The sequence below is a fragment of the Lampetra planeri genome, chromosome 71 (assembly GCF_965212315.1).
Source record: "Lampetra planeri chromosome 71, kcLamPlan1.2.h2, whole genome shotgun sequence".
NCBI lineage: Eukaryota > Metazoa > Chordata > Hyperoartia > Petromyzontiformes > Petromyzontidae > Lampetra > Lampetra planeri.
In genome coordinates, this window is record NC_136176.1 from 1,424,695 (window position 1) to 1,556,437 (window position 131,743).

The window sequence follows — 131,743 nt, forward strand, 5'->3', positions numbered from 1 at the left end:
GGGACGCCGAATAGCAGATCTGCGGGTAAACGAGACTCACGGCCGAACATCATTAACAACGGGGTTTGTCCCGTCGACGTGTGTACGGTGGTGGCGTAGGCGAAAAGGGCGTAGGGGAGGTGTTCGTCCCAATCCCATTGATTTGCGGCCGCCATACGTTTGAGTTTCCTCGTTTGGGTCTGATTCATGCGTTCTACCATACCGTTCGCTTGGGGGTGGTACGCTGTGGTTCGGTCCTTCTGGATTCCGAATTCTCGGCACAGTGCCTGGAACAGCTCGGCCTCGAACTCGCTACCCTGGTCAGTGAGGACTCGTTCTGGGATCCCGTGCTTCAGTACGTAATGTTCCACAAATGCCCGGGCCACCACCAAGGCCGTTTTATCAGGGATGGCCACTGCCACGGGGTAGCGGGTGAAATACTCTACTGCGACCAGGATATACCGGTTGCCTCGATGGGATCGCGGGAATGGCCCCTGTAGGTCGATCCCGACCAGCTGATTCGTGCGGCTGACGCGGAACGGCCTTAGGGGTACCTGGTATCGTGCCGGTTTCGGCCCGCACTGCTGACAGGCGCGGCAGCCCTGTACCCAGGCCGCCACGTCTTGTGCCAATTTGGGCCAGAGATACTGGCGACGCAAGGTCTCTCGCGTGCGTCGTTCCCCATCGTGGCCCCCGAGTGGGTGGTCATGCACCAGCCGTAGCAGCTGGGGTCGCACCTCGGCAGGAACACAGATGCACCCCGGCAGGCCGGCCTCGGTTAACTCCTGTACCACTCCGTTCTGCACACACAACCGCCGCCTCCACTGCCGCCAGATCGGGATCTCGCTGCTGGGTCTGTCTCAGCTGCTCGTCGTTCAGGTCCGGGAAGGCGCAGCCGACCTCCTCCTGGATCCGTCCGATCGGGTCCCGAGCCGCGGGTCCCGCGCTTGCCGGGCGGTCGACGGGATCCTCGGTGCCACCTGTGAGGGTCTCTGTGGCGCACACTGCACTCTCTCTCGCTGGGGGGGGGGTAGTTGGCCGCGGCCTCTCGGGGGTCCGTTGCCTGCCGGCAGCGTCCCCCCGTGAAACACGGGCAGGCCTCCTCCGCCCTTGTCTCGGCGTACACCGTGGGTCGCCTGGACAAGGCGTCCGCGTTTGCATGCGTCCGGCCAGCCCGATACTCGATTTGCAGGTTGTACTCCTGCAACTGCGCCAACCACCGGGCCATCTGCCCCCGCGGCTCCTTGAATGTAAGAAGGAACTGCAGAGCATAATGGTCAGTGCGTACGCGACATCTCCTGCCGTACAAATACGGCCGGAACTGTTTGCATGCGAAAATCACGGCGTACAACTCTTGGCGGGTCACGCAATAGTTCAGCTCGGCCCCACTCAAGGTCCGGCTGGCGTACGTGATGACTCGTTCCGTCCCATCCTGCACCTGTGACAACACCGCGCCCAGCCCGCTGCTGCAGGCGTCGGTGTCCAAAATAAAATCGGTGGTAAAATCGGGGAAAGCGAGGGTGGGGGCGTGGGTGAGGTGGTCTTTGAGAGTGGTGAAGGCCGTCTGGCAGGCCCCCGTCCACTGATAGGGGTGCTTAGGGGAGGTGAGTTGGGTGAGGGGGCGTGCAATCTTGCTGAATCCCTTTACAAATCGACGATAATAGGTGGCGAGCCCCAAAAATGATCTGATCTCCGTCAGATTCCTTGGCCGTGGCCACTCCACTACGGCGCGTACCTTCTCCGGATCGGTACGCACGCCTGCCTCGCTGACGCGATGCTCGAGGTACCCCACCTCGCGTTGTGCGATGTAACACTTACGTGGCTTGAGCTTGAGATGAGCCGCTCGCAGTCGCTGGAACACCTCTCGTAGCCTGGACCAATGCTCAGACAAAGATCTACTGAACACGATCACATCGTCCAAGTAAATCAGGCACTGTTCCCATTGCAAACCCCGCATCACCAACTCCATCAGCCGCTGGAACGTCGCGGGCGCATTGGTGAGTCCGAACGGGAGTACTCGAAACTCGAATAGTCCCATCGGGGTGGTGAATGCGGTTTTCGGCCGATCCTCCTCCGCCATCTCCACCTGCCAGTACCCGGACGCGAGATCGAGGGTAGAAAAATATCGCGCTCCGGCGAGGCTGTCAAAAGTGTCGTCGATGCGAGGTATGGGGAAGGCGTCGCCGAGCGTGACTGCGTTCAATTTACGGTAATCGACGCAGAACCGGGTTGACCCATCCTTTTTCGTTACTAGTACCACCGGGGCTGACCAGGGGCTCGCCGAGGGCTGAATTATGTTATCGCGAAGCATGTCCCCAACCGCCTCTTTGATCTGGGTGCGTTCGGGTGCGCCCACTCGGTACGCAGGGAGTTTGATGGGTCGGGCTGCACCGGTGTCAATTTGGTGCTTAACAAGGTCGGTCCGACCCACGTCCGAGTCGTGTTCGCTGAACACGTCGGCATACTCCCGCAGTAACTCGCGCAGCCGATCGGCCTCTCCCTTAGGTAAATCCGCCCATGGTACATGTAACGCGTCGAGCAGGGGAACGACCTCGGCTTGGGGAGTCGGGCCGACTCGCCAGGCCAGGTCCTGGTCACCCTCAGGACGACCGGGGTCTTCAGCCCAGAGTGCGAACACCGAGTCGTTAGAGTGGCGTGCGTGCAGGGGGTGTACGGTGGCTATCGGGGTGCGCCGTCGCAGTATCGCTGGGGTATTGTGGGGGTTAAACATCCGCATAAACAATCGGTCCCCATCTGCGTTTACCAACGTGGCAGATCCCACGACCCCATACCGTTTTGCCAACTCCGGGTGAGGAGTTAGCATTACCTCCCCTGATGGTCGGAGCGCGGGGTCGGTGGGGGATGTTGCCACCGGCACCAGCATCTCAGTGAGCGGCCCGATGGTGACTGCCGTAGCCAGGATAGCGGCCACAGGTGTGAAGCGGGGGCGCGTCGGTTCCCGTCCCAGGAACGGCTCCGCTCGCCGTGTGCAGCGCGCAGTCCGGGGCCTGCAGGTGACGCACGTCGACCCCGATCGCGCTGCAGTGCGCTGCGCTCACGAGCGAGGCCACCGCCCCCGTGTCCAGCAGGATTCGGGTACGCACTCCGTTTACCTCCCCTTCCACCAGCGACGTGGCCCCCGTGATCCCCGCCACCAGCTCCCGTAGCCAGTCGCCAGGAGTCACCGTTTCTGTGGGCGTTGTTGCTGGAACCTGTGTGGAGATCACTCGCTCGCCATTATTCTCATCATCGTCTATTTGTATCGGGACCGCGTCGATTGCACCCCTAGTTGGTCCGCTCTCTAGGGGGCGTTGGAGTTTAACCCCCGCGTCTGCCTAGCTCGGGTGATTTCAGGACAGTCCCTCATTAGATGCCCTCGGCGATCGCACATATAACATGCCCGGGGAGGGGGGGCGGCTCCGTAGCGGGTCCCCTGTGCGTTCCCTCTCCCTCCCCCAGTACGCAGTTGTCCCATATCGGACTCTAATTGGGCTACCCTCCCAGCCAGCTCCCCTACTGTCGAGCGTAGTTCCCCCATCTCAGTCTCAACAGTACACTGTAGCTCAACCATATTTCGGCTCATTTTATCGTCTACTTGGGTTACCCTCTCACCTATTTGGGTTACCCTCTCACCTACTTGGTTTATCATATCTCCCATACCGGCCTGTAACCCAGCTACCCACCCCGGGGTTTTCTCGCTGGGTCTCTGGGGCTCCCTTGCCCGTCCCCTTACTGCGATGGCGATCTCTTCCTCCTCGTCGGAGAGTAGGCTCGCTACGGCGCACTCTCGTCCCCTCCCTCGAGGCTGCGCACGCTCACCCGAGAGTTTCTCGCATTTGCGCGCGCGCTCGACGAGGGTGTTAAAGGAGAGGCGTGTACCGTCGACATTTGGCTGCCACCACGGGGTGTGTGCCAAATATCGCTGGATTTTACCGGCGGCGAGGCCCTCAATTATTTTGGCCTCGTACTCTGGGTACGCGAGCTGGGTCAACATGCGTACATCCTCGGCGTAATCTCGTAAATCTTCGCCGGGTTGGCGGCGGCGTGCCTCTAAGGCCGTCTGCGCATCCTCCTTGTCATAGGCGCCGAAGCGCCGTTCGAGTTCGCACATTAATTTTTCCCACTGGGTTTGTGCGCTTGCGGGCAAAGCTTCCACAAAGTCAGCTGCCCGCCCATCTAAATGTAGCTCTAACTGCTGCAACGCCTCCTCATCTGACCACCCATTAACTTTTTTAGCCCCCCTGATGCTGCGGGCAAACGATTTCCATGATTGAATTCCTTTGCCCGTAAATGTGCATTTGATTTTAATCTGGGTTGGGGGGCCTCTTTCCCTTGGGGGTGCGGGGGATCGTCCCACTTCTGACACCAATATGTGGGGGTCGCTGGCCCCCGAGATCCCTCCCTCGGTACCCCTAACGGCCGGGTTAACCTCATTACTCGCCCCCTCGCTGCTAGGCGAACCGCTGCTGGGTTCTTCACCCATGGGGTGAGAGCCGTCGCTCGAGGATTCCCCTCCCCCGCGGGTCCGCGTAGTAGGCATGGTTAATTACGTACGCGCACACCCACACACAGCTCTGCGCGGCACTCACTCAACACTGACCACTCACGTTAGGATCGCGCACCTGTATTATACACGTCGTGAACGTGCGCGCACACACACATACAGCTCCACACGCGATACCCACTCTTGCGCCGCTCTGCGCCGCGCTGGCCGCTCACGTTATGATCGCGCACCTGGGGTACGCCGATTACGCACGCCGCGAGCTTACGCATACACAGTACCACACGCGTTCGCACTTATAACACGAGATCACACGAGGCCACGATCAGCTATTAATGATTTATTATCCGCTACCTGGAACTAGATGTTAAATCAGTGAGTCGACGAGGCTGGCCTACGCTGATACCTCTGAATCTATTCTCTCTTTATCGGCTATGATCCTACTTTTACCTCCTCCGCTGATCCTTGTGCTAACAGCGTACCTCGGCGCGTCGCACGGACATCCGGGTCGCTGGCTGGAGCTGCGTCTGGTCGCCTGGCGCTGGAGTGAAGAGAGAGCCCGATTTCCCCTTTGCGCCCACTATTTATCCTCCCTACCTCAAAGGGATGTGGCTCTGAACAATGGGCTCGCGCCCCTCTGGCACGCGCACCGCGGTTCCGGGCGCCTGTGATATGCTACTTAATGCTCAACCTGCGCGGCGCAAATTCCAATCAATCCGCTTTTGATATGCTAATTAATGCTCAACCTGCACGGCACAAATTCCAATCAATCCCTTTTCTCACGCAGGCCCCCCCATTATCGCAGTTTATGCGGCGGCGTCCGTCACAAAGGTGCGCCGTGGGAATTTGTGAACGGCTCCCCGCGTGACTCCGCTCTCCCGATTACTCATACCAACAGCCTTATCCTTTAACTCCCCTAACAATGGTGCCTGCGTGCCCGAGCGTAATTATGCCGTCCCTCCGCTCCCTGTGCGGGGGTGCCTGATTATGCAATTCAGATGCGCTGCGTGTCTTCTAATGATGCTCCTCCATCGCAATGCTTATTCCCTCTGCCTGCCCCGTCGATACTTGCGTGTGTGGGGTGTGTGGGATGCGTTTCACCCGCGGTGGCCGAGTGGCCCCTCGCTGCGACCTTGCAATCTTAAGGCCGGTCGCAGCGCCACGGTGCAAAGTAGCGTCGGGGGAGGTCGTTCAATTCCCTGGTCGCCGGAAACCGTGAAAGTTTAATCCCGGTAAGGGCTTCTCGGATAAAAACCGGTCGGCCAGGTGACCTCCCCTAGGAGCTCTATGGGGGGGGGGAAATGCGTGCGGGTGTGTTCATGTGAGGCGAGGTGAGGGGGACGCGGGGTCGGCTCCGTCGCTTGGTGGTGGCGAGGTCGGAGATGGGGCGCCTGCTGAACGGCTTCGTGGCGGCGGCATGACATAGCCCCCCGAGGTGCTGGTCCCCGTCCCGGGTTGACTGGAGCACCTTGCTTGGGCCGCGCCCACGAGAAAACGCTGCGGGGTCCGGGGGGTCCGTCCGGACCTCGTGGCTGGTCTCGGGGCGGGTGGCTCCGTCCTCTGCAGCTCCTGCGGCGGCCTCCTCCTCCACTCCAGCGGCTCTCCCTGTCCCTCGGTACCTGCGGGCTGGGGTACAAACTCAGAAGTGGAGGGGTTTAGGGGCCGTCGTCCGCGCCGTCCCCTGGCGGGGTCGGGGCGTCTCGGGGGCCCGGCGGGGCCCATGTAGGGTGCGAGGCCCCCCAACACGAGGGGTGCGGGTACTCCGGGATTTCGGGGCCTTCGGTTGACGGGGTTCTCTCTTGCCGGGGCCGCTTTCCACGGTTTTACGCGGCGGACGTTGACCACCGTCTCTCGATCCCTCTCCCCGCCATAAATTAGTACCGTCCAGGGGGAGATCTGTCGCACCACGGTCCAGGGTCCCCGCCAGTAGGTCGTCAGTTTCCCCACCTGCCCGGTCCCGACGCGAGGGGTGTGTAGCCACACCTTAGCGCCTGTCAGGAATAAGGGGGGTTCCATGCGGGGTCGGGTGCCCTGTTCCTGCCGCCGATGCGCGGCTTCCCCTTGCGGGTATGCTCGGCCTCGGGCTTCTCGCAGGGTCTCCAACAGGTGTTCCACGGGGCGGCTTCCCTCCTCTGGCTGGGGGGAAGGGACGCCGAATAGCAGATCTGCGGGTAAACGAGACTCACGGCCGAACATCATTAAAAACGGGGTTTGTCCCGTCGACGTGTGTACGGTGGTGGCGTAGGCGAAAAGGGCGTAGGGGAGGTGTTCGTCCCAATCCCGTTGATTTGCGGCCGCCATACGTTTGAGTTTCCCCGCTGGGGTCTGATTCATGCGTTCTACCATACCGTTCGCTCGGGGGTGGTACGCTGTGGTTCGGTCCTTCTGGATTCCGAATTCTCGGCACAGTGCCTGGAACAGCTCGGCCTCGAACTCGCTACCCTGGTCAGTGAGGACTCGTTCTGGGATCCCGGGCTTCAGTACGTAATGTTCCACAAATGCCCGGGCCACCACCAAGGCCGTTTTATCAGGGATGGCCACTGCCACGGGGTAGCGGGTGAAATACTCTACTGCGACCAGGATATACCGGTTGCCTCGATGGGATCGCGGGAATGGCCCCTGTAGGTCGATCCCGACCAGCTGATTCGTGCGGCTGACGCGGAACGGCCTTAGGGGTACCTGGTATCGTGCCGGTTTCGGCCCGCACTGCTGACAGGCGCGGCAGCCCTGTACCCAGGCCGCCACGTCTTGTGCCAATTTGGGCCAGAGATACTGGCGACGCAGGGTCTCTCGCGTGCGTCGTTCCCCATCGTGGCCCCCGAGTGGGTGGTCATGCACCAGCCGTAGCAGCTGGGGTCGCACCTGGGCAGGAACACAGATGCACCCCGGCAGGCCGGCCTCGGTTAACTCCCGTACCACTCCGTTCTGCACACACAACCGGGCATACAAACCGCTCCAGGGTCCTGGTAGGGCACTCTTTTCCTCTCGCAGTGCCGCCTCCACTGCCGCCAGATCGGGATCTCGCTGCTGGGTCTGTCTCAGCTGCTCGTCGTTCAGGTCCGGGAAGGCGCAGCCGACGTCCTCCTGGATCCGTCCGATCGGGTCCCAAGCCGCGGGTCCCGCGCTTGCCGGGCGGTCGACGGGATCCTCGGTGCCACCTGTGAGGGTCTCTGTGGCGCACACTGCACTCTCTCTCGCTGGGGGGGGGTAGTTGGCCGTGGCCTCTCGGGGGTCCGTTGCCTGCCGGCAGCGTCCCCCCGTGAAACACGGGCAGGCCTCCTCCGCCCTTGTCTCGGCGTACACCGTGGGTCGCCTCGACAAGGCGTCCGCGTTTGCATGCGTCCGGCCAGCCCGATACTCGATTTGCAGGTTGTACTAAAGCAACTGCGCCAACCACCGGGCCATCTGCCCCCGCGGCTCCTTGAATGTAAGAAGGAACTGCAGAGCATAATGGTCAGTGCGTACGCGACATCTCCTGCCGTACAAATACGGCCGGAACTGTTTGCATGCGAAAATCACGGCGTACAACTCTTGGCGGGTCACGCAATAGTTCAGCTCGGCCCCACTCAAGGTCCGGCTGGCGTACGTGATGACTCGTTCCATCCCATCCTGTACCTGTGACAACACCGCGCCCAGCCCGCTGCTGCAGGCGTCGGTGTCCAAAATAAAATCGGTGGTAAAATCGGGGAAAGCGAGGGTGGGGGCGTGGGTGAGGTGGTCTTTGAGAGTGGTGAAGGCCGTCTGGCAGGCCCCCGTCCACTGATAGGGGTGCTTAGGGGAGGTGAGTTGGGTGAGGGGGCGTGCAATCTCGCTGAATCCCTTTACAAATCGACGATAATAGGTGGCGAGCCCCAAAAATGATCTGATCTCCGTCAGATTCCTTGGCCGTGGCCACTCCACTACGGCGCGTACCTTCTCCGGATCGGTACGCACGCCTGCCTCGCTGACGCGATGCTCGAGGTACCCCACCTCGCGTTGTGCGATGTAACACTTACGTGGCTTGAGCTTGAGATGAGCCGCTCGCAGTCGCTGGAACACCTCTCGTAGCCTGGACCAATGCTCAGACAAAGATCTACTGAACACGATCACATCGTCCAAGTAAATCAGGCACTGTTCCCATTGCAAACCCCGCATCACCAACTCCATCAGCCGCTGGAACGTCGCGGGCGCATTGGTGAGTCCGAACGGGAGTACTCGAAACTCGAATAGTCCCATCGGGGTGGTGAATGCGGTTTTCGGCCGATCCTCCTCCGCCATCTCCACCTGCCAGTACCCGGACGCGAGATCGAGGGTAGAAAAATATCGCGCTCCGGCGAGGCTGTCAAAAGTGTCGTCGATGCGAGGTATGGGGAAGGCGTCGCCGAGCGTGGCTGCGTTCAATTTACGGTAATCGACGCAGAACCGGGTTGACCCATCCTTTTTCGTTACTAGTACCACCGGGGCTGACCAGGGGCTCGCCGAGGGCTGAATTATGTTATCGCGAAGCATGTCCCCAACCGCCTCTTTGATCTGGGTGCGTTCGGGTGCGCCCACTCGGTACGCAGGGAGTTTGATGGGTCGGGCTGCACCGGTGTCAATTTGGTGCTTAACAAGGTCGATCCGACCCACGTCCGAGTCGTGTTCGCTGAACACGTCGGCATACTCCCGCAGTAACTCGCGCAGCCGATCGGCCTCTCCCTTAGGTAAATCCGCCCATGGTACATGTAACGCGTCGAGCCGGGGAACGACCTCGGCTTGGGGAGTCGGGCCGACTCGCCAGGCCAGGTCCTGGTCACCCTCAGGACGACCGGGGTCTTCAGCCCAGAGTGCGAACACCGAGTCGTTAGAGTGGCGTGCGTGCAGGGGGTGTACGGTGGCTATCGGGGTGCGCCGTCGCAGTATCACTGGGGTATTGTGGGGGTTAAACATCCGCATAAACAATCGGTCCCCATCTGCGTTTACCAACGTGGCAGATCCCACGACCCCATACCGTTTTGCCAACTCCGGGTGAGGAGTTAGCATTACCTCCCCTGATGGTCGGAGCGCGGGGTCGGTGGGGGATGTTGCCACCGGCACCAGCATCTCGGTGAGTGGCCCGATGGTGACTGCCGTCGCCAGGATAGCGGCCACAGGTGTGAAGCGGGGGCGCGTCGGTTCCCGTCCCAGGAACGGCTCCGCTCGCCGTGTGCAGTGCACAGTCCGGGGCCTGCAGGTGACGCACGTCGACCCCGATCGCGCTGCAGTGCGCTGCGCTCACGAGCGAGGCCACCGCCCCCGTGTCCAGCAGGATTCGGGTACGCACTCCGTTTACCTCCCCTTCCACCAGCAACGTGGCCCCCGTGATCCCCGCCACCAGCTCCCGTAGCCAGTCGCCAGGAGTCACCGTTTCTGTGGGCGTTGTTGCTGGAACCTGTGTGGAGATCACTCGCTCGCCATTATTCTCATCATCGTCTATTTGTATCGGGACCGCGTCGATTGCACCCCTAGTTGGTCCGCTCTCTAGGGGGCGTTGGAGTTTAACCCCCGCGTCTGCCTAACTCGGGTGATTTCAGGACAGTCCCTCATTAGATGCCCTCGGCGATCGCACATATAACATGCCCGGGGAGGGGGGGCGGCTCCGTAGCGGGTCCCCTGTGCGTTCCCTCTCCCTCCCCCAGTACGCAGTTGTCCCATATCGGACTCTAATTGGGCTACCCTCCCAGCCAGCCCCCCTACTGTCGAGCGTAGTTCCCCCATCTCAGTCTCAACGGTACACTGTAGCTCAACCATATTTCGGCTCATTTTATCGTCTACTTGGGTTACCCTCTCACCTATTTGGGTTACCCTCTCACCTACTTGGTTTATCATATCTCCCATACCGGCCTGTAACCCAGCTACCCACCCCGGGGTTTTCTCGCTGGGTCTCTGGGGCTCCCTTGCCCGTCCCCTTACTGCGATGGCGATCTCTTCCTCCTCGTCGGAGAGTAGGCTCGCTACGGCGCACTCTCGTCCCCTCCCTCGAGGCTGCGCACGCTCACCCGAGAGTTTCTCGCATTTGCGCGCGCGCTCGACGAGGGTGTTAAAGGAGAGGCGTGTACCGTCGACATTTGGCTGCCACCACGGGGTGTGTGCCAAATATCGCTGGATTTTACCGGCGGCGAGGCCCTCAATTATTTTGGCCTCGTACTCTGGGTACGCGAGCTGGGTCAACATGCGTACATCCTCGGCGTAATCTCGTAAATCTTCGCCGGGTTGGCGGCGGCGTGCCTCTAAGGCCGTCTGCGCATCCTCCTTGTCATAGGCGCCGAAGCGCCGTTCGAGTTCGCACATTAATTTTTCCCACTGGGTTTGTGCGCTTGCGGGCAAAGCTTCCACAAAGTCAGCTGCCCGCCCATCTAAATGTAGCTCTAACTGCTGCAACGCCTCCTCATCTGACCACCCATTAACTTTTTTAGCCCCCCTGATGCTGCGGGCAAACGATTTCCATGATTGAATTCCTTTGCCCGTAAATGTGCATTTGATTTTAATCTGGGTTGGGGGGCCTCTTTCCCTTGGGGGTGCGGGGGATCGTCCCACTTCTGACACCAATATGTGGGGGTCGCTGGCCCCCGAGATCCCTCCCTCGGTACCCCTAACGGCCGGGTTAACCTCATTACTCGCCCCCTCGCTGCTAGGCGAACCGCTGCTGGGTTCTTCACCCATGGGGTGAGAGCCGTCGCTCGAGGATTCCCCTCCCCCGCGGGTCCGCGTAGTAGGCATGGTTAATTACGTACGCGCACACCCACACACAGCTCTGCGCGGCACTCACTCAACACTGACCACTCACGTTAGGATCGCGCACCTGTATTATACACGTCGTGAACGTGCGCGCACACACACATACAGCTCCACACGCGATACCCACTCTTGCGCCGCTCTGCGCCGGCCGCTCACGTTATGATCGCGCACCTGGGGTACGCCGATTACGCACGCCGCGAGCTTACGCATACACAGTACCACACGCGTTCGCACTTATAACACGAGATCACACGAGGCCACGATCAGCTATTAATGATTTATTATCCGCTACCTGGAACTAGATGTTAAATCAGTGAGTTGGCGAGGCTGGCCTACGCTGATACCTCTGAATCTATTCTCTATTTATCGGCTATGATCCTACTTTTACCTCCTCCGCTGATCCTTGTGCTAACAGCGTACCTCGGCGCATCGCACGGACATCCGGGTCGCTGGCTGGAGCTGCGTCTGGTCGCCTGGCGCTGGAGTGAAGAGAGAGCCCGATTTCCCCTTTGCGCCCACTATTTATCCTCCCTACCTCAAAGGAATGTGGCTCTGAACAATGGGCTCGCGCCCCTCTGGCACGCGCACCGCGGTTCCGGGCGCCTGTGATATGCTACTTAATGCTCAACCTGCGCGGCGCAAATTCCAATCAATCCGCTTTTGATATGCTAATTAATGCTCAACCTGCGCGGCGCAAATTCCAATCAATCCCTTTTCTCACGCAGGCCCCCCCATTATCGCAGTTTATGCGGCGGCGTCCGTCACAAAGGTGCGCCGTGGGAATTTGTGCACGGCTCCCCGCGTGACTCCGCTCTCCCGATTACTCATACCAACAGTCTTATCCTTTAACTCCCCTAACAATGGTGCCTGCGTGCCCGAGCGTAATTATACCGTCCCTCCGCTCCCTGTGCGGGGGTGCCTGATTATGCAATTCAGATGCGCTGCGTGTCTTCTAATGATGCTCCTCCATCACAATGCTTATTCCCTCTGCCTGCCCCGTCGATACTTGCGTGTGTGGGGTGTGTGGGATGCGTTTCACCCGCGGTGGCCGAGTGGCCCCTCGCTGCGACCTTGCAATCTTAAGGCCGGTCGCAGCGCCGCGGTGCAAAGTAGCGTCGGGGGAGGTCGTCCAATTCCCTGGTCGCCGGAAACCGTGAAAGTTTAATCCCGGTAAGGGCTTCTCGGATAAAAACCGGTCGGCCAGGTGACCTCCCCTAGGAGCTCTATGGGGGGGGGGGGGGAAATGCGTGCAGGTGTGTTCATGTGAGGCGAGGTGAGGGGGACGCGGGGTTGGCTCCGTCGCTTGGTGGTGGCGAGGTCGGAGATGGGGCGCCTGCTGAACGGCTTCGTGGCGGCGGCATGACACGCACACCAGCCTGTTCTCGGTTGCCCTCGGGCACACCACGTATTTTACCACACTGCATCCCCCCCCCCAAGAACAAAAACGCAGCCATCCTGGCTGTAATATACATCCCTTGTGCGCACGCAACGTGACAACCCATAAACACAACTATATAGTGACAAGTAACCGACCCCTAACTACAAGATAATCATAAGCAGTGACCATGAAAATAAACAAGAACAAGGGAATGGGGCATTAACGAAAAACAACGCGTCGCGAATGGGTATGTGCAGCAGGCCCATCCCCGCAGGTCGAGACAGGTCTGCTTGAGTGTGATGAGTGTCCGATGAGGGAGTCCGCAAGGCTCCGTCCGTGGTATTTAGATCCTCCAGCCCTGCAGGCAGTACAGAACATTCCTCCTCACGGCCTGTTACTTTAGGCTTGCCGGTTGGCGTACCAGACACATCAGACACCGGCCGGCAGGGATGTGGGGATGAATCGACCGGACCGGACAGAACGTAAGTTTTTAACCGTAAAGGATGCACAAACCAGCGCCGCCGGCCCAAACGGATACACACACACTGTGACCGCCAAACCTCAATGACCTCGACCGGCCCATGACAGGGACAGTAGTTTCGGGGACGTGCCCACAGGCAACTGGAGGCAATGTCGCCAAGCCTTGTCCCCCACTTGCCACGGTATTCCGGGCCCTTCATGACCCTTCAGCTGCTCGTTACAGGCCTGTCTGCGGGCCGAGTTGACCCGAGCGGCTTCACGGCCCAACCGTAGCTGCTCCAGTGTTTTCAAAATGGGGTCAAGCACTGCTGAACCTTTCCGCAGGGGGCTCAGTCCCAACTCAACTTGCACAAGGGGTTCGGGTTCCCTCCCATACATCAAATAAAACGGTGAGAAACCTGTCGAGGCATGCGGAGCAAGTCTGTATGCAGCAAGGACCCCCGGGAAGTGCAGATCCCAATACGCCAGTCCGCCAGTCACTTGCTGGCATAGCGGTGAGGGTTCTATGCAACCGCTCAACCATCCCGTCACTCTGCAGATGATACGGTGAGGTGCGTATTTTCCGCCTGCCCAAAGACTCACACATCCTGGAGCAATTTGGAGGAGAAATTCATACCCTGATCCGTGAGCAGTTGCTCCGGGGCCCCCTTATCCAGGACATAGCCATTCACAAAGGCGTCGGCTATAGACGCAGTTGACTGGTCAACCAAGGGCCAGGCCATAGGCCAACGAGTCAAATATTCGACCCCCACGAGGAGGTACTTGTGCCATCTCTGGGAGACCGGGAAGGGACCCAAATTGTCCAGGGCCACAAATTCATTCAGCCGTGACACAACAATGGACTGTGACGGAATCTGCGGTCGCGTGGCAGGAGATTTCCGACGCGCACAATCGACACAACCTCTAATCAGGAGGACATCACTCTACATCCCGGGCCTGTAAAAGTCCTTTTTCAACGTCGCCAATGTTTTATGCACACCCAAATGCATTAACTTTTCGTTTACGACCTTCGAAAATTAACCCCTAAGTGTCAGCGCCGGTGACCAGCGGACGAGCTGCGAGCGATATCGGGCACCGCCAAAGGCAATCATCGTGCAGACTCAACAATCATCCAGCAGTGGAGAAGCTTGGAGCTGCTATCAAGAGAGAGCGCCTTGTGTATGACACGCCCACACACACACGACTCATCGCCCAGGAGGCAAGCGAACAGAGGCATTCTCGGTACAAGGAAAGCCCCACCTCGGCGCCGGCTTCACTCAAAGAGTTGAGCACGAAGACAATACACCCACACACACAACACACATATCGGGAACTAATAAGATTGCTCCAAAAGTGATCTTTGTTTCGAAAAAGGCCATCCTAAGGTGGTGCGTTAACTATTAGCTGATCGTGGAAAACATTGTCTGGTCCATTGAGCTGCTTGAATAAGGTCGTATATAAGTATTTTAGTCATTCGGTTCGTTAATTGCATAGCTTTAGCAAAACATTAATTGACGTTAAACATTTTTAAGCGTCGATGTTATGAATCTACACACTCACAGGAATACTATTGTGTTGAGATTTATTTCTTTTGATCACGGAATCTTGCCCGCAGATTCAAGCCCATTAGCCAATTGATAAGCATTTATTAGGCAAACAGGCACACTGACACACATTATTGTTCCAGGGCATTTCGATCAATTGCATAATCTTACCAATTAATTCATTGAAAACTACTTTGGCCTTGGGCACATGTTTCTTTACTACTGTTCGTATGAATATTGTAACAGATTCTTAAAGACTTTTTCCTATCGGCGTGTATGGTCGCTTTACTCTGAGCAATTAGCCGATTGTTCTGTTATCCAGTTAATAAACGTAACCATTGAGGGTTACTTGTATGGATCAATGAGTAGAACATTTCCAGGAGTACTGGGTTGACAATTCCTAGCGTAAGAGTTAGCATATTACAGTGTTTTGTTTTTAGATATTAAAGTTGTTTAAGGCAGAAGAGTCTGAGTGTCCCTTCCTAAGTTCATGCGTAATAATCATAATTATAAGAACTGTATCCTGCGGTGAGATCTGAATTTTGAGACCTAACATAAACACACTAAAACATAATCGGTAAACGTTCAAGCGAGAAAGACTGTATTATATTCTTTAGGTCTTTCGGTAAAGTCACGTTGATAGGTTCAAAGAAAATAACAAAAACCTACCTACGTGACTTTACCGAAAGGTCCAAAGAATATGAATCCAGCTTTAAGTCAATTTATTAGCACGATTGGTAATACACCCTGAGACAACGAAGCAGAGCCTAATTCGCATAATTAGATACACTTGCATAACTTCATACAATTACACCTTCATATTATTATCACGATTGGTAATACCCCGAGATATAGCATAAATACATAATTAGCATCATTTCAAAACATTGCGCATTTTCAGTTATCATTTAATTTTCATTCTTTTTCAAGACCTAATATATACAACACTTGGGAGCTTATTGGCTCTTGCTCATGGTTAATCATCTACCCAACCCATAGATCCACAAATACTGGTCGCTCTTACTCTGCAGGTTAAACCCAGGAATTGAGTGTTCGACTTAACGTTCTTTTCATTAAAGGCCTGTGACAGAGGTGAATCTATTGGAGCTTCATTGTCCCAAGCTTACACATCTACCGGGTCTCCATTTGACTTTGTATTGTCTAAGAAGTCGACCCACACCTCTACTTCCACAAACTGCTGGGAGTTGCCTCCCTCTGCCTCAGTCAGAAATCTCCTCCTGCTTCACGTTGCCACCCTCGATGTGAAGGTCCAATTTCGGAGTTGAATCTTCATCTTCACAGTTTACCATCACTTCGCTCTTCACCATCACTTCACATTTCATCGTCATTTCTTCGCTCTTGATCACTACTTCACATTTCACCTTCGCCTCTTCACATTTCACCTTGATACCTTCAAAAGTGTCCAAGCTGGTCTTTAGTTCTGGTTTCATGAGGGATGGGCTGATTGCAGCACTTTGACTTTCACAAGCCGATTTCAGACTCCACTCCTTGGGGATCTTCTGATGATTGTGTGTCCTCTGGTGTGTTTTAAGAATTGATGACTGAGCAAACGCTTTCCCGCAGAGAGTGCACGTGAAGAGCATCTCTCCCGTGTGTGTTCTCTGGTGGTAATTAAGACCTGATGGCCATGCAAATGCCTTCTCACAGACAGTGCACTTGAAATATTTCTCTTTAGTGTGTGTTCTCTGGTGTTGTTTAAGATGTGATAACACTGTAAACGCCTTCCCGCACAGACTGCACTTGAAGGGTTTCTCTCCCGTGTGTGTTCTCTGGTGTGTTTTAAGATTTGATAAACCTGCAAACGCTTTCCCGCACAAAGTGCACCTGAAGGATTTCTCTCCCGTGTGTGTTCTCTGGTGGCAATTAAGACCTGATGGCCATGCAAATGCCTTCTCACAGACAGTGCACTTGAAAGGTTTCTCTTTTGTGTGTGTTCTCTGGTGTTGTTTAAGATGTGATAACACTGTAAACGCCTTCCCGCACAGACTGCATTTGAAGGGTTTCTCTCCCGTGTGTGTTCTCTGGTGTGTTATAAGATTTGATAAGCCTGCAAACGCTTTCCCGCACAAAGTGCACCTGAAGGGTTTCTCTCCCGTGTGTGTTCTCTGGTGTGATACAAGATTAGATGACTGTGAAAACGCCTTCCCACACACACTGCACTTGAAGGGTTTCTCTCCCGTGTGTGTTCTCTGGTGTATTTGAAGATGTGGTGATTGTGCAAACGCCTTCCCGCACAGAGTACACCTAAAGAGTTTCTCTCCTTTGTGTGTTCTCTGGTGGTGATGAAGACCTGATGACCATGCAAATGCCTTGTCACACAAAGTGCACTTGAAGGGTTTCTCTCCTGTGTGAGTTCTTTGGTGCTGTGTCAAATGTCCAGTTTGATCCGTGCTGTATGCACAATGGTCGCATTGTTGCCTTTTTGTACCAAGTTGCGCTGAGCGCCTTTGCTCCATCAGACCAATTCTGCAGAGGAAGCGTCAGCTGCAGACAGAAAAAAGAGAATATCCACACCATCTACGTCAGTATCGAGGCACAGAGGAATACCTAAATACACAGTTACACATGACTTACACATCTATACTTATTCACATGTTCATGATATAGTGAAACATATTCCCAAATTCATCACACGGGCTGTTATGACAAACAATGAGAGGGCAAATGGTCATAAATATGCCTGTAAGCCCGAGTATCTTCAAAATTAATGTTAACCCAAAACTCCAAGCACACAATTTCGGTTGTCTGGCTAAAAAATTAATATTCATAAAAGCTAACAAAGCTTAAATTAATGTTCAATCACAACTTAATCACAACTTCAAGGTGTGAAGCGAGGCTCAGATTTCCGTGAATGCTGGGATGAACAGATCTAACTTCAGCTGCATATGTGTCGTGTTAATTTCCTGTTTCCATTCTTATAAAAAGTTCCAGAGGAAAACAAAAATAAACTATTATTTTGATTTAACCTCCGTGTTCAAAAGAGTTAATATACTTTACTGCAAATACAAACTTTACACTGTCACATACTGGCATGGTAAAAAGGTGGTGTGTCCAGAACCATGCCTGGCCACCTTCATCTGCTCAATATTAATGCTTCCTCACTTCACCAAGTAATTAATTGAGGATCAATCAACACAGCCGAGACCCACAAGAAGTTAATTTTTCACTTATCAATCACGTTTGTTGTCGGAGATAATCAAACTCTAATTATTGAGTTCATAATACAATGATAATACGATGTAAAACATATCTTGTTCTTGGGTACAAAGTGTTATTTTTCAATTTATTTTGCCTAAAAAGTATAGAAAATCGCTATTATCCCCCACAAACTTTGCTTTTGTGACCAGGACTTTATGTGAAAGAAAAGACACAAATTCGCCCATTTTATCATTGAAAATAGGCACGTTTCAAAATATCACTGTCCTAGTCAGAAAAGCAAAGTTTGTGGGGAATAGCATTTTCTGTACTTTTGAGGCATAGGCAATTAGGAAATAACACTACCCAGGAACAAAAATGTTTTTTTGTTTCACAGTGTAATAACTACGCCATCGCTCACCACATAAATCAACTCTTACAGATGTAGTGACATCACGGGATGTCACTGTGTAGTGCCGGCCCTAGAGAAACACGGCATGCGGTGTAACGACATCGCGGATACCACTATGATGGGTGTACTACCGGCCCTAAAGGGGCACGGTGAGCGCTGACTGATAGCGCAGGATGGCACCACGCTTGGCGTGCAGTGCCGGCACTACAGGATAGGGTGTGTGAGTACCGGCCGTAGGAATGAGGTTACGAAAGGCACTCTGGATGACCCGAGAGGACACGTGACAAGTCCACAAAGGGGCCCAAAGTAGGGGCTAGGGGTGGTCACATGGTCGGGGTCCAGATCCTGCTCGAGGATTCTGGAAGGTGGTCGTGGCCAAGGGCGGAGCCAGCCACACCGCAGAGAATATAAGCCGGGTCCCCGAGAGGGGCCCGCGTTGTTCAACCCGAAGAAACCTTCATCTTCGTTCCACCAAGTCTCCAACACGTGGAACTGGACCCATGCTGAAGTCCCGGTCCGTCGTAGCTCGTTGTGTTGTAATTAGTGTAGTTAGCCTGGTGGTCACCACCATAGGTTGTTTTTCTGGTAAGGGGCAGTTACTCCGTGTGTTGGTGTTAAATAAATGTGTTGCCTCCAAGTGTACGTCTGCGACTCAGTTGAACTCACTACACATACATTTCACATGAATGCCATGAAAGTGTGGATCACTTGTCAGGAGGTCATGGGAATGATCCAGGTGTCAAGGGATGGAGTGACTGAGATGATTAACATCTGTGCTTCCCAGTCTTGCTGCATTTTAGGCACCTAGCGTTCCACCCATTCATTTAAGCATTGCTACTCCGACCTCACTGTTGTTGCAGAGCAAATATCTCTACCTGCCCTGCAGCATATATCACGGGCCTCCTATACAGAGGCCGACCTTGACACTCCTGGTACCAGTCATCAGCAGGTCTGATCACCTCCACATCCTCCAATCTCTTCTCTAGACAATGCCATACCTTAAATTTGGAGCTTTCGTGACTGCAGGAATTACTCTTTGGTTCTTTCGGTAAAGTCACGTATAAAGATAAAATAATAAATTAAATAATAGCATACGACGTTTTGATTGCAACACAAGCAATCACCATCAGGTATAAATGAAATAGCAACAAAAATCTAACCAGAAAACTATAGACATATAAGCAGACAGATATCACCAAGATATGTATCTCAGACATATAAGCAGACAGATATCATCAAGATATGTATCTTGGTGACATCTGTCTGCTTATATGTCTGTCTATAGTTTTCTGGTTATATTTTTGTTGCTATTTCATTTATACCTGATGATGCTTGCTTGTGTTGCAATCGAAACATCGTATGCTATTATTTAATTTATTATTTTATCTTTATACGTGACTTTACCGAAAGAACCAAAGAGTAATGCCATACCTAATTAGCCCGTAACATCTGGACTAACAGAAGATGCTTGAGCATGCTGTCTGTTTATGTGGGATTCATGACCCAACCAATGCAGCTCGGCCTGCCAAAGAGACTCATTGATTATATTCTGGACTGATATTTTAAGGATCTGTAAGGTTCTAATACAATCTTGTTTGGTTCAATAGAGGGAATTATAGGCAGGCCAGCCTTAATTATAAGCCAGAACAGACGGTCCTTTAAATAAGTTAATATTTTGCATCCACAGAGAAAGGAGTAATATCTGTGGCCAAGAAGACTCACAGCTTTGTTCGTTCATTCATTTCTAAATCCTCTCGTCTTGGTTGAGGGTTGTGGCGGCAGCACATTGAGTAGGGCAGTCCAGACCTCCCTTTCCCTGGCGACAGACTCGAGCTCTTCCTGGGGAATTCCCAGGCGTTCCCAAGCCAGTCAAGCGACATATTCCCACCAGCATGTCCAAGGGCCGGGCCCCGATGACTTCCCCCAGTGGGACGTGCCCGGTAAGAGTTCCAGGGGCAGTCTATTGGGGGGCCTCCTCACAGATATTCTATATTGATATCACTCATGAAACGCGGCCTGGTGGCTAGGTGACTCATGTAATCCATTTGTGCCCAGCCTGGAATGGCTACGTGGCACCGTCCTGTGCGTCCACCATCCACAGTACGAAGAGTGAGAGGCGGGTGCGATGCTAGTAGACTAGACCTTGGCGATGGACACTCAAAGCTTTGTAGGGAGGAAAAGTCCAGGAAGCGTCCACACAGTGTTACACAGTCTAATGAAAGAATGCTGCTAGACAAATTTAAAGTGAGACTTTGGCTGCCAAACCAGAGCTGGTCGTGAACACATTAACCAGGTATGGGAGCTCCTCCACCACTTGTAGAACAGCCTGATTACTCATGGAGAGTTGAGCAGGTATAGTGTTGTATGAAATCAAATTCTCAGGCAGGTGATGTTTTGTTGAGGAACATATGATAAGGAACCATTTCATGATGGAATTATCCAGGCACAGAACAAGATTCTCTAACCCCATCTCATTGAGTAGCCATGACCAGATCATCAGCATATATAACATGGTTGACCAGGGAACGATCCCTTAACTATAACCAGGCATCGATGTGCGTATAATTTTAACTGTAACAAATGCAATTTATTTATATGGCCATTGAGAGCTTCTCAAACGACATAATTATTGAAGATGCTCTGTAATGTAATGCATGGGGCTAGAGTGAATTTCTGTCACAAGCCAAGTTGAACAGGAAATGGCTCCAACTCCTGGTCATGCAGCTTTAGACGGGCTTGCCCAAAATCATAAAAATCATCAAAGAATGTGAGCAGAGGCAGAGACATAAAAAACAAAGAACCCAAAGCCCCAAGCCTCTATATGGTACTATATGCCTAATTACATCAATAAAGCAGAGATATAGTTTCTGCTGAAAATCCGTAATCCTCAGCCCCTTGAATATCAGAGGTTACAATCTGGGAAAGTGCCTCGCACAGCCAATAGTGCGATATTCAATACTTAAGCCTTACCGAAATAATGGCATGAGGTAAAAGTAAAATAAAAAAAACTAAACAATTGAAATGCACATTGAGAAACCATACACAAAAACATTTGCAAGACAAAATGGAAACAATCTATATAAATAAAGCAAACTTTGTGCATGTGAACGTTTTTTTGTGAACCAAATTGTGCCAACACTACCAGATGGCAAAACATCCAACATTGTCTATCCTGAAGCTCTTCAAGGGCAACGTATTTAAAAGCTGTCCTCATTATGAAACAAACAAGCCCTGCAATTGTATAACACAACCACAAAACCGTGACAATATACACACATTTACATACTTCATTTGCAGAATTCAATCATTGTAATAAAGCCAGCATGTTTGATTACTGAGACCTGCGCTAAGCCGGTTAACTTAGTTATTATTGGAAAAATACTATACTTCCGATTAAGTTTGTGCATGTGCAGTAGTACAACGGTTAGCGTGCTGCGCAATGAACCCAGTGAGCCGATTTATATTCCCACAGAGCCAAAAACAACATTTGGCCGTCACCTGATGAAGCTGGTTGTAATTACTGTCAAAAATTGTACTCAGATGGTAAATGTTGTGGCTTGGCTCTCCAACACACCTATATGTTGTACTAGTACACTACACTATTATACACTACACACTACACTACTATATACTACACTATACATTACTATATACTACACTATACACTAGTGCTGTGCTAGTGACGCATTGGCCACGTTCTGTTTACGTGACAAGCCCCTTACTAATTGGCTGTCGGGTGGTGGCGGGGTTAACGACACATCGATTTATTTACGCGATCTCACACAAACAAACCTGTATTATGGCTGTATATTTGGAGTTTGCGTGTCCCTCTCTCTCTCCGTGGTCGCGTGGATTTTCCTCCGGATCCTGCGGTTTTCCCCTGCACATTTAGAGTCAACATCACCACGCGTTTAGAGTATTTGACCGATAAACATTCCACACGTTGATAAGCCCACTGCGTTGTGGGCAGGTCGCTTCTGAAAACGAGCGGTGTAGCTCAAGTGGGCTATGCCTGGTAAAATAAAAAAGTAGAAATATTTAAAGTAAAAAAAAGTTTCAAAGTAATGAGCCAGGTGAAGACAAATTAAACTTAAGCTGAGAATTAAAGCAAATGCAATCAGGCGAGGGCAGGAGGCAAAGCCCCGCATGGCTAGGCCCTGCGTTGTAATGTTCCAACCTGGACATCGATTCCATACTCGCTGCTACTCAATTGATATCCATACGAGGGAGAAGGAGCGAGGCTCTACCTAGGTTCACAACAACAACCACACCAATAACCAGAACAACCACCACGATGTAATCTTCTCACCACGGATCTCCGTGCGCGAACCTGCGCGGAGCAGAAGTTTCCTGGTATGCCGTGACGTCATGCGGCAGCAAGAGGTGACATGACGTCACTTGCGGGGTCCACACAATCCCCTCCCCTATCGAGCAGCAGTGTAACTTGAATAAATTATAATGTATGTTTTACCATTTTATCTGGCAACAAAACTGACACCTTTTTTACAAGGAGTCATGTTTGCATAGACCACAATACCTGCAGTCGTAATACAAACAAAAAATATAACTCTGATAATGTATGCACTGTCCTTGAAGTTGATTGGTCCACACCCAAGACAGCTTTCCTTAAGAGCCTAGTCTCACATGGTGTTGGACCAGATCAATTTTGTTGACAGCTAAAAGGGTGAAAAACCAATTATCATATTTTTTCTTCTGGCAAATGAGGTTCCAATGGTGAATAAATTATATTTCGATTTAAAGCTTTCGTGACTGCAGGGATTCATATTCTTGGTTCTTTCGGTAAAATCGACAGACCTGTTCTTCACCTGAGGACGGCTGCTTGCGTTGTGGCCGAAACGTCGTGGGAATTTGTTTTATTTTTATTTTATTATTTCCATTCTACGTGACTTTACCGAAAGAACCAAGGGAAATAATAAATATAAAATTCTCGACGTTTTGGCCACAACACAAGCAGCCGTCCTCAGGTGAAGAAGAGAGCTGTCAGAAAAACAGCGTCTCAATGAACGCTGCTAAGCTTGGCAGCGGCTTTTCAGCTGGGTGGGTGGAGCAGAGCGCCTTGACAAAGGAGTTTACATATCAACAGAGGAATTTAGCATATTGATGCTAAACAACTGCAACTACCCTACCATACAATAAACCGACGATAAAAAACTAAATATAAACTACATCAATATAATCAATGTACTCAAAATACTCTCCAATAAGCTGAGCTATTAACATTAAGTAACTGGGTATACACTACACTATATGACTACCAAAACTGCTTTGTCAAGGCGCTCTGCTCCTCTCACCCAGCTGGAAAAGACGCTGCCTAGCTTAGCAGCGTTCATTGAGACGTTGTTTTTCCGACAGCTCTATTCTTCACCTGAGGACGGCTGCTTGTGTTGTGGCCGAAACGTCTAGAATGTTATTTTTATTTTATTATTTCCCTTCTACGTGACTTTACCGAAAGAACCAATATGAATAAATTATGATAATGTGCCAGGCTCATTAACACTTAGTGACGAATGGCAGTTGTTTTTGTTACTGTGTGTGTACAGGCTGTTTGTATACTGTGCGGGTACACTGTGTACGCTCTGTGTAGACATGGTGTGTGTACACCTTGTGGGTTACACTGCGTGTGTACACTGTGTGGGTGGTCCGAATCAGTCGGGCGGCATTATCATTTCATCGGCTGCGCAATGCTGTGTGGAAGCTACCTGGTCTGTCACTCCACATGAAGCTTTGGTTCTCCTCGGCCACAGTAATGCCCTCCCTTCTGTAGCCATGTAAAACGTGGACCCCTCTAAATTGAACATCTGCTCCGGTTAGAAACATTCAGGCTGTCATGCCTACACTCAGATTAAGGAAAGCCAAGTGGAAGCACATTCTCTATTTATTACAGAGGTTCAATGCTCAAAACCGACAGGCACCCCTGGCTACTCCAGTAACATTAAACCAAATATGCACCGTCTGCTTAACAGTGGATGTAAAACATATTATTGTCATTCAAAACGCATAGGTCATTGCATGTTGGGGTCATGGTCAATATTTGGATAATTCCAAACATTATCCAGAAATTAGATAATGGAGATTACACATCGATCATCACTACCTACTGACAGACTCATGCCCACATGCAGGCTAGAGCAGGGTCACCTTACCACACAGAGGTAGCTGCCACTTGAAGGTGCTCTTCGAGTGTCTGTGATGAGATATGAAACAACTGAGTTGCTAAGGCAATTAAGCAAGCACCATATCAATGCAAATATAATAATAACAGTGGAATACTTGGGAGCATATTGTCTCTTGATCCTGATTATTCATCTACCCAACCAACAGGTCAACAAATACTCGCCGCTCTTATTCTGCAGGCTGAACCCAGGAATTGAGTGTTCGACTTCACGTTCATTTTCATTAAAGGCCTGTGACAAAGGTGAATCTATTGGAGCTTCATTAAGCTTACACATCTACCGGGTCTCCGTTTGACTTTGTATTGTCTAAGAAGTCCACCCACACCTCCACTTCCACAAACTGCTGGGAGGTGCCTCGCTCTGACTCACAGTCAGAATTCTCCTCCTGCTTCACGTTGCCTCCATCGATGTGAAGGTATGATTTTGGAGTTGAATCTTCATCTTCACAGTTTACTGTCACTTTTTCGCTCTTCACCATCACTTTTTCACATTTCACCTTCACTTCGTCGCTCTTCATCACTTCTTCACATTTCACCTTCGCCTCTTCACATTTCACCTTGATAACTTTAAAAGTGTCCATGCTGGGATTTAGTTCTGGTTTCATGAGGGATGGGCTCATTGCAGCACTTTGACTTTCACAAGCCAATTTCAGACTCCACTCCTTGGGGATCTTCTGATGATTGTATGTCCTCTGGTGCCTGTTAAGATTTGATAAACCTGCAAACGCCTTCCCGCACACAGTGCACCTGAAGGGTTTCTCTCCCGTGTGTGTTCTCTGGTGTAGTTTAAGATGTGATGACTCGGCAAACGCCTTCCCGCACAGAGTGCACTTGAAGGGTTTCTCTCCCGTGTGTGTTCTCTGGTGGCAATTAAGACCTGATGACCTTGCAAATGACTTCTCACAGACAGTGCACTTGAAAGGTTTCTCTTTTGTGTGTGTTATCTGGTGTTGTTTAAGATGTGATGACACTGCAAACGCCTTCCTGCACAGACTGCACTTGAAGGGTTTCTCTCCCGTGTGTGTTCTCTGGTGCAATACAAGACCAGAGGACTGTGAAAACACCTTCCCGCACAGACTGCACTTGAAGGGTTTCTCTCCTGTGTGTGTTCTCCGGTGTTTTTTAAGAGCAGATGAATCTGAAAATGCCTTCCCACACACACTGCACTTGAAGGGTTTCTCTCCCGTGTGTGTTCTCTGGTGTAGTTTAAGATGTGATGACTCAGCAAACGCCTTCCCGCACAGAGTGCACCTGAAGGGTTTCTCTCCCGTGTGTGTTCTCTGGTGGCTCTGAAGAACTGATGGCCATGCAAATGACTTTTCACACAAAGTGCACTTTAAGGGTTTCTCTCCTGTGTGAGTTCTCTGGTGCTGTGTCAAATGTCCAGGACGATCCGTGCTGTATGCACACTGGTCGCATTGTTGCATTTTTGTACCGAGCTGCGCTGAGTGCCTTTGCTCCATCAGACCAATTCTGCAGAGGAAGCATCAGAGGAAGCGTCAGAGGAAGCGTCAGCTGCAGACAGAAAAAAGAGAATATCCACACCATCTACGTAAGTATCGAGGCACATATGACTTACACATCTATACTTATTAATATTCCCAAATTCATCACACGGGCTGTTATGGCAAACAATGAGGGCAAATAGTCATAAATATGCCTCGAAGCCCTATGTTAACCCAAAACTCGAAGCATACAATTTCGGTTGTCTGACTAGAAAATGAATATTTATAAAAGCTAAATTCAGCTAACAAAGCAAAGGGTGTTGAAAATAATACTGTTTGTATTATGCATAAATTAATGTTCAAACGAAACTTAGAGGTGTGAAGCCAGGCTCAGATTTCCCTGAATGCTGGGATTAAAAGATCTAACTTCAGCTGCATATGTGTCGTGTTCATTTCCTGTTTCCATTCTAATAAAAACTTTCCAGAGGAAAACAAAAATAAACTATTGTTTTGATTTAACCTCCGTGTTCAATAGAGTTAATATACTTTAATGCAAAAACAAACTTGACACTAATTCTAGATTTGAAGCTTTCGTGACTGCAAGGATTCATATTCTTAGGTTTTTTCGGTAAAGTCACATAGGTAAAACACTGTTACACACTGGCATGGTAAAAAAGTGGTGGTGTGTCCAGAACCATGCCTGGCCACCTTCATCTGCTCAATATGAATGCTTCTCTCACTTCACCAAGTAATTAATTGAAGATCAATCAACATAGCCGAGACCCACAAGAAGTTAAGTTTTCACTTATCAATCACGTTTGTTGTCGGAGATAATCAAACTCAAATGATTGAATTCATAATACAGTAATAATACTATGTAACACAATTTTTGTTCCTGTGTACAAACTGTTATTTTTAATTGCTTATGCCTAAAGAGTATACAAAAAATCGCTATTATTCCCCACAAACTTTGCTTTTGTGACCAGGACTTTATGTGAAAGAAAAGACACAAATTAGCCCGTTTTCTCATTGAAAATAGGTAAATTTCAAAATATCACTGTCCTGATCAAAAAAGCAAAGTTTGTGGGGAATAATCTGTACTTTTGAGGAATAGGCAATGAGGAAATAACACTACCCAGGAACAAAAATGTTTTTTTGTTACACAGTGTAATAACTGTGCCACCGCTCCCCACAGATAAACTCTTACAGATCTAGTGACATTGTGTTGTGCTGGCCCTAGAGAGGCACGGCGTGCGGTGTAACGACATCGCGGATACCACTATGGTGGGTGTCGTACCAGCCCTAGAGCGCTGATTGATAGCGCAGGATGGCACCACGCTTGGCATGCAGTGCTGGCCCTACAGGATAGGGTGTGGGAGTGACGGCCGTAGGAATGAGGTTACTAAAGGCCATGGCACTCTGGTTGACCCGAGAGGACACGTGACCAGTTAAGTCTACAAAGGGGCCCCAAGTGGGGGCTAGGGGTGGTCACGTGGTCGGGGTCCAGATCCTGCTCGAGGATTCTGGAAAGTGGTCATGGCCAAGGGAGGGAGCCAGCCACACCGCAGAGAATATAAGCCGGGTCCCCCAGAGGAACCGGCGTTGTTGTTCAATCTTAAGAAACCTTCGTCTACATCTACGGTCTACGTTCCATTGAGTCTCCAACAGGTGGAACTGGACCCGAGCTGTGGTCCCGGTCCGTCGTAGCAGTTACGTTGTAATTAGTGGTTAGCCTGGTGGTCACCACCATAGGTTGTTTTTCTGTTAAGGGGCAGTTACCCCGTGTGTTGGTGTTAAATAAATGTGTTACCTCCAAGTGTACGTCTGCGACTCAGTTGAACTCACTACACATACATTTCACATGAATGCCATGTAAGTGTGGATCATGGGAATGATCCAGGTGTCAAGGGATGGACTGACTGAGATGATTGACAGATGCACCAGCTGTGCTACCCACTGTCTTGCTGCATTTTAGGCACCCAGCGTTCCACCCATTCACATGAACGTTGATACTTCGCCCTCACTGTTGTTGCAGAGCAAATATCTCGAATTTCCTTGCAGCATATATCACGGGCCTCCTCCACAGAGGCCGATCTTGACACTCCAGGTACCAGTCATGAGCAGGTCTGATAATCTCCACATCCTCCAATCTCTTCTCTAGCCAATGCCATGCCTGTTTAGCCTGTAACATCTGGACTAACAAAAGATGCTTGAGCATGCTGTCTGTTTATGTGGGATTCATGACCCAACCAATGCAGCCTCGCCTGCCAAAGAGACTCATTGATTATATTTTGTACTGATATTTAAAGGATCTGTAAGGTTCTAATACAATCTTGTTTGGTTCAATAGAGGGAATTATAGGCAGGCCAGCCTTAATTATAAGCCAGAACAGACGGTCCTTTAAATAAGTTAATATTTTGTATCCACAGAGAAAGGAGTAATATATGTGGCCAAGAAGACTCACAGCGTTATTCGCTCATTTATTTGTAAATCCTCTTGTCTTGGTGAGGGTTGTGGCAGCAGCATTGAGTAGGGCAGTCCCAGACCTCCCTTTCCCTGACGACAGACTGTAGCTCTTCCTGGGGAATTCCCAGGCGTTCCCAAGCCAGCCAAGCGACATATTCCCACTAGCATGTCCAAGGGCCGGGCCATGGGGACTTCCCCCAGTGGGACGTGCACGGTAGAGTTCCAGGGGCAGTCTATTGGGGGGCCTCCTCACAGATATTCTATATTGATATCATTCATGGTACGAGGCCTGGTGGCTAGGTGACCCATGTAATCCATTTAGGCCCAGCCTGGAATGGCTACTTGTAGAACTGGCTGATTACTCATGGAGAGCTGAGCAGGTACAGTGTTGTGTGACATGAAATTCCCAGGCAGGTTATTTACTTTTGGGGAACATACGAAAGGCCCCATTTCATGATGGAATTATCCAGGCACAGAACAATATTCTCAAACGCCATCTCATTGAGTAGCCATTGTCATACCATCACCAGATGTAACATGGCTGACCAGCAGGAAACGCTCCCTTAACTATAACCAGGCATAATGGTAGGTTTTTACCCTTTTAACTGGTACAAAACTGACACCTTTATTCAAGGCATCATGTTTGCAATGACCACAACACAAGTAGTCAATAAAGCAAACAAAAAGAAGCAGCTCTGATAAGGATAATAATATGCACTGTCCTTGAAGTTGATTGGCCCACACCCGAGACGGCTTTCTTTAGAGCCTAGTCCCCATTGGTGTAGGGCCAGATGACAGATGTCAGATGACAGATGTCATCTGGCCCTACACCAATGGGGACTAGGCTCTAAAGAAAGCCGTCTCGGGTGTGGGCCAATCAACTTCAAGGACAGTGCATATTATTATCCTTATCAGAGCTGCTTCTTTTTGTTTGCTTTATTGACTACTTGTGTTGTGGTCATTGCAAACATGATGCCTTGAATAAAGGTGTCAGTTTTGTACCAGTTAAAAGGGTAAAAACCTACCATTATATTTTGCCACTGGTAAAAGAGATCTCATAGTATAACCAGGCATTTATTAGCATATCATTGTAACCGTAACAAATGCTATTTATTCAAATGGGCATTGTGAGATTCTCAAACTACGTAATTATTGAATATGCTATGTAATGTAATGCATAGGGCCAGAGTGAATTTCTGTCACAAGCCAAGTTGAACAGCAAATGGCTCCGACTCCTGGTCACACAGCTTTAGACGGTCTTGCTGAACATAATAAAAATCCTCAACGAATGTGAGCAGAGGCAGAGACATCGAAACAAACAACCAAAAGCCCCAAGCCTCTTTATGATACTATAGGCATTAATTATATAAAAATGCAGAAATCGAGTTTCCGCTAAAAATTCCGTACTCCTCTTCTGTACTCGATCGACAGAAAATAAATTACCTTCTTGGAAATTGCTGAGCGAAAGCTAAAAGTGCGATATTCAATACTTAAGCCTTTCCAAAGTAATGGTGTTAGGTAAAAAATAATCTTGCTGTGGTTTTCACACCTGATGATGATTGCTTGTGTTGCAATCGAAACGTCGTGAGAATTTTATTGTTTTTTATTATTATTTTATTATTTCCCTTCTACGTGACTTTACCGAAAAAACCAAGAATAAGAATATAAAATTCACATCACAATCGAAACAAGTACTGTAGTGCATTCCAAATCAACTAAAAACTAAACAATTGAAATAAACATTCAGAAAACGTAAACAAAAAAAATTGAAGACGAAAAATAGTATGAAGCTAATTAAATAAAGCAGACTTTGCGCATGTACATTTTTTGTGAACCAAATTGTGCCAACACCATTAAACCTACACAGCCTAAACATTCAATGAGAACTCACAGGTGAGTTAGTGTGTTTGTCACACTATTTTCAGCTTACCTGCTCAACTTCAAAACCTCAGACACCTGCACACTCCAACCCCCCACCATTCCTCACCCCCCCCCCCCCCCCATTTCTCTCACCATGGGTTAGCCACACACGCAAACACATTATGACATTTCACATACTACAATTCCAAGCACTCATCATAACATAAGTGTCTGCACTGCAATATTTGTTGTCATATTTACCATGTTATCCTTCCCTATTATCAGACCTGCGTTTTTGCTGCCAAATTCATCCACTTCCAGCTCCTTACTGTCCGCTCTGCACATGCACGGCTAACCTCTAACACACACTGCAATATTTATTTTATAAAGACATGTACGATTCTAAAATATCTACATCTATGTGCCAGGACTACCGACCTCCTCCTACACAATATAGACGCTATACAACAGCTACGACTAAATAAACAAAGTCTAGATCGCCTGGTAAGGAATAAAAAGCACGCACACACACATTCAACCTATCTTGTGTATACGCACCACCACACACATACTATTCATACCCACTTCAAGCACTACAAACAATTACTCCCTCCAACAACTTACATCCTTATACTTTATTCCGTTGCAGCTATGTCTTCATATTCCTACAACGATTCCACATTCAACTATAATTTAATAAACAATCTCACCACAGCATTCACTCACACACTCACTATTTATGCTTTTTTCTGCTTACTAACTTTTACCTCCACCTATAATGTTCCTTGCAGAAAACGTGCGCTTCTCTTCACCAAAGCGGATTACAATAATTGATGCTATTTGTACAAGTGCTGCGATGGTTGCACCTATTGAGGACACTCCTGAACACCAAACAAGACGGCATGCTACCAGTGCTGCTATGCCTGCACCTACAGTGAATGCATCTCATCAAAAGCAATAAGCTCCACAGAAAGTAACACAGCACAATTGGCTGTTGCCACAGCTAATAAACTCCAGTCCGCCAACAAGCACGTCAGCTTGCAAACAGTACTACAATGGCTGCAACCAGGTGCCTACCCTGCAGCCAAAAGGATAAGTATTTTTTTCCATACATTTCTCACTTCATTTACACCGATCCATTAGTTGCTATTGGTTCCATGTCTACTTCTTGCAGCTACTGCCATACAATGAAATTGAAAGGAGACCCTCCAGGGCTATGCTGCAACAGTACCATGGTTCAGCTTCCTACAATTAATGACCATACCGAGCCTATTCATGTATTGATACCTGAAAAGCCATTTCCAAAACAACAATTTAAGATATAACTCATGGTTCCATATGATCATGTTTTGGCACCGACCAACTCATCGTAACATCTGGCTACATGCCCACATTTAAGTGCAGGGCCAGGTACATAATCGCATTGGCAGTCTGCTGCCACTACCTAATAACCTACCTACATTACCAGAGATCTACTTGCATATCTGACAATACCAGATAGACTCACCAGCATTGCAAAAATGTTATAAACACCAAGATGCCAGTCCTATTGCTGTTGCAAGACATGCTCCATAAGGAAAACTCTTACATTCAGTTTCAAGTGTGCCATGGAAAAAATGACTTCAGAGTTACAATGTTGTCATTTATGCATATGTAATGTAGGAACTTGGCGGGAGACGACCTTACGGGTAGCACACTCTTTTATTAACACCAACTTATATTACACGGGTGGCTAACTCCAGCCTTAACCCACGGGGTTCCCCCGGCTACACCCACACGGGCTCTTACGCCCCGTAGCCTCTCGGAACACACCCAGCCGGGGTGTCCGTCTCGACTCTGGGTCCCACAGTCTCGGTCCACAGGGACGTCAGACCACGGGTCCCACAGTCTCGCCTCCGAGCCACACAGGGCCCCGGCCCTCACAGGGACAGCGGGACTAGAGGTCTCAGGGCCTACCTCTGAACTCCGTCTTCGGTCTTCGACTGGTTAACAACTCCCCGAGTGCTCCCGCGCATCCCCCTTTATAGTCCTTCATGCGGACGTCGCTGAGAGCACCCACCCCAGTTGACCAATCACTGCGCGCTGCCCACGATCCTCTTTCCCACCTTGTGTCATCGCGCACAACCACGCACCCCGCGCCGCCCCGTAATCTCTCACTCCCGGCGCGCGCGTCAACACCACGCCTACATCGTGTGCCCAACCACGCACCCCGCGCCGCCCCGTGATCTCTCACTGCGGGCGCGCGTCCGCACCACCACTACACATACTAAATTCCACATGGTCAACATAAGTGCCACTTAAATGCACTCACATCTGAAGTCGCTGTCATTCTGACTGCAGAACATGGCACTCGAGGCATTGTCTTGCAACTGAGGAACAATACCCTACACAGAAATGAAACACACCGATCCTATGATGCTCTGCAATATCTACTGATTTTCTGGCAAGGTGATGATGACTACAATTTTTCCGACTCCGCCAAACTGACCTAGCAACAGGCTTGCCAACACAAAAGAAGATTTCTGCCATGGACTGCTTTGCCTTCAGGACATGGTGCGAACGGCAACTTCAATCTGTTCTTGAGATGCAAAGAGCTCATCCACAAATTTTCTGTCGACATGTATACCAAAATGGAAGCTTCATTTGATGAAACCCACCAGATGGCAAAACATCCAACATTGTCTATCCTGAAGCTCTCCAAGGGCCACTGATTTAGAAGTTGTCCTCATTATGAAACAAACAAGCCCTGATATTGTATAACACAACCAAAAAACCGAGACAATATACACACATTTACAGACTTCATTGGCAAAATTCAATAATTGTAATAAAGTCAGAATGGCAAGACATTACTCTTAATGTTTGATTACTGAGACCTGAGCTAAGCCGGGTAACTTAGTCATTACTGGAAAAATACTATACTTCCGATGAAGTTTTTGCGTGAGTGGGGAGCGATAGTGCAACAGTTGGCGTGCTGCGCTATGAACCCAGTGAGCCAATTTATATTCCCACAGAGCCAAGCCACAACATTTGGCTGTCGCCTGATGAAGTTTGTTGAAATTACAGAAGAATCTCGGAGATGGAACGCACCAAAACTCGAACAAATCGGTGTTAGAACGATATTTCCGACCATTTTTTGCCCCGGAAACTGAACGAAATTCGGAGGTCGAACGGGCAATCGCGACTTGAAAGAACCTGTACGGCTGAGACGCGTATGGCCAGCATGCATGACGCTTGCCCAAACAAACGTTTTACCGTGTGAGAGGCTCAGTTAACGCGTAGCTCTCACCGAGTGCAGACCGGCAAAACATCGTTCCTTAACTTTTTAGTTAATTTCCTTTATTTTAGTGTGTTTTGGTGTTTATCCATACACAATGTCTCCTAAGAAGGTTAGTGGTAGTGAAGTTCAATGTTCATTTATTTCATTTATTGTTTCTTGTTTTTTTGTATGATTTTATTCATGTAATTACTGTAAACTTCGTGTAAAAATGCTGTATGAGAGATGTATTGTGTCTGGAACCAATTCATGTCATTAACATTAACTCTTATGGGGGAAATTAATTCGGTGTTCGAACAAATCGGTGTTCGAATGGCCTTCAAGAACGAATTAAGTTCGATCCCAGGGGATACACTGTACTGTCAAAACGTCGTACTCAGATTGTAAATGTTGTGGCTTGGCTCTCCAACATACCGATATGCTGTACTAGTACACTACACTATACACTACTATACACACTAGTGCTGTACTAGTGAGACATGATCCACGTTCTGTTTACGTGACAACCCTTGCTAATTGGCGGGGTTAACGACACATTTATTTATTTACACGATCTCACACAAACAAACCTGTATTATGGCTGTATATTTGGAGTTTGCGTGTCCCTCTCTCTCCGTGGTCGCGTGGATTTTCCTCAGGATCCTACAGTTTTCCCCTGTACATTTAGAGTCAACATCACCACGCGTTTAGAGTATTTGACCGATAAACATTTCCACACGTTGATAAGCCCACTGTGTTGTGGGCAGGTCGCTTCTGAAAAAGAGCGGTGTAGCTCAAGTGGGCTATGCCTGGTAAAATAAAAAACCGTAGACATATTAAAAGTAAAACAAAGTTTCAAAGTAGTGAGCCATGTGAAGACAAATTCAACTTAAGCAGAGGATTAAAGCAAATGCAATCAGACGAGGGCAGGAGGCAAGGCCCCGCGTTGTAATGTTCCAACCTGGACATCGATTTCATACTCGCTGCTACTCAATTTATATCCCTACGAGGGAGAAGGAGCGAGGCTCTACCTGGGTTCACAACAAGAACAACCACCACCACCACAACAACAACCACAACAACGACGATGTCAACTTCTCACCTCGGATCTCAGCGAGCGTGAGCGGAGCGGCAGCTTCCTGGTATGTCGTGACGTCATGCGGCAGCCGGTGACATGACGTCACTTGCGGGGTTCACACAATCCCCCGCCCCGTACGAGCAACAGGGTAACTGAATAAATTATGATAATGCACCGGGCTCATTAACACTTAGTGGCGAATGACGGTTGTTGTTCTTGTTACTGTGTGTACAGGCTGTTTGTATACTGTGTGGGTAAACTGTGTGTACGCTCTGTGTGGACATGGTGTGCGTACATCTTGTGGATACACTGCGCGTGTACATCTTGTGGATACAATGCGCGTGTACACTGTGTACACTGTGTGTGGGTGGTCCGAATCAGTCGGGCAGCATTGTCATTTAATCGGCTGCGCTATGCTGTGTGGAAACTACCTGGTCTGTCGCTCCGCATGAAGCTTCGGTTCTTCTCGGCCACAGTAATGCCCTCCCTTCTGTAGGCATGTGAAACGTGGACCCCTCTAAATGGAACATCTGCACCGGTTAGAAACATTCAGGCTGTCATGCCTACTCAGATTGAGGGAAGCCAAGTGGTAGCACATTCTCTATTTATTTCAGAGGTTCAAGGTTCACATCCGACAGGCACGCCTGGCTACTCCAGTAACATTAAACCAAATATGCACCGTCTGCTTAACAGTGGATTTAAAACATACTAGTGTCATTCAAAACGCTAGGTCATTGCATGTTGGTGTCATGGTCAATATTTGGATAATTCCAAACAATATCCAAAAATTACAGAATGGAGATTACACATCAATCATCACCCCCTACTGACAGACTCATGCCCACATGCAGGCTCGTGCAGGGTCACCTGATGCCACACAGAGGCAGATGCCACTTGGGGGTGCTCTTCGAGTGTTTGTGATGAGATAAGAAACAAAACTGAGTTGTTGAAGCAATTAAGCAAGCACCATATGAATGCAAATATGAATGCAAATATGAATATAAGAGTGGAATAAATGCTTATGTGCCTTTTCCCAAAAGAAGTGTAGTATAGTGCCGAATAACTCAGTCGGACACGTTGTTCCAAGTCACCTGCTTACACTATATTACTCTCCCTCGTACCAGTTATAGGCACTCCTATCTCTGTCTAGACCAGGGGTCTGCAACCTTTAAGACATAAAGAGCCACTTGGACCCGTTTCCGAAGGAAAAAATAAACTGGGAGCCGCAAAACCATTGCAACATTTAAAACAAATATAACACTGCATATATTGTTTCTTACCTTATTGATATATACAGGATCGTGCAGTCAGCTGTCAATCTGAATAAAAAAAGGACTTTTTCACTTAACAATGTAAAATATATTTTTGCAAATTAATAGCTAAATTACCTGGTTAATGGGATTTTTGCTCCTGAACCTCAGTGCACAGTGTCTGCACATCAGGGCTGTAAGACGTCACCTTCATTTTCACACAGGCTTGCAAGCTGTCATCTGTGAGGCGTGATCGATGTTTGTTTTTAATATAGTTCATGTTGGAGAAGACCTGCTCACATACATATGTGGAGCCGAAGATCGACAGGACTCCAAATGCATACTTTTTCATGTTTATATAAGTGTTGGGGATGGCATTCCATGTTTCGAATACAAGTTTGTCCTGTTTGGGAAGGTTTTCAATATCACTCCATTTATGATTCTGAGCCAGAATGGCCTTCTGACGGGCAACATCCTCAAGAGTAGCGGTCAAGCATTTGAACTTGGACACCCATATATCTTTGTCGGCTATATCGGCCAGTTCCATCTCAAGATCAGGTTGACTTACACCTGCAAATGCAGTCATATTCAATAGGGATGGATCGATCGCCAGGGGAGTGACAGGGAAGGATAATGTCGTTTTTTCCTCTCTGAACTCACAGAATCGTTTCCCAAACGAACTTTGCATTGTGGTGATTGCAGACTTGAAATATTCCAAATTTATCGTATCATGACTTTGTTTGAACTCTCTCAAAGAGGGAAAGTGAGACAGTGTACCTCTCTGTAAATCTTTGACAAACACTGTCAACTTGCGCTCGAATGCCAAAACCTCCTCCAGCATGTGCAGGGCTGTGCCTCCTTTCCCCTGAAGGGTTGTATTTAGCGTGTTTAGATGTGCTGTCATGTCTACCATAAAATGTAATTTTTCCAGCCACTCTGGCTGTTCCAGCTCAGCAAAGGTGAGCTCTTTGCTGCCCAGGAAGGTTTTTACTTCTTCCAAACATGTGACAAAGCAACGGCAACGTTATTGCCTGTCACCGGGCGGGCAGTGTGGAGCGGAGTGGCGACCTGTCAGCAGCGGCAACGCCAGAGCAGGTGTCACAGTGCGCCTCCTCCCCTCGCTAGCATCCGCCCCGGAGCCGCGGTCAAGGTTCAAAAGAGCCGCATGCGGCTCCGGAGCCGCAGGTTGCCGACCCCTGGTCTAGACGGTCACTTTGTTAACCAATTGCCCCTATCTACTTTACACCTCGCTGACCTGCCTGCGGCAGCTCTTCCTCTCAGTAGCTCCGCACTCACAGCTCCGCACACAGACAGCAGCTCACACAGCTTGCACACAGCCGTGCTCACACAGAGCTTGAACACAGCAGAGCTCACACAGAGGCATCGCTCACACAGAAGCTTCGTTCAGAGCTTGCGCACAGCTACTCTCCCTCTGTGCTGCTGCCCTCGCCTACGTTCCCTCAGACCCACTCACTCGTCCGATCCGGGCGGGGGGATCAACCATCACGCGCCCATCGACTCGCGAGGGTTGAGGTTGTCCCTAGCTTGAGCGGCAGCAGCGAGATGTCTTCACCTTGGCAGAGGTGGGACAAAGTCATTGTTATGCAAGTCACAAGTAAGTCTCAAGTCTTTGCTCTCGAGTCCCGAGTCAAGTCGAGTCAAAGATGAGGCAAGTCCAAGTCGAGTCTGAAGTCATCAAAATCATGACTCGAGTCTGACTCGAGTCCAAGTCGCATGACTCGAGTCCACACCTCTGAGGTGGGACAAAGTCATTGTTGTGCAAGTCACAAGTAAGTCTCAAGTCTTTGCTCTCGAGTCCCGAGTCAAGTCGAGTCAAAGATGAGGCAAGTCCAAGTCGAGTCTGAAGTCATCAAAATCATGACTCGAGTCTGACTCGAGTCCAAGTCGCATGACTCGAGTCCACACCTCTGCACCTTGGTCCCAGAACCCGAACTCCCGCTCCGCCAATTATCCAGCTCCTCTCTTGTGTCTCTTTCGGGCCCGACAGGCTGGCACCTGTCAGGCCATCAATCACTCCTTATCGCACGTCTCCAAGGCGACACCTCCAGTGCCAACGTACGACCCCAGACCGACCCCGTCTGCAACCGAATCTCCCAATAAAGAGGTGGCGGTTTGCAAATGCAACCTTACATTGCACACGCGCACCTGACTGCCCTCGGTTGCCCTCGGGCAGCAGTGCACAACGTGTATTTCACCACACTACATCATCCCCCCGCACGAATAAAAACACAGCCGTACCAGCTGTAATATACATCCCTCGTGCGCACGCAACGTGACAACCCCTAACACACAACTCTATAGTGACCAGTGACTGACCCCTAACTACAAGACAATCATAAGCAGTGACCATGAACAATAACAAGGGAATTGGCAATTAACGAAACACGACACGTCGCGAATGGGTATGTGCAGCAGGCCCGTCCCCGCGGGTAGAGACACGTCTGCGTGAGTGTGATGAGTGGTCCGATGAGGTAGTCTGCAACGCTCCGTCCGTGGTCCTTAGGTCCTCCAGCCCTGCAGGCGGTACAGAACATTCCTCCTCACGGCCTGTTACTTTAGGCGTGGCGGTCAGCATACCGGACACATCAGACACCGGCCGGCAGGGATGTGGGGATGAATCGAACGGACCGGACAGAATGTATGTTTCTAACCGCGAAGGATGCACAAACCAGCGCCGCTGGCCCAAACGGATACGCACACACTGTGGCTGCCGAACCTCAATGAGCTCGACGGGTCCATGACAGGGACGGTACAGTGTCGGGGACGTATCCACAGCCACCTGGGGGTAATGTAACCAAGCCTTGTCCTCCACTTGCCTAGGTATTCCGGGCCCTTCATGACCCTTCAGCTGCTTGTTACAGGCCTGTCTGTGGGCCGAGTTGACCCTAGCGGCTTCACGGCCCAACCGCAGCTGCTCCAGTGTTTTCAATATGGGGTCAGGCACTGCTGAACCTTTCCGCAGGGGGCTCAGTCCCAAATAAACTTGCACAAGGGATTCGGGCTCCCTCCCATACATCAAATAAAGTGTTGAGAAACCCGGAGGCATGGGGAGCAAGTCTGTGAGCCACAAGGACCCCCGGGATGTGCAGATCCCAATCCGACTGTCCTTTAGTCACTTTCTGGCATAGCATAGCGGTGAGGGTTCTATGCAACCGCTCAAGCATCCAGTCAGTCTGCGGATGATATGGTGAGGTGCGTATTTTCCATGTGCCCAAAGACTCACACATTTCCTGAAGCAATTTGGAGGTGAAATTCCTACACTGATCCGTGAACAGTTGCTCCGGGGCCCTCTTATCCAGGACATAGCCGTTCACAAAGGCGTCGGCTATAGACGCAGCTGACTGGTCGACCAAGGGCCAGGCCATAGGCCAACGAGTCAGATATTCGACCCCCACGAGGAGGTACTTGTGCCATCTCCAGGAGACCGGGAAGGGACCCAACATGTCCAGGACTACCAATTCATTCACCCGTGACACAACAATGGACTGTGATGGAATCTGCGGTCGTGTGGCAGGAGATTTCTAACGCGCACAATCGACACAACCTCTAATCAGGAGGAGGACATAACTCTTCATCCCGGGCCAGTAAAAGTAATTTTTCAACGTTGCCAATGTTTTATGCACACCCAAATGCATTAACTATTCGTTTACAGCCTTCGTAAGTTTACCCCTAAGGACCCTGGGTACGATCAAGGTATATCGCTGGGACTCCCCCTCAGACCGCATGAGGAATCCTTCCCGCAGTACGATGGAGGGGCGACCCGCAGGCCCCGGACCCCGAGAAACATGCCGGCGCAACGTCAACAGCGAAGCATAATCGAACTGCAGCTTAGCCCACGTCTCGTGGTCGAGATAATAAATATAATTACATGGTGACTGAGCGCCCATATCCCACATTGTCCCTGCTGCCGTGAGCACCATGGGCGCCTCCCCTTTGCGGGGGCTTACATCTCGACGCGCCTGAAGTACACGTGCACGTGGCATGGGGCGGCAACCGGGACAAGGCGTCAGCATTGACGTGCCGGGTGCCCTTCCTGTGCGCCACCGTGAACGAGAATCCCTGAAGGATCTCGAGCCATTGGGACAACTGGCTAGACGGCTGGTCAATGTGCAGGGAATACTGGAGGGCCGCATGGTCCGTGCTACAAAGTCCCGTCCGTACAATATAAGGACGAGAGAGCTGAATGAAATGGACCATGACGCAAAAGCTCTGCTCAGCAGGAGACAGCACTCAACTGCCATAAGCACCCACTCTCTCCGTTCCCTCAATAAGCTGGGAAAGGACCGCCCCGATGCCCGTATTGCTGGCGTCAGTGTCCAAAACGAAGGGCTTAGTGAAATCGGGGTACGCGAGCGAGGGGGGGGGGCATCGACAAGGGCAGTGCAGAGTGCGAGGGAGGAATCCTCTTCAGCCTTATCCCACCAAAATCTCTGGCCCTTGGCCGTGAGGGCATGCAGCGGTTTAGCAATGGTGGCAAAATCTTTAATGAACCGCCAGTACTAAGAAGTGAATCCAAAGAAATTGCAGATGTCTGCCACTGATTTAGGCGCCTGCCATGTGCGCACACACAAAGTCTTTTCTGGATCTGTGGCGACACCGGCCGAACTAACTACATGCCCCAAGTACTTAACCGACATCTGAAGCAAATAGCATTTCTGTGGGTTGAATTTCAATTTGGCAGCACGCACTCTCTCGAAAACCGAGCGCAATCGCTGAAAATGTTCTTCAAAAGTTTTGCTAAAGACAATGACGTCATCCAAATATATGAGACAAGAATCCCATTGCAACCCTGCTAGGACCAACTTTATTAATCGCTGAAGGGTGGCCGGCGCTGAATTCCATCCCATCGGAAGGAAATTGAAGTGATAAAGTCCTTGGGGCGTACTAAAAGCAGTTTTTGGTTTCGGCTCATCATCAAGGGGCAATTGCCAAATCCAGATAATAAATTGAGTGTCAAAAAGAATTGCACGCCCGACAATGCATCGAGTGAGTCGTCCATACGAGGTAGAGGGTATACATCCGCCACCGATATTTTATTTTATTTGCGAAAGTAAACGCAAAATCTCTCATTTCCATCACGCTTCTTGACTAGGACAATGGGTGCTCCCCACGGGCTGTTCGACGGAGCGATGTCTGCTGCTAGCATCTCGTCAACAGCCAGGCGCACCTGCTCCTTCTCCGCGGGGCTGAACCTATGTGAAATAATTCGAATTGGGGGTGCATCACCCGTATTCATGTGATGATGGAGGAGGGAAGTGCGGCCAATATCAAATTTTCCAGTGCTAAAGACGTCAAAAGCCGGCGTAGTTGAGCTCGCTGCACTACCATAAGTGCAGGGTTCTCAGAGCGCAGGGATTCTAACCACGCGGAATCCGGCTCGTCAGAATTACCGACGTGTCCGACAACCAATCAAGCCGGCCCCGCATCATCAAGACAGTGCGCTGCTGAAGCGTGTGCCAGGATCGTACCTGCCTGAATCACAACCGGCGTATCCCACAATCAACACTTGCAGATACGTTGACTGCATGGCAGACACAACCGTCACAGCCCCCACTAACGAAGGGGACCGCGACACAACATTAGATGGGGTTAACAGGATCCCCTCCTCTGGCCCCGGAGAAAGCAACTCTCTGCGCAAACACAGCGGCACGAGCATTTGAGCACCCGCAGGTATTTTAATGGTTTGGCTAGCCATCGCGTGAACGACGGCGTTCTGCGACGGCTGTCGACCAGGGGAATGCAGGAACTGCAACCGCTGCCTTGACGGTAATTCTATGCATCCCTGGTCGATTAGGATTTTCAAGGGCATCCTGCTCAGAAGGACACGGCCAATGTTCGTGACACCAAAATTTGACCCTCCAACAGTGGCCGACATTTGCGCCAGAATACCCAGGCTCTCCCCGTTAGCCGCAACACAAGCGTTCTTCACAGGGGCAAGAGGATTGGATGACGAAAGCAACATGGCCTCGGAAGCCATAGTCGCAACGGCTCCCATTTCAACCAACAACCGAACTCGAATCCCTTGAATCAGCCCCTCAATTGTAGAAGAACCTGCCGCGACGGCCACAACATGATAAGCTAGCACGTCCCACTGATCGGTGCCGCGTGGCCAACACATGAACGAACGCGCACCCAGTGTACAACTCGCTGGCGATGTATCCCGCACAGCCGCATTTGTAGCATGTTCGGTAGGGGCGACCGGTCGGTTGGCGCAGCCTGGGGCGCCATTCCCGCACTTGCGGGAGCTGAGTGGCATCCCTCTCCTCCAACCCACGGTCAAAGGAGGCACCCCCGAGCGCGTCTGCGTCCGGCCCTGCCGGCCGGTCGTTGAGGTCAAGGTGTCTCTGCATGCCGCGGGCCACTTGCAAAGAGGTGATGTTGCCGTCCTCCGTCACTGCGAGGGTGACCCCCAACTCCAGATCCACGGAGAGAAGTTGCTCCAAGGCAAGAGAGTCCAGGGCTTGGCTGTCCATTTTCGGGAAAAAAAACGTGCCCCAGAGCGAAGAGAGCACTGCGAAATGCCAACGGCGTCTTTTTCTCGCTCTATTGTCGCAGGCGGAATCTTCAACGCTCATTCGACGGCCATCTCAGTGTAGGCGCGCGTGAGGGTCGTCCTATCCGCCTCAGGAATGGCGAAGAAGGTGGAAAGCGAGTCATCGTCGAGGGCCGTGGGAAGAGCTCGGAGCGCTTCACCAGGCATCCATCCCACCGAGACGTAGGCAGCCTCGAACCGATGACGGAAGGCCGTCCAATCGCCCTCCGCGGCGGCAGTCATCGGCCGTCCTTGTCCCTGACAGGCGCGAGCCTGTCAGGCCATCAATCACTCCTCATCGCACGTCTTCAAGGCGACACCTCTGGTGGCAGCATACGGCCCCGGACCGACCCCGTCTGCAACTGAATCTCCCATTAAAGAGGTGGCGGTTTGCACGTGCAACTTTACGTTGCACAAGCGCACCTGCCTGCCCTCAGTTACCCTCGGGCAGCAGTGTGCACCGCGTATTTTACCACACTACATTAAGAATAAAATCTGCCTATTTTTTTTTATAACTTTGACCTGGATGTAGAGATGGGGCAAGGAAGTAGCCGTAAAATGTAATAAAACCCATATGGGGTGGCTAATGAGACTGGGAAATCTCCACCGGGGCAAAGGCCGCCATAAACCCGGACAAACAGCAGGGGACACGACCTCCACGGACGTTGTGGACACTGGGGAATTTCCCAAACAAGACCCTCCAGACTCGCTGGCGCCTTGTCTTTGTATCCAGCCTTGTTAATGCCCTGTTTTCACATCGAGACTTGCTGACAGTCTTTACTTCACCCCCATTCGGATCTCCACGGACGGCGAGAGCAGCAGGGTCGGTCGGACATTGCAACTGGCGGTTTTCTTTTTAACGGTAAAAGTTTGAAACTTAGCGATTAGAAAAAGTCGACATTATAGACTGACCGTACACTCAGTCAGATTAAGAACCAGGCTGCAGTCTACATTAGTGGCTTGTATTATTATATATATTTTACCTTTATTCACCTTAAATATGTTTTTCTATTTTCTATCTACGTGACTTTACCGAAAGAAACAAAGAATATGAATCCTGGCAGTCACAAAAGTTAAAGTAAAAACTTACTTATATCTTCAACCTCAGGATATCAAAATATAACTCGAGCATAAGAAGCACGGATCCCTGGCGACACAGACAGGGAACAAAGGTTAATAAAACCCTCGGAATACCTGTGGTAACTATGGTATACAGTATTACAAATCTTGGTTAAACATAAACCAAATAATAATTATGAAGTATTAGACCTAGGGTCATTCAGAAGAGATACAAGGCGAAATAGGTCAATCAAACACGACCAAGATAATACGTATTCCATAGGATCAGAGCCTCACCAACCGCCTTTGTCTCATGCCGACTCAACAACACCCTCATGGCTTGGCTTCGCGAACGAAGATCTAGGAAGGACATCCACGTCTTCTGCAGGCACGCTGGTGGCTGAAGAGGCCTATGCGGGACAAGCAGGTCCTGCCACAACAGCTGCAAGTATAGGTCTGATCTGGGATGGGTGCTGAGGGATCATGGTTCTTCCTCCTTCTCCTTTTGTCCTCCATACGGGCCCTGCGGGTTTCTTCAAAGAAGGAGGTGGCCTAGTGGTCTGTGTGCCGCCAGGAGTTGCGATCAGCTGCTTGTGTTGCCCACTGACGGTGATCGATGCAGCAAGCAGCGAGGGACTTCTTCAGGGAGTCTTTGTATCGCTTTCGTGGTGCCCCTATATCGCGATGGCCAGAGGACAGTTCCCCATACAGCACAATCTTAGGTAAGCAGTGGTTCTCCATCCTGGCGATGTGCCCTGCCCAACGAAGCTGTATCTTGAGGACCATGGCCTCGATGTTGATGACCTCTGCTGACTCGAGGACTTCAGTGTTGGCGACTAAGTCACTCCATCTTCTTGGTTCTTTCGGTAAAGTCACGTAGAAGGGAAGTAATAAAATAATAAAAATAAAACATAATAAAAGAAAATAATTCTCACGACGTTTCGGCTACAACGCAAGCAGCCGTCTTCACCTGAAGACGGCTGCTTCACCTGAAGACGGCTGCTTGCGTTGTAGCCGAAACGTCGTGAGAATTATTTTATTTTATGTTTATTTTTATTATTTTATTACTTCCCTTCTACGTGACTTTACCGAAAGAACCAAGAAGATAAATCCCTGCAGTCACGAAAGCTTTAAATCGAAATTTAAGTCACTCCAGTGAATATTGAAGATTGTGCGGAGACAGAGCTGATGGAAACGCTCGAGGAGACTCAGGTGACGATGGTACATAACCTAGGACTCAGCACCATACAGGAGAGTGGTCAGCACAACAGCTTTGTAGACGTTGACCTTCGTGTCTCTTTTAAGGTTGCTGTTGTTCCAGACACGTATGTATAGTCTGCCAAAGGTACTATTTGCCTTGGCCAGCCTGTTGTCGACTTCGTTGTCGATTTTGGCGTCAGACGAAATCACGCATCCCAAGTAGCTGAACTGGTGGACAGCTTTCAGTTCTGTTTGTTCAATGAAGATGCTTGGTGGATGGTGCTCCTCATGGGGTGCGGGCTGATGAAGAACTTCAGTCTTCCTCAGGCTGACTTCAAGACCGAAGATCTGAGCTATTTTTTCGAAACAGGACGTAATTCGCTGCATAGCTGCCTCTATGTGAGCAAGGAGGGCGGCATCATCAGCAAACAGCAGCTCCCTGATCAGTTGCTCCATGGTCTTTGTGTGGGCCTGCAAACGCCTGAGGTTGAACACACTCCCGTCGAGACGAAAACGGATGTATACGCCATCAGCGTCGTCGAGGTCCTCAGTGGCCTGCTGGAGCATCATGCTAAACAAAATGGTGAATAGCGTGGGAGGAAGAACACAGCCCTGTTTCACGCCGTTTGCAATAGGGAAGGGCTGCGAGAAATCGTTGCTATGTCTGACTTGTCCAAGCTGGTCTTCATGAAGCTGGACGATCATGGTGAGGAACTTCGGCGGGCAGCCTAGCTTTTCCAGGATTTTCCAAAGTCCCTGCCTGCTCACGGTGTCAAACGCTTTCGTCAGGTCCACAAAGGTGACGTACAGCACTTTGTTTTGCTCCCGGCACTTCTCCTGAATCTGCCTCAGGACAAACACCATGTCTGTGGGGTCTCTGGGAGGTGATCTTCAGCTATTGCTGGTACCAGTCTATTCAGCAGAACTCTTGCGAGGATTTTGCCGGCGACGGACAGAAGTGTTGTGCCACGATAATTGGAACAGTCTGATTTCTCCCCTTTGTTCATGGAGTTTGGTGTGCAGTGCTGGGCCTCCGTTCTTTCATACTTCAGGAGGGATGCCATCAACTCCTGCAGCTTTACCACTCTTCAGCTGTTTAATGGCTTCCTCAGTCTCTTGTAATGTTGGTGCCACATCCAGTTCGGTTTTCACTGGTTGTTGTGGGATGCGGTCAATCGCTGGTTCTTGGACTGAGTGGCTAGCATTGAAGAGCGTGTATAAGTGCTCAGACCACCTGTTCAGGATTGAGTCCTTTTCGGTGAGCAGTTCTTTCCCGTCTGCACTCCGCAGGGGGCTCAGGATTTGGTAGGAGGGGCCATATACCGCTTTTAGAGCTTCGTAGAATCCCCTGTAGTCGCCAGTATCAGCGCAAACCTGAGTTTTTACTGCGAGGTTGGTCCACCACTCGTTTTGAATTTCTCGAAGCTTGCGCTGGAGGGTGCTGCATTCCAGGCGGAAGGCTACTTTTTGTGCGGGCAGGATGGTTGGGCCAGGTGGGCCTGGTGTGCTGATCTCTTCTTTGACAGCAGCTCCTGGACTTCTAAGTTGTTCTCATCGAACCAATCTCTGTTTTTCTTCGTGGAGAATCCGAGGGTATCTTCAGATGTTTGCAGAACAACAGTTTTGATGCGGTCCCACAGCACTTCAGGAACCGGAGGCGAGTCTGCTAGGCAGCTCGGTTCCTCTAGCCTAGATCGTAGGCTTTTCTGGAAAGCTGCTTTGACCGTGGCAGACTGAAGGCTGCAGACTTTGAGCTTCTTCCTCGGGGCGCCACCTTTCCTTGGTCTCGGCTTAAAGTGGAAGCTGAGTTTGCAGCGGACAAGACGGTGGTCTGTGTGACACTCGGCGCTGGGCATTACCCTGGTGTGAAAGACATATTTTAGGTCATGCTGGCGCACAAGGATGTAGTCTATGAGATGCCAATGTTTTGACCGAGGGTGCATCCAGGTTGTCTACAGACTGTCTTTCTGCTGGAAGATGGTGTTGGTAAAGGTGTAGGGGTGTTAGAGAGAGAGCCGTTATGCATGGCAGCTTATGGGAAACAAACACAGTGGGCGGGGCTACGTGAGTGCACGGGGGGGGTGCTCTCAACGACGTCCGCACCAGGCAGCCCGGGGCCCCACCCCTCAGCGGGGGTGGAGTATAAAGGGGGATGTGTCAGAGGGCTCGGGGCAGAATGTTAAAGCTAAACCAGTGAAGACCGAAGATCGTCTAGCTAGAGCCCTGGACTCCCCTGGGACGCCGCCCTTGTCAGGGCGCGCAGGACCGAGCCAGCGGCGTGGTCCCGAGAACCAGAGCTAGTGCTCTGGGACTCCGGGTACCGTAGCCCGACTTACCAGTGTCGGGCCAGACAGCCTCCCCTAGCCCGTTAGTGGAGGACTAGGAGGTAGGTCAGAGATAGCTAGCAGTGTATTCCCAGCTAGCCGGGTGAGGGGGCCGATACCCCCTCTAGTATTGTATGTCCACAGTTGTGACTACTTGTACGGAATAAATACGTGTGCCTCACCAACGGTGTCCAAGAGTCATCAACGGTACTTCATCTGGTGTCAGAACAACTACGAACATGGACACGCGCCGGACAGCTCGAGCCGGAGTACCGCAGGTGGAGGACACCGCTGAAATTGTCGAGCCCGAGACGGCTCAACAAGACATCGTGCAGCCGGGGCCGGACGCATTCTTACCGGGGCATCAGGATGAAGAGGAGCCGCCATCAGAAGGGCTGAGGCTGGCTCACGCGAGGCTGGCGGAGCTGCTTTACGCCGCTGCCGCCACACTCGAACACATCACGCGGCTGGGGGCTGGTGGACCACCACGGGGCGAGGAGAACCGACGTCCGATGCGCCTTCCCGCCATCTCAACGGATTCAAACTTTGAATCTCCCGCCATCGCCGCAGCAGCTGCTGAGGGCGTGGCCGGCCTGAACCTCGGGTCCAACATCGCTCTCGCTGGGGCTGCCGCGTCACCGCCAGCGGAGGGAGCGTCATCACGGCTGCGACAGGCGATACCATCTGCCGTTCGCGCCGAAGCGCAGCCGAGTTACGGGGACAGCAGCCTGCGAGCTTCCATGGCGACCACTGCGCTGCACCAACGGCTGCCTCCGCTCAAAGAGTTTGTTGGCGCGGAGGGCGACTGGGGCGGCTTCCAGCGACGCTTCCTCGCCCACCAAGAAATGGGACGGTGGTCGGATGCTGAGGCTCTCTGCGCGCTGCCGGCGCTCCTCGACAGCGACGCACTCGCCGCCCTTACATCGGCGCCGAGGGAGAAGCGCTCCACGCTACAGATGGCGCTGCAGTTGCTGGCCGGGGTCTACGGACCTTCAGCGGAATGCAGGCAGCAGTTTTACGATCGCCAGCGGGGTGCAAAGGAGTCGCCCCTGGCGTACAGGACGAGTCTCCTGGCACTGGCGAAGACGGCCTTCCCTCGAATGGACGACGACGGCGTGGACGCCATGGTCACAGAAAAAATCCTCCTGCTGGCAGACGACCTGGACATCGCCGTCGTTGCACAGGAGGACACGGAGATGAGTTCCCTCCAGGCTGCGCGGCTCCTCCACGCCAACCTGCTGTCACAGCGTCGGAAAGCCAGCAGGGCAGCGGCCGGGTGTGCGGTGGCTGCAGCCACCCTCCCGGCGGAGGAGGTTTACGCCGTCGACCGTCGACGGCAGCAGGGGACGGGAGCACGGTCGGGCCGGGATGGGTCGAGCCGCTTCGACCGCCCGTCATCGCCGCCGGCGCTCCCGCGTTGCTTCAACTGCGGCGTCCGGGGCCATGTCGCCTCGGGGTGCCGCTCTCCTCGGCAGCGCGGGACGACGCCTCGACAGGACGCCGGCCCTCCTCCTCCCAAGCTCCATCAACATAATCCGGCGAGTGGCGGCACCCCTCATGTTTGGCCCAAGCACACACTCGTCACACACTCGCACACCGCAACGAACGGGGGGCCGACATTGCGCTGCGACGGGCCAACACGCACCACTATGGGGACTCAAATCGAACCCAGGCAGTGGTCCATGTTGGCCCATCGCGTTGTGGCCGCGTCGTCGGGGTCGTCGGCCGTGGTGGGACACATTGACGGGGTGGAGGTACGCATCCTGGTCAATACGGGGGCATCGGCGACCATCATTTCCGAACTCATTTACAATATTCTACCTGTCCAGAGCCGTCCTTTACTGCCGGTTAACGTCCCATTCTATGCTGCTAACGGGGGCTCTCTTGGCATCATTGGACAGATTCGAGCGCAAATTTATATCGGGGATATCAAATTGTCGGGCCCAATTTTTGTTTCCTCCTCGCTGGCGGTTCCGTGCCTGCTGGGGACGGACTTCTTGGGCAAAATGCCGATTCGTATTTTAATAGACCAGGGATGCATTGAGCTCCCGTCGGGACGACGCATGGCGTTCCTGCCTTCCCCTACTGCGGCTCGGACGGCGTTCGTAACAGTACTGTTGTATGTGTCGGGTTATGAAATTTTGATAAAAATAATAAAAATTAATAATTTTCCGAAAAATGCGCAAATCGCATTAATTATGTTAATGTGTGTATTAACATGCATAAATTATGATAATGCGTGTAATGATATGCATAAATTATGATGGTGTGAGTAATTGTATGCATAAATTATGATAATCGCGGAGATAATCGTAGTAATTTATGCGGATGCTTGCGATTATGTTAATGTGAGCAGTTGTGATAATTAGGCTCAGCTTCGTTTATCCAGAGTTATGTCAATCAGGATAACACGATGATCATTGATTAAACGTTTACCGATTATCTTAGTGTGTGTTATGATATTTAAGTCACCAGTTCAGATCTCATCACAGGATACAGTTATCAAAAATAATATAGTTTTGCATGGACTTGGAAAGAAGCACTCGAACAGTTGGTGTTAAGCAATTTTATTCTAACAAGCATGTGACATTCTATCATGCAGGTCAAACATGCGTCAATAATTCATGAATAACCAAACTCTTATGCATTTGCGATACTATGCATTCGATTAATATGAATAACTAAAATCCTTATGCAATTACGAGACTATGCATTTGACTAAAATGAATGAATAAACACTTATGCATTTGCGAGAACAACTCAAAACTCTTATGCATTTAACGAACTGAATGACTAAAACCCTCCTAACAACCAGGCATCTCATTAGTTGGTTTTTGTATCGATCACAATCGGCGACAGGCCGAGTTTGAAAACAAGCATGACACACTTCATTTTGCGGTAAGAAAAAGCACTTATTGTATCCCAGAGGCGAAAGTATATGTCAATAGATTCATCGGCAAGTATAAATCCTTTAAAACGGAATGTTTGATATAGTGGCGGGTGAGGGCGTGTTCGTGTGGGAGAGCGAATCTGGCTCTGTTTTAATTAATTCTTTGGCGAGACTCTATGACAAAGGAAACTGGTTTGACAAGATTTTCTCTCTTTGTGCACGGTCGATTCGTAATGAGGATTTCGGGAGGTTGAGTTTGCCTCGACGAGTCTATTGATCGCCTATGTGATGAGCGGAATGAGGGAAAGGCACGGAAAACAACCTCACTCTTATAACCGACGGACTCTTCATCACTCGATGGGCCACGATTCCTCATGGCCAGCTAATGGTTCATGTGGTTGATAATCAGTCTTCTGATAATTGACTAGGGCTGATACGATGGTAAGGGTGAACTAGATAGGATAGTCTCACAGGTGAGTGGGGCGTCAATGCGTGCGTGTGTGTGGGTCTATTGGTGGGGGAAGTTGTGGGTACGAACGACTTTCGGAGAAGGGCCCTCCTTGTCGCGGTTGCGGTGATCAGCTGCTGCAGACTCCGCCCTCAGCTGACCCCGTACGATGATTGTCGGCGCGGCCGCGCTCGTTTGCGTGGTCAGGCGATGCACCTCGGCGTGGCGACACGGCACGGGAGCTGGGCTCGTACACTCGTGTGCGGCAGGCGATGCACCTCGGCGTGGTGGCACGGCAAGGGAGCTGGGCTCGTACACTCGTGTGCGGCAGGCGATGCACCGCGGCGTGGTGACACGGCAAGGGGGTTGAGTCTCCTGTACTCGTTTGGGTCAGGCGATGCGCCTCGGCCCCCCGCGAACCTCGTCCTTCTGGATGACGAAAAGCTTCTTCGTTGGCGGCGACGAGAAGAGTTGGAGCCGAAGCCCTGGAGATCTGTGATGGGGCCAGAGGCCCTGACGATCTGTTTGGTGGGGCCCGTGGCCCGGACGAAGTGCTTTGTATGGATTTTCCTTCGGTATATATTGAGAAAATCCACTCAGTTTCCCGAGTTGTTCAAAGTCTGTCATAAAACCTTCCTGTGGGTGGGACCATCTGCATCCGTGTGTGTGTGTGTCGTGTGCGTGTCCGTCCATGTGTTTCGCGTGCGTGTTTGTCCGTGTGTTTATTAGCTTTGAAGACACAGCTGTGTGTCGTTCTGGAAGGGGGGGGTGGGGGCCTCGTGACGGCGCCACCGGAGTTATCCATTAGTCAGACCGATGATTCACGTCGAGTTATATATATATAAAAGAAATATTCGAATCCATGTTTTGTTACTGAATAATATTTGTCGCGAAAACCTACGCGTTAAGCGAGCTTAATTATTCCCTCCCTTGCTCGGGATCATATCTTTTGTCTCACACAGCTTAAGTTGTTTTGGTTTGGAAGTTGAAATGCGACTTATTTCCATTATGCCCCAGTTATGCCGAAACCGTGTTCCCGATGTTTCATCGTGACCCGATCTCTCATGGAAATGTTATTTCCTTGCGTGTGCAATTTTTGCTGTCCGTGTTGTGGGAAGACAAAGACGGTTGTTTCCACGGTGGAAGCACCCGGCGCATGCGCTTATTTATTTATTTCCGAGAGCGTGTTAATTTCCTTTGAGCCATTGCCCGGGAGTTTTATTGGGGTCGTTTCCTCGCTTTTGTGCCTGCGTGTGGAGATCCTCTCGGAAAGACAAAGACGGTCGTGTTGCTCGCTTCCCATGGGATGTTGTGTTTGGTTAATTTTGAGAGCCTTATCCGCCCTTGATTCCTCTTCCACTTTAATTCCGTACTTATTATTTGACTTCTTGTGATTATTTAATCTAATATCCCAGCTAGGGATCTTTGTTTTGGAGCGAAATATATGCCATAATTATTCTTCGATGCTTCGGCCCGGCCGTGTAGAAATCCTTTAAAGGTAAATAATGTCAGTATTTAATTAACAATGATGAGTCGCGATTCTGGTGCAGACTGTAGTCTGATTTCCAATTGGAGTGAGGATGGGTACTGTTTGCTTAATCTTCATGGCTAAGTTGGTACTTGTGCATCTAACATGGTTCAAAGACCCGTATGTGCTTTTCGTCGTCAATGCTGTTTCTTTGTTAAGAATATAATTATATATTCCTCTGTGGTGCCCGGCCCTGCACGGCTTTTTTTTTCGAGAGGGTGTCATTCCAACCCCCCGCCTGCCATTCCCCCCTCCCTTGTTCCTCCTGTGTGAAATTCGGGGAGTTTTTATGATCTTGATTACCCTTCTTTCATGCCCTCTTTCCTTTGAAATGAGGTGTGCGTACATCTGTGGGAGTGTGGGGGCGTGTCCGTTCTCACGTTGCCCCGTGTCTATTTAAAAAAAACGATATTTTATATGTTGGCAGAATAATTCAAAAAAATTTTTACAAATAATATTTAAAAATAAATAAAAAGGGGGCGTATACACAACAGTACCAACGTTCGTCGTTAAAACAGTTCGTGTGCCGCCGGGAGTTCAAATGTTGGTGCCTCTAAAACTTCGTCGGCCCTTCGCTGAGGGCATTGGGGACCAGGGAATTCTGCTTGGACCATCTAGGGCCGGGGTTAGTGGACCTCATTTGATTCCGGCCCAGACCGTCGTAAGAGGGGACGGGGACCCTTTCATCGCGGTCCTCAATGTGGGGTCGCAGACAGTGGTAGTTCCTCAAGGGACGGTGCTTGCTCACGCGACGCCGGTGCCCTGCGAGGAACTTGTTGCGAATCATGTCGGCACTGCTCCCCGGCCGCACCCACATTCGGACAGCGATGGAGGGTGGCTCGATGCGCTTTGTGCGGGATCGACGGACCTGTCAAATTCAGAGCGCGAACAGCTTAGAACGCTACTGCGGGAATTTTCCGACGTTTTCAGTCGGGACAAATACGATTTGGGTTGCACTCATCTGCTGCGTCACCATATTGACACGGGTGACAGCGCGCCAATACGCCAGAATCCGTTTCGGTTAAGTCCCGCCGAAAAGGACCATGTCAAATCGGCTATTGATGACATGTTAGCCGCCGACATCATTTCTCCTTCCACCAGCCCTTGGGGAGCGCTGATCGTCCTGGTTAAAAAGCAGGACGGCTCGTTGCGGTTTTGCTTTGATTTTCGGCGCCTTAACAAAATTTCGGTTGCCGACGCATACCCGCTCCCACGGATGGACGAATCGCTGGACGCCTTGGCGGGAGCGCGATTCTTCTCCACACTGGATTTACTTTCGGGATTCTGGCAGCTTCCTCTGGACGATGATTCAAAGCCTAAAACTGCTTTCCGTACACCGCACGGCCTGTTCCAATTCAACCGGTTGCCGATGGGCTTACACTCAGCGCCAGCAACTTTCCAGCGTTTGATGGAATTGGTTTTGGCTGGATTGCAATTGGAGTCGTGCCTGATTTATTTGGATGACGTTATCGTCTTTAGTAAAACTTTTGACGAACATCTCCAGAGGTTGCAGGCGGTTTTCCTAAAGATGCGGGCTGCTAATTTGAAATTCAAACCCCAAAAATGTCATTTGTTACGCGATTCGGTGCGTTATTTGGGGCACATCGTGGGGCGCTCAGGTATTGCTACCGATCCCGCCAAAACGCAGTGTGTCAGCTCCTGGCCGACTCCCACCTCGGTGGGAGAGGTCAGGAGTTTCATTGGCTTCGCGTCGTATTACCGACGGTTCGTCGCTGATTTTGCGACGATTGCCAAACCCCTACACGCTTTAACATCAAAAGGGGTTCGGTTCCACTGGGGTCAGGAGGAGGAGGCTGCTTTCTGCTCCCTTCGGGACGCCCTGGTAAAAGCTCCTCCCTTGATTTACCCCGATTTTTCGCAACCATTTTTGCTCGACACCGATGCGAGCAACACGGGTATTGGGGGCGTGCTTTCCCAGGTGGTTGACGGCGTGGAACGGGTGGTTGCGTACGGCAGTCGGGTGTTGTCTCTAGCGGAGCAAAGATATTGTGTCACCCGTAGGGAACTGTTGGCAATTGTCTATTTCATCCAACAGTATCGCCCATATCTGTACGGTCGGCATTTCACCGTCCGCACAGATCATGCGGCACTGCAGTACGCCCTGCGAATTCAACAGCCATCGGGACAATTGTCCCGATGGTTGGAGATCCTCCAGGATTTTGATTTCGAAACCACCTACCGTAAGGGCGTTCGCCACACCAACGCGGACGCTCTGTCGCGCATGCCAACCACCTCCGAATGTGCATGTCTCCTGGGGTCGGGACGTTGCAAGCCAGCAGGGGACATGCCGGTTCCGGTCCTGGCGGCCGCCGCCGACGACGAAACATTGCTTCCAAATTCTATCGCACAACAGGGAAAAGATTCCCTGCTGGGTTTGCCTGTTAATGAATGGGGGCGCCTCCAGATGGAGGATACCTCCCTCCTCGCGTCGCGTCGTCGCGCCGGGGAGGCGGGGCGGGGGACGGGTGATGCCGACGCATGGGAAATGCACGCGGGGTTGCTGATGCATTGGGACGGGAAATCCCATCGACACCGGCTGGTGGTCCCTTCTGGGTTACGGGGTAGGGTGGTGTGGGCTGCTCATGAGCGCCTCCTCCACCTGGGTACCCAAAAGACCCTCGCCTTGCTCCAGCTTAATTTTTTTTGGCCAGGCATGACGAGGGATGTCGCAGATCTGTTGGCATCATGCCCTCGGTGTGCGCAGCGAAAACCACCAGCACGGGAGTCAAACCCGCCTTTGCAGTCTATCAGAGTCTCCAGAGTGAACGAACTTGTCGCGCTGGATATTCTGGGGCCATTTCCCGCCACCCCTAGGGGCAATAGATATTTGTTGACCGGGGTGGAATACTTTACGCGCTGGCCTATGGCCTGGCCCCTGGCCAACCAGTCGGCAGCAGCCATCGTGGAGGCCTTTGTCCAAGGTTACGTCATGGACAAAGGTGCTCCGGAGCGGCTGCTGACCGACCAGGGAAAAAAATTTTCCGGCAAACTCCTCCAACAGGTCTGTGAGCTCCTGGGAACGAAAAAAATTCGTACCTCTCCCTATCACCCGCAAACTGACGGGATGGTCGAGCGTCTGCATCGAACCATCACGTCTATGTTGTCGCAGCAGGTTTCGGACTCACAGACCGATTGTGACTTGCAAATTCAAGGGGTCCTGGCAGCATACAGATTGGCCCCCCATGCTGTGACGGGATTTTCACCCTTCTTCCTCATGTATGGCCGCGAACCTGACCCACCTGTTCGGGCACAGCTGCAGATCCCCGCGCCGCTGGGAAAAACTAAATTGGCCGACCATGTTAAATTTAACCTTGCGAAATTGTCTGAGGCACGGGATGCTGCCATGCTAAATTCCGACAGGCGTCAGAAAGCGAATGAGCGCCTCAGACTGGGTCGCGCGCACGTGCTACAGTGGAAGCCGGGGGACAGGGCATGGCTGCACTGTCCCCCAGGTACCACTCGCGACCTCCTCAAAACTGGTGCGGCCGTGGCGGGGCCCCGTCGAGGTGGTCGAGGTTTTGCGGCCTCAGTGCGTTCGCATCAAATGGGGGAAGCGCCGGTGGTTTGTGCACCCCTCTAGGCTGAAACCTTTCGTTGCGGTGCGAGGCCCCACTCCACACACGCGTGGCCAAACATGTGGGGGGGGTCGGCCGACTCAAAGGGTCCGTCTCTGCTGCTCTCGCCTGACGTGTTGCCGGCTGTCCCGCCCCCAGGTGCACCAGGAATGACGGGCTCCCGCCCAACAACCCCTACGGGGGATGCCGAGGGTCTCGCGACATCAAGCGCAGACTCACTTCGAAATGGACAGCTGCCACCGGATGGTCCGCCATCCGGGGTTGCCCCGTGTGACGGGCCTGCGGCAAGGACGCGCGCAAGAATGCGCAGACTCTTGTGATGCACAAAAAGAAGATATTTTTTTTATTTTTTATTTTCACGTGTATGGTTACTGTGCGCTGCGTCGGTGGTGTGCTCCTGGCACATTGTGTTGTGTTGTGTGTGTGTTGGGGGTTCCTTGCGATTTGTATATACGTTGCTTTTACGGAATTCGTATTTATTCGGGGGGGGTGCGTCGGGTTGTTTTCCCTTCGGGGTTTTCTGGTTCTTGTTGTTGTTCTCTTCGCGTTATGTTGAAAAATAGTGAGGCACACGCGCGGTCAGGGGGTAAATGCGCTTTTATTGTCGTTTTTTTTGTATGTTGGCAGCCGGGACGGCTGCAAGCTATGCGGGGGGGGGGGGGGGGGGGGGGTGATGTAGGGGTGTTAGAGAGAGAGCCGTTATGCATGGCAGCTTATGGGAAACAAACACAGTGGGCGGGGCTACGTGAGTGCACGGGGGGGGTGCTCTCAACGACGTCCGCACCAGGCAGCCCGGGGCCCCACCCCTCAGCGGGGGTGGAGTATAAAGGGGGATGTGTCAGAGGGCTCGGGGCAGAATGTTAAAGCTAAACCAGTGAAGACCGAAGATCGTCTAGCTAGAGCCCTGGACTCCCCTGGGACGCCGCCCTTGTCAGGGCCGCGCAGGACCGAGCCAGCGGCGTGGTCCCGAGAACCAGAGCTAGTGCTCTGGGACTCCGGGTACCGTAGCCCGACTTACCAGTGTCGGGCCAGACAGCCTCCCCTAGCCCGTTAGTGGAGGACTAGGAGGTAGGTCAGAGATAGCTAGCAGTGTATTCCCAGCTAGCCGGGTGAGGGGGCCGATACCCCCTCTAGTATTGTATGTCCACAGTTGTGACTACTTGTACGGAATAAATACGTGTGCCTCACCAACGGTGTCCAAGAGTCATCAACGGTACTTCAAAGGAAAGCTGCTGTTCCACGCAGAGTTTAAGTAACAAGCGTCCATTGTCGTTGCAGCTGCCCACACCGTGCCTTCCAAGTACGCCTTTCCAGGTTTCCGAGTCTCTGCCCACTCTGGCGTTGAAGTCGCCAAGGACGACAATCTTGTCGTCAGCTGGGATATCCTGCAGGCTGCGTAGGTCGGAGCAAAACTTGTCTTTGTCAGCGGGATCTGCCTGGAGAGTTGGAGCGTACACACTGAGCAGCGTTGCGTGTTGCTGGTCACGAAGTGGTAGACGCATTGAGATGATGCGGTCAGAGTGGCCAGTTGGCAGGCTTGCAAGCTTGGTAGCGATAGAGTCCCTGATCATAAAGCCGACACCTGAACGGCGTCTCTCTGTCGCTGGTTTGCCTGACCAGTAGAGAGTGTAACCTGCGCCATGCTCCCTCAGACTGCCTTCCTCTGAAAAGCGGATTTCGCTGAGGGCGGCGATGTCAACATCCAGCCGAGCGAGTTCGTGTGCAATTAAAGCAGATTGTCGCTCAGGTCGAGTGCTGTCAGCTGAGTCTAGCATGGTTCTGATGTTCCAGCATGCAAGTTTAAGTCCTTTCCCACCTTTTAAGGCTAGTGGGATGCGCCATTGATTCTTTGATGTAGTTCGACCGCATATGAAGATGCCCGTTGACCGCGGTAAGCCAACTAAGGGAGGAGGAGATGAGCTTTGTTTAGGCCACCTTTTCTAGGCCCCTCTCCGTGTGGAGCAAGCAGTGCTGTCCCTAGAAAAGGCTGCTTGGTCGCTCAGGGTGCTGCCGGGTGATGATGTCGTCTCCAGGTCATCATCAGACGACCACTAGCACCTGAGCCTCCTGCATGCAGGATTGAGACTGCGGCTGCCAGTGTCATCTTACACCTGCCGAGTTCGCCCCTTTCTCATCGCTAAAGGACTTAGTGAGACCGGGGGGGGGAGTAGACGTGAAGATTTCCTTCTTGCCTGCGCAAAGGAGCTTTCAAGTGGAGTGCAGTGTGCGCAGAACTGACCCCACCCTCTAAACCCGGGGTTCGTCTGCCATGGCCGAGCAAGCTGACAGCGAGGTCCTCGGGCTGTAAGATTTACATCAGTTTCCTTCTCCTAGGTAGACGGCCTTCCAAGGCTGAAGAGATCTACCTTCCCTGCTATTTCAAACCATAGCCGGTAGGCCACAGCCGCAGTCCACAGTAACGAAGTGGCGCGCCTTAGTCGCAAACACTTGGCCATTGGGTCCTAACGAGACCCTTCCGCCCTGGCCGGTGACTCCGTCGTGGGAGTTCATTCGCCCAGTGATGCAGTGTTGACATAACCCCCTCACGTCGTTTAGCCCGCCAGCTGAAGCGGTTTACCAGGGTGTGGCACTAGGAGCCAGACGTGAGAAATTTAGGAGATGGATGAGGACCAGTGTTTCCGTCCACTCAAAAATTGAGTGCAGCTACCAGAAAACAAAGGTACTACCTCTACCCAGAGCCCCCTACACCCCTAACACATGGTAGCAATAAATTACGTATGAAGGGAGGGCGCCTTCCCTGGAGATAGCAAACACCATGAAGAAATTCCAACCACGAGAAAAGAGGGGGGGGAGGACACAAACCAAAACATAAACATGGTGAAAATTTTAAATTAATAAAAGTAAAATTTAAATAAAATTAAAATCATGACGTTTCGGAGGCAACACAAGCTTCCGTCTTCAGGTGGAACCGTCACAGCACGATTGCTGTATCAAGTAAGAGAAATTCCAAGAAAAAACCGTCCTTGTATATATACTGGTTGAGGGTAGGAGGAGCTTGTGAAGTTGGTGCGGCTAAAGTCGCTGCTAGGAATGAGCCTTTGTTGTGTAGACTGGTTGAACTGGGAGGTTCCACGAGTTGTTAATGTGCGGCTGATGTAAAGGTGCGGCTGCTGTAAATGGGACTGAGCCTTTGTTATGTAGAGGTGGTGTGGCTGAAACCGCTGCTAGGAATAAGCCTTTGTTGTGGAGACTGGTTGAACTGGGAGGTTCCAAGAGTTAAGGTGCGGCTGCTGTAAAGGTGCGGCTGCTGTAAATGGGACTGAGCCTTTGTTATGTAGATGAAACAGCACTTTGCTGGGATTAATTCTAGATTTGCCAAATATATGTGGTAAAACTTAAACCAGGAAACCAGTGTGAAAAAGAAGAAACTATATGGTAACTGAAGAATAGTGCCTGTCAAATAAGATAGTCCAAATATGTGTAGTTAAATCTTTTTTGCATGGTTAATAACATTTTTCCAATGATTACTAAGTTTGTACCCATCATCACGGTTGAAATTATGTCTGTGTTTGTATATTTGGATGGCTTCGTGTACAAACCTTTGATGGTAGCCAGGAGGTTTGCAGAGCACCTTGGTCTCGGAAAAGACAATTTCATGATAGCCCACATCGTTGTAGCAATGATCAGCAACGGCGGAAGAAACAGTTTTGCCGTGTTTCAGATCCGACTTGTGCTCGCGGACACGATCAGAGATATGACGTTTCGTTTCTCCAATGTAGCAATCACTACAGCTGCAACTCAGTTTGTAAACTCCAGGGTATTGTAAGTCAGGAATGACATCTTTCACAGATGGAATTAGATCACGGATTTTACGTACTGTACTCAATCGGACTTGGGTCTTATGTTTGTTTAGAATTTTGGAGATCTTTTTGGTCACGCCTGCTATGTATGGCAACGTGATAGTTTTGATCGGAGTTTCAAGTGGCTGTTTCTGTATGGTGGGAGAAACAGCTTGGTGGATGGTGCGGTCAGAGTATCCGTTCATCCTGAGGGCCCGATGTACATGTCTTAATTCACTGGCCAGGTGGTGTTGGTCAGAAATGCCATGAGCTCTGTGGTATAGTGTTTTGATGAGATAATTCTTTTGAGATGGGTGGTGGTGGGAATCAGGTTTCAAGTAGGAATATGTGTGGGTGGCTTTCCTGTAGACAGAATGTCCCAAGGATCCGTCAGGTCTCCTCTCAAACAGAATATCTAAGAATGGTAGTTTACCATCTTTCTCCACTTCCATGGTGAATCTGATGGATGGGTGTCTGGAATTGATGTGGTCCAAGAAGTGGTTCAATGCTGGGAGGCCATGTGGCCAAATGACGAAAGTGTCATCCACATATCTCTTCCACAGGGAAGGACGTAGGGTGGATGTCTGGATGGCGTCTGATTCAAACTTTTCCATGAACATGTTGGCTATCACTGGTGACAAGGGGGAGCCCATAGGGTACCCTCATTATGTTTGTAGAATGTGTCATTCTAGGTAAAGTAAGTGTTGGTGAGGCAATGCCTAACCAGCGCAGGTACATCCGAATTCAATCCATGTTGGACCAAGTCCTCAATTATTGTTTGGGTGTCAGGTACTGGGACTTTGGTAAACAGAGATACTACATCAAAACTGACGAGGATATCATCAGGAGATAGTAACATGTCCTTGACCATAGAGACTAATTGGGTTGAATTGAGTACTGCCGAAGAGGTCTTGCCTGTGAAGGGAAGCAAAGTATCTGATAGAAACCGGGCTAGTTTGTAGGTAGGAGAGTTGATCGTCGACACGATGGGTCGTAGCGGGGTGCCTTCTTTATGGATCTTGGGAAGACCATAGAGTCTGGGAGGTCTTGTCGCCGATGGTTTTAGAGAGGGACGTTTGGTTGGTTCGATTAGGGAAGTCGAACTCGTGATGATTTTGTTAGTTTTTGTCGTTAGGCTGTTAATAGGATCGTTTTTAATTTTGGAGTAACTCCCATCATTAAGTAGGTCCAGGATTTTGTTGTTGTATGAATCTTTATCCATGATGACCATGGCATTGCCCTTGTCTGCTTTAGCCGCACCAACTTCACAAGCTCATCCCACCCTCAACCAGTATATATACAAGGACGGTTTTTCTTGGAATTTATCTTACTTGATACAGCAATCGTGCTATGACAGTTCCACCTGCAGACGGAAGCTTGTGTTGCCTACGAAACGTTGTGATTTTATTTAAATTTTAATAAAAAAAATTTGACCTACGTGATTTTACCGAAAAAAAACCCCTAAGAATATGAATCCTTGCAGTCATGAAAGCTTCAAATCTAGAATAAACATGGTGATGGAAAAGCAGCCGGACAAAGGTGAAAAGGAACCCCCCCTACTTCCAAATTATGGCAGGAAATTGGGAAAACCAGCCGCTCTACTCGGGAGGGGGCAACCAAGCAGCTGCAACCACAGGATAACTAAATCAGAGGGATTCCGTTTTATTTTCCACGAGAGACGCACAGAGGGGGAAGAATTTCAGATAAAAGCAAGAAAACAGAACACGCAATTGAGTCTTGCTGCGTCAAGCTCCGGGGGTGGGCCCCGTCAACGACCGAGGATGACGAGGCTTGCAGAGGGCCGATGTGTCGCCGAGTGTAAGTTCGGCGCTGACAGATGAAGTATCGCTAAAAGTTTTATTCTACATTGAGTGCCAGCTCCCACCAGCAGCTGCAGCAAGAGAGAAAGAGTGATGAGCAACAAGCAATCAACCTGGAGAAAGAGAATAAAGTGCCACGCATTGACCAAGCGAGCATCGCACAGCACCAGCAGCAGCAGCGGCTAACGACTAACCATGAGCGTGCGGACTCGGAAGCCGAGCACATTCCTCCAAAGGTTGAGTCTACAAGGATCAACCGTGCCTGTTGCAAGAGAGAGCGCTTGACCAGCGCAACCGAGAAAGAGAGTCAGCACTGGCAACCAGCGGATGAGCTGCGAGCGCTATCAGGCACTGCCGAAGGCGAGCATCATGCCGACTCAACAATCACCTAGCAGTAGAGAAAATAACTTGACCAGCGCAACCGAGAAAGAGAGTCAGCACTGGCGACCAGCGGATGAGCTGCAAGTGCTATCGGGCACCGTCAAAGGCAATCATCGTGCCGACTCATCAATCATCCAGCAGTGGAGAAGCCTTGAGCTGCCACCAAGAGAGAGAGAGCACCGTGTGTATGACACGGAGGGAACCGAACCGAGGCATTCTCGGTACAAGGAAAGCCCCACCTCGGCGCCAGCTTAACTCAAAGAGTTGAGCACGAAGACAATACACCCACACACACATAATACACATATCGGGACTAATAAGATTGCTCCAAAAGTTAGCTTTGTTTTTTAAAAAGGACCATCCTAAGGTGGTGCGTTAACTATTAGCTGATGGTGGAAAACATTGTTCGGTCCATTGAGCTGCTTGAATATGTATTTTAGTCATTCGGTTCGTTAATTGCACTCCAGGAATACAATTGTGTTGAGATTTTTCTTTTGATCACGGAATCTTGCCCGCGAATCAATTCAAGCCCATTAGCCAATTGATAAGCATCTATTAGGCAAACAGGCACACTGCCGCACACTATTGTTCCAGGGCATTTCGATCAATTGCATCATCTTACCAATGAATTCATTGAAAACTACTTTTGCCTTGGGCAAATGTTTCTTTAACACTGTTAATATGAATATTGTAACACATTTTTAAGGACTTTTTCCTCTTCTTGGTTCTTTCGGTAAAGTCACGTAGAAGGGAAATAATAAAAATAAAACATAATAAAATACAATTCTCACGACGCTTCGGCCACAACGCAAGCAGCTGTCCTCAGGTGAAGAACAGGTCTGTCGGAAAGACAGCGTCTGAATGAACACCACCAAGCTTGGCTGCGTATATTTAAGCTGGGTTAGAGGAGGAAGGGCACCTTGACAAAGGATTACCTTAGAGTCGCGGCATCTCTTCAGAAAGGTGAGACTCGATTAGCTCAGCCTTCTTATCCCGGAGTTTGTTGAAGGATCTCAAAGTTATGTGGAATCCCTCCCCGTAGAGGCGGTTAAATTTCGATTTAAAGCTTTCTTGACTGCAGGGATTAATCTTCTTGGTTCTTTCGGTAAAGTCACGTAGAAGGGAATTAATAAAAATAAAACATAATAAAATACAATTCTCACGACGCTTCGGCCACAACGCAAGCAGCCGTCCTCAGGTGAAGAACAGGTCTGTCGGAAAGACAGCGTCTGAATAAACACCACCTATTGGCATGTATGGTCGCTATACTGTGAGGAATTAGCTGATTGTTCTGTTATCCAGTTAACAAATGTAACCATGGAAAGTTAATTGCACGGATCAATTAGGACATTTCCAGGAGTACTGGGTTGACAATGCCTAGCATAAGAGTTCGCATATTAGAGTGTTTTGTTTCTAGATATTAAAGTTGCTTAACGCAGAAGAGTCTGAGTGTCCCTTCCTAAGTTCATGCGTAATAATCATAATTATAAGAACTGTATCCTGAGGTGAGATCTGAATTTTGAGACCTGACAAACACACTAAAACAATCAGTAAAGTTCAAGTGAGAATCACTGTATTATATTCTTTAGGTCTTTCGGTAAAGTCACGTTGATAGGTTCAAAGAAAATAACAAAAACCTTTTTACGCGACTTTACCGAAAGACCCAAAGAATATTAATTCCTGCAGTCACGAAAGCTTTAAGTCAATCAAATAAACAATGAAGGAGAGCCGAATTAGCATAATTACATACACTTGCATAACTTCATACAATTACACCTTTATATTATCATCACGATGAGTAACACCCCTAGGCAACGAAGCAGAGCCTAATTAGCATACACGCATAATTAGCATAATTAAAAAAATTACACATTTTCATTTTTTTTAAGACCGAATATATATGTAGTGGCCTTTATGACGACGGAGAGAGTTGACTTGAGACAACACGGATTTATTACAGATAACTTCAAATACAGCAGAGTAGCGACCCTGACACTCGAAGAGGTAGCGGCCTCTTCACCCGTTCTATTGAGGAAAGTATCCCAAGTTAACACCCCACGTTAACTCCCTACTTCCCTCAATTCTAGACCTCCTTCACAAGGAGGCTAACTGACCTGGTCCAGCTTTGGCACAGGTCTCGACCACCAGCCACACGAGTCCGGCCCTTAGAAGGACATCGGCCCTTGCGGCTCTGGGGTCGCACCACTGGCTTGCTCTGCCCGGTCCTCAAAAGGGCAGCGGGTCAGGGGAGTCCCAGGGTCTAGCTAGCTGGACTTCGGTCTTCACTGGCTCTTCGTCTTGACTTGGGTCGAACTGCCTCTCTGCTCTCCGGGTCCCACCTTTTATACGATTTCCCACCGAGGGGCAGGTTTCTGTGGGAACACACAGACCCCCCAGCCCCCTCCCCTCAGGAAGCCTGGTCAGAGATGACACAATCACCTGCACTGGTAAGTATTGTAAGTCGGCCGGTTTTGTGTGTGCGTGCTCAAACATCACCACCACATCACGCCTCCCTGTACAGCCCGCAGCCGTCCTGGCTGCAACACAATTTCCACAATAAAGAAACCTTAACAAGAACCGGAATTCTGCGTGCCTCAATAACAAGAACAACAATAACATCAACAACGATAACAATCGCAATAAATTACCCCAACCCACCTGTACAAATAAACACCATGAACATATATACACTTCCGAGAAGAAAAAAATACCCCCCCCCCCACGTCACCGGAGCCCGCGACACAACACGCCCGACTCAACGCACACTTCGTGAAGAGAAGAGGGACATACGGACAGTCAAGCAGCCGCCACGACGTGCAAGTGGGTGTGGTAGATCCAGCCATCCCTTATGAAAAGCAGTGTGACTTAGCACGAGTCCGAATGGCTGGCCCGTCGTCAGGCTTGAAGTGGGCTGCCCGGTTCCGACTCGACGCACACTTCATGAAGAGAAGAGGGACATACGGACAGTCAAGCGGCCGCCACGACGTGCAAGTGGGTGTGGTAGATCCAGCCATCCCTTATGAAAAGCGGTGTGACTTAGCACGAGTCCGAATGGCTGGCCCGTCGTCAGGCACGAAGTGGGCTGCCCGGTTCCACATTTGTCTTCGGGATCCGGTGGCTGACGCTCTTTGGAAGCCGTCAATTCTGGGGCGTCTGGAAGTGGAACAGTCAGCGGCATGTGAGGATCAGGCGATGGCATCACATTCCCTGAGTCGACGGACACATCACATGCTTGGCCCTTGGGACATGTAGGGGAGGTAATGAGGTGCAACGAACGGTTTCAGCCGTGAGGGGTGAATATACCAACAACGCTTTCCCCACTTAATTCGAACACATTGTGGGCGTGCGACCTGTACAACCTCGACCGGCCCCCTCCACGGCCTCAGTAGTTTCGGTGACGTTGCCAATGGTGCCTGCGGACAATGTAGCCAGGCCTTATCGCCCGGCTTCCACTCGTGCATGTGCGTCCGATGCGCGCGCGACCGCTCATTCGCCTTTTGGCAAGAGTTCGAGTTTTGTGCCGCAGCCTCCCGTGCCTCGGCCAATTTTAAAATGTTAAATATGACGTGATCAAACGTAATTTGGAGCTTTCGTGACTGCAGGAATTATTCTTTGGTTCTTTCGGTAAAGTCACGTATAAAGATAAAATAATAAATTAAATTAAATACTAGCATACGACGTTTCGATTGCAACACAAGCAATCATCATTAGGTATAAATTAAATAGAAACACAAATCGTTCTTCCTGAGAATTTGTTTGAACCACTTCTACGGGGAAGTTTTAAGTTTATTTTTTCTCTCTCTCTCTGGGTTTTTTCGTTGTCTCTCTCTGCTTGTGTATCGGTCTTCGTGTCTGTGTTTTTTCAAATTTCACACTTAACTTCTAATTTAGCAATCTTTGGAAGAACGTAATCAACCAGGCTATGCATTAATTGTGTGTTGACCGACCCTCTGTGTTGCATTGCATTACATTTCAAAATTTTTGCTAGGTTAGTTAATTTAGTGTGTCTCTCTCCCTGCCTCCTAATTTTTTCAACCTTTCGTACCGTACCACTCATCGTGCTACTCATTGACATGCTAATTTCTCTAACCCCTCTCTCTCCGCCCCTGCCCCCCTCTCTCAAGCTTTTTTTACACCTTGCCACTCACCGTTTCCACTCATGGACATGCTAATTTCTCTAACCCCTCCCTCTATCCCCGCCCCCGCCCCCCCTTTCTCTATTTAAGGCCTCGACACAGAGGCGTAGTTTCTCTGTGTGCCTATGTTTGCTCTCTCTCTATGTATCTCTGTGATATCTGTCTGCTTATATGTCTGTCTATGTTTCTGTGTTTAATCTCTCTCTCAAATTTAGCATTCTCAGGAAGAACGTAATCAACCAGATAGGGTGTTGACTGTTATGTTATCCAACTCTCTGTTTTATTACATTACATTTCTAAGTATACTAGATATGTGTTTCTATTTAATTTATACCTGATGACGATTGCTTGTGTTGCAATCGAAACGTTATATGATAGTATTTAATTTAATTTATTATTTTATCTTTATACGTGACTTTACCGAAAGAACCAAAGAATGACGTGATCAGCCAACTTAGACTTTGCGCAGGGCGTGGGAATCCCCAACTGGGCATCCACGGGCGGATCAACGTCCCGCCCGATACATAAGAAAGAAGGGGGAAAACCCAGTTGCCGCGTGGGGAGCCATCCACTTGAGATTCGCACACCTGATGGCAAAACATGGACGTGAGCGTACTGTGGAGCCGCTCCACCATCCCGTCCGTTTGTGGGTGGTACGGGGAGGTACACAACTTTTTTTGTACCCAGAAGGTCGCACACCTCACGCAGCAAGGAGCTCGAGAAATTCCTTCCCTGATTGGTCAGCAGTTGCTCCGGTGCACCCTTGTCCAGGACATAGCCCTGGACAAAGGCCTCGGTAATGGCTGCTGCCGACTGGTTAGCGAGCGGCCAGGCCATGGGCCAGAGTTAAATATTCCACGCCAACCAGCAGGTACTTATTACCCCTAGGTGTTGCCGGGAACGGCCCCATGTCGAGCACAACGAGCTCGTTGATGCGTGAGACCTGAATAGATTTCAGCGGCGGACTGGCTGCCTTGGAAGGCGGCTTTCCATGCCCAGTCAGAAGAAATCAAGCTGGAGCATGGCAAGGGTCTTGTGAGACCCCAAATGCAACAGGCATTCGTGAGCGGCCAAAATGACCCTACCCCGCAAGGCGGACGGCACAACGATTCTATAGCGAAGGGACTTACCGTCTCAATTCATGAGGAGACCCTCCCGCAATACCCAAGAATCCACCCCGACCACGCCTTCCGTAGAGCTATTTGCCTTACGATGCAGTGTGAGTAGGGACGCGTCCTCCATTTGGAACCGGCCCCAGCCAGCGAGGGTCAAATTGATTAACGAATCCCCGCCGTTTTGAGAGAGAGGAATTTCGGGAGCCGGGGTGTAAGCAGCGGCGGCCAAAGCCGTGGAAGGGACGACATTCTGTGGTTTGCAGCGTCCTGACCCAAGAAAACATGCACATTCCGTGCCGAGCGGCAGTCGCGACAGGACATCCGCGTTTGTATGGCGAACAACCTTGCGGTAGGTGGTCGTGAATTGGTAGTCCTGAAGGACTTCCAACCATCGAGACAGTTGTCCGGATGGCTGGTTAACACGGAGTGCATATTGTAATGCCGCGTGGTCCGTACGGACAGTGAAGTGCCGCCCGTATAGATACTGTTGAATAAAAAAATCGATAACCAGCAGCTTGCTGCGGGTGACGCAGTACCGCTGTTCTGCCGGTGATAAAACTCTGCTACCATAGGCGACGACGCGTTCGACTCCCCCAATGACCTGCGAGAGCACTCCGCCAATGCCGGTGTTACTGGCATCCGTGTCGAGCAGAAAAGGCTCAGTGAAATCAGGGTAAGACAAGGGCGGAGCACTCACCAGGGCGTCACGAAGGGAGCGGAAAGCGGTCTCTTCCTCCGCACCCCAGCTAAATTTTACGCCTTTTGCTGTCAAAGCGTGGAAGAGCTTGGTTATGGTGGCAAAGTGTGCGACAAATCGCCGATAGTAGGAGGCAAACCCGATGAAGCTACGGACCTCACTTACCGAAGTGGGCGTAGGCCATGAGCTGACACACTGTGTCTTAGCGGGATCCGTAGAGATGCCTGAACGACTCACAATGTGCCCCAAGTACCGCACGGATTCCCGGAGGAGGTGTTCCTCGAACGTCCTGCTGAAAACAATAACGTCGTCCAGGTAAATTAAACAGGTATCCCATTGGAGACCGGTCAAAACCAATTCCATTAACCATTGGAATGTCGCGGGAGCTGAGTGGAGTCCCATAGGCAACCGATTGAACTGAAACAGGCCCAAAGGCGTCCGAAAAGCGGTCTTGGGTTTTGACTCCTCGTCAAGGGGGAGTTGCCAAAATCCCGATAGCAGGTCTAACGTGGAAAAATATCGTGCCCCTGCCAAGCCGTCCAGTGATTCATCCATCCGGGGGAGTGGATATCCGTCGGCCACAGAGATCTTATTAAGGCGACGAAAATCCACACAAAACCTCAGGGACCCATCGTGCTTTTTAACGAGCACGATAAGAGCCCCCCATGGACTGGTGGAAGGGGAAATGATGTTAGCAGACATGTCATTAACAGCGGATTTTACGTGTTCCTTCTCGGCGGGGCTTAGTCAGAAGGGATTTTAGCGAATGGGGGCGGCATCACCCGTGTCAATGTGGTGGTGTAACAAGTTAGTGCAGCCGATATCATATTTATGTTAGCTGAAAACGTCGGAGAATTCGAGTAACAGGGCGCGCAATGCAGCAAAGTTGCGAACTGGACAGGTCACTGGATCCAGAACAAAGTGAATCCAGCTACCCTTGATCACGGCCAAATTTCGGATGCGGGGCAGGACCAGTATTCACATGCCCTATCACCGGCTCCCTCATGGGAGCCGGCACCGCGTGAGCGAGCACGGAGCCCTGTGGGCCCTTTCTCCCCACTATCGTCTGTGCCACCGCCAATTTCAACCCCTTCACCGCTGCGTTATACGGACCCAACTGGACACCATGATCCGTCATACCCACACCGAGAGATTTTCGCAACCTCAGGGGTACCAACATCTGTGACCCTGGTGGTATGTGGACCGTCTGGGTAACCATCGCTTGCACCATTGCACAGGCCGTGCGTAAACTGCAAGGGGAGGCCAAAAATGCTATGTGGCGACCCGAAGGAAGCTCAATACAGCCTTGATCAATGAGGATTTTGATTGGCATTTTAGCCAAAAAGTCTGTTCCCAACAAACATGGGACTGCAAGAGACGATGAAACCAAGACTTGCCCAGACAGTTTAATATCTCTAATGCAAATTCTTGCCCGGATTTGACCAACGATGCCCAAAGATCCTCCGTTTGCCGCATAGCAAGGAATGTCAACTGGAAGTAACGGCCGACATCGAACAGGAAGTATGTCATAAATGAGGTCGGAAATTATCGTTGCCGATGCCCCTGTATCCACTAGCACCCGGACCTCAACAGCCTTGATCGACCCCGTAACCACGGACGACCCGGCCGACGCAGCAACCACCCTATGAGCCAACTCAGACCACTGACCTGGTTTCAGCGCCCGTACAAACCCACCTCCCCTCACCGAACCGACGCCCAAATCACCAGATTTGTCAAACACGGCGCGGTGAGTCGTGTGTAATGTGTGTGGGGGCCGAGCATGTGTGGTGCCGCGACTTGCCGGAGAATGCTGTGACGACTTGGGGACTTGGGCGTCATCCGGCCGAGGTCCTGATGCGCGCTGACGCGGAGCCCGGCACCCTGAAGCAACGTGGCCCCGGAGGCCACAGTTGTAAAAGGTGATGAGGGCCGTCGCTGGTCTTGGTTGCTCCTGCTTGCGCGCCGGGTGCTGGGGTGGTCGGCCACCCGACCTCCAATCCCCCGATCGAGCCGCGGCGAAAGCTTCCTCCGCAGGCTGAACGTCCTGTGGTCCACTGGACGCCGAGGTCGAAGCGCTGGCGATGAGAGGCTGTTTCCGCTTGAGGACCTCGTGCGTGTGAATGTTCGAAGCGACTCGCAAGGACGCGGAGGCCGCTGGTTGTTCTCGGCAGCGCCCGCCGCCTGGAGATGACGTGGCGGGCAGTGGTTGGACTCCGACTCCCACGTGGTGCGCTTGGCCCCCGCCACTCCCGGAGCTTGTTGCAGAACTGGCGCCAATTTCAACTTGCGGCACGGTGCCGGTCGCGGGAGAAGCTGTTTGGCGCCAATTTCCCCCGCGCTCTCCAGCAACCACTCCTCCCACCCGAGTGATCTCCTCTAGTATGGAGGTGGCAGCGAGCTGCAATTCAACGAGGCGGGAGTGAGCGTCCTGGAGCCCACCCCCCGATCGCGGCGGCATGTCAGACAGCTGCGGCGGTTGTTGAAGCGCCGACATCGCCTCAGACTCCGTCTCCGAGTCCAGCGGACCCGTCTCCGCCGAGTCATCTAGTTGGCCCGGTTCGTGCACACGAACAGTCCTCCTCGCATCCAAATCGTGCGGGTAGAACCACTTCTGACCCCAGTTGTAGTGACCTTTATGACGACGGAGACTTGAGGCAACACGGATTTATTACAGATAACTTCATATACAGTAGAGTAGCGACCCTGACACTCGAAGAGGTAGCGGCCTCTTCACCAGTTCTATTGAGGGAAGTATCCCCTAAGTTAACACCCCACGTTAACTCCCTACTTCCCTCAATTCTAGATCTCCTTCACAAGGAGGCTAACTGACCTGGCCCAGCTTCGGCACAGGTCTCGACCACCAGCCACACGAGTTCGGCCCTTAGAAGGACATCGGCCCTCGCGGCTCTGGGGTCGCACCACTGGCTTGCTCTGCCCGGCCCTCAAAAGGGCAGCGGGTGAGAGGAGTCCCAGGGTCTAGCTAGCTGGACTTCAGTCTTCACTGGCTCTACGTCTTGACTTGGGTCGAACTGCCTGTCTGCTCTCCGGGTCCCACCTTTTATACGATTTCCCACCGAGGGGAGGGCTTCTGTGGGATCACACAGACCCCCCAGCCCCCTCCTCTCAGGAGGCCCTGGGCGTACATCACACAACCGCCCGGAACAGGTTGGTACCGCTTCCCACAGAAGGGCGGAGCTCTGTGGGATCACACGTACTCCACAGCCCCCTCCCCTCAGGAAGCCTGGTCAGAGATGACACAATCACCCACACCGGTAAGTATTGTAAGTCAGACGGTTTGGTGTGTGCGTGCTCCACCATCACCACCACATATACAACACTTGGGAGCTGATGGGCTTTTGCTCCTGGTTAATCATCTAGCCAACCCACAGGTTCACAAATACTCGCCGCTCTTACTCTGCAGGTTGAACCCAGGAATTGAGTGTTCGACTTCACATTCATTTTCATTAAAGGCCTGTGACAAAGGTAAATCTATTGGAGCTTCATTGTCTCAAGCATACATATCGACCGGGTCTCCATTTTACTTTGTATTGTCTAAGAAGTCCACCCACACCTCCACTTCCACAAACTGCTGGGATTTGCCTCGCTCTGCCTCACAGTCAGAATTCTCCTCCTGCTTCACGTTGCCTCCATCGATGTGAAGGTCCGATTTTGGAGTTGAATCTTCATCTTCACAGTTTACCATCACTTCTTCACATTTCACCTTCACTTCTTCGCTCTTCATCACTTCTTCACATTTCACCTTCGCCTCTTCACATTTCACCTTGATACCTTTAAAAGTGTCCATGCTGGGATTTAGTTCTGGTTTCATGAGGGATGGACTCATTGCAGCACTTTGACTTTTGCAAGCCAATTTCAGACGCCACTCCTTGGGGATCGTCTGATGCTTGCATGTCCTCTGGTGTATTTTAAGATTTGATAAACCTGCAAACGCCTTCCCGCACACAGTGCACCTGAAGGGTTTTTCTCCCGTGTGTGTTCTCTGGTGTAATACAAGACTAGATGACTGTGAAAACGCCTTTCCGCACACAGTGCACCTGAAGGGTTTCTCTCCCGTGTGTGTTCTCTGGTGTAATATAAGACTAGATGACTGTGAAAACGCCTTCCCGCACAGACTGCACTTGAAGGGTTTCTCTCCTGTGTGTGTTCTCTGGTGTAATAAAATACCAGATGACTGTGAAAACGCCTTCCCGCACAAAGTGCACCTGAATGGTTTCTCTCCCGTGTGTGTTCTCTGGTGTAATACAAGAGCAGATGACTGTGAAAACGCCTTCCCACACACACTGCACTTGAAGGGTCTCTCTCCCGTGTGTGTTCTCTGGTGGTTTTGAAGACCTGATGACCATGCAAATGCCTTGTCACACACAGTGCACTTGAAGGGTTTCTTCTCTCCTGTGTGAGTTCTCTGGTGCTGTGTCAAATGTCCAGGACGATCCGTGCTGTATGCACACTGGTCGCATTGTTGCCTTTTTGTACCAAGCTGCGCTGAGTGCCTTTGCTCCATCAGACCAATTCTGCAGAGGAAGCGTCAGCTGCAGACAGAAAAAAGAGAATATCCACACCATCTACGTCAGTATCGAGGCACAGAGGAATGCATAAATACACAGTTACACATGACTTACACGTCTATACTTATTTATGTCCATGATATAGTGAAAAATATTGCCAAATTCATCACACGGGCTGTTATGACAAACAATGAGAGGGCAAATGATCATAAATATGCCTGGAAGCCCTAGTATCTTCAAAATGAATGTTAACCCAAAACTCCAATGACACAATTTCGGTTGTCTGGCTAGAAAAGGAATATTTATGAAAGCAAAATTCAGCTAACAAAGCAAAGGGTGGTGAAAATAATACCGTTTGTACTATGCAGAAATGCATACATTAGTGTTCAATCGAAACTTAGAGGTGTGAAGCCAGGCTCAGATTTCCTTGAATGCTGGGATGAACAGATCTAACTTCAGCTGCATATGTGCTGTTATTGTTCAACCTGAAGAAACCTTCGTCTACGTTCCACCAAGTCTCCAACACTTGGAACTGGACCCGAGCTGTGGTCCCGGTCGGTCGTAGTTAAGTTGTAATTAGTGTAGTTAACCTGGTGGTCACCACCATAGGTTGTTAGTCTGTTAAGGGGCAGTTACCCCATGTTTTGGTGTTAAATGTGTTGCCTCCAAGTACCATGTAAGTGTGGATCACTTGTCAGCAGGACATGGGAATGATCCAGGTGTCAAGGGATGACTGACTGAGATGATTGACAGATGCACCAGCTGTGCTTCCCACTGTCTTGCTGCATTTTAGGCACCCAGCATTCCACCCATTCACGTGAGCGTTGTTACCCCAACCTCCCTGTTGTTGCAGAGCAAATTTCTCCAACTGCCCTGCAGCATATATCACGGGCCTCCTCCACAGAGACCGATCTTGACACTCCTGGTACCTGTCATCAGCAGGTCTGATCACCTCCAATCTCTTCTCTAGCCAATGCCATACCTGATAATTGTTTTTTTTACCCTTCTATCTGGCAACAAAACTGACACTTTTTTACAAAGAGTCATGTTTGCATAGACCACAATACCTGCAGTCATAATGCAAACAAAAAATATAACTCTGATAATGTGCACTGTCCTTGGGAGTTGATTGGTTCACACCTGAGACAGCTTTCCTTAGAGCCTAGTCTCACATGGGTTGGACCAGATGACTCCAAAAGGCGCAAAGGAGGTTCCAATGGTGTAAATGCTTACCCCGAGCTCTCATACTCTGATGGTACATTGTCTTTGAGTTGTGCGCCTAACCAATGCAGCTTGGCCTGCCAAAGAGACTCATTGATTTATTCTGTACTGATATTTTAGGGATCTGTAAGATTCTAATACAATCTTGTTTGGTTCAATAGACGGGATTATACGCAGACCAGCCTGAATTATGAGCCAGAACAGACGGTCCTTTAAATAAGTTAATATTTTGCATCCACAGAGAAAGGAGTAATATCTGTGGCCAAGAAGACTCACAGCTTTGTTCGCTCATTTATTTCTAAATCCTCTTGTCTTGGTGAGGGTTGTGGCGGCAGCACATTGAGTAGGGCAGCCCAGACCTTCCTTTCCCTGGCGACAGACTCTAGGTCTTCCTGGGAAATTTCCAGGCGTTCCCAATCCAGCCAAGCGACATATTCCTACCAGCATGTCCGGGGCCGGGTCTCTGGGACTTCCCCTTGTGGGACGTGCCCGGTAGTATTCCAGGGGCAGTCTAATGGGGGGGCTCCTTACAGATATTCTGGTGGCTAGGTGACCCACGTAACTCATTTGGGCTCAACCTGGAATGGCTGCGTGGCACCGTCCTGTGCGCCCACCATCCACAGTACGAAGAGTGAGAGGCGGGTGCGATGCCAGTATGGCAGGGAGAGGGATGATCTCAGACAGACTAAACCTTGGTGACGGACACTCACAGCTTTGTATGGCGCAAAAGTTCAGGCAGCTTCCACGCAGTTTTACACAGTCTAATGAAAGAATGCTGCTAGACAAATTTTAAGTGAGTCTTTGGCTGCCAAACCAGAGCTGGTCGTGAACACATTAACCAGGTATGGGAGCTCCTCCTTCCTGATTACTCATGTATAGTTGAGCAGGTACAGTGTTGTATGAAATCAAATTCCCAGGCAGGTGATTCATTTTTGTGGAACATATGAAAGGCCTCGTTTCATGATGGAATTATCCAGCCAAAGAACAAAATTCTCTAATCCCATCTCATTGAGTAGCCATTTCCATATCATCAGCAGATATAACATGGTTGACCAGGGAACGATCCCTTAACTATAACCAGGCATCGATGCGCGTATAATTTTTACCGTATCAAATGAAATTTATTTCTATGGCCAATGAGAGCTTCTCAAACGACATAATTATTGAAGATGCTCTGTAATGTAATGCATGGGGCTAGAGTGAATTTCTGTCACAAGCCAAGTTGAACAGGAAATGGCTCCGACTCCTGGTCACGCAGCTTTAGACGGGCTTGCCCAGAATCATAAAAATCATCAAAGAATGTGAGCAGAGGCAAAGACATAAAAAACAAAGAACCCAAAGCCCCAAGCCTCTATATGGTACTATATGCCTTAATTACATCAATAAAGCAGAGATCTAGTTTCTTCTGAAAATCGGCACTCCTCAGCCCCTTGCATATCAGAGGTTACGATCTGGGAAAGTGCCTCGCAAAGCCAAAAGTGCAATATTCAATACTTAAGCCTTACCTAAATAATGGCATGAGGTAAAAGGAAAAAAACAATTAAAATTAACATTGAGAAACCATACACAAAAACATTTGCAAGACAAAATATGGGAAAAATCTATATGAATAAAGCAAACTTTGTGCATGTGTACGTTTTTTGGGAACCAAATTGTACCAACACCACCAGATGGCAAAACATCCAACATTGTCTATCCTGAAGCTCTCCAAGGGCAACGTATTTAAAAGCTGTCCTCATTATGAAACAAACAAGCCCTGCTATTGTATAACACAACCACAAGACCGTGACAATATACGCACATTTACAGACTGCATTGGCAGAATTAAATAATTCTAATAAAGCCAGCATGGCAAGACATTACTCTTAATGTTTGATTACTGCGACCTGAGCTAAGCCGGGAAACTTAGTTATTACTGGATACTATACTTCCGATAAAGTTTGTGCGTGAGTGGAGAGCGGTAGTGCAACAATTGGCGTGCTGCGCTCTGAACCCACTGAGCCGATTTATATTCCCACAGAGCCAAGCCACAACATTTGGCTGTCTGATGAAGCTGGTTGTAATTACTGTCAAAACGTTGTATTCAGATGGTAAATGTTGTGGCTTGGCTCTCCAACACACCGATATGCTGTACTAGTACACTACACTATACACTACTATACACTACACAATACACTACTATACACTACACACTAGTGCTGTACTAGTGACGCATTGGCCACGTTCTGTTTACGTGACAAACCCTTACTAATTGGCTGTCGGGTGGTGGCGGGGTTAACGGCACATTTATTCATTTATGTGATGTAACCCAAACAGATGTGTATTATGGCTGTATATTTGGAGTTTGCGTGTCCCTCTCTCTCCGTGGTCGCGTGACAAATTCAACTTAAGCAGAGGATCAAAGCAAATGCAATCAGACGAGGGCAGGAGGCAAGGCCCCGCGTTGTAATGTTCCAACCTGGACATCGATTTCATACTCGCTGCTACTCAATTTATATCCCTACGAGGGAGAAGGAGCGAGGCTCTACCTGGGTTCACAACAAGAACAACCACCACCACAACAACAACCACAACAACGACGATGTCAACTTCCTCACCTCGGATCTCAGTGAGCGAGCGTGAGCGGAGCGGCAGCTTCCTGGTATGTCGTGACGTCATGCGGCAGCAGGTGACATGACATCACTTGCGGGGTTCACACAATCCCCCGCCCCGTACCAGCAGCAGGGTAACTGAATAAATTATGATAATGAACCGGGCTCATTAACACTTAGTGGCGAATAGCGGTTGTTGTTCTTGTTACTGCGTGTGTACAGGCTGTTTGTATACTGTGTGGGTAAAACGTGGACCCCTCTAAATGGAACATCTGCTCCGGTTAGAAACATTCAGGCTGTCATGCCTACACTCAGATTAAGGGAAGCCAAGTGGTAGCACATTCTCTATTTATTGCAGAGGTTCAAGGTTCACATCCGACAGGCACGCCTGGCTACTCCAGTAACATTAAACCAAATATGCACCGTCTGCTTAACAGTGTATGTAAAGCATACTATTGTCATTCAAAACGCATCGGTCATTTCATGTTGGTGTCATGGTCAATATTTGGATAATTCCAAACAATATCCAAAAATTACAGAATGGAGATTACACATCAATCATCACCCCCTACTTACAGACTCATGCCCACATGCAGGCTCGTGCAGGGTCACCTGATGCCACACAGAGGCAGATGCCACTTGGGGGTACTCTTCGAGTGTTTGTGATGAGATAAGAAACAAAACTGAGTTGTTGAGGCAATTAAGCAAGCACCATATGAATGCAAATATGAATATAAGAGTGGAATCAATGCTTACGTGCCTTTTCCCAAAATTAATGTAGTGTGCCGAATCACTCAGTCGGACACGTTGCTCCAAGTCACCTGCTTACACTATATTACTCTCTCTCGTACCAGTTATAGGCACTCCTATCTCTGTCTATACGGTTACTTTATTAACCAATTGCCCCTATCTACTTTACACCTCGCTGACCTGCCTGCGGCAGCTCTTCCTCTCAGCAGCTCCGCACTCACAGCTCCGCACACAGACAGCAGCTCACACAGCTTGCACAGTCGTGCTCACACAGAGCTTGAACACAGCAGAGCTCACACAGAGGCATCGCTCACACAGAAGCTTCGTTCAGAGCTTGCGCACGGCTACACTCCCTCTGTGCTGCTGCCCTCGCCTACGTTCCCTCAGACCCACTCACTCATCCGATCCGGGCGGGGGGATCAACCATCACCCGCCCATCGACTCGCGAGGGTTGAGGTTGTCCCGAGCTTGAGCGGCAGCGGCGAGATGTCTTCACCTTGGTCCCAGAACCCGAACTCCCGCTCCGCCCTCACACACCCCCTTATATCCTCCTCCCAATTATCCAGCTCCTCTCTTGTGTCTCTTTAGGGCACGACATGCTGGCACCTGTCAGGCCATCAATCACTCCTTATCGCACGTCTCCAAGGCGACACCTCCAGTGCCAACGTATGACCCCAGACCGACCCCGTCTGCAACCGAATCTCCCGATGAAGAGGTAGCGGTTTGCAAATGCAACCTTACATTGCACACGCGCACCTGCCTGCCCTCGGTTGCCCTCGGGCAGCAATGCGCGCCGCATGAGGAATCCTTCCCGCAGTACGATGGAGGGGCGACCCGCAGCACCCAGTCTCCGAGAAACACGCCGGCGCAACGTCAACAGCGAAGCATAATCGAACTGCAGCTTAGCCCACGTCTCGTCGTCGATAATAAATATAATTACATGGTGACTGAGCGCCCATATCCCACATTGTCCCTGCTTCCGTGTGCACCATGGGCGCCTCCCCTTTGCGGGGGCTTACATCTCGACGCGCCTGAAGTACACGTGCACACGGCATGGGGCGGCAACCGGGACAAGACGTCAGCATTGACGTGCCGAGTGCCCTTCCTGTGCGCCACCGTGAACGAGAATCCCTGAAGGATCTCGAGCCATTGGGACAACTGGCTAGACGGCTGGTCAATGTGCAGGGAATACTGGAGGGCCGCATGGTCCGTGCTACAAAGTCCCGTCCGTACAATATAAGGACGAGAGAGCTGAATGAAATGGACCATGACGCAATAGCTCTGCTCAGCAGGAGACAGCACTCAACTGCCGTAAGCATCCACTCTCTCCGTTCCCTCGATAAGCTGGGAAAGGACCGCCCCGATGCCCGTATCGCTGGCGTCAGTGTCCAAAACTAAGGGCTTAGTGAAATCGGGGTACGCGAGCGGGGGGGGCATCGACAAGGGCAGTGCAGAGGGCGAGGAAGGAATCCTCTTCAGCCTTATCCCACCAAAATCTCTGGCCCTTGGCCGTGAGGGCATGCAGCGGTTTAGCAATGGTAGCAAAATCTTTAATGAACCGCCAGTACTAAGAAGTGAATCCAAAGAAACTGCAGATGTCTGCCACTGATTTAGGCGCCTGCCATGTGCGCACACACAAAGTCTTTTCTGGATCTGTGGCGACACCGGCCGAACTAACTACATGCCCAAGTACTTAACCGACATCTAAAGCAAAAGGCATTTCTGTGGGTTGAATTTCAATTTGGCAGCACGCACTCTCTCGAAGACCGAGCGCCATCGCTGAAAATGTTCATAAAAAGTTTTTTCTAAAGACAATGACGTTATCTAAATATATGAGACACGAATCCCATTGCAACCCTGCTAGGACCAACTTTATTAATCGCTGAAGGGTGGCCGGCACTGAATTCCATCCCATCGGAAGGAAATTGAAGTGATAAAGTCCTTGGGGTGTACGAAAATCAGTTTTTGGTTTTGGCTCATCATCAAGGGGCAATTGCCAAATCCAGATAATAAATTGAGTGTCGAAAAGAATTGTACGCCCGACAATGCATCGAGTGAGTCGTCCATACGAGGTAGAGGGTACACATCCGCCACCGATATTTGATTTTATTTGCGAAAGTAAATGCAAAATCTCGAATTTCCATCACGCTTCTTGACTAGGACAATGGGTGCTCCCCACGGGCTGTTCGACGGAGCGATGTCTGCTGCTAGCATCTCGTCAACAGCCAGGCGCACCTGCTCCTTCTCTGCGGGGCTGAACCTATGCGAATTAATTCGAATTGGAGGTGCATAACCCGTAATCATGTGATGGAGGAGGGAAGTGCTCCCAATATCAAATTTTCCAGTGCTAAAGACGTCAAAAGCCGGCGTAGTTGAGCTCGCTGCACTACCATAAGTGCAGGGTTCTCAGAGCACAGGGATTCCAACCACGCGGAATCCGGCTCGTCAGAATTACCTACGTGTCCGACAACCAATCGAGCCAGCCCCGCATCATCAAGACAATGCGCTGCTGAAGCCTGTGCCAGGATCGTACCTGCCGAAATCACAACCGGCGCATCCCGCATTCAACACTTGCAGATACGTTGACTGCATGGCAGACACAACCGTCACAGCCCCCACTAATGAAGGGGACCGCGACACAACGTTAGATGGGGTTAACAGGATCCCCTCCTCTGGCCCCGGAGAAAGCAACTCTCTGCGCAAACACAGCGGCACGAGCATTTGAGCACCCGCAGGTATTTTAACGGTTTGGCTAGCCATCGCGTGAACGACGGCGTTCTGCGACGGCTGTCGACCAGGGGAATGCAGGAACTGCAACCGCTGCCTTGATGGTAATTCTATGCATCCTTGGTCGATTAGGATTTTCAAGGGTATCCTGCTCAGAAGGACACAGCCAATGTTCGTGACACCAAAATTTGACCCTCCAACAGTGGCCGACATTTGCGCCAGAATACCCAGGCTCTCCCCATTAGCCGCAACACAAGCGTTCTCCACAGGGGCAAGAGGATTGGATGACGAAAGCAACATGGCCTCGGAAGCCATAGTCGCAACGGCTCCCATGTCAGCCAACAACCGAACTCGAATCCCTTGAATCAGCCCCTCAATTGTAGAAGAACCTGCCGCAGCGGCCACAACATGATGAGCTAGCACGTCCCACTGATCGGTGCCGTGTGGCCAACACATGAACGAACGCGCACCCAGTGTACAACTCGCTGCGATGTATCCCGCACAGCCGCATTTGTAGCATGTTCGGTAGGGGCGACCGGTCGGTTGGCGCAGCCTGGGGCGCCATTCCCGCACTTGCGGGAGCTGAGTGGCATCCCTCTCCTCCAACCCCCAGTCAGGAATGACATCTTTCACAGATGGAATTAGATCACAGATTTTATGTACTGTACTGAATCGGACTTGGATCTTATGTTTGTTAAGAATTTTGGAGATCTTTTTGGTCACGCCTGCTATCTATGCCAACGTGATGGTTTTTATCGGAGTTTCAAGTAGCTGTTTCTGTATGGTGGGAGAAACAGCTTGGTGGATGGTGCGATCAGAGTATCCGTTCATCCTGAGGGCCCGATGTACATGTCTTAATTCACTGGCCAGGTGGTGTTGGTCAGAAATGCCATGAGCTCTGTGGTATAGCGTTTTGATGAGATAATTATTTTGAGATGGGTGGTGGTGGGAATCAGGTTTCAAGTTGGAATATGTGTGGGTGGCTTTCCTGTAGACAGAATGTCCCAAGGATCCGTCAGGTCTCCTCTCAAACAGAATTTCTAAGAATGGTAGTTTACCATCTTTCTCCACTTCTATGGTGAATCTGATGGATGGGTGTCTGGAATTGATGTGGCCCAAGAAGTGGTTCAATGCTGGGAGGCCATGTGGCCAAATGACGAAAAGTGTCATCCACATACCTCTTCCACAGTGAAGGACGCAGGGTGGATGTCTGGATGGCGTCTGATTCAAACTTTTCCATGAACATGTTGGCTATCACTGGTGACAAGGGGGAGCCCATAGGGGTACCCTCATTCTGTTTGTAGAAGGTGTCATTCCAGGTAATATAAGTGTTGGTGAGGCAATGCCTAACCAGCGCAGGTACATCCGAATTCAATCCATGTTGGACCAAGTCCTCAATTATTATTAGGGTGTTGGTAAACAGAGATACTACATCAAAACTGACGAGGATATCATCAGGAGATAGTACCATGTCCTTGACCATAGAGACTAATTGGGTTGAGTTGAGTACTGCCGAAGACGTCTTGCCTGTGAAGGGAAGCAGAGTATCTGATAGAAACCGGGCTAGTTTGTAGGAAGGAGAGTTGATCGTCGACACGATGGGTCGTAGTGGGGTGCCTTCTTTATGGATCTTGGGAAGACCATAGAGTCTGGGAGGTCTTGTCGCCGATGGTTTTAGAGAGGGACGTTTGGATGGTTCGATTAGGGAAGTCGAACTCGTGATGATTGTTAGTTTTTGTTGTTAGGCTGTTAGTAGGATTGTTTTTAATTTTGGAGTAACTCCCATCATTAAGTAGGTCCAGGATTTTATTGTTGTATGAATCTTTATCCATTATGACCATGGCATTGCCCTTGTCTGCTTTAGCCGCACCAACTTCACAAGCTCCTCCCACCCTCAACCAGTATATATACAAGAACGGGTTTTCTTGGAATTTCTCTTACTTGATACAGCAATCGTGCTGTGACGGTTCCACCTGAAGACGGAAGCTTGTGTTGCCTCCGAAACGTCGTGATTTTTATTTTATTTTACTTTTAATTTAAATTTAAAATGTTTTACCTACGTGACTTTACCGACAAAAAAACCCCTAAGAATATGAATCCTTGCGGTCACGAAAGCTTCAAATCTAGTATAAACATGGTGATGGAAAAGCAGCCGGACAAAGGTGAAAAGTAACCCCCCCCCCCCCCCCCAGCTTCAAAATAATGGCAGGAAATTGGGAAAACCAGCCGCTCTACTCGGGAGGGGGGGGGGCAACCAAGCAGCTGCAACCACAGGAGAACTAAATCAAAGGGATTCCATTTTATTTTCCAAGAGAGACACACAGAGGGAGAAGAATTTCAGATTAAAGCAAGAAAACAGAACACGCAATTGAGTCTTGCTGCGGCAAGCTCCGGGGGTGGGCCCCGTCAACGACCGAGGATGACGAGGCTTGCAGAGGGCCGATGTGTCGCCGAGTGTAAGTCTACATTGAGTGCCAGCTCCCACCAGCAGCTGCAGCAAGAGATAAAGAGAAAGAGTGATCAGCAACAACAAGCAATCAACCTGGAGAAAGGGCATAAAGTGATACGCATTGACCAAGCGAGCATCGCACAGGACCAGCAGCAGCAGCGGCTAACGACTAACCATGAGCGTGCGGACTCGGAAGCCGAGCACATTCCTGCAAAGGTTGAGTCTACAAGGATCAACCGTGCCTGTTGCAAAAGAGAGTGCGTGACCGGTGCAACCGAGAAAGAGTGTCAGCGCTGGCGACCAGCAGACGAGCTGCGAGCGCTATCAGGCACTGCCGAAGGCGAGCATTGTGCCGACTCAACAATCACCTAGCAGTGGAGAAAATAACTTGACCAGCGCAACCGAGAAAGAGAGTCAGCACTGGCGACCAGCGGATGAGCTGCAAGTGCTATCGGGCACCGTCAAAGGCAATCATCGTGCCGACTCATCAATCATCCAGCAGTGGAGAAGCCTGGAGCTGCCACCAAGAGAAAGAGCGCCGTGTGTATGACACGCCTCGGTTAGGAGGGAACCGAACTGAGGTATTCTCGGTACAAGGAAAGCCCCACCTCGGCGCCAGCTTAACTCAAAGAGTTGAGCACGAAGACAATACACCCACACACACATAATACACATGTAATAAAGGACTCTCTCTCAGATGTCGATCTCCGTTGTCCTTTATTGGGTTCGTAGAATCTCGTTACCACGGCGTCCTCGCTCAGGCCCGCGTCCCTCCCGACGATCTCTCCACAGCCACTCGGCTGCTCCGATATGCAGTCTCCATGCTGCTCCGATATGCAGTCTCCCTGCTGCTCAGTTAGGCAGTCTCCCTGCTGCTCCACCTTGCAGCCACACCGCTGCTCCGCTTTCTAGCTTCACTGCTGCCCCGTATACCGCTAGCCTCCCACAGCTGCTAGCTCTCTATGTCTGACACCAATGGCTGACGGTGTCGACGTCTCCCACCGCTTGGCGACAGCGCCACTCTCTCCGTCCTGCCCAGCGTGGCCTCCTCCTGTTTCACTCCATCTCAACTTCCCTTTCCCCTTCCGGTTCTCCCCCTAAATGCTCTCTCCCACGTGACCCTAACTCCACCCACTCCCCACGTGACCCAGACTCTGCCCCCCCTCAATCCTTGCTCGCATTACACGACCCCCCTCCCCCTAATGAAAACGCAGCCGTCCCTGGCTGCAATAAATAAAATAAAATAATGCGAGCAACATTGTAACCATCTGGCATCAATGGACAACGGAGAATATAACAACGATAACAAGAACAACAAGAACAATCAACGAAAGTAAAGGGATTTGAAACGCGTGCGGGTCGCCGGCCCGTCACGAACGGGTGGTGGTCCCCCCACAGACCGAGAACGCGACGGGGTTTTAAGATCGACGGGACTAGAACCGCCCGCCGCTGTTGGAGGCCCGTCAACGCCAAGGTCCCGTTCCCCAGAGAGACCCAAGTCCGGGGTCTCTGGCAACCGTGTCTGTGGTGGGGTTGGAGGGGCAGCGGGGTCAAGTGGCCCCGTCGCCGTGGTAGGCCCACCCAGAGCAGGATTCGCCACATCCACCTGCGTCACGGCTGGTTCGTCTGTAGAAGGCACAACAGGCGCGCTTGCAGAGTCAACAGGCAAGGGCAGAGGTGCGTCGGGTGCAACAGACACCGGCAAGGCAACATCAGGGGATGACGCATCCGTCCGCGGGACCACGTAGGGCTTCAACCTAGACGTATGAACGTACCAGCGCCGCGATCCGAACCGAACCCGTGCGGATTGCGGGTTAGGGACTTCAATAAGCTTAACCGGCCCCTGCCATGGTTTGTGAAGCTTAGGGGAGGTCCCCGGCCGCACCTGCGGGCAGTGCAGCCATGCCATGTCCCCCACTCGCCAGGGGCATGTACCGGTCGAGCGCCGGGCGCAACGCTCGTTTCGCGCCTGAGTCTTGGCAGTAGCCAATCTGGCCCCCTCCCATGCCTCGGCGACGCATCGAACAGTGTCCTGAATGTATTCAGGGAGAGGTTTTACAGGACCCTTCGCCCCCGTACCCAGCTGTACTTCCACCGGTGGCACATTCTCGCGGCCGTACATTAAAAAAAATGGAGAATACCCTGTGGACGCATGAGGCGTCATCCGATACGCAGAGAGTACCCCAGGTATATGCAAGTCCCAATCAGCTTGTTTCTCGTCAACCCTGTGACATAGCATGGCCGACAGCGTCCGATTAAGCCGTTCCACCATGCCATCCGTCTGCGGGTGGTAAGGAGACGTACGAACCTTCTTGGGTCCCAGAGCAGCGCACACTGCCGCCAACAATTTGGAAGAAAAATTTCGCCCCTGATCCGTGAGTAGCCTCTCCGGCGCCCCTTTGTCCAGCACACATCCAAATATGAAGGCATCCGTGATAGACGCCGCCGACTGGTCGGGTAAGGGCCAAGCCATCGGGCAACGGGAAAGATATTCCACCCCGACCAGCAAATATTTATTACCCCTAGCGGATGGCGGGAAAGGTCCCAAAATATCCAGCGCCACCAACTCGTTGATTCGAGACACCTATATAGACTGCACCGGCGTCACGTAAGGGTTTTTAGGCGGCTTCCATCGGGCACACTCGGGACACGCCCGAATGTGTCCGACGACATCCGTCGTCATGCCGTGCCAAAAGTAGTCTCGCTGCAATGTTAACAAAGTCTTCTGCACCCCGAGATGTAATAAAGTGTCGCCGTGCAGAGTCCGAATCAATTTGTACCGTAACGACGACGGTACTACCAGACGCCAGCGGTCATGCAATCCCTCCCTCCACATGAGCAAACCATCCCGGAGAGCGGCCCCCGGCATCCCACCGGACAGCAATCTCCCCGCTCCCTTCGCAGCCCGACTCCGTAAAGCCCCCAACGAGTCGTCAAGCAACTGTTCGCGAATCCATACCGAGCGCGGCAGGTTCAGAACCCCATCGGCCGGTCCTGGGCACACCGGAGCCCCAGGCACCTCGACAGCTGACACGACAGGCCGAGGGGGTAGCTGAATCGTACCCGATGCGCAAGCGTAAGGGGACCCCTGCGGTAATCTGGAGAGTGCGTCCGCATTCGCGTGACGCGACCCCTTCCGATATTGTATGTCGAAAGAAAATTCCTGCAGGGTCTCCAACCATCGTGCCAGTTGGCCAGATGGTTGGTCAACCCTCAGGACATATTGCAGAGCCGCATGGTCCGTGCGCACAATAAACGACCGGCCGTAAAGATACGGCCGATATTGGCGGACAAAATAGACAATAGCCAATAGTTCGCGGCGAGTAACGCAGTAGCGGGTTTCTGCCGGGGACAGTACACGGCTACCGTAGGCTACCACGCGTTCCACGCCGCCCTTGGACTGTGGCAGAACGGCCCCGATCCCAGTGTCACTAGCGTCTGTATCCAGAATAAAAGGTCGATCAAAATCCGGATAGTCCAATGTCGGCGCCGTCGCCAACCGATCGCGTAGGCCCTCAAACGCCACTTCCTCCGGCGGACCCCAACTGAACCTCCGACCCTTACCCGTAAGGAGGTGCAAGGGCCTAGCGATCATAGCAAAGTTCGGAATGAACCTGCGATAGTATGAGGCGAACCCCAGGAAGCGACGTACGTCCCCAACCGAGGCCGGGGTTGGCCAGTTGCGGACACACGCCGTCTTCTCCGGGTCCGTGGCCACCCCGTCCGCACTGACTATGTGTCCCAAATAACGCACGGATCGTTGCAGTAGGTGACACTTTTTCGGTTTGAATTTTAAATTGGTGGAGCGCATCCTAGCAAAAACCGTCTCCAATCTCTGCAAATGTTTGTCAAATGTGCGGCTAAAGACGATGACATCGTCTAAATAAATCAAACATGTCTCCCACTGCAGACCCGTTAACACCAGCTCCATCAACCACTGAAAAGTGGTGGGGGCTGCATTCAAGCCCATCGGAAGGCAATTAAACTGAAACAGTCCCTGCGGCGTATGGAAAGCCGTCTTTTCCCTCGAGGACTCGTCGAGGGGAAGCTGCCAGAATACCGAAGAGAGATCCAGCGTTGAAAAAAAACTTCGCCCCAGACAAGGCATCGAGGGAATCATCCATACACGGCAGGGGGTACGCGTCTGCGACGGACACCTTGTTCAATTTTCGAAAATCGACGCAAAATCGCAGTTTCCCATCCTTCTTCTTCACAAGGACTACCGGCGCGCCCCATGGACTGTTAGACGGGGATATTATGTCAGCGGCCAGCATGTCCTCCACTGCACCGCGAACCTGATCCCGCTCCGTCGGGCTCAACCGATGAGAGTTCAACCGAATCGGAGCGGCATCCCCCATATCAATGTGGTGGGAAAGCAGGGAGGTGCGTCCCAAGTCAAAATCATCCGAGCTGAACACGTCGGAATAACTTAGCAACAGCGCGCGAAGCGCGGACCATTGTTCTCCGGTCAGGGATGAATTCTCCCCGCATAACTCGGCAACCCAACGGTCATCCTGCCCCGTAGGCCCTGAAACCCCCCCTACCATGTCCCGGCGGGCCCAGTTGTCATGAGCCGTGAACGCGGTCGTGGCGTGAGCCAAAACCGTTCTGGCCGGGACACTGACATTCTCCGCACTCCCATTTAGCACCTGTAAGAACGGGGGCTGGCCCGGCCGGACAATCGTTTGTGCCCCAACCAGCGCCGAGCCGCCCGTTATAGCCGTGGACGGCGATAACAGAACCCCCGCCACTCCCTCAACGCCAGGTACTGGCTTCCGATATCTCAACGGGATAAGCATCTGCGAACCAGGTGGAATGTCAACAGATACTTCGGACAGCGCCTGCACCTGGCAAACAGGGGCAGGCCGGCCCCATGGCGACGGTAGGAACGAAATTTTCCACCCCCTGGTAATTCAATGCAATCTTGATAAACCCTTATTTGAATGGGCATTTTTGCCAGGAAATCAGTCCCCAACAAACAGGGTACCCCAATCGATATGTTGGCGTCCACCTGGCCCACAATGCCCATACTTCCCCCGTTCGCCGCTATGCATGAATTATAAACTGCTCGCACTCTCCCTGGCGGAATGCCCAAAAGATGGAAAATGACATCCGAAATAATGGTCGCGGACGCACCGGATTCCACCAAAATACGTACCTCGACCCCCTGAATAGAACCCGGTACCGTGGACGACCCCGTAGCGGCCGCAACTACCCTCCGTGCCAATCGGCGACATTGCGTCAGCGAGCGACACGGGTCAATCGGAGGCACCTCGTTGTTAACGACACACGGACCGCGCGGCGATGGTGATGCATGAGGTGACAGGCCTTGCCGGGTGTCTGATGCGCACCGACTTGCCTGTCCTGGCTGGTCTTTTCGCGCGACGTCCGTGGTCGAGGTCTCCTGCTGGGGCGGCCCCGGGATGCGAGCCCAACAGTCCCTTGCGAAGTGGCCCTTACGGCCGCAGCGGAAACACTCCACGTCGTTCCGGCGCGCGGCACCCCCACTGTCCCGACGCTCCCGCGCCGGCGGGCCGGACCTCGGCCCTGTTCCCCCCCGAGCAGGCCACTGGGCGGAGGTGGCCGTCAACTCCTGCGGACCCTTGTCGTCAGGAACGTAGACCGCCTTCTTAGGATCCCACCCCGTAGCACCGCCTTCAACGATGGGGCCCCCCGTCCAAGCTGACACCTGCTTCCAGCGTCGGAGATTAAATTGAGCGTCCCAGCACTTAGCCGCAGCACGGGACGTCAATTTATCATGGCTGCACACCGGCATGGGGATCCCCAGGTCTCTAGACAATTCCAGCATCTTGCCCAACACAAGGGGCTCCAACAAATCCGGCTCCGTCTCGGGGTATGCTGCCATCGCCAGTTCCAGAACTGCGCCTCTGAAAGCCACCGGCGATTCATCAGGCGCCCGTTGGTGCTGAACAAATCTACGATGGGCATCGTCCGGAGGCTCGTACGCATCCGCCATTTCCTCGAAGACACCCTGCAGCGTCTTCATCTTGTCGGCCTTGATGGAGCAGAACGGACGGACTCGTCGTCGAGAAGTGTTGGTAAGACTTCCAGGGCCTCCGCGTCCGTCCATTTGGCGGAGCGTACGGCCGCTTGAAAACGGCAGGCGAATGCGCTCCAATCGCCGCCGATGGAGAATTCTTTGACCGTTGTTAAATGACAGCTGCGGGTTCTTGCTCCACTGTCCTCTGCCGATGATGACTCATGCGGCAGCGACAAGATGGCGTCACTCCGCAACGTGTGCAAGATGGCGGCTTCCCGCGGCGGAGGGCGCAAGATGGCGGCTTCCCGCCGTTCCTCCTCGGCCACGCCCAAGATGGCATCTTCGTGCCGCGTGGTCGAGAGGGCTGATGGCGACGGCAAGGCCCCGGCCAGTTGTTCCCTGCTGAGCCTTCCCCTAAGTCGTCGCCGGCGTCACAAGGTCGCACAACTGCGCCAACACCGTCTTCAGCGCCTCCAGTTGCGCCGCCACCTGTCGCCATCCGTCCTCAGCGTCCAGTCGCGCGGATGGGCCCACCGAGGCGGCCACGTCCTGCACGCCCGGACCCCCGCTCGTCCCCGCGCCGCTTTCCTCCTCCATCGTCGGTAGCGCCACCGCTGGAGGGAGGTCGTCGTCAGAAGATGCTGCAGAAGATGGTGCAGGGATGGTCTTCCTCCTGAGCTGTTTTGACATGCCGTTTCACTTCTGATACCAATGTAATAAAGGACTCTCTCTCAGATGTCGATCTCCGTTGTCCTTTATTGGGTTCGTAAAATCTCGTTACCACGGCGTCCTCGCTCAGGCCCGCGTCCCTCCCGACGATCTCTCCACAGCCACTCGGCTGCTCCGATATGCAGTCTCCCTGCTGCTCCGATATGCAGTCTCCCTGCTGCTCCGTTAGGCAGTCTCCCTGCTGCTCCACCTTGCAGCCACACCGCTGCTCCGCTTTCTAGCTTCACTGCTGCCCCGTATACAGCTAGCCTCCCACAGCTGCTAGCTCTCTGCGTCTGACACCGATGGCTGACGGTGTCGACGTCTCCCACCGCATGGCGACCACGCCACTCTCTCCGTCCTGCCCAGCGTGGCCTCCTCCTGTTTTAATCCGTCTCAACTTCCCTTTCCCCTTCCGGTTCTCCCCCTAAATCCTCTCTCCTACGTGACCCTAACTCCACCGACTCCCCACGTGACCCAGACTCCGCCCCCCCTCAATCCTTGCTCGCATTACACACATATCGGGACTAATAAGATTGCTCCAAAAGTTAGCTTTGTTTTTTTAAAAAGGACCATCCTAAGGTGGTGCGTTAACTATTAGCTGATGGTGGAAAACATTGTTCGGTCCATTGAGCTGCTTGAATATGGTCGTATATAAGTATTTTAGTCATTCGGTTCGTTAATTGCACTCACGGGAATACAATTGTGTTGGGATTTCTTTCTTTTGATCACGGAATCTTGCCCGCGAATCAATTCAAGCCCATTAGCCAATTGATAAGCATCTATTAGGCAAACAGGCACACTGCCGCACACTATTGTTCCAGGGCATTTCGATCAATTGCATCATCTTACCAATAAATTCATTGAAAACTACGTTTGCCTTGGGCAAAGGTTTCTTTAACACTGTTAATATGAATATCGTAACACATTTTTAAGGACTTTTTCCTCTTCTTGGTTCTTTCGGTAAAGTCACGTAGAAGAGAAATAATAAAATAATAATAAAACATAATAAAATACAATTCTCACGACGTTTCGGCCACAACGCAAGCAGCCGTCCTCAGGTGAAGAACAGGTCTGTTGGAAAGACAGCGTCTGAATGAACACCACCAAGCTTGGCAGCGTATATTTAAGCTGGGTTAGAGGAGGAAGGGCGCCTTGACAAACGATTACCTTAGAGTTGCGGCATCTCTTCAGAAAGGTGAGAGACTCGATTAGCTGAGCCTTCTTATCCCAGAGTTTGTTAAAGGATCTCAAAGTTATGTGGAATCCCTCCCCGTAGAGGTGGTTAAATTTCGATTCAAAGCTTTCGTGACTGCAGGGATTCATCTTCTTGGTTCTTTCGTTTAAGGCACGTAGAAGGAAAATAATAAAATAATTAAAATAACACATAATAAAATACAATTCTCACAACGTTTCGGTCACAACGCAAGCAGCCGTCCTCAGGTGAAGAACAGGTCTGTCGGAAAGACAGCGTCTGAATGAACACCACCAAGCTTGGCAGCGTATATTTAAGCTGGGTTAGAGGAGGAAGGGCACCTTGACACAGGATTACCTTAGAGTCGCGGCATCTCTTCAGAAAGGTGAGACTCGATTAGCTGAGCCTTCTTATCCCAGAGTTTGTTGAAGGATCTCAAAGTTATGTGGAATCCCTCCCCGTAGAGGCGGCTAAATTTTGATTTAAAGCTTTCGTGACTGCAGGGATTCATCTTCTTGATTCTTTCGGTAAAGTCACGTATAAGGGAAATAATAAAAAGTAAAACATAATAAAATACAATTCTCATGACGCTTCGGCCACAACGCAAGCAGCCATCCTCAGGTGAAGAACAGGTCTGTCGGAAAGACAGCATCTGAATGAACACCACCTACCGGCATGTATGGTCGCTTTACTGTGAGGAATTAGCTGATTGTTCTGTTATCCAGTTAACAAACGTAACCATGGAGGGTTAATTGCACGGATCAATTAGGACATTTCCAGGAGTACTGGGTTGACAATTCCTAGCGTAAGAGTTTGCATATTAGAGTGTTTTGTTTCTAGATATTAAAGTTGCTTAACGCAGAAGAGTCTGAGTGTCCCTTCCTAAGTTCATGCGTAATAATCATGATTATAAGAACTGTATCCTGAGGTGAGATCTGAATTTTGAGACCTGACAAACACACTAAACCAATCAGTAAAGTTCAAGTGAGAATCAATGTATTATATTCTTTAGGTCTTTCGGTAAAGTCACGTTGATAGGTTCAAAGAAAATAACAAAAACCTTTTTAAGTGACTTTACCGAAAGACCCAAAGAATATGAATTCCTGCAGTCACGAAAGCTTTAAGTCAATCAAATAGACAATGAAGCAGAGCCGAATTAGCATAATTACATACACTTGCATAACTTCATACAATTAAACCTTTATATTATCATCACGATTAGTAATACCCCTAGGCAACGAAGTAGAGGCTAATTAGCATACATGCATAATTAGCATAATTTAAAAAAATACGCATTTTCAGTTTTCATTTAATTTTTATTATTTTTTAAGACCGAATATATATGTAGTGGCCTTTATGACGACGGAGAGAATTGACTTGAGACAACACGGATTTATTACAGATAACTTCAAATATAGCAGAGTAGCGACCCTGACACTCGAAGAGGTAGCGGCCTCTTCACCCGTTCTATTGAGGGAAGTATCCCCCAAGTTAACACCCCACGTTAACTCCCTACTTCCCTCAATTCTAGACCTCCTTCACAAGGAGGCTAACTGACCTGGCCCAGCTTCGGCACAGGTCTCGACCACCAGCCACATGAGTCCAGCCCTTAGAAGGACATCGGCCCTCGCGGCTCTGGGGTCGCACCACTGGCTTGCTCTGCCCGGCAGCGGGTGAGAGTAGTCCCAGGGTCTAGCTAGCTGGACTTCAGTCTTCACTGGCTCTTCGTCTTGACTTGAGTCGAACTGCCTCTCTGCTTCTAGATTTGAAGCTTTCGTGACTGCAAGGATTCATACTCTTAGGTTTTTTTTTGGTAAAGTCACGTAAGTAAAAAAATAATAATAATAAAAGATAAATTATACTAAAAATAGAAGAAATAATAGAAATAAAAAAATAAATCAAGTTACGTGACTTTACCTAAAAAACCTAAGAGTATGCCTCTCTGCTCTCCGGGTCCCACCTTTGATACGATTTCCCACCGAGGGGCAGGTTTCTGTGGGATCACACAGACCCCCAAGCCCCCTCCCCTCAGGAAGCCTGGTCAGAAATGACACAATCACCCGCACCGGTAAGTATTGTAAGTCGGCCGGTTTGGTGTGTGCGTGCTCCAACATCACCACCACATATACAACACTTGGGAGCTGATTGGATCTTGCTCCTGGTTAATCATCTAGCCAACCCACAGGTCCACAAATACTCGCTACTCTTACTCTGCAGGTTGAACACCAGGAATTGAGTGTTCGACTTCACGTTCTTTTCGTTAAAGGCCTGTGACATAGGTGAATCTATTGGAGCTTCATTGTCTCAAGCTTACACATCTACCGGGTCTCTATTTGACTTTGTATTGTCTAAGAAGTCCACCCACACCTCCACTTCCACAAACTGCTGGGAGGTGCCTCACTCTGACTCACAGTCAGAATTCTCCTCCTGCTTCACGTTGCCTCCATCGATGTGAAGGTCCGATTTTGGAGTTGAATCTTCATCTTCACAGTTTACTGTCACTTTTTCGCTCTTCACCATCACTTTTTCACATTTCAACTTCACTTCTTCGCTCTTCATCACTTCTTCACATTTCACCTTCGCCTCTTCACATTTCACCTTGATACCTTTAAAAGTGTCCATGCTGGGATTTAGTTCTGGTTTCATGAGGGATGGACTCATTGCAGCACTTTGACTTTTACAAGCTGATTTCAGACTCCACTCCTTGGGGATCGTCTGATGCTTGTATGTCCTCTGGTGTATTTTAAGATTTGATAAACCTGCAAACGCCTTCCCGCACACAGTGCACCTGAAGGGTTTCTCTCCCGTGTGTGTTCTCTGGTGTAATACAAGACTAGATGACTGTGAAAACGCCTTCCCGCACAGACTGCACTTGAAGGGTTTCTCTCCTGTGTGTGTTCTCTGGTGTAATAAAATACCAGATGACTGTGAAAACGCCTTCCCGCACAAAGTGCACCTGAAGGGTTTCTCTCCCGTGTGTGTTCTTTGGTGTAATACAAGACCAGATGACTGTGAAAACGCCTTCCCACACACACTGCACTTGAAGGGTTTCTCTCCCGTGTGTGTTTTCTGGTGTATTTGAAGATGTGATGATTGTGCAAACGCCTTCCCGCACAGAGTGCACCTGAAAAGTTTATCTCCTGTGTGTGTTCTCTGGTGGCATTGAAGACCTGATGACCATGCAAATGACTTTTCACACACAGTGCACTTGAAGGGTTTCTCTCCTGTGTGAGTTCTCTGGTGCTGTGTCAAATGTCCAGGACGATCCGTGCTGTATGCACACTGGTCGCATTGTTGCCTTTTTGTACTGAGCTGCGCTGAGCACCTTTGCTCCATCAGACCAATTCTGCAGAGGAAGCGTCAGCTGCAGACAGAAAAAAGAGAATATCCACACCATCTACGTCAGTATCGAGGCACAGAGGAATGCATATATACACAGTCACACATAACTTACACATCTATACTTATTCATGTTCATGATATAGTGAAAAATATTCCCAAATTCATCACACGGGCTGTTATGACGAAACAATGAGAGGGCAAATGGTCATAAATATGCCTGGAAGCCCTAGTATCTTCAAAATGAATGTTAACCCAAAACTCCAATGACACAATTTCGGTTGTCTGGCTAGAAAAGGAACATTTATGAAAGCAAAATTCAGCTAACAAAGCAAAGGGTGTTGAAATAATACTGTTTGAACTATGCAGAAATACATACATTAATGTTCAATCGCAACTTAGAGGTGTGAAGCCAGGCTCAGATTTCCTTGAATGCTGGGATAAACAGATCAAATTCAGCTGCATATGTGCTGTTGTTGTTCAACCTGAAGAAACCTTCGTCTACGTTCCACCAAGTCTCTAACACTTGGAACTGGACCCGAGCTGTGGTCCCGGTCCGTCGTAGTTAGTTACATTGTAATTAGTGTAGTTAACCTGGTGGTCACCACCATAGGTTGTTATTCTGTTAAGGGGCAGTTTCCTCATGTGTTGGTGTTAAATGTGTTGCCTCCAAATGTATGTCTGCGACTCAGTTGAACTCACTACACATAGTGTAGTGATCACTTGTCAGCAGGTCATGGGAATGATCCAGGTGTCAAGGGATGACTGACTGAGATGATTAACAGATGCACCAGCTGTGCTTCCTGCTGTCTTGCTGCATTTTAGGCACCCAGCGTTCCACCCATTCATGTGAACGTTGATACTAGGACCTCACTGTTGTTGCAGAGCAAATATCTCGACCTGCCCTGCAGCATATATCACGGGCCTCCTCCACAGAGGCCGATCTTGACACTCCTGGTACCAGTCATCAGCAGGTCTGATCACCTCCACATCCTCCAATCTCTTCTCTAGCCAATGCCTTGCCTGTTTAGCCCGTAACATCTGGACTAACAGAAGATGTTTCTTCTTGGTTCTTTCGGTAAAGTCACGTAGAAGGGAAATAATAAAATAATAAAAATAAAACATAATAAAATACAATACGTTTTATTATTGTATTATTTCCCTTCTACGTGACTTTACCAAAAGAACCAAGAAGATGAATCCCTGCAGTCACGAAAGCTTTAAATCGAAATTTAACAGAAGATGCTTGAGCATGTTGTCTGTTTATGTGGGATTCATGACCCAACCAATGCAGCCTCGCCTGCCAAAGAGACTCATTGATTATATTCTGTACTGATATTTTAATGATCTGCAAGGTTCTAATACAATCTTGTTTGGTTCAATAGAGAGGATTATAGGCAGGCCAGCCTTAATTATAAGCCAGAACAGATGGTCCTTAAAATAAGTAAAATATTTTGCATCCACAGAGAAAGGAGAAATAAATGTGGCCAAGAAGACTCGCAGCTTTGTTCGTTAATTTATTTCTAAATCCTCTCGTCTTAGTTGAGGGTTGTGGCGGCAGCACATTGAGTAGGGCAGTCCAGACCTCCCTTTCCCTGGCAACAGACTCTAGCTCTTCCTGGGGAATTCCCAGGCGTTCCCAAGCCAGCCAAGCGACATATTCCCACCAGCATGTCCAAGGGCCAGGCCCCGGGGACTTCCCAGAGTGGGACGTGCGCAGTAGAGTTCCAGGGGCACTCTATTGGGGGGCCTCCTCACAGATATTCTATATTGATATCATTCATGGTAGGAGGCCTGGTAGCTAGGTGACCCATGTAATCCATTTAGGCCCAGCCTGAAATGGCTACGTGGGAGCTCCTCCACCACTTATAAAACTGCCTGATTACTCATGGAGAGTTGAGCAGGTACAGTGTTGTGTGACATGAAATTCTCTCAAGGGCCTGGGTCACATCGCTGCTGACGGAGGAAGATCTGAAATCGCTGCAATCCTCAAAAACGCTAAGATGCCAGCTAGCAACATTAGCAAAGATGAGCGTTTTGAATTAGCTCAATTAAAAAAGAGGGATGACATTGTCATCCTCTCAGCCGACAAAGGCAATGCCACTGTCATCATGGACAAAATAGAATACAACAACAAAATTCAAGAAATACTCAACGATTGCAGCTATACAAAAATAAAAAGAGACCCCACCAACAGCCTCGTCATTAAAACCAACAAAATCATTTCTGATTCAACCGCATTAATTGATCAAACCAAACAGTTCTCGTTGAAACCTTCCGCAGCCAGGCCACCAAGATTATATGGCTTGCCAAAGATACATAAAGAAGATACACCTCTTCGTCCCATTTTCTCTACTATCAACTCCCCCACCTACAAACTGGCTCGTTTTTTGTCTGAAATCCTGCGGCCTTTCACTGGAAAAACCACCTCTGCGGTACAAAACTCTACTGACCTGGTATCGACAATCAAGGGAATTTCCCTGTCCCCAGATGACCTGCTTGTCAGTTTTGATGTGGTTTCCTTATTCACCAAAGTTCCTATCCCTGACACCATCGCAATCATTGAAGACTTTGTTCATCAAGGACTGAATACTGGGGTACCCCCCCTGGTGAGACACTGCTTAACCAATACATACTTCACCTGGAATGGAACTTTCCACAAACAAACTGAGGGCACCCCAATGGGCTCCCCCCTATCTCCGGGTGTAGCCAACGTTTTCATGGAGAAATTTGAGACTGACGCCATCCAGACTGCCACTCTACGCCCGACCTTATGGAAGAGGTACGTAGATGACAATTTTGTCATCTGGCCACATGGCCGGCCTCCTCTAGACCAATTCCTCGACCACATCAATTCCATACACCCAGCCATCAGATTCACCATGGAAGTCGAAAAAGATGGCAAGCTACCCTTTTTGGATGTCCTAATTAAAAGGAGACCTTATGGTTCAATGAGCCACTCTGTCTACAGGAAAGCCACCCATACAGATGCTTACCTAAAACCGGATTCCTACCACCATCCATCCCAGAAGAATTCCCTCATCAAGACTCTATACCAGGGGTCGGCAACCAAAATAACAAGAAGAGCCATTTCTTTCCAATTCGGTACAAAATTCAGTATTTCAAGAGCCGCAATGCATCTGAGTACATACTGTACATACGTACATATCGTCAAGAAGCAGCCCGTAAAGAGCCGCATGCGGCTCCGGAGCCGTAGGTTGCCGACCCCTGCTCTATACCATAGAGCCCAATGCATCTCCGACCAGGAACACATTGCCAGTGAACTCAAACACGTACGCCAAGCTCTTAAGGCTAATGGTTACTCCGACTACACAATCCGCAAAGCCATCACCCCAACCATCAAGAAGGATCCTGTTGAGGAGCCTTTCAAAACCATCACCTTACCCTACATTGCTGGGGTCACAAAAAATATCTCCAAAATCCTGATTAAACACAAGATCCAGGTCCGATTCAACACAGTACATAAAATCCGTGATCTGGTCCCGTCTGCAAAAGATGTGGTTCCAGACATACAGTACCCTGGCGTCTACAAACTAAGTTGCCTCTGTGGTAGCAATTACATTGGAGAAACAAACGACATGTCTCAGACCGCATCCGTGAACATAAAGCAGACTTGAAACACGGTAGGACAAACACCTCAGCCGTGGCAGATCACTGTTACAATTCAGTGAGGTCACATGATATTGACTTCTCCAAGACAGAGGTTCTCTGCAAGCCATCTGGCTACCATGAGAGATTCGTTCATGAGGCGATCCACATATACAAATACAGAGACAATTTCAACCGAGAAGATGGATTCTGGCTCAGCAATCATTGGAAGGACGTAATAAACCATTTCGGATCTTAACTGATTTTGTTCACGTTTACGGTGACTTTCAGACCGCAGTCCACTCACTGGTATTCTCCGCAGGGAATGGATTCTTTGCTCCGCTGCAAGTCTCATACCATCACTCTCCCATTGACATTTGTCGTTGCTTCCTCTTAGTATCTTTCACGCGACGGTCAATGGTATAGTGTATAGCGGATTGCATAATAATAAATAGTATACAACAGTGGCGGCTGGTGATATTTATTTTTGGGGGGGCGCATTTTTTTTATTTTATTGAGGGGGGCAAATAAATATAAAGCAGTACCAAAAACCATTTTGACTACTTGAATATAAATTTTGATGATCTTTATTTATATTTCAGACCAAAAGAAGTACCAAAAAGCATGTTTCCTACTTGAACATAAATGTTTCTCTTTTATATACATTTCAGACCAAAGTACCAAAAAGCATGTTTCCTACTTGAACATAAATTTTGCTCTTCTTGCTTTCTGACCAGCAAATTTCTCAACTACTCTCTGATTAAAGTCAGTCATCTCCGTAACAAGTCTCTTTTCCATGGACAGCAATGCCAGTGCATTCAGCCTCTCCTGGGTCATGGTGTTTCTGAGAAAAGTTTTTATTCGTTTCAAGGTTGAGAAGCACCTCTCAGCTTCAGCCGTGGTCATGGGTGTGGTAATGATAACTTTTAGGAGAGTCACAGTTTCGGAAAAGACTTCTTCGAGATTATTCTCCATAAACAGCTGGAATAGGTCCACAGCACCACGGCAGGCTCTGAACTCTTCCTTGCTGTAGATGAGATTGAGCTCCGTCTTCAGCTTGCTTCCACTGAGCATCGGGTACGCTTTCATGGTGCTGCTCAATGCATCTTCAGGAAAGGTATCCTTGTACTCATCAAACCTGTCCCCCTGCAACAAGGTGGCACAGACAAGGTGGTCTGTGAAGGAGAAACGCTCCCTAGTGTGTCCCAGGATTGTGTCACAGACCTATAGAGATAATTAATTAGACCACTAATTGTCACAGTTGCAATTACTTTCAAAAGAAAAATAGAGCCATTTGAGTTTTTGTCCCATACAAGACTGTAGTTTTTGGTGGCTTCAAATTTCATTTGATCATTTATTTTTATGTTGCCAATTTATTATTTTTGGGATGCTATTGTATATTAAAATTAAGATTTTTGTTAGGATTTATACCAAACTAAAAATGTTTTCTTGAGTCTGTAGAATATGATATGTAGGCAGGACATCTCTGCAGCACAACAATAATGTAAAATGGTATTTTGACTGATTTCTATAACAAACTCACCTCTGCTGCAATCCTTTCACGGTCTTCCGAACTGAGCGCCCGGCGCCTCTTTGTTGGACGAGAACCACTGCTTTGCTCACCAATGGAGTGGAGAGAGTTTCTGCAAAGGACAAAGATAATTTATTATAATTTTGGCAAAGGATAAAGAGAGTTAAAAATGAAAGAGAAAGCAAATAATGATCATATTACAGGAATAAAGTTACCTGATCTTTTGTATTTCTTGTTGGAACTGTTGGATGCTCACTTTGATATGGACTGAATCAATGTTCTTTTTCTGGAGCTTGGCATAGAGGAAGTCTACATGTAGCATGATGTGGTGATAAAGTTCCAGAAAGAACTTAAAATCCTCATCCTCCAGTAGCATGGCCAGGGCTCCTGCTTCTCTGACAGTATTGGGGTCGAAGTCACCTGAGTCTTGTATGCTCTCAAAACAGTGAATGAGATCCTCTCTGTGCTCAAAAACAGTATTAATGGCACGGCTATGAAAGTTCCATCTGATGTTGCTGGATCTTGGCAGTCTATGGGCAACCACTTTATTCAGAAAACATGTCCACTTGGGTGACTTAGAAAAAAAGCTGGCAAATCCACCAATGTTAGAAAAAAATATTCTCGTCTTGGATATGTGAGACGTGGCCTGTTGCATTATCAGGTTGAGCTGATGTGCGTAGCAGTGGATGTAGTGGGCATTTGGGTACACATCTTGTATTTTTCTCTGAACACCTGCAGTGGCACCCCTCATCACGCTGGCCCCATCATATGCCTGGCAGATGAGCTTATTTTTCTGATCCTTAGGAAGGATAGAAGCAAGACGCTATTTTAGTGCAGTAGCAATGGACTCAGCTGTAGCTGACTGCAGAGGGATGAACTCAAAAAATCTTTCCTGCACATTATTTTTGTCGTCGATGTAGCGCAGCACAAGCACAAGTTGGGACTGTGTGGCAAAATCTGTTGTTTCATCTGCCTGGATTGATAAAAAACTACTTGTCTGGACTTCTTTGATTATTTCGTCTCTTGTAACAGACAACATACAGTCCAGTAGCTCGTTCTGTATAGTTTTCGACGTTCCCTTAAATACAGTAGCACTGTCAAGGTGCTCTTTCAATGCTCCATCAAGAGAGGCAACAAAATCCACCAACCCGCGAAATATACCGGGGTTATCTGAGCTCTCACTCTCATCATGGCCACGTAACGCCAACTCAAATGCTCCACAAAATTTCACACAGTCTATTATCCTGGACAGTATGTGTCAATTTTTGTCACCTCTTCGTTGTGCCTTCTAATGCCAATCCTGTAGCCTTCATCTAGTTGTTCAGCAATGCTAACTCTGCCCAAAAACGTTAGTTTCATGTTATTATCAATATGGCTGCGGCTACTTTCATGACGTTTGCATTTGTCAGAGAGATGTTTGAGGTCTCTTACCCCCGTCGTTGTCCACAAAACTTCAGTGCCGACACTTTGAAATAAAAGACAGGGAAAACAAAAAAGAGAATTGCTAACATCACATCCAGCCAGCCACCTCCGTTTCTCATAACAAGCGCGGGTGAAGCTTCGTGTGTAGCTTCGTCCTCTGTCACTGGCCTGCTGCTGGATTTGTAAATCGGGTTGGTCCGGTCCGAGATCCTTTATCTTTTTTATTTCTTCCAGCGAAAGCCTTGTGAAAGGGTTTTTTTGTAAATAAATTACAGAATTTGGATGAACTGCTCCCATTGTTTACACAAAAAATTTGATCAGCCTAGCAAGTGTCGAAGTGGTGTCGCCTGCGCACTCGCAGTAGTGGCCCAGAGCGTAAAGTTGAATGACAGGTGACGAGAACCAATCAGATTGGATAAAATAACATGTATCCAATTCTGATTGGCCAGGGACGCAACGACTTGCGCCCTGAGGAGAATCTTTAAGAAACCAATTAGAGACCAGCTTCAGGTCACATGCTGTCCGAAAATGTAAAGTCTCACATAGACATCCATTTGTCCGGCGTCCCGCATGAAACACATTGAAAAACATAGAAAATAGTTGACCGATTAAAGCCAGTTTTTATTAAATGCTGATGCTTTTCTTACTACCAGCCGGCACATCGTATGAAAAAAATATTTTATTTATGTATTTTTATATAATTTTTGTATATGTATATTTCTTGAATCTTGATGGGGGCGGCGCCCCAGCGCCCTCTATTGACAAGCCGCCACTGGTATACAATTGTAATGTTTAATACAATTGTAGTAACGCTTATGACTCGTTGACACCGGAGTTGGAGGCACACTTGTTTATTTGAATACCAACTTTGTGACATACACAATTGAGGGGGTATCGGCCCCCTCACCCGTCTATCTGAGGACACACCTCTAGGCTAACCTTAGCCTGCCTCTGAGTCCTCCACTAAAGGGGCTAGGGGAGGCTATCTTGGCCCGACACTGGTCAGTCGGGCCCGGTACCCAGAGTCCAGACCAGCACTGGCTCTGGCTCTGGTACCACGCCACTGGCTAGAGCCTGCGCGGTCCTGATAAGGACGGCGTACCAGGGGGAGTCCAGGGCTCTATCTCAGACGTCTTCCGCCTCCTCTTCTTTAGCTAAACATCACTCCCGAGCCCCCCGATACATTCCCCTTTTATACACCCCCCTCCCTGAGGGGTGGGGCCCCGGGGGATCGTAACGTCCGAAGCGCGGACGTCGTAGAGGGCACCTGCCCGTGCACTGACGTAGCCCCGCCCACTGTGCTTGTTTACCATAGGCTGCCATGCATAACGGGCTCTCTGTAACAGCCCTACATCACTCCCCCCCACATAGCATGCAGCCGTCCCGGCTGCCAACATACAAAAATTTGACAATAAAGGTGCCTTCACCCCCTGACGTGTGCCTCACTATTTTTGAACCATAACAGGAACCAGAACAAGACACAACAACAAGATGAGAAACAACCCGTCGCACCCCCCCGAATAAATACGAATTCCGTAAAAAAAACAGCTTACATACAACCAGCAGGGAACCCACCCCGCACACACAACAAACGGTGAACCCAACATATGTACATCCGAGGAGCGGGAAACACACCATCCACACAACAGCCAATAAACACAACAGCTATGTACACATTTTCCGGCCTCACAACAGTTTGCGCATTTTAGCGCGCGTCCTTGCAGCGGGCCCCTCACACGGGGTAACCCCGCGTGGCGGACCATCAGGTGGCGACTGTCCGTCTTGAGGTGAGCATTCCTCTGACTCCGCGTGACCCTCGGTATCCGCAGGAGGGGTGATCGGGCGTGAGCCCGTCACTCCTGATGCTCCTGAAGGTGGCACAGCCGGCAAGGCATTAGGTGAGAGCGACGGAGACGGACCCAGCAAGTCGGCCGACCCCCCACATGTTTGGCCACGCGCGTGTGAAGTGGGGTTGTGTACCGCAGCGAAGGGTTTTAATCTGGAGGGGTGCACGAACCATCGCCGCTTCCCCCACTTGATGCGCACGCACTGCGGACGTAACACCTCCACCACTTCCACAGGGCCCCGCCACGGCCGCACCAGTTTAGAGGAGGTTGCCAGTGGCACCTGGGGGCAGTGCAACCATGCCTTGTCCCCCGGCTTCCACTGCAGCATGTGCGCTCGACTCAATCTGAGGCGCTCATTTGCCTTCTGACGGAGGTCAGAGTTTTGCATTGCAGCATCCCGTGCCTCGGTCAATTTGTCCAGATTAAATTTAACGTGGTCAGCCAGATTAGTTTTTCCCTGCGGCACGGGGATCCGCAACTGGGCACGAACAGGCGGGTCTGGTTCTCGGCCGTACATGAGGTAAAAGGGAGAAAACCCCGTAGCCGCATGGGGTGCCATCCGGTACGCCGCCAAGACCCCCTGAATTTGTAGGTCCCAATCCGTTTGCGAGTCCGAAACTTGTTGTGATAACATGGACGAGATGGTGCGATGCAAACGTTCGACCATCCCGTCAGTTTGTGGGTGATATGGGGAGGTCCGAATTTTCTTTGTGCCCAGGAGATCGCAGACTTGTCTGAGTAGTTTACCGGAAAAATTTCTGCCCTGGTCGGTCAGCAGCCTCTCCGGAGCACCTTTGTCCAGGACATAACCCTGAACAAAGGCCTCCACGATGGCTGCTGCCGACTGGTTGGCCAAAGGCCAGGCCATAGGCCAGCGTGTAAAATACTCGACACCCGTCAACAAATATCTATTCCCTCTGGGGGTGGCGGGGAATGGTCCCAAAATGTCCAGAGCGACCAGCTCGTTTATCCTGGACACTTTGATCGATTGCAAGGGCGGGTTAGACTCCCGTGCCGGCGGTTTGCGTTGTGCACATTGAGGGCACGATCCCAACAAATCCCCCACATCCCTCGTCATGCCAGGCCAGTAAAAATCAAGTTGCAGCAAGGCGAGAGTCTTTTGGGTCCCCAGGTGTAGGAGGCGCTCATGAGCGGCCCATACCACCCTACCCCGCAACCCAGTAGGGACAACCAGCCGATGTCGACGTGACTTCCCGTCCCAATGCATTAGCAGACCTTGGCACATTTCCCATGCGTCGGAACCACCTCTTTTTCCCCCCGCCGCACCGCCAAGACAGGTACCGATGTGTCCCCTGGAGGCCTGCAACGTCCAGACCCCAGGAGGCATGCACACTCGGAGGTGGTTGGCAAGCGTGACAGAGCGTCCGCGTTGGTGTGGCGAACGCCCTTACGGTATGTGGTTTGGAAATCGTAATCCTGGAGGACCTCCAACCATCGGGACAATTGTCCCGATGGCTGTTGAACCCTCAGGGCGTACTGCAGTGCCGCATGATCTGTGCGGACGGTGAAATGCCGACCGTACAGATATGGGCGATACTGTTGGACGAAATGGACAATTGCCAACAGTTCCCTACGGGTGACACAATACCGTTGCTCCGCTGGAGACAACACCCGACTGCCGTACGCAACCACACGTTCCACGCCGTCAACCACCTGGGAGAGCACGCCCCCAATACCCGTGTTGCTCGCATCGGTGTCGAGCAAGAACGGTTTTGAAAAATCAGGGTAAATCAGGGGAGGAGCGTTTACCAAAGCGTCCCGAAGGGAGCAAAAAGCAGCTTCCTCCTCCTGACCCCAGCAGAACCGAACCCCTTTAGATGTCAAAGCATGTAGGGGTTTGGCGATAGTCGCAAAATTAGCGACGAAGCGTCTATAATACGATGCAAACCCAATAAAACTCCTAACCTCTCCCACTGAGGTGGGAGTCGGCCAGGAGCTTACACACTGCGTTTTGGCGGGATCGGTAGAAATACCTGAGCGCCCCACGATGTGCCCCAAATAACGCACCGACTCGCGTAACAAATGGCATTTTTGGGGCTTAAATTTCAAATTAGCAGCCCGCATCTTTAGGAAAACCGCCCGCAACCTCTGGAGATGTTCATCAAAAGTTTTGCCAAAGACAATGACGTCATCCAAATAAATCAGGCACGACTCCCATTGCAAACCAGCCAAAACCAATTCCATCAACCGCTGGAAAGTTGCCGGCGCTGAGTGTAAGCCCATCGGCAACCGGTTGAATTGAAACAGGCCGTGCGGAGTACGGAAAGCAGTTTTAGGCTTTGAATCATCGTCCAGAGGAAGCTGCCAGAATCCCGAAAGTAAGTCCAATGTGGAGAAGAATCGCGCTCCCGCCAAGGCGTCAAGCGATTCGTCCATCCGTGGGAGCGGGTATGCGTCGGCAACCGTAATTTTATTAAGGCGCCGAAAGTCAACGCAAAACCGCAACGAACCGTCCTGCTTCTTAACCAGGACGATCGGCGCTCCCCAAGGGCTGTTGGAGGGAGAAATGATGTCGGCGGCTAGCATGTCATCAACAGCCGATTTGACATGGTCCTTTTCGGCGGGACTCAACCGAAAAGGATTCTGGCGTATTGGCGCGCTGTCACCCGTATCAATGTGGTGACGCAGCAGATGAGTGCAGCCCAAATCGTATTTATCCCGACTGAAAACGTCGGAAAATTCTCGCAGTAGTGTCTTAAGACGTTGGCGCTCTAAATGTGAGAGGTCCGTCGATCCCGCGCAAAGCGCCTCGAGCCACCCTTCATCGCTGTCCGAATGTGGCCGCGGTGCAGGGACAGCGCCGACATGACTCGCGACGGGTTCCTCACAGGGCACCGGCGTTGCGTGAGCAAGCACGGTCCCCTGTGGGACCACCACCGTCTGCGAGCCCACATTGAGGACCGCGATGAAGGGTTCTCCTTCCCCTCTCACTATGGTCTGGGCCGGGAGTAAATTAGGTCCACTGACCCCGGCCCTAGACGGTCCCAACAGAACCCCTTGAGCCCCAATGCCCTTAGCGAAGGGCCGCCGAAGTTTCAAGGGGATCAACATTTGCGCCCCCGGAGGAACGCGCACCGTTCTATCTACGAACGCCGGCACCATCGCGCACGCCGTCCGGCTCGTAGCGGGGGATGGCAGAAACGCCATGCGTCGGCCCGATGGGAGCTCAATGCATCCCTGGTCGATTAATATCCTAATCGGCATTTTGGCCAGGAAGTCCGTCCCCAGCAGGCACGGAACCGCCAGCGAGGAGGAAACAAAAATCGGCCCAGATAATTTAATATCCCCGACACAAATCTGGGCTCGAATTTTTCCGATGATGCCAAGTGAACCCCCGTTAGCAGCAAAGAATGGTACATTAACAGGCATCAAAGGACGGCTCTGGGCAGGGAGAATGTTATAAATCAACTCCGAAATAATGGTCGCTGATGCCCCTGTATCGACCAGGATGCGCACCTCGACCCCATCGATGTGACCCACAACGGCCGACGACCCCGACGACGCGGCTACAACCCGATGGGCCAACACGGACCACTGGCTGGGTTCAATGTGAGTACCCAGAGCGGTGCGTGATGGTGCCATGGTACGCGATATTGGCCCCCCCTTCGCTGCGGTGTTCGAGTGTGTGACGGGCGTGTGCGTGGGCCAACCATGAGGGGTGCCGCGACTCGCCGGATTATGATGGTGGAGCTTGTGACGAGGGCCGGCGTCCCGTTGAGGTGTCGTCCCGCGCTGCCGAGGAGAGCGGCACCCGGAGGCGACGTGGCCCCGGATGCCGCAGTTATAACAGCGTGGAAGCGCTGGTGGCGACGATGGATGTTGTAGACGGCTTGAACCGGCCCGGTCCTCCCGCGCTCCCGCTCCGTGCTGCCGTCGATGGTTGATGGCGCAAACCTCTTCCGCCGGGAGGGTGGCCGCAGCGACGGCGCGCCCGCTCGCCGCCTTGCTGGCCTTCCGTCGTTGAGAGGACAGGTTTGCGTGGAGGAGACGGGCCGCTTGGAGGGAGCACATTTCTGCATCGTCCTGTGCGACAATGACGATGTCTAAGTCGTCCGCCAGCAAAAGTATCTTTTCTGTCACCATGGCGTCGATCCCCTCGTCGTCCATTCGTGGAAAGGCTTCCTTTGCCAGCGCCAGGAGGCTTGTACGGTACGCCAGGGGCGACTCCTTCGTCCCCCGCTGGCGATCGTAAAAGAGTTGACGACAGTCCGATGGTGGCCCATACACAGCGGACAGCACTTGCATCGCCTTCCGCAGCGTGGAACGCCTCTCCTTCGTTGCCGATGTTAGTGTGGCGAGGGCGTCGCTGTCGAGGAGTGCTGGCAGTGCTCGGAGAGCCTCGGCGTCTGTCCACTGTGCCATCTCCTGGTGAGCGAGGAAGCGCCGCTGGAAGCCGCCCCAGTCGCCCTCCTCGCCCACAAATTCTTTGAGCGGCGGCAGTCGCTGATGTAAGGCAGCGGCTGCAGAGGACGATCGTGCTCCCTCGTCTCCCTCACTCGACTCAGCGTCGGCCCGAAGCAGCGATGGCATCGCCGGTCGCACCCATGGTGACGCGGCAGGTACTGTACTCCCGCCGTTGGACGCGATGCTTAGAGCGGCCACGCCCTCAACAGCAGCTGCGGCGATGGCGGGAGTTTCAAAATGTTGCTCCGTTGAAATGGCGGGAAGGCGCTGTGGTCGTTGGCTGCTGTCGCCTCGTGGCGGTCCCGCAGCCCCCAGCCGTGTGATGTTATCGAGCATGGCGGCTGCGGCGTACAGCAGCTCGGCCAGCTTCGCGTGCGCCTGCCTCAGCCCCTCCGTCGACGGCTCCCCTTCCTCCAGCTGCTGTGGCGTGGATGCACCCAGCCCCGGCTGCTCGATGGCATCTTCAGCCGTCTCGGGCTCTCCAACTGCAGCGGTGTCCTCCGCCCCTGGTACTCCGACTCGAGTCGTCCGGCGTGTATCCATGTTCGTACTTTGTTTCACTTCTGACGCCAGATGTAGTAACGCTTATGACTCGTTGACACCGGAGTTGGAGGCACACTTGTTTATTTGAATACCAACTTTGTGACATACACAATTGAGGGGGTATCGGCCCCCTCACCCGTCTATCTGAGGACACACCTCTAGGCTAACCTTAGCCTGCCTCTGAGTCCTCCACTAAAGGGGCTAGGGGAGGCTATCTTGGCCCGACACTGGTCAGTCGGGCCCGGTACCCAGAGTCCAGACCAGCACTGGCTCTGGCTCTGGTACCACGCCACTGGCTAGAGCCTGCGCGGTCCTGATAAGGACGGCGTACCAGGGGGAGTCCAGGGCTCTATCTCAGACGTCTTCCGCCTCCTCTTCTTTAGCTAAACATCACTCCCGAGCCCCCCGATACATTCCCCTTTTATACACCCCCCTCCCTGAGGGGTGGGGCCCCGGGGGATCGTAACGTCCGAAGCGCGGACGTCGTAGAGGGCACCTGCCCGTGCACTGACGTAGCCCCGCCCACTGTGCTTGTTTACCATAGGCTGCCATGCCATGCATAACGGGCTCTCTGTAACAGCCCTACACAATGTATAAGGTAATATATAGTATCGTAATTGTATAGTGAATATACAGCAGTGTGATATACAGTAGGGTGGGTAGAATAATACATAGTGTAATATTACAATGTATAGTCGAAGGTATAGGGTGGTGTATAGTAATACAGTATATAATTTAATGTTGGGTTTGTCTATGGCAGTATATAGTACGGGGTAGACCCGTGTGATGTAAGAGAATAAAGTTTAGCTGGAAGCATATTATATTTTTTGCGACATAGAATTGTAATGTATTACTTACTGTTAGTAGCTCAGCTTATTGGAGAGTATATTTAGTATTGTGATGATACTATGTAATTTATACTTTAGTTTTTTACATGGTGGTTCAGTTACTGCAGCTACATACTATTAACAAACCTTCCCTTTATTAATGCTACCCCTATCCCCTCCCTTTGATGCTGCTAATCCTGCATAATTCACGGGCATAATATGACTTTGAAAACCCCCCGCCCACCTCCTACGCAATTCACAAGTAGTACTAATCCCATATCTGCATTTCCTATAAATATGCTAAATTCCTCTTGATATGCAAATTATTTTGTCAAGGCGCTCTTCCCCCTCCAACCCAGCTTAAATATACGCTCCAAGCCTGGGGTGTTTCATTCAGACTCTGTCTTCCCGACAGACCTGTTCTTCACCTGAGGACGGCTGCTTGCGTTGTGGCCGAAACGTCGTGAGAATTACTTTATTATGTTTATTTTAATTTTATTATTTCCATTCTACGTGACTTTACCAAAAGAACCAAGAAGATGAATCCCTGCAGTCACGAAAGCTTTAAATCGAAATTTTACTCATGGAGAGTTGAGCAGGAAACAGTGTTGTGTGAAGTGAAATTCCCATGCAGGTAATTTACTTTTGGGGAACATACAAAAGGCCCCATTTCATGATGGTATTATCCAGGCACAGAACAATATTCTCTAATGCCATCTCATTGAGTAGCCATTGCCATATCATCACCAGATGTAACATGGCTGACCAGCAGCAAACACTCCCTTAACTATAACCAGGCATTTATTAGCATATCATTGTAACCGTAACAAATGCAATTTATTTAAATGGCCATTGTGAGATTCTCAAACTACGCAATTATTGAAGATGCTATGTTATGTAATGCATAGGGCCAGAGTGAATTTCTGTCACAAGCCAAGTTGAACAGCAAATGGTTCCGACTCCTGATCACACAGCTTTAGATGGTCCTACCGAAAATAATAAAAATCCTCAACGAATGTGAGCAGAGGCAGAGACATCGAAAACAAACAACCAAAAGCCCCAAGCCTCTTTATGATACTATTAATTATATCAAAATGCAGAAATCTAGTTTTTCCGCTAAAAATCCGTACTCCTCTGCTGTAGTCGATCGACAGAAAATAAATTAGCCCCTTTAATATCGGAGGTTACGTTCTTGGAAATTGCTGAGCGAAAGCTAAAAGTGCGATATTCAATACTTAAGCCATTCCCAAGTAATGGCGTTAGGTAAAACAATTCTTGCTGTGGTTTTCACACCTGATGATGATTGCTTGTGTTGCAATCGAAACGTCATGAGAATTAGATAGTTCATTATTATTTTATTATTTCCCTTCTACGTGACTTTACCGATAGAACCAAGAATATGAATATAAAATTAACATCACAATTGAAACAAGTACTGTAGTGCATTCCAAATAAACTAACAACCAAACAATCGAAATAAACATTGAGAAACCGTATGCAAAAAAAAATGTTAAGACGAAAAATTGTATGAAGCTATTTAAATAAAGCACACTTTGCGCATGTGTTAATTTTTTGTGAACCAAATTGTGCCAACACCATGAAACCTCAACAACGTAAACATTAAATGAGTAGTCACGGGTGAGTTAGTGTGTTTGTCGCACTATTTTCAGCTTACCTGCTCACCTTCAAAACCTCAGACACCTGCACACTCCAACCCCCCCACCGTCCCTCACCCCCACCCCTCTATTTCTCTCGCCATGTGTTAAAGCCCGGGGCACTCACTACCTCCGGTTAGCCACACACGCAAACACATTATGACATTTCATATGCTACAATTCCAAGCGCTCATCATACCATAAGTGTCTGCGCTGCAATATTTGTTGTCATATTTACCATGTTATCCTTCCCTATTATCAGACCTGCGTTTTTGCTGCCAAATTAATCCACATAGAGCTCCTTACTGTCCTCTCTGCACATGCACGGCTCACCTCTAACACGCACTGCAATATTTATTTTAAAAAGACATGTACTATTCTAAAATATCTAAATCTATGTACCAGGATTACCGACCTCCTCCTACACAATATAGACGCTATACAACTGTAGGGGTGTTACGGAGGGGCTGTTATACAATGGTATCAGACGGTAAACAAACACAGTGGGCGTGGCTATGTCAGTGCACAGGGGGGTGCTCACAGCGACGTCCGCACCGGGCAGCCTGGGGGGCTGACTCGGAGCTGGGATCCCCCGGGGCCAAACCCCTCAGGGGGGAATTGGTATATAAGGGGGTGAGCCGGAGGGCTCGAGGCAGAATGTATGAAGCTTAACCAGTGAAGAAGGAAGATCTGCCAGATAGAGCCCTGGACTCCCCTGGATCGCCGCCCTTGTCAGGGCCGACCAGGACCGAGCCAGTGGCGTGGCCCCGAGAGCCAGAGCTCTTGTCAGAGCTGGTCTGGGGACTCCGGGCGCCATAAGCCCAGTTGGCCAGTGCTGGGCTAGCTAGCCTCCTCTAGCCCGATAGTGGAGGACCCAGAGGTAGGCTAGGGGTAGCCTAGAGTGTGTCTCCCCAGTTAGACGGGTGAAGGGGCCGACACCCCTTCCAGTGTTGTATGTCCCGGTCTGTATCGTGCTTTGTACGGAATAAATAAGTGTGCCTCCAACACCGGCGTCCAAGTCCTCCTGAACGTTATTACACAACAGCTACGACTAAATAAATCAAGTCTAGATCGCCTGGCAAGGAATAAAAAACACACGCACACACATTAAACTTATTTTGTGTATACGCACCACCACACACATACTATTCATACCCACTTCAAGCACTGCAAACAATTACTCCCTCCAACAACTTACATCCTTATACTTTATTCCGTTGCAGCTATGTCTTTACACTCCGACAACGATTACACATTCAACTATAATTTAATTAACAATCTCACCACAGCATTCACTCACACACTCACTATTTATGTTTTTTTCCGCTTACTAACTTTTACCTCCACCTATAATGTTCCTTGCGAAAAACGTGCGCTTCTCTTCACCAAAGCCGATTACAATAATTGATGCTATTCGTGCAAGTGCTGCGATGGCTGCACCTATTGAGGACACTCCTGAACACCAAGCCATAAGGTATGCTGCCAGTGCTGCTATGCCTGCACCTACAGCGAATGAATCTCATCAACAGCAATAAGCTACACAGAAAATTAACACAAGACAAATGGCTGTTGCCACAACGAATCAACTCCAGTCCGCCAACAAGCACGGCAGCTTGCAAACAGTACTACAATGGCTGCAACTAGGTGCCTACCCTGCAGCCAAAAGGATAAGTATTTTTTTCCATACATTTCTCACTTCATTTACACTTCTGATCCATTAGTTGCCATTGGTTCCATGTCTACTTCTTGCAGCTACTGCCATGCAATGACATGGAAAGGAGACAATCCAGGGCTATGCTGCAACAGTACCATGGTTCAGCTGCCTACATACCGAGCCTATTCATGTATTGATACCTGACAAGCCATTTCCGAAATAACAATATAAGATAGAACTCATGGTTCCAAATGATCATGTTTTGGCACCGACCAACTCATCGTAACATCTGGCTACATGCCCACATTTAAAGTTCAGGGCCAGGTACATAATCACATTGGCAGTCTGCTGCCACTACCTAATAACCTACCTACATTACCACAGATCTACTTGCATGTCTGATAATACCAGATAGGCCCACCAGCATTGCAAAAATGTCATCAACACCAAGATGCCAGTCCTATTGCTGTTGTAAGATATGCTCCATAAGGAAAACTCTTACATTCAGTTTCAAGTGTGCCATGGAGAAGATGACTTCAGAGTACAATGTTGTCATTCATGCAGACTAATTTCCACTTGGTCAACATGAGTGCCGCTTAAATGCACTCACATCTGAAGTCGCTGTCATTCTGACTGCTGAACATGGCACTCGAGGCATCGTCTTGCAACTGAGGAACAATACCCTAAACAGAAATGAAACACACCGACCCTATGATCCTCTTCAATGTCTACTGATTTTCTGGCAAGGTGATAATGGCTACAATTTACGACTTCGCCAAACTGACCTAGCAACAGGCTTGCCAACACAAGATAAGATTTCCGCCATGGACTGCTTTGCCTTCAGGATCATGGTGCAAAACGGCAACTTCAATCTGTTCTTGAGATGCAAAGAGCTGTTCCACCAATTTTCTGTCGACATGTATGCCAAAATGGAAGCTTCATTTAATTAAACCTACCGGATGGAAAAACATACAACATTGTCTATCCTGAAGCTCTCCAAGGGCAACTAATGTATAAGTTGTCCTCATGAAACAAACAAGCCCTGCTATTGTATAACACAACCAAAAAACCGTGACAATATACACACATTTACAGACTTCATTGGCAAAATCTTAATTTTAGAACTTTCGTGACTGCAGGAATTATTATTTGGTTCTTTCGGTTAAGTCACGTCTAAAGATAAAATAATAAATTAAATAATAACATATTACGACGTTTCGATTGCAACACAAGCAATCATCATCAGGTATAATGAAATAGCGACATAAAATCTAACCAGAAAACTATAGACAGACATATAAGCAGACAGGTATCACCAAGATACATAGAGAGAGCAACACACGTACAGAGAGGGGGTGATCGTCTCTGTGGGGTGGCCTTAAATAGACAGAGGGGGGCGGAGGCCACCCCACAGAGACGATCACCCCCTCTCTGTACGTGTGTTGCTCTCTCTATGTATCTTGGTGATACCTGTCTGCTTATATGTCTGTCTATAGTTTTCTGGTTAGATTTTATGTCGCTATTTCATTATACCTGATTATGATTGCTTGTGTTGCATTCGAAACGTCGTAATATGTTATTATTTAATTTATTATTTTATTCATAATCAACGTTTTTGGGTTTAGATCGCGTTATTTATAAATGTGTCGTAACCCTCCACCACCCGACACGGCCAATCAGTAAAAATGTGTCACGTTGACAAAAGACAAATAGTTCACTGCTTTAGCCCACCGGTGTGTTGAAGCCACAACATTTACAATTTGAGTACGACGTTTCGCTGGTAATTGCATCCAGCATCATCGGGCAATTCGCCAGAATGGTGAGGCTCTGCTGTGTCTCCCGTTCTTATATAGAGCAGCAGCAGGGTGACGTCATCATTAACTCATTAACTCATCAGGTGCAAAGATTCAAGGGGGGAGTGATTGTAATTATATACTAGATTAGTAATCAGGCTATTGTTACGATGCGAGTTGTAGATTAGTAATCATTTGGAATGTGTTTTATTGTGATTATGCTACATTAGTAATCAGTTATTGTTTGTTTCCCTTATAAGGAATTGTAATGTATCTTATTTAATAATACGCTTCCAGGCCGCACTAAGCCTGTAGCTGTCTGAGCGATTAAAGTTATTTCTGTTTCTCCCAATTTCAATCGATTTTCTAATTAGTCTTTGCCAGTAGTAACTAGTTTTACACAACACTTCCACGTTGTCAAAATCAATTGAGTGTCCCTGTTGGCATGCATGTTCTGCCACTGCCGACAGTTGTGTTTGTGATAGTTTAATATTTCTCTGGTGTTCTTTTAGTCTTACACTAACGTTACGCCCTGTCTGTCCAATATAGCATCTTCCACATACACAATTAATCCGATATACACCCTCTGTTGATAATTTAGGTAATTCGTCTTTAGTGCACGTTACTAGTTGTTGAATTTTGTGTACTGTACCAAATCTTACTGTAATGTTTTGCTTTTGCAAAACACGGGCTAATTTGTCAGTTACTCCTGAGATAAATGGTATTTTTATTGTTTTAATAATCTGATCGCTTTCAGCAGTGTTGCTTTGCGATCGTGATTTGGCTTTTAGTGCTCTGTTAATTTGAGCATTATTGTAGCCATTCTGTCTTAGTGCTTCTTTAACATGTTTAATCTCTCTCACTAGACTTGCACCATCTGACACTGTTTTAGCCCGATGTATGAGCGTCTTGATAAGAGAGGATTTCTGAGCTGGGTGATGATGAGAATCTGCATTCAGATAGGCATCAGTGTGCGTTTGCTTTCTGTAAACACTGTGTTATTTTACCATTTAGGCCATGCCCAAGTAAAATATCCAGGAACGGGAGTGTGTTATTCACCTCCATTTCCATGGTGAACTGAATGGCCAGGTTTTGTGCATTGAGATGATTTAGAAAATCGTTAAGTGTATCTTTACCATGTGGCCAGACAACCAAAGTGTCATCCACATATCTAAACCAAAAGGATGGTTTTAATGTGCTCGAGGCAAGTGCTCTGGTTTCAAAGATTCGAAGGTAATACCAAACGCAGTTAAAATAACACATCACATAAAGTCTTCTAAGGCTAACAAAATACTACACAAAGCTAGTGAATTATTATTAATAGAGAGAATACAACACAACAGGAGTGAATTATCCAACATTTCTGAATCGCTAAAGCATTTACATTTAAATATAAGCAATAGTGTGTCCATGCATGATTGGAATATAATCGATACTATAACACAACAATCGACTGATAATGTGTTTAATCTAACAAATGCTAACCAAATTAACAAATTTTCTAGACTTTACAATAAACAAATCCCGATTAAAAACGAACAATTTAAAAACAAAACCGTAATGAACTTGACTAACACTGATTTAACCACTGACATGATTTCTGTCCTTTCTAAAGGCCTTAACTTTGCCGTTACCCCACGCACAATTCCAGTGGATGAGATCATTGCTGAGGTAGAATCAGCAGTAAGACTCCTTCCACATAATGAGGCAGAGATGACTAGACACGAGGTTGCCAAAATTATTGAGAATAGTAAAGTACCTAAAGTAAATATTAGCTCGAACGAGGCAAAAGCCTTAAGAGAGCTTCGTCTAAACAAAGATATTCAAATCCTAGCAGCTGACAAGGGCCGCACTACAGTAGTGATGTCACGAGCCGATTATGATAATAAAATTAAAGATTTATTAGAGGAAAGTACCTACATTAAAATTAAACGAGATCCAACTAATACTTTGGAACGTAAGACTACTGCAATCATTGCAAATTCATTAATCCCCAAAAATGAGCAATTCCTAATTAAGCCAATGGGTTCAAAACCACCTAGACTGTATGGGCTACTAAAGATCCATAAAGTCGGCATCCCTTTACGACCTATAGTCAGTACAATTGGCTCTGCCACATATAAATGAGCAAAATATGTAACTAAACAAATACAGCCTTACATCGGTAGGACATCATCATTTATAAGAAATTCAGAACATCTTGTGAATATGATCAAAGATATTAAACTTAACCCTAATGATATTTTGGTGAGTTTTGATGTGATTTCGCTATTCACTAAGGTTCCAGTGAGCGAGTCGCTTAAATTACTTGATACACTGGTAAAGAATACAGGTTTACCAAAAGATATTCCGAAACTCGCAGACCATTCTTTAAATAACACTTACTTCTTATGGAGAGGCGAATTCTTTAAACAAAGGGAGGGAGCAGCAATGGGCTCTCCTTTATCTCCTGCTATAGCAAATTTGTACATGGAAAACTTTGAAACCAGAGCACTTGCCTCGAGCACATTAAAACCATCCTTTTGGTTTAGATATGTGGATGACACTTTGGTTGTCTGGCCACATGGTAAAGATACACTTAACGATTTTCTAAATCATCTCAATGCACAAAACCCGGCCATTCAGTTCACCATGGAAATGGAGGTGAATAACACACTCCCGTTCCTGGATATTTTACTTGGGCATGGCCTAAATGGTAAAATAACACACAGTGTTTACAGAAAGCAAACGCACACTGATGCCTATCTGAATGCAGATTCTCATCATCACCCAGCTCAGAAATCCTCTCTTATCAAGACGCTCATACATCGGGCTAAAACATTGTCAGATGGTGAAAGTCTAGTGAGAGAGATTAAACATGTTAAAGAAGCACTAAGACAGAATGGCTACAATAATGCTCAAATTAACAGAGCACTAAAAGCCAAATATCGATCGCAAAGCAACACTGCTGAAAGCGATCAGATTATTAAAACAATAAAAATACCATTTATCTCAGGAGTAACTGACAAATTAGCCCGTGTTTTGCAAAAGCAAAACATTACAGTAAGATTTGGTACAGTACACAAAATTCAACAACTAGTAACGTGCACTAAAGACGAATTACCTAAATTATCAACAGAGGGTGTATATCGGATTAATTGTGTATGTGGCAGATGCTATATTGGACAAACAAGGTGTAACGTTAGTGTAAGACTAAAAGAACACCAGAGAAATATTAAACTATCACAAACACAACTGTCGGCAGTGGCAGAACATGCATGCCAACAGGGACACTCAATTGATTTTGACAACGTGGAAGTGTTGTGTAAAACTAGTTACTACTGGCAAAGACTAATTAGAGAATTGATTGAAATTGAGAGAAACAGAAATAACTTTAATCGCTCAGACAGCTACAGGCTTAGTGCGGCCTGGAAGCGTATTATTAAATAAGATACATTACAATTCCTTATAAGGGAAACAGACACTAACTGATTACTACTGTAGCATAATCACAATAAAACACATTCCAAATGATTACTAATCTACAACTCGCATCGTAACAATAGCCTGATTACTAATCTAGTATATAATTACAATCACTCCCCCCTTGAATCTTTGCACCTGATGAGTTAATGAGTTAATGATGACGTCACCCTGCTGCTGCTCTATATAAGAACGGGAGACACAGCAGAGCCTCACCATTCTGGCGAATTGCCCGATGAGGGGGAAACTGCCCTGGCTTGCCAGGGGAGACACCAGGAGCATCGAGGTGATCCTCCCAGCCCGTCCGGATCTCAAGTGAGACCTAGCCACCAGCCCCGAGGCCTGCGAGGGCCCTGACCGTGTGGCCAGGGATGACCACGCTGCCAAGAAGCGGGGACTGCTGGAGAATGGAGACGGAAATCGCAACAGACGAAGAGGGGAAACGGCGAGAGTCAAGGACCACGAGGGCCACCCGAGTTGCTGAAGGAGACCGGGATGACCGAGCCGCCCAGCTTATGCTCGCAGCAGATGAAAAGGAAGCAGGGAGTGCGTCAAGAGAAATGAATGCCACCTGCACTGCTGAGGGAGCATGGGACGACAGAGTCGGCCAGACGGTGACTGCAGGAGACAAGAAGAAGACGCGACGAAAGCAGAGGGCCACCGACACCACCTACGCTGCCGGAGGGGACTGGGGCAACCAGACCGACCCGCTGGCAGCAGGGGGATGCGTGGAGGAGGCATGGAGACGGATGGAGGGGAACGTGGCGGAGGCAAGGCAGAAGGAGAGGATGGAGGAACTGGATGGGAGGGCGGGAGCTGATGGAGTGGGTGAGGGAGGCCGAGGAGAAAAAGGTACGGCGTCCGGACGCAGAGATGCGGGTGCCCCCGAGCGGAGGGTGGGGAACGAAGCCAGAGAGACGCCAGCAACCCTGGGGCAGGGGGAGGCCCGGAGGGAGAACGCGACAGTGGACGCTGGACTGGTGGGAGCTGGGAGGCCCCGGGAACGAGACGGGAAATGGCGAGGCGGGGCAGGGGTGAGTCTGACACCACCTCATGTCAAACGACATAATTGCGTCAGAGTAATGATGAAGGACGAGGTAGCAGAAGAAGTGACCATCGACCGAGCAACCTTTGTACGGTCAATAATGATGGGCTTGCTACAAATAGAGCCGACAGACTTGTACTGTTTGATAACTCTGCCGGGAGGGAGGGCGTTTGATGTAAGCTTCAACTCAAGCCCCCTGCTACAAAGATTTATGACCCGCTTCGAGGAAAAGGCGGAGGAGAAGCCATTGATATCAATGAAGCTACAACTGTTATCAGAGCTGGACACGAAGGTGGTGACTATTTTCCTATACAATGAAGCCCTACATGACCACGACGTGGAGGTCTGGCTAAGACAGCACTGCTCGGTACTGTCGGGCTGTAAAAAGGTGAGGGACTCAGTGGGGATATGGACAGGGGCAAGACAATGGAGGGTGCGGCTGAAAACAGAGGGAGGGACCTTGAGACACATCCCGAGTGCCCTGAACATAGGTGGCAACCGGGGATATGTTGTGTATGCCGGACAACCTAAACTGTGTAGGAGGTGTGGGGGCAGCGGTCACCTGCCCGCAGTGTGCAAGACAAAAGTCTGCTATAGATGCAAGGCACTGGACCACGAGGTAGAAGAATGCAGTGTTCCGGCACAATGTAACCTCTGTGGTAGCCGAGAACATCTGTACAAAAATTGTCCGGAGTCGTACGCCAACAAGGTTAGGGCGTATAGGGTAGGAGGAGCGAGGGATGAGGAAGGGGGTGGGACCAAACTGGACCCGGATAAGGAACTGGTGAGGGAAGGACGTGGGGAGGTGGCTGAGCAGCAGCCACCAGCAACGGACGGAGGGGGAGAAGGGGAGAGGCATGCAAAAAGAGCAGAATCGACATCGAGCGAGCAGGAAGAGGGGCTGGCGGGGGAGGGGAGCGACGGCATGGGCAGCATCTCCGAGACGACCGTGGAAGACTGGGCGGAGGCGGTGGAGGAGGATGAAGAAAAAGGGGAACGACAGCAGGAGGAAGGCGGCAGCGAGACATGGGAGGGACCAATCGGAAGGAAAAGGAGGATACGGAGAGCCCCAAAAAGAGGTGCCCCTTCAGGCAGCACGGAATCCTCGGACTCCTCGCCGGACACAGAGGCCTCGAGGGAGGGGATGGAGGAAAGGGTGGAGAGCCGGCGCAGGGGGAAACCCTTGAGAACAAGGGGCAAAATGAAATTGCGGGAACTGGCGAATGAAGACGGTTACGGAGGGCGAGCGGAGAAGGCCACTTCGGACTGAGACACATCCCAACATGGAACTATCCGTGGCGTCCGTAAATGTGAGGAGCTTGAAGGGAAAGGGGAGGAGAGGAGCAATAATACAACTGCTACAGGCTACCAAGTGGGAGGTGGTCTTCCTCCAGGAATGCCACCTACCATACACCCTGGGCCGGGAGGAGCTGTTGGAGAGCTGGGATGGCTACTACTTTTGGTCCGGGAGTAATGAAAATCGATGCACGGGGGTGGTTACCCTCCTAGGCAGGAGGGGTATACAGATAGTCGGGTCCCAAGAGGTGATCCCGGGCCGCCTCCATTATGTGGACGTGTCTTATGGAGAGGCAGACCTGAGACTAATAAATGTGTACGCCCCCACGACGTGCACAGAAAGAGTGGACCTATGGAATAATGTAGCGACCCTACTCGTGACGAGACGGCAAGTCATAATGGGGGGTGATTTTTAACTGCCCGTTGTGCCTGGCAGACCTATTATCGGTGGCTGGGAGGAGGAGGCTCGACCCTTCCTCTAGGAAGTTGAAGGAGCTGATAGAGGATTTTAAAATGACTGACACCTTCAGAAAGGTACACCCGGTGAGACCGGGATACACGTGGTCAGATAAGGGCGGTAGAACGCAATCACGAATAGATTTCATCTTTGTGTCTGCCAATGTGAAGGTGGATGGAGCAGACCTGGAACCCTTCCCCTTGTCAGATCACAATTTGGTGAAGGCAAAGCTCGGTATTCCAGGTGGCCTGAAGATGGGGAAGGGAACCTGGAAAATGAATGTAAGCCTGTTGGAAGACAGAAGGGTCGTGGAAGACTTTGTAAGGAAGTACGAAGACTGGACGACCCTGCAGGAATGCTTTGCCACGAGGGTGGAGTGGTGGAGCATGGTGAAGGGCCGGATAAAGGCCCTCTTCCAGACACATAGTAGGAGGAGTGTAAACAGGGAACTGCAGCTGTGGAACGCTAGAATCGAGAAGAAGCACAGGTTACTTGAGCTGGGATTCCCGGTGGGTGAGGATATACGGAGATTGAAGGGAAGGTTATCCTCGGTATTGGAGAAAAGAGTCAAACAAATGGCATACAGGGCAAGGGTCAGGGCAACGGAACAGGGAGAGAAATGTACGAGTTTCTTCTTTAAGAAATGCAAGGCAGGAGACAACACACTTAGGGAATTGGTGAGTCCGGTCAGAGGCAGGCAGGCAACGACAGAGGGTATGATAGAGATAGCGGAGGAGTACTATGGGGAGTTGTATGGGAGGAAGGGAACGGATAAGGGAATAAGGGAGGCACTACTAGGAGAGCTAAGACATGAGGTTAAGAACCCAGAGGTACTGGGAGGGAGGATCCAGATGGAGGAAGTGGAGGAGGCAGTGAGGAGGCAGAATAAGAATAGGACGCCAGGACTGGATGGAATTCCAGCAGAATTCTATATTACATTCTGGGATTTAATGAAAGGGGACATGCTGCAGATGTATAGGGAAATGCTGGAGGGCAGACTGGTGCCAGAAGAAATGTGTGAGGGGCTCATCACACTGATGTATAAGAAGGGGGACCGGAGAGAGTTGGGAAACTGGCGTCCAGTTACGCTCCTGAACTCGGACTACAAGATTATGGCAAAAATAGCTGCGACGCGCCTGGGGAAGGTGGTGGAGGGAGTAGTCGAACCCGACCAGACGTGTGCGGTGCCAGGAAGAAGGATTTCGGACTCCCTGATTTTATTAAGGGAGGCAATAGAGGTAGAAGGAGAGAGGGGATGCCCCCTAGGGCTTCTTAGCCTGGATCTTGAGAAAGCTTTCGACCGCCTCTCGCACGAGTATATGTTCGCAGTGTTGGAAAAAATAGGAGTGAGGGGATCCATGGTCGATTGGGTGAGGCGTCTTTACCAAGGGCTCAAGACCAGACTACTGATAAATGGGGAGCTCTCGGAGACAATTCCAGTAGAGTCAGGGGTGAGACAGGGGTGCCCGATGTCCGCGGTTCTATTTGTAATGTGTATGGAACCCCTTGCACAGGCAATGAGAAACAATGAGGAGATCAAGGGAGTGACCATCCCCGGGAATAAGGAACAGGGGAAGGTGGCGCTATATATGGATGACGTAGTCGTGCTCTGTAGGGACGTGGCATCAGTGTGGGGGGCCATGAAGGAGACGAACCGCTTCGGCCTGGCCTCCGGCTTGAAGGTGAACGCGAGGAAGAGCGAATTGATGGCCTTCGGGGACCCGAGACTATTTGAGGGCCGGCCGCCTGAGTTGGGGATAAAGACGGAGGAAGTCAAGGTCTTGGGAGTGTCCTTTTGCCGAGAGAGGTCGGCGGAACGAAACTGGGACGGGAGGATAAAGCAGGTAAAGGGACAGTTAGGCAAGTGGGCCGGGAGACGGCTCACAATGGAAGGGAGGATTCTGGTAGTGAGGGTGGTGGTTTTACCAACACTCAACTACCTCGCATATGTGTACCCGCCAGGTAGGAGGGAGGCAAGAATCCTGGAATCGCTGTTGTTTCAATTCATTTGGGGAGGCGGGATGGATAGAGTGAAGAGGGTGGTGATGTGTAAACGCGTCGAGAACGGGGGGAAGGGTGCCCCAAATATTGCACGTGTGCTGTCCTCAATTTTTGTGTGCAACACTTTGAGGTTATTCTTTTCCGAAGAGCCCCGGGGGAAGGCCACTTGTTATTTAAGGTATCGCCTGATGTGGCTCCTGAGGGGGCTTGGGATGACCCAATTACCGGCGGGCACGCCCTTGGCCTGGCCACAAGGATGGTTGAATGCGGCGGTGGGTGACTACATAAAAGAGTACAATTTGAGTCAGAGAGAGGGACCGTGGAACTCCAAGGAGGTATTGGCCAAAGTAAACGAAGGGGAGGCCTGTGAGGGGGTGATGGGCGCGAAGAGGACTATGTACCGTCAAGTGTGGAGGAACACTTCATCAATAGCGCTCACAAAAGAACAGAGATCTGTCCTGGTTGGCGGTGTGGGATAGATTGGAGACGAGGGGCTTCATGTTTTCTCGCCGAATGGCACGTTCGCCCAAATGCCCGAGGGGCTGCAACACAGATGAGGACGCGGTGCACGTCATGGTGAAGTGTCCCTTCGCACAGGAGGTGTGGAGACTGAGCAGTCCGCTGTTGTCCTGGTTTTACCCATCGCAGGTGATAAGTCGGGACATTATGTGGGGAGTCTTAAGGGAGGTGCGGGGAGATGACAGAGATCGAACGTGGGCCATAATAGGCGTGACAAAGGAGGCCTTGTGGGGAGCTCGCAGAAAAGAGTTGGATGGGTCCCCTATATCACCGTTGGAGGTGTGCTACTGGGCGAGGAGGTTGCTAGAAAGGGTGATGGAAGTAGACCGGGTTAGGCTGGGATACAAGGCCGCAGGTGTGAAGTGGAAGTGGCCCCTACCCGGGGTGGGGTAGCGAGGGGACCGGCGGGTATAGGGAAGGGATAGTGAAGGATGGCCATGCACATTTTAGCCGGCCTGCTAAGTCGTGTGGGCGAGGAATGTACGTGTTCGATCGGGGGAAGGCGATGTGATGGAGCAGCGCATGGGTGAATGGTGGTGATGAATGTGAATAAGGGGAACGGGGCGGTGTGCGTTATGGCGGTGAGCTTTTTTGTTGCATTGTATGTGGATGGAGCCCGCGGATGTGACGGAGACTCGAAGGGGCCAACCGGGGCGCCCGGAAAGGAGTGGTTTTCAGTACTCTCTTTGGTTTTCCTTGTACCCGCTGAGAAGTTAATAAAAACCTTTAAATCGCAATTACCAGCGAAACGTCGTACTCAAATTGTAAATGTTGTGGCTTCAACACACCGGTGGGCTAAAGCAGTGAACTATTTGTCTTTTGTCAACGTGACACATTTTTACTGATTGGCCGTGTCGGGTGGTGGAGGGTTACGACACATTTATAAATAACGCGATCTAAACCCAAAAACGTTGATTATGAATAACATTGGTCGCGAAAGCCTACGTGTTAAACTTTATTATTTTATCTTTAGACGTGACTTAACCGAAATAACCAAATAATAATTCATTTGCAAAATTCAATAATTGTAATAAAGCCAGCATGGCAAGACATTACTCTAATGTTTGATTACTGAGAGTTGAGCTAAGCCGGTTAACTTAGTTATTATTGGAAAAATACTATACTTCCGATTAAGTTTGTGCATGAGTGGGGAGCGGTAGTGCAACGATTAGCGTGCTACGCTATGAACCCAGTGAGCCGATTTATATTCCTACAGAGCCAAGCCACAACATTGGGCTGTCACCTGATGAAGTCTGTTGAAATTACAGCAGAATCTCGGAGATTGAACGCACCAGAACTCGAACAAAATCGGTGTTAGAACGATATTTCCGACCATTTTTTCCCTGGAAACCGAACGAAATTCGGAGGTCGAAGGGGAAATCGCGACTTGAAAGAACCTGTACGGCTGAGACGTGTATGGCCAGCATGCATGACGCTTACCCAGACAAACGTTTTACCGTGTGAGAGGCTCAGTTAACGCGTAGCTCTCACGCAGTGCAGACCCGCAAAACATCGTTCCTTAACTTTTTAGTTAATTTCCTTTATTTTAGTGTTTTTTTGGTGTTTATCCATACACAATGTCTCCTAAGAAGGTTAGTGGTAGTGAAGTTCAATGTTCATTTATTCCATATATTTATTCATTTATTCCATTTATTGTTTCTTATTTTTGTATGATTTTATTCATGTAATTACTGTAAACTTCGTGTAAAAATGGGTTATGATAGCTTTCTTGCGTCTGGAACCAATTAATGTCATTAACATTAATTCTTATGGGGAAAATAAATTCGGTGTTCGAACAAATCGGTGTTCGAATGGCCTTCTGGAACGAATTAAGTTCGATCCCCGGGGATACACTGTACTGTCAAAACGTCGTACTCGGATTGTAAATGTTGTGGCTTGGCTCTCCAACACACCGATATGCTGTACTAGTACACTACACTATACACTACACTACTATACAGTATACACTACACGACACACTAGTGCTGTACTAGTGACGCATTGGCCACGTTCTGTTTATGTGACAACCCTTGCTAATTGGCTGTGTCGGGTGGTGGCGGGGTTAACGGCACATTTATTTATTTACGCGATCTAACCCAAACAAATCTGTATTATGGCTGTATATTTGGAGTTTGCGTATCTCTCTCTCCGTGGTCACGTGGACTTTCCTCCGGATCCTGCGGTTTCCCCTGCACATTTAGAGTCAACATCACCACGCGTTTAGAGTATTTGACCGATAAACATTTCCACACGTTGATAAGCCCACTGTGTTGTGGGCAGGTCGCTTCTGAAAACGAGCAGTGTAGCTCAAGTAGGCTATGCCTGGTAAAATAAAAAAACGTAGAAATATTAAAAATAAAACAGAGTTTCAAAGTAGTGAGCCAGGTGAAGACAAATTCAACTTAAGCAGAGGATTAAAGCAAATGCAATCAGACGAGGGCAGGAGGCAAGGCCCCGCGTTGTAATGTTCCAACCTGGACATCGATTTCATACTCGCTGCTACTCAATTGATATCCCTACGCGGAAGAAGGAGCGAGGCTCTACCTGGGTTCACAACAACAACAACCACCACCACAACGACCACCACGATGTCAACTTCTCACCTCTGATCTCAGTGCGCGAGCGTGCGCGGAGCGACAGCTTCCTGGTATGTCGTGACGTCATGCGGCAGCAGGTGACATGACGTCACTTGCGGGGTTCACACAATCCCCCTCCCCAAACGAGCAGCAGGGTAACTGAATAAATTATGATAATGTCGGGGCTCATTAACACTTAGTGGCGAATGGCGGTTGTTGTTCTTGTTACTGTGTGTGTACAGGCTGTTTGTATACTGTGTGGGTAATCTGTGTACTCTCTGTGTGTACATGGTGTGTGTAGTATGCCTTGTGGCTACACTGCGTGTGTACACTGTGTGTGGGTGGTCCGAATCAGTCAGGCGGCATTGTCATTTCATCGGCTGCTCTATGCTGTGTGGAAGCGACCTAGTCTGTCGCTCCTCATGAAGCGTCGGTTCTTCTCCGCCACAGTAATGGCCTCCCTTCTGTAGGCATGTGAAACGTGGACCCCTCTAAATTTAACATCTGCGCCGGTTAGAAACATTCAGGCTGTCATGCCTACACTCAGATTGAGTTAAGCCAAGTGGTAGCACATTCTCTATTTATTGCAGAGGTTCAAGGTTCACATCCGATAGGCACGCCTGGCTACTCCAGTAACATTAAACCAAATATGCATCGTCTGCTTAACAATGGATGTAAAACATACTATTGTCATTCAAAACGCAATGTTCATTTCATGTTGGTGTCATGGTCAATATTCGGATAATTCCAAACATTATCCAGAAATTACATAATGGAGATTACACATCAATCATCACCCCCTACTGACAGACTCATGCCCACATGCAGGCTCGTGCAGGGTCACCAGATGCCACACAGAGGCAGCTGCCACTTGGGGGTGCTCTTCGAGGGTTTGTGAAGAGATAAGAAACAAAACAAGCACCATATAAATGCAAATATGAATATAAGAGTGGAATGAATGCTTACGTGACCTTTTTCAAAATTAATGTAGTGTCGTGTAGAATCACTCAGTCGGACACGTTGTTCCAAGTCACCTGCTTACACTATATTACTCTCTCTCCTACCAGTTGTCGGCACTCCTATCTATGTCTATACGATCACTTTGTTAACCAATTGCCCCTATCTACTTTACACCTCGCTGACCTGCCTGCGGCAGCTCTTACTCTCAGCAGCTCCGCACTCACAGCTCTGCACACAGGCAGCAGCTCACACAGCTTGCACACAATCGTGCTCACACAGAGCTTGAACACAGTCGCGCTCACACAGAAGCCTCGCTCGCACAGAAGCTTCGCTCACACAGAAGCTTGCACACAGTTGCTCTCCCTCTACGTCGCTGCCCAGCGGTGAGATGTCTTCACCTTGGTCCCAGAACCCGAACTCCCGCTCCGCCCTCACACACCCCATTATATCCTCCTCCCAATTATCCAGCTCCTCTCTTGTGTCTCTTTAGGGCCCGACAGGCTGGCGACTGTCAGGCCATCAATCACTCCTTATTGCACGTCTCCAAAGCGACACCTCCAGTACCAACGTACGACCCCAGACCGACCCCGTCTGCAACCGAATCTCCCGATAAAGAGGTGGCGGTTTGCAAATGCAACCTTACGTTGCACACGCGCACCTGCCTGCCCTCGGTTGCCCTCGGGCAGCAGTGCGCACCACGTATTTTACCACACTACATCATCCCCCCCCCACCCTACGAATAAAAACGCAGCCGTCCCAGCTGTAATATACATCCCTCGTACACACGCAACGTGACAACCCCTAACACACAACTCTATAGTGGCCAGTGACCGACCCCTAACTATAAGACAATCATAAGCAGTGACCATGAACAATAACAAGAATAAGAGAATGGGGAATTAACGAATCACGACACATCGCAAATGGGTATGTTCAGCAGGCCCGTCCCTGCGAGTAAAGACAGGCCCACTTGAGTGTGATGAGTGGTCCGATGAGGTAGTCTGCAACTCTCCGTCCATGGTCCTTAGGTCCTCCAGCCCTGCAGGCGGTACAGAACATTCCTCCTCACGGCCTGTTACTTTAGGCGTGGTGGTCAGCATACCGGACACATCAGACACCGGCCGGCAGGGATGTGGGGATGAATTGACCGGACCGGACAGAACGTATGTTTTTAACCACGAAGGATGCACAAACCAGCGCCGCTGGCCCAAAAGGATACCCACATATTGTGGCCGCCGAACCTCAATGACCTCGACGGGTCCATGGCAGGGACGGTACAGTTTCGGGGACATACCCACAGCCACCTGGGGGCAATGTAACCAAGCCTTGTCCCCCACTTGCCACGGTATTCCAGGCCCTTCATGACCCTTCAGCCGCTCGTTCCAGGCCTGTCTGTGGGCCGAGTTGACCCTAGCGGCTGCACGGCCCAACCGCAGCTGCTCCAATGTTTTCAATATGGGGTCAGGCACTGCCAAACCTTTCCGCGGGGGGCTCAGTTCCAACTGAACTTGCACAGGGGGTTCGGGTTCCCTCCCATACATCAAATAAAACGGTGAGAAACCCGGAGGCATGGGGAGCAAGTCTGTAAGCCGCAAGGACTCCCGGGAAGTGCAGATCCCAATCCGACTGTCCTTCAGTCATTTGCTGGCATAGCGGTGAGGGTTTTATGCAACCGCTCAACCATCCAGTCAGTCTGCGGATGATACGGTGAGGTGCGTATTTTCCACGTGGCCAAAGATTCACACATTTCCTGAAGGAATTTTGAGGAAAAATTCCTACCCTGATCCATGAGCAGTTGCTCCGGGGCCCTCTTATCCAGGACATAGCCGTTCACAAAGGCTTCGGCTATAGACGCAGTTGACTGGTCAAACAAGGGCCAGGCCATAGGCCAATGAGTCAGATATTCGACCTCCACGAGGAGGTAATTGTGCCATCTCCGGGAGACCGGGAAGGGACCCAAAATGTCCAGGACAGCTAATTCATTCCCTCGTGACACAACAATGGACTGTGATGGAATCTGCAGTCGTGTTGCAGAAGATTTCCAACGTGCGCAATCGACACAACCTCTAATCAGGAGGAGGACATCACTCTTCATCCCGGGCCAGTAATAGTAATTTTTCAACGTCGCCAATGTTTTATGCACACCCAAATGCATTAACTTTTCGTTTACGGCCTTCGTAAGTTTACCCCTAAGGACCCTGGGTACGATCAAGGTATATCGCTGGGACTCCCCCTCAGACCGCATGAGGAATCCTTCCCGCAGTACGATGGAGGGGCGACCCGCAGGCCCCGGACCCCGAGAAACACGCCGGCGCAACGTCAACAGCGAAGCATAATCGAACTGCAGCTTAGCCCACGTCTCGTGTTCGAGATAATAAATATAATTACATTGTAACTGAGTGCCCGCATCCCACATTATCCCTGCAGCCGCGAGCACCATGGGCTCCTCCCCTTTGTGGGGGCTTACATCTCGACGCGCCTGAAGCACATGTGCACGCGGCAAGGGGCGGCAACCGGGACAAGGCGTCAGCGTTGATGTGCTGGGTGCCCTTCCTGTTCGCCACCATGAACGAGAATCCCTGAAGGATCTCGAGCCATCGGGACAACTGGCTAGACGGCTGATCAATGTGCTGTGAATATTGGAGGGCCGCATGGTCCGTGCTACAAAGTTCTGTCCATACAAATAAGGACGAAAGAGCTGAATGAAATGGACCATGGCCAGTAACTCTCTGTGCGTGACTCAATAGCGCTGCTCAGCAGGAGACAGGACTCGACTGCCGTAAGCAACCACTCTCTCCGTTCCCTTGATAGGATGGGAAAGGACTGCTCCGATGCCCGTATCGCTGGCATACGAAAAGCAGTTTTTGGTTTCGACTCGTCGTCGAGGTGCAATTGCCAAAATCCGGAAAATAAATTGATTGTGGAAAATAATTTCACGCCTGTCGTCCATACGAGGCAGAGGGTACGCATCAGCCACCGATATTTTATTTTATTTGCGAAAGTCAACGCAAAATCTCCATCACGCTTCTTCACTAGGACAATGGGTGCTCCCCACCGGCTGTTCGACGGAGCAATAATGTCTGCTGCTCGCATCTCATCAACAGCCAGGTGCACCTGTTCCTTCTCCGTGGAGCTGAACCTATGCAAATTAATTTGAATTGGGGGTGCATCACCCATATTCAAGTGATGATGGAGGAGGGAAGTGCACCCAATATCAAATGTCCCAGTGCTAAAGACGTCAGAAAAATCGTTCAAAAGCCGGCGTAGTTGAGCTCGCTGCACTACCATAAGTGCAGGGTTTCATCTTCTTGGTTCTTTTGGTAAAGTCACGTAGAAGGGAAATAATAAAATAATAAAAAATAAAACAGAATAAAATACAATTCTCACGACGTTTCGGCCACAATGCAAGCAGTCTGAATGGCGCTGTCTTTCCGACAGACCTGTTCTTCACCTGAGGACGGCTGCTTGCGTTGTGGCCGAAACGTCGTGAGAATTGTATTTTATTATGTTTTATTATTATTTTATTATTTCTCTTCTACGTGACTTTACCGAAAGAACCAAGAAGATGAATCCCTGCAGTCACGAAAGCTTTAAATCGAAAAAAGTGCAGGGTTCTCAGAGCACAGGGATTCCAACCACGCGGAATCCGGGTCCTCAGCATTACTGACGTTTTCAACAACCAATCGAGCCGGCCCCGCATCATCAAGACAATGGGCTGCTGAAGCGTGTGCCAGGAGCGTACCTGCCTAAATCACAACCAGATGTGTCCTGCATTCAACATTTTCAGAAACGGTGACTGCACGACGGACACAACCGTCACAGCCCCCACTAACGAAGGGGACACGTTAGATGGAGTTAACAGGATCCAATCCTCTGGCCCCGGAGAAGGCAACTTTCTGCGCAAACGCAGGAGCATGAGCATTTGAGAACCCACAGGTATTTTAACGGTTTGGCTAGCCATCGCGTGAACGACGGCGTTCTGAGATGGCTCTCGACCAAGGGAATGCAGGAACTGCAACCGCTGCCCCGACGGTAATTCAATGCATCCCTGGTCAATTAGGATTTTCAAGGGCATCCTGCTCAGAAAATCGGTGCTCAACAAACAGGGCACGCCAACGTTCGTGACACCAAAATTTTACCCTCCAAAAGGATCTCCCCAATTTTAACAGTGGCCGACATTTGCCCCAGAATACCCTGTTAGCCGCAATGCAAGTGTAGTAAGTATTCAGGAGGCTTTGACGACGGGGTCGGAGGTACACTTATTTATTAATACCAACTCGTGTACAGTAACGGGTGCACACAACACTTGAAGGGGTATCGTCCCCTTCACTCGTCTATCAGGGAGACACGACGTCTAACCCCGCTAACCTACGCCCGAGTCCTCCACTACGGAGCTAGGGGAGGCTACCTATCCCAGCCCTGGTCAAGCTGGGATCCCGGCACCCTGAGTCTCCAGACCGGCTCTTATAAGAACGTCAGTCTGGGCTCTCGGGGCCACGCCACCGGCTTGCCCTGGTCGGTCCTGACAAGGACAGCGAGCCAGGGGAGCTCCGGGGCCTATTCTAGCTGGTCTTCACTCTTCGCTGGTTAAAGCTAATACTCGACCTCGAGCCCTCCGGCTCACCACCTTTTATAGCACTCGGCCCCCGGGAGGGGCCCATGGGGGATGTAGGTGCGGACGTCGGTGCGAGCACCTCCTTCGTGTACAGCCCTAACCACGCCCCTTGTGTTTGTTTCCCATCCGTGCCCATACATCTACACAATTACACCTCTACACAAGCGTTCTCCACGGGGGCAAGAAGATTGGATGACGAAGGCAATGTGTGGAGCATGGCCTTGGAAACCATAGTCGCAACGGCTCCTGTGTCAACCAAAAACCGAACTCGAATCCCTTGAATAAGCCCCTCAATTGTTGAAGAACCTGCCACGGCGGCCACAACACGATGAGCTAGCGTGTCCCACTGATCAGCGCCGCGTGGCCAACACATGAACGAACGCGTACCCCGTGTACAACTCGCGACGAGATGAGATGTTACAGTTTGATGCCCCACGCGACCTATACTAGATGGATGATGGGACAAGGACGGCCTTGTGTCTGATGCAACTGGACTCGCCTGTACGTTGCGGGAAGAAGAGTCGTTCAAGCCGTAGGATGGATGCGTCGGGAACCCTCTGGTCCCGCGGTGGCAGTCGATGGCGATGTGTCCCGCACAACCGCATTTGTAGCATGTACGGTAGGGGCGACCGGACCGGTTGGTGCAGCCTGGGTGGCCATTCCCACACTTGCGGGCGCTTTGCGGCACCCCTCTCCTCTAACCCACGGTCAAAGGAGGCACCCCAGAGCACGTCCGCGTCCGGCCCTGATGCGCTGGCCGCCACCGCCGGCCGGTCGTTGAGGTCAAGGTGTGTCTGGACGCCGCGAGCCACTTGCAGGGAGGTGATGTTGTCGTCCTCCGTCACCGCGAGGGTGACTCCAAACTCCCGAGCCATGGAGGGAAGCCGAGAGAGTCCAGCGCTTGGCTGTCCATTTTCGAAAAATCCGCGTGCCCCAGAGCGAGGAGAGCACTGCGAAACGCCAACGGCGTCTCGTTCTCGCCCCATCGTCACAGGCGGAATCTTCAACGCTTATTCGACGGGGGGTCATAGATAGCGGCCATCTCGGTGTAAGCGCGCGTGAGGGTCACTCTATCTGCCTCAGGAATGGCGAAGAAGGCGGCAAGCGAGTCGTCATCGAGGGTCGTAGGAAGAGCTCGGAGCATTTCGCCGGACGTCCATCCCACCGAGACGTAGGCAGCCTCGAACCGATGATGGAAGGCCGTCCAATCGCCCTCCGCGGCGGCAGTCGTCGGCCGTCCTTGTCCCTTACAGGCTGGCGCATGTCAGGCCATCAATCACTCCTTATCGCACGTCTCCAGGGCGACACCTCCGGTGACAGCGTACGACCCTGGACCGACCTCGTCTGCAACTGAATCTCCCATTAAAGAGGTGGCGGTTTGCACGTGCAACTTTACGTTGCACATGCGCACCTGCCTACCCTCGGTTGCCCTCCGGCAGCAGTGCGCACCGCGTATTTTACCACGCTACATGGTTTCTCTGTTCACCAAGGTTCTAGTGCCTGACACCTTAGCAATAATTGAAGATTTAGTCCAACATGGACTGAACCGTGATGTTCCTACTCTGGTTAGGCACTGCCTTACCAACACTTGCTTCGCATGGAATGGTACTTTCTACAAACAAAATGAAGCTAGCCCTATGGTCTCCCCCTTATCACCAGTGATAGCGAATATTTTCATGGAGAAATTTGAAACAGATGCCATCATCACCCATCATCATCATCATCACCCATCGTCATCATTCCCCATGATCACCAACACCCATCATCAACATTAAGAATAATTCTGCCTATTTTTTTAGTTATAAGTTTGACCTGGATGTAGAGCTGGGGCAAGGAAGTAGCCATAAAATGTAATAAAACCCAGATGCAAAGGGAGGCTAATGAGACTGGGAAATCTCCACCTTGACAAAGGCCGCCATAAACACGGACAAACAGCAGGGAACACGACCCCCAACAGACGTTTTGGACACTGGGGAATTTCCCAAACAAGACCCTCCAGACTCGCTGGCGACTTGTCTTTGCATCCAGCCTGGCTGACACCTTGTCTTCACATCGAGACTTGTTGACAGTCTTTACTTCAGCCCCATTCGGATCTCCACGGACGGCAAGAGCAGCAGGGTCGGTTGGACATTGCAACTGGCGGTTTTCTTTTTAACAACGGTAAAAGTTCGAAACTTAGCGATAAGAATAAGTCGACATTATAGACTGCCAGTACACTCACTCAGATTAAGAACCAGGCTGCAGTCTACATTAGTGGCTTTTATTATTACTTTTATTTTACTTTCATTCACCTTATATATATTTTTCTGTTTTCTATCAACGTGACTTTACGGAAATAACCAAAGAATATGAATTCCGGCAGTCACGAAAGTTTAAGTCAAAACTTAGTTATATCTTCAATCTCAGGATATACAAATATAACTCCAGAATAAGAAGCACGGATCCCTGGTGACACAGACGGGGAACAAAGGTTAATAAAACTCTTGGAATACCTGTGTTAATTATGGTTTATTACAAATCTTGGTTAAGCATAAACCAAATAATAATTTATTTGAAGCCTTCGTAACTGTAGGAATTCATACTATTTGGTTCTTTCGGTAAAATCACGCAGGTATAAAATAAAATAAATCACGACGTTTTGATCGCAATACAATCGGTCGTCCTCAGGCAGAAAAAACATAATCCAGCAGTGGAACTGCTGAAATAGCGAGAGAGCAGTTACAACAAGGTTAAAAATGTA

At 50.0% G+C, this 131,743-nt stretch overlaps 3 protein-coding genes across 13 annotated transcripts; all 3 read right to left on the reverse strand.

Annotated features, from left to right (window-relative positions):
* Nucleotides 1–16,944: 16,944 nt before the first annotated feature.
* Nucleotides 16,945–34,576, reverse strand: LOC144737541 (uncharacterized). Of its 6 annotated transcripts, none has more exons than XM_078620276.1 (6): nt 34,487–34,576; nt 33,975–34,060; nt 24,728–25,830; nt 24,329–24,369; nt 21,957–22,044; nt 16,945–17,101 (listed from the first exon to the last, which is right to left on the reverse strand). In XM_078620276.1, exons 3-6 carry the CDS (start codon nt 25,818–25,820, stop codon nt 17,073–17,075), a joined length of 1,251 nt encoding a protein of 416 aa, XP_078476402.1. In that variant the 5' UTR covers nt 25,821–25,830; nt 33,975–34,060; nt 34,487–34,576; the 3' UTR covers nt 16,945–17,072. The 6 variants fall into 6 exon arrangements, 5 of the variants coding, with proteins under 5 accessions (XP_078476402.1, XP_078476401.1, XP_078476404.1 ...); XM_078620275.1 differs by having other exon boundaries at nt 24,728–25,872; XM_078620278.1 differs by lacking the exon at nt 33,975–34,060 and having other exon boundaries at nt 34,487–34,548.
* Nucleotides 34,577–49,399: 14,823 nt separating this feature from the next.
* LOC144737542 (uncharacterized) lies at nt 49,400–75,675 on the reverse strand. The gene is made up of 2 exons (XM_078620280.1): nt 75,604–75,675; nt 49,400–71,809 (listed from the first exon to the last, which is right to left on the reverse strand). The coding sequence occupies exon 2, from the start codon at nt 71,779–71,781 to the stop codon at nt 70,798–70,800; it is 984 nt and encodes a 327-aa protein (XP_078476406.1). The 5' UTR covers nt 71,782–71,809; nt 75,604–75,675; the 3' UTR covers nt 49,400–70,797.
* Nucleotides 75,676–90,722: 15,047 nt separating this feature from the next.
* Nucleotides 90,723–123,511, reverse strand: LOC144737533 (uncharacterized). 6 transcript variants are annotated; one of them, XM_078620259.1, is made up of 3 exons: nt 123,456–123,511; nt 97,919–98,018; nt 90,723–92,791 (listed from the first exon to the last, which is right to left on the reverse strand). In XM_078620259.1, exon 3 carries the CDS (start codon nt 92,761–92,763, stop codon nt 91,825–91,827), a length of 939 nt encoding a protein of 312 aa, XP_078476385.1. In that variant the 5' UTR covers nt 92,764–92,791; nt 97,919–98,018; nt 123,456–123,511; the 3' UTR covers nt 90,723–91,824. The 6 variants fall into 6 exon arrangements, 1 of the variants encoding a protein (XP_078476385.1); XR_013589021.1 differs by lacking the exon at nt 123,456–123,511 and adding an exon at nt 99,338–108,704 and having other exon boundaries at nt 92,768–92,791; XR_013589020.1 differs by lacking the exons at nt 90,723–92,791; nt 123,456–123,511 and adding exons at nt 96,841–97,521; nt 99,338–108,704.
* Nucleotides 123,512–131,743: the final 8,232 nt, after the last annotated feature.

Excerpts from the sequence above, each read along its gene's own strand:
- LOC144737541 (XM_078620276.1), bottom strand. The coding sequence starts at position 25,820 with ATGGAGCAAAGGCACTCAGCGCAGCTCGGTACAAAAATGCAACAATGC. Across the intron at positions 24,370-24,727 it reads GCAGGAGGAGAATTCTGACT|ACACTCGAAGAGCACCTTCA; the intron begins GTGAGTCAGAGC and ends ATCTCATCACAG. Across the intron at positions 22,045-24,328 it reads GTGGCAGCTACCTCTGTGTG|GGGAAAACCGCAGGATCCGG; the intron begins GTAAGGTGACCC and ends CTAAATGTGCAG.
- LOC144737542 (XM_078620280.1), bottom strand. The coding sequence starts at position 71,781 with ATGGAGCAAAGGCACTCAGCGCAGCTTGGTACAAAAAGGCAACAATGC.
- LOC144737533 (XM_078620259.1), bottom strand. The coding sequence starts at position 92,763 with ATGGAGCAAAGGTGCTCAGCGCAGCTCAGTACAAAAAGGCAACAATGC.